The sequence below is a fragment of the Vicia villosa genome, unplaced genomic scaffold, assembly GCF_029867415.1.
Source record: "Vicia villosa cultivar HV-30 ecotype Madison, WI unplaced genomic scaffold, Vvil1.0 ctg.002304F_1_1, whole genome shotgun sequence".
NCBI lineage: Eukaryota > Viridiplantae > Streptophyta > Magnoliopsida > Fabales > Fabaceae > Vicia > Vicia villosa.
In genome coordinates, this window is record NW_026705889.1 from 23,232 (window position 1) to 167,410 (window position 144,179).

At 34.6% G+C, this 144,179-nt stretch overlaps 7 protein-coding genes across 9 annotated transcripts; 3 read left to right on the forward strand and 4 right to left on the reverse strand.

The window, feature by feature from the left end:
• Nucleotides 1–41,952: 41,952 nt before the first annotated feature.
• On the reverse strand, nt 41,953–44,604 carry LOC131638389 (uncharacterized). Its single transcript, XM_058908948.1, has 3 exons — nt 43,960–44,604; nt 43,283–43,354; nt 41,953–42,191 (listed from the first exon to the last, which is right to left on the reverse strand). The coding sequence occupies exons 1-3, from the start codon at nt 44,557–44,559 to the stop codon at nt 42,135–42,137; spliced, it is 729 nt and encodes a 242-aa protein (XP_058764931.1). The 5' UTR covers nt 44,560–44,604; the 3' UTR covers nt 41,953–42,134.
• An 11,051-nt stretch (nt 44,605–55,655) lies between these two features.
• On the reverse strand, nt 55,656–56,759 carry LOC131638394 (uncharacterized). Its single transcript, XM_058908952.1, has one exon. It carries the CDS (start codon nt 56,652–56,654, stop codon nt 55,788–55,790), a length of 867 nt encoding a protein of 288 aa, XP_058764935.1. The 5' UTR covers nt 56,655–56,759; the 3' UTR covers nt 55,656–55,787.
• A 3,818-nt stretch (nt 56,760–60,577) lies between these two features.
• Nucleotides 60,578–62,357, reverse strand: LOC131638390 (rRNA-processing protein fcf2-like). The gene is made up of 6 exons (XM_058908949.1): nt 62,177–62,357; nt 61,833–62,070; nt 61,689–61,749; nt 61,230–61,307; nt 61,017–61,132; nt 60,578–60,910 (listed from the first exon to the last, which is right to left on the reverse strand). Exons 2-6 carry the CDS (start codon nt 62,066–62,068, stop codon nt 60,799–60,801), a joined length of 603 nt encoding a protein of 200 aa, XP_058764932.1. The 5' UTR covers nt 62,069–62,070; nt 62,177–62,357; the 3' UTR covers nt 60,578–60,798.
• Nucleotides 62,358–64,215: 1,858 nt separating this feature from the next.
• On the reverse strand, nt 64,216–70,800 carry LOC131638397 (uncharacterized). Its single transcript, XM_058908955.1, has 6 exons — nt 70,605–70,800; nt 70,344–70,476; nt 66,680–66,783; nt 66,309–66,453; nt 66,087–66,227; nt 64,216–65,893 (listed from the first exon to the last, which is right to left on the reverse strand). Exons 1-6 carry the CDS (start codon nt 70,643–70,645, stop codon nt 64,547–64,549), a joined length of 1,911 nt encoding a protein of 636 aa, XP_058764938.1. The 5' UTR covers nt 70,646–70,800; the 3' UTR covers nt 64,216–64,546.
• Nucleotides 70,801–73,235: 2,435 nt separating this feature from the next.
• Nucleotides 73,236–74,519, forward strand: LOC131638391 (uncharacterized). Its single transcript, XM_058908950.1, has one exon. The coding sequence runs from the start codon at nt 73,236–73,238 to the stop codon at nt 74,517–74,519; it is 1,284 nt and encodes a 427-aa protein (XP_058764933.1).
• Nucleotides 74,520–99,345: 24,826 nt separating this feature from the next.
• On the forward strand, nt 99,346–106,725 carry LOC131638398 (kinesin-like protein KIN-13B). 3 transcript variants are annotated; one of them, XM_058908957.1, is made up of 12 exons: nt 99,346–99,773; nt 99,875–99,979; nt 101,070–101,207; nt 101,337–101,438; nt 101,868–101,945; nt 102,029–102,110; nt 103,333–103,492; nt 103,570–103,872; nt 104,459–104,677; nt 105,073–105,550; nt 105,838–105,903; nt 105,986–106,725. In XM_058908957.1, the coding sequence occupies exons 1-12, from the start codon at nt 99,666–99,668 to the stop codon at nt 106,160–106,162; spliced, it is 2,016 nt and encodes a 671-aa protein (XP_058764940.1). In that variant the 5' UTR covers nt 99,346–99,665; the 3' UTR covers nt 106,163–106,725. The 3 variants fall into 3 exon arrangements, with proteins under 3 accessions (XP_058764940.1, XP_058764939.1, XP_058764941.1); XM_058908956.1 differs by having other exon boundaries at nt 99,348–99,773; nt 101,064–101,207; XM_058908958.1 differs by lacking the exons at nt 99,346–99,773; nt 99,875–99,979 and adding an exon at nt 99,999–100,950 and having other exon boundaries at nt 101,064–101,207.
• Nucleotides 106,726–142,081: 35,356 nt separating this feature from the next.
• On the forward strand, nt 142,082–143,551 carry LOC131638387 (heat stress transcription factor C-1-like). The gene is made up of 2 exons (XM_058908946.1): nt 142,082–142,435; nt 142,555–143,551. The coding sequence occupies exons 1-2, from the start codon at nt 142,226–142,228 to the stop codon at nt 143,365–143,367; spliced, it is 1,023 nt and encodes a 340-aa protein (XP_058764929.1). The 5' UTR covers nt 142,082–142,225; the 3' UTR covers nt 143,368–143,551.
• The last annotated feature ends 628 nt before the right edge of the window (nt 143,552–144,179 follow it).

The window sequence follows — 144,179 nt, forward strand, 5'->3', positions numbered from 1 at the left end:
AATTCAAACTGTTTTCAACAAACGATCAAAGTTTTTCAAAACAATAAACCATTTCTTTTTGGTTTTCTTTTCAAAAACTCTTGATCAAATCTTTTTGGATTGATCAATTGATTTTCAAAACAATTGGGCCTCTCGAATATTAGAGAGTGTAAGTCCCATTCTTTTTCTTTGTACAGTTTTTCTTTAAACATAAAACTTCTTTCAAAACAAAACTTTCAAACTGTTTTCAAACGATGAAACCTCGCGCTTTTCAACAAATCAATTAACCATGTTTTATAAAATGAAATGTGGGCCTCCCTCAAGGTATAAGTCCCAACCCCCTTTGTAAATATTTGTTTACATAGCTTTGAATAAACTCATGGGCCTCTCCCCGAGTATAAGTCCAAATTCCCGTGTACATAACCTTGTTTGATAAATCGTTCATCCTTAAAGGTATATTTCCTTCATAAACTCCAATGTACACACACACTTTGTCATATATATGTACTTGTTCATACTTGTTCTTGTTTGTTCATATACTTGTTCATACTTGTTCATATGCTTGTTCATATATGCTTGTTCAACTTAGTACAACACTAGGTTCCCCATAGCCTCCTATTGGGCTTCGTGCAAAGAATATCCCTTAGTTTAGGTTAGGACATAGAGTATGGTTTCCCGGTGAAATCGCTCTAAGAGCTCAAACCAACTATACCATGCCTCCTCTTGGGCTTTGTACAAACGATTGTCCCTCCCATAGCCTCCTTTTGGGCTTACAATGCAAGGACCCTCGATTGTCCCTCCCATAGCCTCCTCTTGGGCTTACAATGCAAGGACCCTCAGATAGCCTCCTCTTGGGCTTCGTACAAGGACCCACGGGCTTCTTAAAAGCATCCCCATAATCCAAATCAAACACACTAGGAGATTAGACAAATATCATCTCTATGATAGGAGTATCTCTTCTATATCATCACAATTAATCAATCAAACTTTTTTTGCCACAAGGCTGGCTAATCAATCAAACCTTTTCGCCACAAGGCTGGCTGATTAATCAAAGTTGTTGCCACAAGGCTGGCTCATCAAAACTTTTGCCACAAGGCTGGCTGATTAATCAAAACTTTTTGTCACAAGGCTGGCTTATCAAAAGTTTTTGCCACAAGGCTGGCTTATCAAAACTTTTTGCCACAAGGCTGACTTATCAAAAGTTTTTGCCACAAGGCTGGCTAATCAAACTTGTTTTTGCCACAAGTCTGGCTAAACAAAAATCATCTTTATCATTCTAAGCACCATAAGTGGCACAGCCCAGGTCTTATAATGAAAAGATTCCAAACAAAAAACAAACAGATGTATGTGATGATATAGATTAGATACATCGAGCATTAAGATGACATTTGTCTCTTATCCTTTGCTTCCACTAGCATAAGTGGGAACTACGATTGCTCTGACTTTATCAACATCCCTTTGAGAATACGTAGGCATAAGGTCTTATTCCTTGGCGAGCAAAGCTTCTATCTCCCTCAAACCACTCAAACCTTAGCACCCGTAGACCCCGAGCAATAAATGCTCTGATTCCCTCTAAGGGATATGTATGCAGAAGATTGCAATGATCTTTGCGAGCATAATCAAACAAACACCTTAGGTCCCACCTATCTCACAACAGAACTTCCCCATTAGCATAGCAAGAAATGAACAGACAAACATAACAAAGAAACCTATAGAGTACTATAGATACGTTGGGTGCTAATACCTTCCCTTCGTATAACCAACCCTCTTACCCGGAATCTCTCTCCCACTTTTGCATTGCTTTTAATTTTGTGTTATTTGCTTTGCGTATCTTTAAGGTTTGTGCAAATTTTTACCTTTTCCTGTTTTGGAAACAATAAAAAGTTTGGTCGTGACAAAAACAAAAAATCATTTTCTTGAGCCCGAGCCCAAAGAAGGCATCTGGTGTCTCATCCCGATTTTTCATGCGACAGAAAAATGGCGACTTCATTGGGGACTATCTTTTTATTGTTTCCAAAGAAAGGGTTAATTCGAGTAATTGCATATGATAGTCCATGTTTTTGGAGAAGTGAAATAAATTTTAGAAATTGCATATGGTAGTCCATGTTTTTAGAGAAGGGGAAAATATTCCATAAATTGCATATGATAGTCCACATTTTTGGAGAAGGGAAAGAAAGTCCATAAATTACATATGGTAGCCATATTTTGGTGGAGAGAAAGAAATTCCATAAATTGCATATGATATACCACGTTTTTGGATAAGAGAAAGAAATCCCAAAAATTGCATATGATAGACCTCGTTTTTGGAGAAAAGAACAAAGCTACAAAAATTGCATATGATAGTCCACGTTTATGGAGAAGGGAAAGAAATTCCAGTAATTGTATATGATAGTCCACGTTGTTGTAGAAGAGAAAGTAATTCACAAATGGCATATGATAGTCCACGTTTTTGGAGAAGGGAAAGAAATACCATTAATTGCATTTGAAAGTCCACGTTTTTTTTTAGAAAAGAAAAAATTCCATAAATTGCATATGGTAGTCCATGTTTTTGGAGAAGAGAAATAAATTCCAGATATTGCATATGATAGTCCATGTTTTATTGAGAAAGTAATGAAATTTCAGAAATTGCATATAATAGACCACCTTTTTTATGTAGGGTCAGAAACTCCATAAATTACATATGATAGTCCACGTTTTTGGAGAAGAGAAAGAAATTCCATAAATTGCATATGATATACCACGTTTTTGGAAAAGAGATAGAAATTCCAGAAATTGCATATGATACTCCACGTTTTTGGAGAAGAGAACGAAGTTACAAAAATTGAATATGATAGTCCACGTATTTAGAGAAGGGAAAGAAATTCAAAAAGTTGCATATGATATACCATGTTTTTTAAGTAGGGACAGAAATTCCATAAATTGCATGTGATAGTCCACTTTTTTGAAGGAGAGAAAGAAATTCCATAAATTGCATATGATATACCATGTTTTTGGAGAAGAGAAAGAAATTCCAAAATTTGCATATGATAGTCCACGTCTTTTGAGAAGAGAGTGAAGTTTCAAAAATTGCATATGATAGTCCATGTTTTTGGAGAAGGGAAAGAAATTCCAGTAATCTCATATGATAGTCCACGTTTTTGAAGAAGAGGAAGTAATTTTCAAAATTGCATGTCCATGTTTAGGGAGAAGGGAAAGAAATTCCAGTAATTGCATATGATAGTCCACGTTTTTGGAGAAGAGAAAGAAATTCCATAAATTGCATATGGTAGTCCATGTTTTTGGAGAAGAGAAAGAAATTTCCTAAATTGCTTATTGTAACACCCCTAATTCCTCACTAAACAAATAAGGAATACATTTGCATAAATCATAGTAAAGAAGCATGCATCTCACGAGGGCGTTACACATATTTTGTAAAACCCATATATAAATACATACATCAAAGCATATTTTTATACATGAATCCAAGTATTTTGTTCTGAAATACAATAAGTTCCTAGTCAACACATTATACACATTAATGCCCTTATACAAAAGTTTTACACAATGGCATAACATATACAAGATGTTCAAAACAAAATACTAAGAACTAAATCAAAACAATGATCCAAAAAAAAGAACTCCACAACGGAAGCTTCGCCATGCCAAAAGAACAGAAGACATAAGGAGAGTCAAACTGCTTTCTCCTTACCTTTCGCGGAATCTGTAGCACCTGAAATCAATATATAATGGGGTGAGATAAAATAATCTCAGTGAGTTCCATATCTTATGGATCCTCTCGGCTTTACAAGGTTCTAGCCTATCAACCTCAAGTCATAACAACGGAACTAGACCTTGAGTTCACATACTAACATTATATGGAAGTATACTTAGAGTTCTACAACTCAAACACAACAATACCAATCGGAAACCGTTACCAAGGTATCCCTCTATTCTCGTCCCCTTCTACGTCTAGGAGGTGGTACGAGTCATGGATCCTCTGGAAAATCTTGACATATGAAATGGATTCGGACTCATGAGCCTTTCCCCATGAATCGTCACTTCACATGGTCCGTACACCATCACAAGTCTCTACCCTGTTAGGTTCCATTCGTACACAATGCGGGAATCAAACCTGCCAAGATTACTAGTGCCATATCCACATCGAATTCCTGTTAGCATTTAAAAGAAATAAAGAAATATAATGGTCCCGAACAATACATCATACAGTGGTGATTGTACATACAAATCACTAGGCTTGTTAGCCTTTCCACTAGGCCTGTTAGCCTTTCCTCACAAGATTCAAAACACACGTATGTTCCATATAAGGTTTCATCCTAGGTTCTCTTTGTTAATCTATATATATACCTAACAAATCCTAGTTTTCCTCACCTTTCTTTTATTCATTAACACATGAAATTATTCAACCTCTTGCAATATACATATATATATATATATATATATATAACAAGGCATACCACTTCACCTGCAATAGGACTCAACCAACCAATTAACATCATTGTCAAGTAATCAACGGCAATTTATCACAATTATATAGCAATCACTCATTATACCAAAGTACGCCGTTCACATGTTGCCAAACAATAGAACCTTCTCAAGAATCAAACAATTCCCCGGTTTACGATTAAATGATTTCCTCTTTGTTCCCAAAACCTACACCACTAGAAAGTACATGTTTCTAGCTTCTTACCGCTTCGAACGGTGACCAAAACGGAGTTACGGTTCAAAAGTTATGATCGAAACAATCTATCTAATTAAACTAAATTCTAATCCTGAAAAGCTTCAGTTCGCGCCGCGCAACAGCTTGGTCGCGCCGCGAACCTCTGGCAGTGGCCAACCTCACAATTTTCCCAGGGTGATCGCGCCGCAAACCCTTGTACGCGTACTGATGGCAGATCTTAACCTCCTAAATATCTCCATGGTTCGCGCCGCGCAACCCCTGTTCGCGTCACGAAGCGCGCGAAATCTGAGTTCTCAGTTTTGTTTTCTTGCTTCATTAATGGCACAATCCAACCAACTCTACACCCAAACCTGTTCCAGATCACAATAATGCATAGAAACAACATATATGGTCTCTACTCAGGATTTATCAGTAGCAACAAACATCAATTTCATAGTTTGAACCAAACCCTATAATTTCTACCAAAACCCCCAAATCAAATCTTATGATTTCATCCATAAATCAAAATCTATAAGTTTCTAACTAGAACCCACCTCGATTACGAGTCGTAGATGATAAAGATGAGTCGATTCGGCAAAGAAATGGCGAAGATCCAAGCTTGTTCCTCTTTTCTCCTCTTGCTCCTCCTTCTCTCTACTCCTTCTCTCTAAAACTTTGTTTTGTTGCAAGAATGAAGAAGAAAGGCTAGGAAAAGAATATAAGCAAAATATCTCTAAGTTAGCACTTCTAACTTAAATGTCCAAAAGTATCTCTAATGCACCAAATAATAAAACCTCGGTGCTAGATAATAACATTAGAGCATTTTATTAGATACGAGGTATTACATATTTAAAAATAAATAAAACACTTTATCATTAAACATGCAATGGTTATTTTTAATAAAACACCGGATTTAAAACAACATGCAAAACCATAGCGAAATAATTATCTCATCAAATAAATGGTAAAATCGGATGATTCCATAAATCTGATGAGAAAGTAAAGGATTTTATAAAATTGCATATGATAGACCACTTTCTTTAAGTAGAATAAAAAATTCCATAAATTGCATATGATAGTCCAAGTTTTGGGAGGAGAGAAAGAAATTCCATAAATTGCATATGATATACCACGTTTTAAGAGTATAGAAACAAATTACATAAATTGCATATGATAGTCAACGTCTTTGGAGAAGAGAATGGAGTTTCAAATATTGTATATGATAGTCCACGTTTTTGGAGAAGGGAAAGAAATTCCAATAATTGCATATGATAGTCCACGTTTTTGGAGAAGAGAACGAAGTTACAAAAATTGCATATGATAGTCCACGTATTTACAGAAGGGAAACAAACTCAAAAAGTTGCATATGGTAGTCTATGTTTTTGGAGAAGAGAAATTAATTCCCGAAATTTCATATGAAAGTCCACGTTTTTGTGAGAAAGTAAAGAAATATCAGAAATTGCATATGATATACCGCGTTTTTTAATAGGGACAGAAATTCCATAAATTGCATGTGATAGTCCACTTTTTTGAAGTATAGAAAGAAATTCCATAAATTGCATATGTTATACCATTTTTTTGGAGAAGGGAAAGAAATTCCAGAAATTCCATATAATAGTCCACGTCTTTTGCGAAGAGAGCGAAGTTTCAAAAATTGCATATGATAGTCCACGTTTTTGGAGAAGGGAAAGAAATTCCAGTAATCTCATATGATAATCCACGTTTTTGAAGAAGAGGAAGAAATTTTAGAAATTGCATGTCCATGATTAGGGAGAACGGAAAGAAATTCCAGTAATTGCATATGATAGTCCACGTTTTTGGAGAAGAGAAAGAAATTCCATAAATTGCATAGGGTAGTCCATGTTTTTGGAGAAGAGAAAGAAATTCTAGAAATTGCATATGGTAGTCCACATTTTTGTGAGAAATAAAAGAAATTTAAGAAATTGCATATGATAGACCACGTTTTTTAAGTAAGGTCAGAAATTCCAGAAATTGCATAAGATAGTCCTTGTTTTTGGAGGAGAGAAATAAATTCCATAAATTGCATATGATATACCACATTTATTTAGAAGAGAAAGAAATATCAAAAATTGCATATGATATACCATATTTTTGGAGAAGAGGAAGAAATTCCAGAAATTGCATGTGATAGTCCACGTTTTTGGAGAAGAGAAAGAAATTCCGTAAATTGCATATGGTATTCCATGTTTATGGAGAAGAGAAATGAATTCCAGAAATTACATCAGATATACGGTGAACTGACTTTTTATCGATCGAAAATGTCGCGGTTAAGCATGAGTCGCCACCGACTTTTATTTTATCCAAACAAATTCAGAAAGGCTAAAAGAAACAGAAAAAAACCTTTTAAAGAAATCTAAGTTCGGGGGGTAATTTATGCAAAGGGAAGGTGTAAGGCACCCTTTGCATCCATGGTTTTCCATGGGCTCTTAATTGCTTTGCTTGCTCGTTTTCAGAAAATGTAGATGAAAGAGGAAAAATGGACTTTAGCTCGTAAAATGAGCGTAGCCAGTTTTTTTGAAGAATTTTGAGAAAGAATATAGAAAAGCATAGCAAGGCAATTAGGGGAAATTACCTTAAACTCAGATGATAGGTCTCTTTTTAGCCTTTCAGAATGAAAGGGTCAATCCTTGCCATAAGAGGGCAGGGAGCCTTTCGTTTGGAGGTAGAAGGGTCATCGAGTTATCATTCGCTCAAAGACTGACCCATGCCATAGAGAGGCAGGTAGTCTAAGAGGAAGGATCAGAATAGCCTTTATTCGTAGGCAACCAGAGGATACCTCAGCCTTTTCCATAGGCAACTTCCGAGGGTCGAGGTCATATTTGTGTATCGAAGGCAGCATCATTTAGGGTCGCATGACCTTTATTTATCGAGGCAGCATGGCTGAGGTATCCTCGTATTCGAGGGACATGGCTTATTCTGCAAAAAACACAAAGGCAACAGGCAACAAGGCAACAGAGAGGTTACCCCAAAAGAGTGCGTGTGTGCATTAATCATGTGGTTCAATTCAGTTATTTATCTTGTAATTAGTGACTCTAATCCAGTTTAAATTTGCACTCCCTAAATTACTAACCACGCAGTATATAAAGCAATAAAGGGGAGGGGAAAGTGAAACCAGCGGATCCCCCAACAGGGTTTGGCACAAGTAATAATAAAAGCCATAAAATAAAATAGGGTTTAGGGTTACCAACGACGTAGCTTTGGCATTTGACAAACCCTGAAAAGGAAAAAGAAGAGAAAGAAAACAGAGAGTGAGTGCATTATCGGTTCGAAGGCGAACTTTATCAACCATAAAAGTAAAAAGAATAATTAATAAATAAAATAATAATAAAAGGAACTTAGCTTCGAATTTGATCTGATATGGTTGGCGGAAAGCCTCGGGGTAACCCTGAAAAAGGCAAAGGCAAAAATAGTGAAGGCAAGACAAACCCCTGATTTTAAAAGAAAACAAAATAGGCTTTAAAGAAAAGATACTTAGCTCTGGGTTTTTGATCAGGCGCGTAGTCGGAGGAAACCCTGTTGCTAACCCTGAAAAATTGGCAAAGACAGAAAAAATTTTCAGTGTAGGAATAATCCTCGCAAACCCTGATTAGGGCACAAGTTAACCATGGTTAATAGAATAGATAAAACCAAATTAATTAATTATTGGTTTTCAACCTAATTAATTAAATTGATGAAAGAACAAGTTTCGATTAAATACCTGACCCTAATATATATTTTATTATAATTAATTTAAACAAATGATTTAAATGGATTAAATTAATTTAAAACAGTTGAAACAAATTATTTATTAATAGTAAAATAAGTATTTTTATCATGTTTTTAGAAAAAAGGAGAAGTTAAAAAGAAATTGTTTTCTAAAGAATTTTAACAAAAAAAGCAAAATATATATAATGAATAAATAAAAAGTTATGTGATAAAAGGAAAAAGAAAAGGAAAATAAGAAAAGGAAAATAAGAAAAGGAATTTAGCTGCAATTGAGTGTGGCGGGTTCCTGCAGGTCTTTGGTGAGACTTCGACCCTGTAGGCGTCAGATCTAGCATGGAGGAGATCTGATGGTTGGTATTGGTGGGCGCACCATGGATGCGCATGAGGAAACGGGCACAGGATCCACACTTGGAGAGAATCAAAGAAATTAAGCAAAATAATGTTGGGAGCAAGACTCGAACCCCCAACCCCACGCTTAAAGAGCACCAGCGCTTACCACTCGGCCATATTTCAGTTCCTGTTAATGTAACGACGCTGTAGCAATGTAAAACAATAAAAAAAAGCTTTTAAATCAAAACCAGCGCGCCAGCTTCTTCTTCTTCGTGGATTTTTTCAGAAACTCAGAATCTTTAGGCCACGGTTCTACGTGGTCGAATCCCTGCAACATACAAACTCACCAAACACAAAAGTAAATCCCAATTAAACACAAGATTCAACCGAAAATACCCTCATGAACATGATAGAGTCCTTAATTTTGGTTGATTTCAATCCTAATTAACAATCCCCAATTATGAACTTATGAACCCTAACCATGGTAGAGTTCTTAAACTTCAATCAAAATCAAATTCATTATCCAGAAATATTGCAAACATCAATGGAAACACAAATACGCAATCGAAAGCAGTTTATGATGCGTAATTGGGCATAATTGAATTCGGAAACATGGTGCAAACCGTAACGTGCGACGAACTTGATTCCCGTCGTCCTATGCTTCGGAGATGGCTGGGAAAGCTTGCTACACCTTCAGCGATTACTCCTGAGTCTTCAAAAGTCCTTTAATTGACGTTAAACTTACAAAATCGATTTGCCTTTTTCCTTGAATTTCTTGAAGCATGCTTACGGTTTTCAGGGGCTGCCATCCTCTCTTTCTCGCTACCTGCAAACACAAACACTACCGCTGCAAAGTTTGTTCCTAAACGTTGCGTTAGATGTTTTTGAGTCTGTGATGGTAAGGCTTATAAAAACTGCAGATAGTTTGTTGAGTGTGTGAAATTGTCGAGGAGATAAAGGTTACAGCGCAAATATATACATGAATAGGGTGCGCTTCAGAACCAAAAGAAAAAAAAAAGGATTCGGAATAAGGGTTAGCTCCTCCTCCTCCTTGTTGTATAAAGGTTGTCCTATTTATAATATACAAAATTAGGTTAAACTTGATGGCCCATAATTAATTAAAAATAACTAAAAGCCCAAATAGAAGCAATTATTCTTATTGAGTTCTTATAATTATATTTAACCAATTAAAAAACTAGCCTAAAATGTTAGTAACAACTAAAATAAAAAAATTAATTGCAAATAAACAAACAAAATTTTTTTGCGATTTTAAAAAAAAGTAAATTAAACGGAAATTAAGTTAGTAACAAAAAAAATAATAAATGTTAATAATGTGACTCGAGCACGGGACCTCGTGCTATTGTACCATTCACGCTCAAATTCTTATCAACTGTGCCAATTCATTTATTCGAAATAAAATGGCGTTTGTAAATATATGAGGGCAAATTTTGGGGTATGACAGCTGCCCCTGTTCAATTATCTTAAACCTGAAGATGTAGAGTGGTTTGTATGCCAGTCGGTATCTGAAGGTGGAAGATGATTGAACACTAGAATACCAAGAAATTTGCCCTAGCTGGAGTAGGGACTTTTGTCGGAGATGGGCTTAAAGATGCCATCTAGATGTTGAGACTGAAGTGTTTGAGAAGTAGTTGTTTAGAGATGGGCTTAAAGATGCCATCTGACTTGATAAGCTTGAGAATTAGAATATGTCGTACGTTAGACTGTTTCTAGTTTGCATCATCAGATGTCTGGAAAAGCCGTATGTTAGGCTGAAGAATAAATCATGCGTTAGATCATTCTTAATTGCATCCTCAGATGTCTGGAAAACCGTGCGTTAGGTCGGAGAATAAATCGTGCGTTAGACTATTCTCAATTGCATCCTCAGATGTCTGGAAAACCGTGCGTTAGGTTGATGGATAAGTCGTGCGTTAGATTGATCCAAATTGCATCCTCAAATGTCTGGAAAACCGTGCGTTAGGTTGATGGATAAGTCGTGTGTTAGACTAATCCAATTTGCATCCGTAGATGTCTGGAAGACCGTGCGTTAGGTCTGATGGATAAGTCGTGCGTTAGACTAATCCAATTTGCATCCGTAGGTGTCTGGAAGACCGTGCGTTAGGTCTGATGGATAAGTCGTGCGTTAGACTAATCCAAATTGCATCCGTAGATGTCTGGAGTACCGTGCGTTAGGTTTGATGGATAAGTCGTGCGTTAGACTAATCCAAATTGCATCCGTAGATGTCTGGAGTACCGTGCGTTAGGCTTTGAATAAGATTCGAATCTTTGTAATGTACTTGTCAGATAATATTCACTTGGTAACAATGTCAGTTTTATGCAATGTTTATGATGTATGTAATGAATGAGATGGAGTTCTCAAAAATAAATGGGCTTTGTATGTTATGTATGAATTATAAATGCATGCAAGGTATGAATATGCATGTAATGTATATGATGTATGGATATGATTTATGTTGCTCGAAGCATCTTGATTGAGAAGATAAATCTCTGTGTCATTGTGAGTTTGATGTTTTGATCTTTTCTTGGAGATGCTCAGCTGGGGATTTATGATTTCTTGCTTGGGGATGATCAGTAACTTGATGTACCCTGTTTGGGGATTTAGAGATATTAATAAACCATGTTTGGAGAAAAGAGGAAGGACGGGGAATCAGTATTGTTGAAGATGTAAACTCCGTTGGGGAGTCATGTCTTTGTCGGGACGAGAACGTTTGAAGATGTCTTCTTAATGATTACTCTACGGGGAGGTGGTTTTGTGAACCTGGCTCTGTGGGGAGACATGGGTGTCTTGAAAGTTGCCCCCAGTATTGTAGTAAATTACTACTCGATTTAGAACACGCCACTGAGTATTGATCAAGATGTTGAACTGGACTTGCCTAGATTTGTCCCAGTTAGCAGGAACTTTGGAAAGATTCGCCTCGCGAGGATTTTATGAGATATGCACTATGGGCGACATGCCCCTAGTACTTAGCATGATGCCCTTGACTGATCGGGACATAGCTTGAAACCCACTTGGGATGCACGCCTTTGGCTGTTTGGCATTTTGAGAGACTCTCGGAGTCTTGACTTGATTGCCCCAGATTGATTGGGAAATAGTTTGGAACCCCCTTGGGATATATGCCTTTGACTTTTTGGCATTTGAGAGATTCTCCGAATCTTGACTTGACTGCCCCAGCTTGATTGGGCATAACGTGCCATGCCCCTTGTATACGTAGGAGACATTGCTTCTTGGAGTAATCTTGTCTGTCGGGATAACTTTCAGTCATTAGTTGTACCCTGTGCAAATTCTTTCTGTTGCAAATATTTGAAATTATGTAGCAAAATATGTTTAATAATGAATTCATGAGATGCAATGCATATGTCTGTCTTGAGTTTGTTGAAAAACCTTAAAACTGGATATGTAAAAGCATGATGTTTATAAAAACTTGATGTTTGTAAAAAACGAAGTGTCAACTCAGCATTTGTGGTAAACCTTAAGGAGTCAGGATACCTTTTTGGTGACAGTATGCTTTCGAACTAACCATGCTTCAGTTAGGACTTTTAAGGGTTGTAACGTGGCTTGGTTCACGGTTTAAGAAACAAAAGATAAAGGCTCAAAATTTGATTGTACCCATCCCCTTCGTGATGATCTTCAGTCCTAAGCTCAGCTAATTCAACTTATGCATTCAGGTTCCAAGAGACTTTTTGGATTTGCACCTTTGATAATGATGATGGTTCACAAGCAAAGAGAACTTTTGAGACGGCAGTCACTTCTTCCTTTTGGAAGTCACTACATTGTGTTGTTCATGAATTTATTGACTTCTCTTCTTTCATTTTTTGATATCCCTGACTTTTGCTGAACTGTCTATCTTGAGCTTACAGTCAGCGGGATGCCTTGATTTTTGCCTAAGTCATCTTTTTGACTTAGTAGGCTTTTCTTTGTATATGTTTTTCATTTTTTTCTTTCTGAAAGATATTGACTGCCTTGCTTAATGATTGATGAACCATCGTCGGCTTTTTGACTGACATCTCCAACACTTCTTTGATGTGTGCGGATGAATGCTTGTGGTCGAAACCTTTGTTGAAAGGTGTACGGAATGATTCTCTCAAAATAGAATGCACAGCCAAATTAACTGAGAACTACCCTGCCCCAGGTTATGATCAAGGGTTTTAATTAGTATGAGAAAGAAACTTCTACTTCTTAGGCTCAAAGGGGTTGACGAGGGATTATCATCCTTATATCTCCATTGTTTAGGAATTGAACAAATGCCTGTACATCGTCAGCATAGTCTGTTCAAAAGCATACTATATGAGGTCGCGGTATCATTTTCGTCATCCTCCCTCAAAAGGTGTACAGCTTTAGCAGGAGTTGAGTATCATAAAACATATGCAAAGTAAAGATGCAGTTTAAATGAGTGATAGCGAAATAAATTATTCAAGACAAACATATGCAATGCACTGATGATGATTATTAAAACATATAATGTCTATCATAAGTCGAATGTTTAAACAAACAGAATAGAAGTTGCAAATGAAAGTAAAGCTAATGATTAAAAGTTCATCCATTTAGACATTAATCAGTCTTGTCATGACTAGGCATAGGAGCGGTGGTCACCACAGGGGTTTCAGGAGGGTGGTGTTAGAATTCGTTGGCTCGATTGCCCCGAGCGTCTGGATCATATGAGTGAAGTGATTCCATTATCGTGACTCAGTTGTCGTGACTTTGTTGTCGTGATTCAGTTGTCGTGACTTTGTTGTCGTGATTTTGTTGTCGTGACTCAGTTGTCGTGACTTTGTTGTTGTGATTCCATTATCGTGACTCAGTTGTCGTGACTTTGTTGTCGTGACTCAGTTGTCGTGAATCAGTTGTCGTGAATCCATGATCGTGACTCAGTTGTCGTGATTCCATTATCGTGGTCTTTTCTGATTTGAGTGTCATGATTAAATCTTAAATGGCACGCTTCAACGGTCTACCATCCTTTACACCATAACCAGGATTGTTCGAATAATAAGCGCATCTCGCATTGTAATTGTACCCCAAGGATAGGAGTGCCTTTAATTCTTCTTGCCCCTTGGCCAAGTTAAAGATCATCTCTCGGAATTGGTTGTTCTGAGCCTGAAGATTTTGACTGATTGCTCGAGATCTATGATGCTGAAATAAACAGCGAGGAGGTGAGAAACCTGTGGTAGAAACCTGTGGTAGAAACCTGTGATGCGATGTTATGAATGCAGATGCAATGTTTTCAAGGATCTTTAAGGAATATAGTTAGCACATTTAGAAAATGGTTTGGTCGCGTCTTTGTCTGAAGAAGTCTTTCTTTGAGAATCGAGCTCACCATATCGAGTGGGTCATCGCCTCTGATTCGGGATACTTCTGAATTTGAAGGTACATGGCCAGAGGAAAATAAATCCTCTTGCCCCTTGCTAGGTACTGAGTCTTTGAATTGGAAGGTGTGTGGCTAGAGGAAAATAAATACTCTTGCCCCTTGATAGGTACGGTGTCTCTGAACTGGAAGGCATACGACAAGAATAAAATAAATCCTCTTGCCTCCTGATTAGGTACTCAGTCTTTGATTTGGAAGACAGATGGCCAGAGGAAAATAAATCCTCTTGCCCCTAGATAAGAATTCCTTCCTTGATAAGAGTAACTGAAATTGTGCGCCCTAAATCCCTAAGATCCTTGAAAGGGTTAGTTAATGTGCAATGTTATGATGTCATGCAGATGCAATGCCTTAAGTAAAGCATAGGGTAATAAGGACGAAATGTCCTACAAGCAAATCCTGCAAGGAAATAGAAGGGTAAGTAGCAAACACAAACAAGTCACACAAGTCACACAATTTTTGGCTTAAGGCTTGCATGGAGTTTGATCAGGTGTCCTTCCCAAGGGTATTTCTATGGATAAGGAGATTTCAGCAACAGGTTCTATAAGTTATCCAGAATTGTCAGCCCTTCTAAAGCACCCTCGGACATGATGCATTCGCACCATGCAATGATACTTTGAGAAAGGACCTATCTGAATTGTAGCATCGGGTAGCGACTAGTTCTCAACATTTGTCAAGAGTAGTCCCCCCACTACGTTCCTAAAGGCCAGGATGGGTTAAGGGTAACTAAAGGTCCTTGAGCTCCGGCGCACCCATAGACACATACCTAGACCTCCCTCATTTGAGAAAGGTGTGCATATGCTATGGAGTCCTAACTCAAGCGTGAACTTCATATTGACTCATCTCCCACATATGTGAAAGAGGTCGCCATGACTATGCCACTCCTAATCTTAGGTGTTCTTGAATCCGGGAATAGGATTCGTCCTTCAATTTTCCCAAAACAGCCCTGAAAAATAAAACAAGCAAAGCAAACAATAGAAAACATTTAAGTGATTCCTAAACTTTTAAGGTAACCCCTCTTTTATCGAATTTTATCCCCAGCAGAGTCGCCAGTTCTGTAATACGGTGAACTGACTTTTTATCGATCGAAAATGTCGCGGTTAAGCATGAGTCGCCGCCGACTTTTATTTTATCCAAACAAATTCAGAAAGGCTAAAAGAAACAGAAAAAAACCTTTTAAAGAAATCTAAGTTCGGGGGGGGTAATTTATGCAAAGGGAAGGTGTAAGGCACCCTTTGCATCCATGGTTTTCCATGGGCTCTTAATTGCTTTGCTTGCTCGTTTTCAGAAAATGTAGATGAAAGAGGAAAAATGGACTTTAGCTCGTAAAATGAGCGTAGCCAGTTTTTTTGAAGAATTTTGAGAAAGAATATAGAAAAGCATAGCAAAGCAATTAGGGGCAATTACCTTAAACTCAGATGATAGGTCTCTTTTTAGCCTTTCAGAATGAAAGGGTCAATCCTTCCCATAAGAGGGCAGGGAGCCTTTCGTTTGGAGGTAGAAGGGTCATCGAGTTATCATTCGCTCAAAGACTGACCCATGCCATAGAGAGGCAGGTAGTTTAAGAGGAAGGATCAGAATAGCCTTTATTCGTAGGCAACCAGAGGATACCTCAGCCTTTTCCATAGGCAACTTCCGAGGGTCGAGGTCATATTTGTGTATCGAAGGCAGCATCATTTAGGGTCGCATGACCTTTATTTATCGAGGCAGCATGGCTGAGGTATCCTCGTATTCGAGGGACATGGCTTATTCTGCAAAAAAACACAAAGGCAACAGGCAACAAGGCAACAGGCAACAAGGCAACAGAGAGGTTACCCCAAAAGAGTGCGTGTGTGCATTAATCATGTGGTTCAATTCAGTTATTTATCTTGTAATTAGTGACTCTAATCCAGTTTAAATTTGCACTCCCTAAATTACTAACCACGCAGTATATAAAGCAATAAAGGGGAGGGGAAAGTGAAACCAGCGGATCCCCCAACAGGGTTTGGCACAAGTAATAATAAAAGCCATAAAATAAAATAGGGTTTAGGGTTACCAACGACGTAGCTTTGGCATTTAACAAACCCTGAAAAGGAAAAAGAAGAGACAGAAAACAGAGAGTGAGTGCATTATCGGTTCGAAGGCGAACTTTATCAACCATAAAAGTAAAAAGAATAATTAATAAATAAAATAATAATAAAAGGAACTTAGCTTCGAATTTGATCTGATATGGTTGGCGGAAAGCCTCGGGGTAACCCTGAAAAAGGCAAAGGCAAAAATAGTGAAGGCAAGACAAACCCCTGATTTTAAAAGAAAACAAAATAGGCTTTAAAGATAAGATACTTAGCTCTGGGTTTTTGATCAGGCGCGTAGTCGGAGGAAACCCTGTTGCTAACCCTGAAAAATTGGCAAAGACAGAAAAAATTTTCAGTGTAGGAATAATCCTCGCAAACCCTGATTAGGGCACAAGTTAACCATGGTTAATAGAATAGATAAAACCAAATTAATTAATTATTGGTTTTCAACCTAATTAATTAAATTGATGAAAGAACAAGTTTCGATTAAATACCTGACCCTAATATATATTTTATTATAATTAATTTAAACAAATGATTTAAATGGATTAAATTAATTTAAAACAGTTGAAACAAATTATTTATTAATAGTAAAATAAGTATTTTTATCATGTTTTTAGAAAAAAGGAGAAGTTAAAAAGAAATTGTTTTCTAAAGAATTTTAACAAAAAAAGCAAAATATATATAATGAATAAATAAAAAGTTATGTGATAAAAGGAAAAAGAAAAGGAAAATAAGAAAAGGAATTTAGCTGCAATTGAGTGTGGCGGGTTCCTGCGGGTCTTTGGTGAGACTTCGACCCTGTAGGCGTCAGATCTAGCATGGAGGAGATCTGATGGTTGGTATTGATGGGCGCACCATGGATGCGCATGAGGAAACGGGCACAGGATCCACACTTGGAGAGAATCAAAGAAATTAAGCAAAATAATGTTGGGAGCAAGACTCGAACCCCCAACCCCACGCTTAAAGAGCACCAGCGCTTACCACTCGGCCATGTTTCAGTTCCTGTTAATGTAACGACGCTGTAGCAATGTAAAACAATAAAAAAAGCTTTTAAATCAAAACCAGCGCGCCAGCTTCTTCTTCTTCGTGGATTTTTTCAGAAACTCATAATCTTTAGGCCACGGTTCTACGTGGTCGAATCCCTGCAACATACAAACTCACCAAACACAAAAGTAAATCCCAATTAAACACAAGATTCAACCGAAAATACCCTCATGAACATGATAGAGTCCTTAATTTTGGTTGATTTCAATCCTAATTAACAATCCCCAATTATGAACTTATGAACCCTAACCATGGTAGAGTTCTTAAACTTCAATCAAAATCAAATTCATTATCCAGAAATATTGCAAACATCAATGGAAACACAAATACGCAATCGAAAGCAGTTTATGATGCGTAATTGGGCATAATTGAATTCGGAAACATGGTGCAAACCGTAACGTGCGACGAACTTGATTCCCGTCGTCCTATGCTTCGGAGATGGCTGGGAAAGCTTGCTACACCTTCAGCGATTACTCCTGAGTCTTCAAAAGTCCTTTAATTGACGTTAAACTTACAAAATCGATTTGCCTTTTTCCTTGAATTTCTTGAAGCTTGCTTACTCCTGAGTTCTTATAATTATATTTAACCAATTTAAAAACTAGCCTAAAATGTTAGTAACAACTAAAATAAAAAAATTAATTGCAAATAAACAAACAAAATTTTTTTGCGATTTTAAAAAAAAGTAAATTAAACGGAAATTAAGTTAGTAACAAAAAAAAATAATAGATGTTAATAATGTGACTCGAGCACGGGACCTCGTGCTATTGTACCATTCACGCTCAAATTCTTATCAACTGTGCCAATTCATTTATTCGAAATAAAATGGCGTTTGTAAATATATGAGGGCATATTTTGGGGTATGACACATATGATATACCACGTTTTTTAAGTAGGGACTGAAATTCCATGATATGCATGTGATAGTCCACTTTTTTGAAGGAGCGAAAGAAATTCCATAAATTGCATATGATATACCATATTTTTGGAGAAGAGAAAGAAATTCTAGAAATTGCATATGATAGTCCACGTCTTTTGAGAAGAGAGCGAAGTTTCAAAAATTGCATATGATAGTCCATGTTTTTGGAGAAGGGAAAGAAATTCCAGTAATCTTATATGATAGTCCACGTTTTTGAAGAAGAGGAAGAAATTTTAGAAATTGCATGTCCACGTTTAGGTAGAAGGGAAAGAAATTCCAGTAATTGCATATGATAGTCCACGTTTTTGGAGAAGAGAAAGAAATTCCATAAATTGCATATGGTAGTCCATGTTTTTGGAGAAGAGAAAGAAATTTCCTAAATTGCATATTGTAACATGTAACGCCCGGAAAAATAAGTATATACTTGATTTGGACGTTTGTGACGTTTATTGGAATTGTACCGTTTTTGGAGTTGTTTCAGTCGGTATTAGTTCGGGATGGCGGACTAATATTTAATTGAAGGTTTTCATATTTTTGGTACTAGAAATATTATTAAGGTAATATTCCGCGTTTTGGAGCGTTTGAACGATATTTGAGCGTAGGGGCATTTTGGTCATTTCCGCGAGGAAGATATTTTCTTTATAAAGAAAACAAAGAAGAGAAAGAAAGAAAAGAAAGAAAGAGAAGAGAGAAAGAAGAAGAGGAAAAGAAGGAAAAAGTGTAGATTGGTGGATTCTCGACCGATTCGAGTTCCGATCGTTGCTATAGCAAGGTAAGGGGGTGAATCTAATTTATCTTGGATGTATGATTCTTATAGTCTTGTTCTTGTTCTTGTCCTTGTTCTTTTCTATGTTTGGACAAAAATGGTGGATTGTGAGTTTTGTGAGTTTAGAAGTTATAAACATGATTTTGTGGTGTGTATGTGTAGTGTGATGATAGATACCTTCATTGATCATGTTTGTTTTCCATTACCATGGCTTGGTTGAGTTTGGAGATAAAGTTAGGTTTTGAGTTAGAGTGATGAATTAACCATGAAAAGTGTGATAATAGGTTGTTTCTATGGTTTGTATGTGTTGTATTGGTGTTGTAATGATGTTTAGGAGTGGTTCTGGTGGGTATAAGGGGCCTGGAACCGTTCTGGTGCGTTCTGGTTTTTTCTGGGTTTACGCAGGTCCGCTGAGCGGAGGTGGGTCCGCTGAGCGGAGGTTCTGTTGCAGAAATTTCTCTGCGAAGGTCCGCTGAGCGGAGCTGAAGCGGATGACAGCTTTTTCTGTTTTTCCAAAACTTTGAAACTTCGTAACTCTTGAACCGTAACTCCGATTTTGTCGCCGTTCGAAGCGTTGGAAAGCTAACGCAATAACCTATATTATTATCTAATTAAATGATTCATAGGATGTAGTATCCCATTATTTTTATTAGGATCAAGTGATGAGTTGTGTAGTATGTTCAATTATCCAAACTTTGAAACCTTGTAACTTTTGATCCTTAGCTCCGTTTCGTACGCCGTTCGAAGTGTTAGGAAGCTAGTTGGATGTTCTATATGATAGTATAGGCTTGGTTAGCTTGTTATTAATTGGTTATGAGGTGTTGTTGATGAAAACACATAATTGTTTATATGCGCGATATGATTGGTAAATAATCATAGTGCTTTTGTTGTAATTGTTAATGATGTGTTGTGTGAATGTTATCGTATTGGTACGAGGTATGTGATAGTTGTCGATAACATGAGATCATGTTCATATGTGTTATGTATTAATGAATGTTCGTTCTTGATGTGGGACGATGTTTGGTTGTTTGTTATTATCATGATGTGTGGCCTTATGGCAAGTAAATGTTGTTATGAGAATGATGTATAATCATTGTTGAATTGTTGTTATTAAAACTTGTTGATGATGTATTGATGAAGTTGTGGGCCGATGGCCAATATTAATTTGATGTGTATAAGTGTGTTATACGTTCATCTATGCCGATGTGGCCAGTATGTTGAACGGTGAATGTGTGTTGTGTGCTTATTAATGCCTGTGTGGTAATTATGGTGTGATGTGATTGATAACGATGTTATTAATTGGTGATGTATCCTTTTGGATAGAATATAAACGGTGTAACGTGGGTATGTGACCGTGTTATATTGTTGATGATGTTGTTGTCTTGTAATAGAGTCATATATTTGCACAGCATAACATTTCATTACGTTAATGGCGGAATGCTATTAGCAGGTGGCCTGTATTGGCAATTATTACCAGTGGGGGCTTAATGCTCGGTAAAAAGGTGTATTTGCCCTAGTGGCAAGAGGTCATCAGTGGGGGCTAAATGCTCGATGACGTTTAGTCGTAGCTTGATGCTCGACAAAGGTGTATTTTCCTGAGGGAAAGAAGTCCCAGCATAATGCTCGGCAAAGGTGTATTTGTCATAATGACAAGGGGAGTTTTACTCCGGATTTGGTACCACATGCATATGCATAGTCGAGTCTCATTCATCATTGTCTGTCTGTATAATTTATGTTATCATTCATGTGTCACATTACTTATATATTGATTGTGGTTGAATGAGTGGATTACTTTGTTGTATGATTCTTGATGATACTTGTTGGCATTACTATAATTGTCATGCTTTCATTATGAATTATATTCTCACCCTTCTGCTGATTTGATGCTTGAGTGGCATCCTGCAGATTAGCCGCTTTGGGAGTCTTTTGGAAGAGGTAGTTCTCCAGTTGGTCTTGTCGGTCGCTCTGATACGTAACACCGGGGAGTCGGGAGTCTGTTGTTATTTATTTATATATGACTCTTTTGAACATGTATATGTGATAACGTGTCATTGCGTATTGTAAACACTTTATTTTGGAAAACTCCTCTTTGAGAGTGAGAGCTATACGTATATATATATATATATATATATATATATATATATATATATATGTTCATATCTTCCGTGTGTTATGTATCATGTTATTGGCAGGTGTGTATGCTTTTGGCATCGTTGATGTCCGTTTATTTTCAAGGTGTTTGTTTGGTTACTTAGTGTAACATCCTAATTGTGTTGTATGAAATTTTAAATACTCTGATATTTTCTTGCCTAAATGCTTTGGGTAGAATTGGGGTGTTACATTAGTGGTATCAGAGCAGGTCGGTCTGTCCGGCCAGTGTTGTCTAATGTTGTTTAATTCCTCAGTATGTGATAAGTGTGTGGAGCACTGTCAGTACTTGTTGTGCCTCTAGTCAGTTGTGTGTAGGAGTGGTTTGAAGCTAAGTGGGGGAGAAGATATGCTTCTCGGATATGTTTCAGTTGCAAGATGTTAGTATGCTATTGAGGGCAGCAGTACTAGTGTTGTTGGAATTTGTTGTTTTCTGAAGTGAAGGTGACTTGGACTTAAGACTTTGGTTGTTAATCAAGTTGGATTGTCTCGGAGTAGATTTTGTTATTTCTAAGGAATGGAATTTAGAGAGTTGTGATGCTCTAACGCTACTGTTGGACTGTGAAGTTGCTGTTTGAGTAGCCTTGTGTGAAGTGTCGTTGTTGGAAATGTTCTGAAACTCGAGTAAGAATTAGGAGTATGAAGAGAAGAGTAGGATCTCAGGTATTTTGTTTTGAGATATTGTTAGAAGTGTTTTGGTACGTAGCTACCGGACGTCGGTGTTAGCTGGTTTAGATGATCTTGGGAGATTTGTGAATTATGGAATCATAGTGCTTCTGTGCTATGAGCAAAAGTTGGAAAAGAATATTATTATTGTTGGTACTGATAGTTTATACTCTATTATGATTATCGGCTACCTATTGACAAATTGAGGACTTGATCACCCTTAATCTCTTGTTGATAGTAGACGGAATCGTATTGGATGTGATAGGCTTATCTGGCTAGTTTGATAATATTGGAAGTGAATGAGTCGGTGCAAGGTGGTACGATGTTGTTTATGTTGTCGACGACTTTGGATGTTCTTGAGAAAGAGTAATTGTGGGAATTGCGGATAGTTGTGCATTTGAATAAGTGTTTCTTGAAGGTTTCATTGATTCATCGTCGGAAAGAGGAATTCTGTCTTGGAGTTCTGTTTTGACGGATTTAGTTCCTAGAACTATTGTTGTGTCGAGGGTTCCGTATCGGATGCCAACTTCTGAGTTGGAAGAGTTGAGAAGTCAACTTAAGGATTTTCTTGAGAAGAGGTTTGTTCGTTCAAGTGTGTCGCCGTAGGGTGCATGTGTTTTGTTGGTTAAGAAGGAAGGTTCTATCAGGCTTCGTGTCGATTTTAGACAATTGATAAAAGTGACAATTAAGGAAAAGTATCCACTTTCGAGGATTGATATTTTGACGGATCAAGTTGGTTTGAGCTTGTTTGTTTTGCAAGTTTGATTTGAGGTATGGGTATCATCAGTGTGAAGATGATCATGCTAAGTACTTGAGAATTGTTTTGTCCGTGTTGGGAAGAAGAAGTTGTTTGCTAAGTTTCCTTGTGTGAGTTTTTGGTTGAATGAAGTGAATGTTCAAGGGGTAAGTGGTGGTTTATGCTTTTATGCAAGTTAAGATTTTTGAAAGGATTTATCTGTCACAAGATTTAGAGTTGGCAGTTGTTATTTCTGTTTGGGAAATTTGAAGGCACTAATTATTCGGATCGAGATTTGTGTGTGTAAGTGACTACAAGAGTTTGAAGTATTCATTTGATCAGGACGAGTTGAATATGAGAAACCATTGCATACGTCTATGTCGATGATTCGAGCATTGTGATTGTTGAAACAGTTGTGAGATTTGAGTTTGGTTCGTAAAGTGACTTCTTCAAGTGTTGAGCTTCATATGTGAAAGCTTACTTATGGTATTCTTGATGAGATTAGAAAAGGTCGGAAATCGGATTTGAATGGGTTGATAAGATGACATTTATTAGTCAAAGGTAAAGATGGTGATCTTCGGATTGATAAGAACAATGTTATGGGATGTCATGATCAAGGTTGTATTCCTAATGTTCGGATTTGAAAAGAGGACTTTGGATGAAGTGCGTCGTAGTGATTTGAGTATTCATCCTGACGTAATAAGATGTACCAAGATTTGAGAAGGTCATTTTTAGTGGCAAGGTGATGAAGGAGGATATGAAGGGATTTGTTTATTTGTGTTTGACTTGTCAGGAGTCGTCTGGTTTCATGTAACTGTTATCCATTCCTGAGTAGAAGTGGAATAACGTTTCTATGGATTTTGTTTCTGGTTTGCCGAGGACGTCGAGTAATTGTGAGGCGATTTGGGTCATTGTGGATATATTGACGAAATCTACTTATGTTATTTCGATAAGAATGGATTAACCGATGGAAGTACTTGCAAGTTGTATATTGGTCAGACTGAGAGGACGATTTGGTCACTTAAGGATCTATGAGGGCTTGTGTTGTGAAACAAGGATGTGTTTGGATTAGCTTTTTGCCTTTGAATTGGATAATACAAAGACTTTTGTCTGGTGTGCAAGCTGACACAGCATATTAAGAGGTTGAGTATGATAAGAGAGAACAATGAGTTTCTGGTGAATACTAGAAGGAGCTGGAAGATGGTTATGGAATTGGTAAATCTGTTTGTTGTGGGAAATCAGAGTGCGCATCAGAAGCTTGAAATGACGCGGTTCGTAAGTGTATGAATTGTTAGAGTTCAAATTATGGACAGTGGATGTGGTAGGAATTATAAGACCACCAGAAGTTTTGGTTACATGTTTGACTGCTATGTCTTGGCATGGTTATTTGGATGTTGTGCGACCGGGTTGTTGTCTGTGTCTTGGTTATTTCTTGTGTTTTGGTGTTAGTCAATGAGTGCATTGTATAGGCATTGCATCTCGTTGCCATTGTTGTGTTTTGGTTGTTTTGCTTTTAGCTAGAGTAATTCGTTGTTTGGCGCTGATTGTGTCGTTGCTTTCGTGGCTTGATAGTTGGTTAGTCGGATACAAGAGCGTATCCAAGTTTGTTTGTGTTTGGGATATTTCCGAGGACGGAAATCTTCTAAGTTGGGGAGAGTTGTAACGCCCGGAAAAATAAGTATATACTTGATTTGGACGTTTGTGACGTTTATTGGAATTGTACCGTTTTTGGAGTTGTTTCAGTCGGTATTAGTTCGGGATGGCGGACTAATATTTAATTGAAGGTTTTCATATTTTTGGTACTAGAAATATTATTAAGGTAATATTCCGCGTTTTGGAGCGTTTGAACGATATTTGAGCGTAGGGGCATTTTGGTCATTTCCGCGAGGAAGATATTTTCTTTATAAAGAAAACAAAGAAGAGAAAGAAAGAAAAGAAAGAAAGAGAAGAGAGAAAGAAGAAGAGGAAAAGAAGGAAAAAGTGTAGATTGGTGGATTCTCGACCGATTCGAGTTCCGATCGTTGCTATAGCAAGGTAAGGGGGTGAATCTAATTTATCTTGGATGTATGATTCTTATAGTCTTGTTCTTGTTCTTGTCCTTGTTCTTTTCTATGTTTGGACAAAAATGGTGGATTGTGAGTTTTGTGAGTTTAGAAGTTATAAACATGATTTTGTGGTGTGTATGTGTAGTGTGATGATAGATACCTTCATTGATCATGTTTGTTTTCCATTACCATGGCTTGGTTGAGTTTGGAGATAAAGTTAGGTTTTGAGTTAGAGTGATGAATTAACCATGAAAAGTGTGGTAATAGGTTGTTTCTATGGTTTGTATGTGTTGTATTGGTGTTGTAATGATGTTTAGGAGTGGTTCTGGTGGGTATAAGGGGCCTGGAACCGTTCTGGTGCGTTCTGGTTTTTTCTGGGTTTACGCAGGTCCGCTGAGCGGAGGTTCTGTTGCAGAAATTTCTCTGCGAAGGTCCGCTGAGCGGAGCTGAAGCGGATGACAGCTTTTTCTGTTTTTCCAAAACTTTGAAACTTCGTAACTCTTGAACCGTAACTCCGATTTTGTCGCCGTTCGAAGCGTTGGAAAGCTAACGCAATAACCTATATTATTATCTAATTAAATGATTCATAGGATGTAGTATCCCATTATTTTTATTAGGATCAAGTGATGAGTTGTGTAGTATGTTCAATTATCCAAACTTTGAAACCTTGTAACTTTTGATCCTTAGCTCCGTTTCGTACGTCGTTCGAAGTGTTAGGAAGCTAGTTGGATGTTCTATATGATAGTATAGGCTTGGTTAGCTTGTTATTAATTGGTTATGAGGTGTTGTTGATGAAAACACATAATTGTTTATATGCGCGATATGATTGGTAAATAATCATAGTGCTTGGTTGTAATTGTTAATGATGTGTTGTGTGAATGTTATCGTATTGGTACGAGGTATGTGATAGTTGTCGATAACATGAGATCATGTTCATATGTGTTATGTATTAATGAATGTTCGTTCTTGATGTGGGACGATGTTTGGTTGTTTGTTATTATCATGATGTGTGGCCTTATGGCAAGTAAATGTTGTTATGAGAATGATGTATAATCATTGTTGAATTGTTGTTATTACAACTTGTTGATGATGTATTGATGAAGTTGTGGGCCGATGGCCAATATTAATTTGATGTGTATAAGTGTGTTATACGTTCATCTATGCCGATGTGGCCAGTATGTTGAACGGTGAATGTGTGTTGTGTGCTTATTAATGCTTGTGTGGTAATTATGGTGTGATGTGATTGATAACGATGTTATTAATTGGTGATGTATCCTTTTGGATAGAATATAAACGGTTGAACGTGGGTATGTGACCGTGTTATATTGTTGATGATGTTGTTGTCTTGTAATAGAGTCATATATTTGCACAGCATAACATTTCATTACGTTAATGGCGGAATGCTATTAGCAGGTGGCCTGTATTGGCAATTATTACCAGTGGGGGCTTAATGCTCGGTAAAAAGGTGTATTTGCCCTAGTGGCAAGAGGTCATCAGTGGGGGCTAAATGCTCGATGACATTTAGTCGTAGCTTGATGCTCGACAAAGGTGTATTTTCCTGAGGGAAAGAAGTCCCAGCATAATGCTCGGCAAAGGTGTATTTGTCATAATGACAAGGGGAGTTTTACTCCGGATTTGGTACCACATGCATATGCATAGTCGAGTCTCATTCATCATTGTCTGTCTGTATAATTTATGTTATCATTCATGTGTCACATTACTTATATATTGATTGTGGTTGAATGAGTGGATTACTTTGTTGTATGATTCTTGATGATACTTGTTGGCATTACTATAATTGTCATGCTTTCATTATGAATTATATTCTCACCCTTCTGCTGATTTGATGCTTGAGTGGCATCCTGCAGATTAGCCGCTTTGGGAGTCTTTTGGAAGAGGTAGTTCTCCAGTTGGTCTTGTCGGTCGCTCTGATACGTAACACCGGGGAGTCGGGAGTCTGTTGTTATTTATTTATATATGACTCTTTTGAACATGTATATGTGATAACGTGTCATTGCGTATTGTAAACACTTTATTTTGGAAAACTCCTCTTTGAGAGTGAGAGCTATACGTATATATATATATATATATATATATATATATATATATATATATATATATATATATATATATATATATATATATGTTCATATCTTCCGTGTGTTATGTATCATGTTATTGGCAGGTGTGTATGCTTTTGGCATCGGTGATGTCCGTTTATTTTCAAGGTGTTTGTTTGGTTACTTAGTGTAACATCCTAATTGTGTTGTATGAAATTTTAAATACTCTGATATTTTCTTGCCTAAATGCTTTGGGTAGAATTGGGGTGTTACATAACACCCCCAATTCCTCACTAAACAAATAAGGAGTATATTTTCATAAATCATAGTAAAGAAGCATGCATCTCACGAGGGCGTTACACAAATTTCAAAATAAATAAAACACTTTATCGTTAAACATGCAATGGTCATTTCTAAATAACACCGGATTTAAAACAACATGCAAAACCACAGCGGAATAATTATCTCATCAAATAAATGGTAAAATCGGATGATTCCATAAATCGGATGAGAAATTAAAGAAATTTATAAAATTGCATATGATAGACCACTTTTTTTAGGTAGAATAAAAAATTCCATAAATTGCATATGATAGTCCAAGTTTTCGGAGGAGAGAAAGAAATTCCATAAATTGCATATGATATACCACGTTTTAAGAGTATAGAAAGAAATTCCATAAATTGCATATGATAGTCAACGTTTTTGGAGAAGAGAACCGAGTTTCAAATATTGCATATGATAGTCCACGTTTTTGGAGAAGGGAACGAAATTACAAAAATTGCATATGATAGTCCACGTATTTAGAGAAGGGAAACAAATTCAAAAAGTTGCATATGGTAGTCTATGTTTTTGGAGAAGAGAAATAAATTCCCGAAATTTCATATGAAAGTCCACCTTTTGTGAGAAAGTAAAGAAATATCAGAAATTGCATATGATATACCGTGTTTTTTAAATAGGGACAGAAATTCCATAATTTGCATGTGATTGTCCACTTTTTTGAAGGAGAGAAATAAATTGCATAAATTGCAAATGATATACCATATTTTTGGAGTAGAGAAAGAAATTCCAGAAATTGCATATAATAGTCCACGTCTTTGGCGAAGAGAGCGAAGTTTCAAAAATTGCATATGATAGTCCACGTTTTTGGAGAAGGGAAAGAAATTCCAGTAATCTCATATGATAGTCCATGTTTTTGAAGAAGAGGAAGAAATTTTAGAAATTGCATGTCCACGATTAGGGAGAACGGAAAGAAATTCCAGTAATTGCATATGATAGTCCACGTTTTTGGAGAAGAGAAAGAAATTCCATAAATTGCATATGGTAGTCCGTGTTTTTGGAGAAGAGAAATAAATTCTAGAAATTGCATATGGTAGTCCACGTTTTTGTGAGAAATAAAATAAATTTAAGAAATTGCATATGATAGACCACGTTTTTTAAGTAGGGTCAGAAATTCCAGAAATTGCATAAGATTGTCCATGTTTTTGGAGGAGAGAAAGAAATTCCATAAATTGCATATGATATACCACATTTATTTAGAAGAGAAAGAAATATCAGAAATTGCATATGATATACCATATTTTTGGAGAACAGTAAGAAATTCCAGAAATTGCATGTGATTGTCTACGTTTTTGGAGAAGAGAAAGAAATTCCGTAAATTGTTCGAGAGGAGAGCAAAGTTTCAAAATTTGAATATGATTGTCCACGTTTTTGGAGAAGTGGAACAAATTCCAATAATTGCATATGATAGTCCACATTTTTGAAGAAGAGAACGAAATTTTAGAAATTGCACGTCCATGGTTTTTGAGAAGAGAAAGATATTCCATAAATTGCATATGATACTCGACGTTTTTGGAGAAGAGAAAAAATTTCCATAAATTGATTATGGTAGTCCATGTTTTTGGAGAAGAGAAAAAAATTCCAAAAATTGCATATGATAGTCCACGTTTTTGTGAGAAAGTAACAAAATTTTAGAAATTGCATATGAAAGACCACGTTTTTTAACTAGGATTTGAAATTCTAGAAATTGCATAAGATAGTCCACGTTTTTTTAGGAGAGAAAGAAATTTCATAAATTACATATAATATACCACATTTTTGGAGAAGAGAAAGAAATTTCATAAATTGTATATGATAGTCCATGTTTTTGGAGAAGAGAAAAAAATTAATAAATTGCATATGGTATTCCATGTTTTTAGAGAAGAGAAATAAATTGCAGAAATTACATAAAATATACCATGTTTTTGGAGAAAAGAAAGAAATTTCAAAAATTACATATCATATTCCAGTAATTGCTTCTTCTATGAACTGAAACTATACAGTGCTTGATTTATTTACCACTCTGCAGTATAATTTGGCTTCGAGATAGTGCTTTAACTATGATTTACACGTTCTATATCAACAATGTGACATAAGCTTTAACTTCGGTTTACACGTTTTCTATATGGACCCAGTTTTACGCGTCTTGCTAGAAAGAAATGCTGTTTTTATTTTTTAAGTAGAAAAGCATATTCATCATAAAACTTTAATGACAAAGAATATTATTAATTCTCGATTTCATCAATAATAATTACATATACAAAAATCTTATAGAATTTCCATCGGCAAAAATTAAGAGAAAATAATCAATGAAGCATGTATGTAATCACCAACGCCATCATCATGAGAAAATAAGCAATTCCTTGATCCAGATTAGTGCCTGCCACGAATAAAAAATAATTAAATTATATAAAAAGAAAGTGTGAATGAAGAAATTTTTAATTTCATGAATATTAAGAAGAAAAAAATAAAAAAAATGAAGAATTTTTCACTCACCATCACTGGTAGGAGTAGGTGCTGGAGCAAGATCCAAATTCTGAGCATGACCTATATGAGAAATTGCCATGAACAAAATACTGAGAATTGGGAAGATGAAAATATTCACTGTCTTCATGATTTTCTGAGGAAAAAAAATGCTAGAAATTGATGAAAAAGTTGAATAAATTTAAAAATTTAATGGTGTTTGTGTTTGAATTTGAAGTTAGGGGAAAAAATGGTGTTGGTATTTATAGGTAGAGGAAAAAAGGAAGAGTAAAATGAGGCGTCTTAGAAATTTCAAGGAAACAAGTTGCTGAGTTTGAAGACGCGTTAGATATTTCGACTCGGTTGGCGACTCGTTGACTAGGATGGTGACATCACAACATTGAAGAAACATTGTATGTTATGTTACATTACATGTGTGCAAATGTGCCTTAGAAGTTGGGAGTCTCATGTAACAGCCATCAAAGATTCTTTGAAGACCAAGTTTTCTAGAATCATTTGTATCAGTATTGTTTATTCTAGAAAATAATGGCATATGGAGTATAATTGAATATGTCAAGACGTGTAGTTAAATAGCATATTTAAAATTATTTATGGTTTAATCAAAATTAAATAACGCCCTTAATTTTTTGTAACATTGTATTTGTAAAACTCGTGACAAAAGGTTCTAGTGCGAATTTCAAGTGAAAAGACCAACAGAATAAGTAGACATTTCTTATTTCTTATGATTATAAGTAGTTAATTTAGTCCTCAACACATGAATTACCGTTCAATTCAATCAGACAGTTGTCCGCGCAAAATGACGCATCATACATGAACAATTTCAACTGCTCTTGATATATAAGAGAAAAATGCTTTATTCAAGTATTCAAATTTATTCTCACTCGCACACCACTTCTAATTTCTCTCATTAATTTGGGCATTTGAGTCATAACCTTGCAGGTTTATCTCGCTTCATCGCATCGAAAGTATTGCTCTAGTGCAGTGAGACATAACTCCATTACCTCGTCTTTCATTTCTAACTCCTAATCGAATAGTGGACCATTTGTGGGAACAACTTCTAATTTCCTCTAATATCCAAGAAAAACGATCATTTTTCTGTTAAAGATCGAGATCTCTGATCTCCTTTCTTGAAGCGTCAGTCTCCTTCCCAGACAAATCTATTATCAGATTCATCGAGTACGGTGACATTCAAAGTCAATTGATGCATCGCCGAACAACAAATTGTTGTAGGCATTGAAGTTGCCAAAACTCCACCTCTCCGTCCTCATTCTCTAGTGGAAGACGATTTAGTTTTGATGGCATCTTCATCTGTCCCTACGAAACAAATTTTCGTTCTTTCAAGAGTTGGTCAAGGAGCGTTATAAGCTCCCCCGTTCTTCACACCTATACAACAACCTTGTCAGAGAGAACAGTCACATCGACCTCCTTCACAACCTCTTGCTCTTGGACAAGAAATACTCATAAGCCTTCACTTGTTGCAAGCAAATCTTAAAGTACAGGGAGCCATTGACTTTATGAACAACGTCTACAACCTAGAACCCCAACAAAACTCATAATTTTGGCTGATATGATACTCAGATTGAAGAGAACCTTCAATATGTTCCACCAAAGAAAAACATTGGGCGAGGGGCAGCCTTTTAGGGCAATCAAGTATCCACATTAGAGCAGGTCCCCATTGTCACATATGCACCACGTGGAGGAGCCTTAAGATCACTGATTTAAAACCGACATCGAGGACATAAGACTTCTCATCCACATTCTAAAGGAATGAGTGGTAGCCATACTCCTTTTGAAGTTCCCCATCCTCATCGTTCTAAAATTAGGGAAAGACACGACGCAAACACTCCAAATCTAGTGCGAAAGAAGAACCCGTTGTATGTTTTCATCCTTGACAGTAGGATCCCGAGGTGTCTAGAGAAACCTCAAGAGCTACAAAGTTACGATGGAATACTAGAATCCAAATGAACATGTTCAACATGTATATAACATGCTAGACTACTACCTCATCCAAGGGGTTGCGAAGTGCAAGATCTTTGCATTGACCCTCACAGGAGTCGTGATGAGGTGGTTTAAAACTGTTCCAAAGGGGAGTATAAATTTATGACAGGATCTATGTGACTCTTCACTGTCCAATTTATCGCCCAAAAATAGCAACCCACAACCATGGTTGTACTTAACGGAGTCACGCAGAAAAAAAGGAAACCTTATGTGAGCACACTGATTGATTCACGGAAGTGGTAGTGGCAATAGGAAGCATCGATGACAAATTAAAGCGTTGGATGTTCAACAAGGGGTTGAGGTCAGATTTCTTGTTTGGGGAAAAGTTGGGGCTGGAAGAGCCTGTAATTTATGTGATTTCTTGAATACAACACATCCCTATATCAATTATGAAGAAGAACTATTGGCGGAAGAGGGAGAGTGAAGTCCCGGAGTGGGGACTTTTGGATACAATAAAACATTAGAAAGAGATAATGGGTGTCATCGAGAAGACGTGGACCACGGACTGCGATCAAGATTCTTCGCCTACGCTCCCTTGAACACTTTGAGGGGTAAAATTTAGAAGGAGTGTGTTAACATTGAGTTTAAGGAATCTGGTATCAAGAACCCTTACTCGGTAAGAGAATCGTCCATAATGGGCTGTCGTCCAATGGAAACACTTCGTTGGGGATACTGCTCACTTTTTCACTATCTCTGAATTCCAAAATGGGCCTGTCGTCCTTTAACTAATGCTTTTCGCCTTTTGCTTTCGATTTTACAACATGCCTCTTTATGGTTCTTTTGACTTATTCTTTTAAACAGAATAATCCTCCTGCAATTGAGAAGATGATGGAGGATGCCTCTCGTCGACCGTGGAGGGATAGAGAAGTCAACTCAAGAACTATAGAGTAATCTAGTTCTTATCGACTTATAATAGCGGTTTGCATCAAGTTTGCTAACGGTTTGCATTCCAAATTGAATAAATATTCCCTCTTACTAGCGCTTTGCATAAATTGTTGAATACATATTCACTCTTACTCCAAGGGCCATAGTTATCCCAAATTTCAAAGGCAATGTCTATTGTACTTAAATTGAATATGTATAATACTACTCTTTTTACCATTTGATAAAAAAGTTTAACCAAATTTAACGTGTAGACTTTTCGCACCATATTTCCCCATTTCCTCCCTCTTTCTTCTCTATCCCTCAACCACCACTTCCCACTTAGTCAATATTTTATTCACAAATTTGGTACATGTATTTCTTGTACTAGAGTCCAACGATTCAAATCTTAAATTTCATATTTTTGATCTAAAACAAATTAAAAGCTGAATTGAAATATAGATAATTTAATCTTGAAAGAATATTTATTAATACCAAATTTCATCAATAATAATTACATATACAACAATAACAACAACAAAAATTCAAGAATTTCCTATGAAAAAATTGAATAGAAAAACAAAATCAATGGAACATGTAGGTAATGACAAGCGCCAACAACATAAGAAAATAAGCAATATTTTGATCCATTGCAGTGCCATCACTGGTAGGAGCAGCTGCTGGAGAAGGATTCAAATTCTGAGCATGACCCATATGAGAGAAAATTGCCATGAACAAAATACTGAGAATTGGGAAGATGAAAATATTCACTGACTTCATTATTTTATGGAGAAAAAAAAGAAGCTAGAAATTGATGGAAAATAATATGATTTATAATTAAAGGGTGTGTTTGGGTTTGAATTTGAATTTAGGGAAAAGTGGTATTTATTTATAGGTAGAGAAAGAATAAGGAAGAGTAAAATTAATGAGGCGTCTGAGAAATTTCAAGGAAAGAGGCTGCTGAGTTTGAAGACGCGTCAGCTATTTTAACTCGGTTGGCGACTCGTTGACGAAGTTGGTGACATCGTACCAACGAAAAATAAATAAATAAATAAATAAAACACTAACGTGTGCAATTTGTGTCATATAGGTGTGTTTTTTGTGCATTACAAGTTTGGATTCTAACAACTATGGTCAAAGATTCATTCAACAGTAAATTTTTTGAGTTGTATATTCAAATATTATGACGGTCAAGTTTGTGATAATGGCTAGTTCACATTTTAGAATAGTGTATATTCAAGAGTCTTGTTTGAAGTCTCCGCCTTATATTTGTTCTTTAGGGTATAAAACTCTTAAAATCTTTTTTTAAAGACAATTATCTCACGGGATTAGGGATACCAAAATGGATACCAAAACGGGGCGGAACAAAGTTTTTGACCCTCACCCTTAAGTGTGACCGTCCCGCCCTGCCACATCTTTTATGCGGGCTTTTGGAGACACGAAAATTTTGTATTTTTAGCCTTAAAAAGTGTACTGCCCGTGAGCTTAGTCTGTCTCATCCTCACTCTTTTGTAGGGCGAGTCAAGATTTTAGGCCTGCACCATCAACTATGACCATCCCGCCCCGTTTTCTTACGGGCTTTTGCGGGACGGACCAAGATTTTTGGCCCTCACCCTTAAGTGTGACCGTCCCGCCCTGCCACATTTTTTATGCGGGCTTTTGCAGACACGAAAATTTTATATTTTTAGGCTTAAAAAATGTAGTGCCCACGAGCTTAGCCCGCTTTATCCTCACTTGGCGGGACGGGCCAAGATTTTAGGCCCGCACCCTCAACTATGACCGCTCTGCCCCGTTTTCTTGTGGGCTTTTACGAGGTGGACCAAGATTTTACGCCCGCACTCTCAATTATGATCGCCCCCTATTTTCTTGTGGCTTTTGCGGGACAGACCTAAATGGGGCGGGCATGCCCGTTTGCCACCCCTACACGAGATAGGTGTAAAAAGATCTCGTAGATTGTCAAGTGTTAAACCATAAACACAAAGTGTGTAGGTTGTTAGTGGCTTAACTAATAATTAACTATTAGTTAGTTAATTTGATTTCTCAACCAAAAAGTCATATAAAAGCTATTGTAACTTTAGTTTTAAATTTCAATTTCATCGTCATAAGTTACAATACTCATTCCATTATTCACTGTTCATCATAATGTCTATGATTAGATTGCTTGCACGGCAAGAAACACTAAGTTGCGTTAACAATTGGTATTAGAGTTTGATTTTCATACTAGGGAAATATAAGAAGACTTATGAGGGATCATTAAATTGGAAAAGACAGAGTGATGTGAGTGAACTTAGTGTTATTGCTCAACAATCATGAATACAATCTTGGTTCTTGATGAAAGCAATAATAAAAAATAGAGTAATTTGAAGAAAATGCTTTTTAAAGATCAAGAATGTTGGAGGAGAATATGGATTCGAATGGTCTAGAAAGGGGGTTGAATATAATATTTTCAAAAAGACAAATTTAAAAAACATTTGCTTTTCAAAATCAGAGTTTTATAAAATCGTTCAACGTAGATTGGAACGACTCTCGTATACAGTTGCACCAGAAACAAAATAAATGAAAGATTAAGAGATTAAAACAATCAACACTTCAATTGATCTAAATTAGTTTTACACGATATGTGTAAATAAAGTTATTCAATTGATTAAGAAATCTATTATTACAGTTTTCAGGGTCAATCACAAGTAAGATCATTCATAATCTTTATCTAACAAAAACCTATTTTTATACAAGAAATTGATATGAATGCGTTAAAATCTAACAACATGGATTTTCTTAGATGACGATAAACTCTCAACATATGATTCTAAACGAAATATAAAAAGAGATAGGGAGAGAGAGAGAAGTGTGTGTGTGTGTGTGTGTGTGTGAGAGAGAGAGAGAGAGAGAGAGAGAGAGAGAGTACATCAGATTTGTAGTGGTTTAACACATTCACTACTAAAAAAAATACATTTCACCTCGGACGCAAAATGCATTAACCTCGGCTAAAGAAGCGAGGTAACAAATGATGTCATAAAAAGTATCAACTTTTTCCCACGGTTTTTAAAAGACCGAGGGAAATGCTGATACACATGGGTTCGAAACAAGCATTGTACGGACTCAAACAAGCTTCAAGAGATTGAAATAAGAAGATAGATAATTTTATAAGGGATAAGGAGTTTGTAAAGTGCTCAACTGAACATGGTGTGTATGTTATAAGAAGTAGGAGTAAACTGCTTATATTATGTCTTTATGTAGATGATCTATTGATAACAGACAACTACAAGAAAGAGATCGAAGACTTCAAAGGTGATCTAAGCAAGGAGTTCAAAATGTCTAACCTGGACAACCTTTCATACTCTTTTGGTGTCAAATTTTACAAGAGTAGTAAAGGTTTGATGATGCACCAAACAAGATATGCAGGGGAGATACTCTTTATATGTAGGATTTTAATGCAACTTCCACACCAAATGAAGCAAAATTGCAATTAATGAAGGATTCAAATGAAGATGAAGTCGATCTAACTCAGTATAGAGAATTTATTGGATCATTAAGATATCTTTGTCACACAAGGCCTGATCTAGTATACAGTGTGGGTATGGTGAGTAAATTCATGCAAAAGCCAAAGGTATCTCACCTTGCAGCTACCAAGAGAATACTAAGGTGCATCAAAGGAACACTCGACTATGAAATTTTGTTTCCTGAGGCAGAAGAAGAAAAGGAATGTAAGCTAGTGGAAAACACATACTCGAGTTGGTGTGATGACGTTAAGGATCGAAAATCCACAGCTGGTTATGTGTTTATGCTAGGAGGTGAACCAGTTGCTTGGAGTTCAAGAAAAAAATCAGTCGTAGCTCTATCATTGTATGAGGCTGAACACATATTTGTCTCTCTTTGTGCATATCAAGCAACATGGATGATGAATTTGGTCGAAGAAATTGCAAGTGAGAATCATGTAGCAATGATCATGAAAATTAATAACATGTTTGCTATCAATTTGGCCAAGAATCCGATAGCACGTGGAAGAAGCAAACACATCGGAATGAGATTCCATTTAGAGAGCAAGTAACAAATGGGAAACTGGACTTGGAACACTGCGGGACTAGGAATCAAATTGTAGACATCATAACGAAGGTTGTGCAGGTGCAACTATTCAAGAGATTGAGAACTATGATGAATGTAGATAGCTTAGACACAGAATTAGATTGCGTGTCAAAATACGTAATTCTTTTTGTCAAGCATGATTGTAGATTCGACATAGTCGAAGTTGAGTATAGTTGATAAGTAAGTAGTCTCATTATAAAAGGAGGTACCCTGCACTTGAAAACAATAGAGAAATATAAAGCAATTTACAATTTAAAATTAAATTTGGGAGAAATTAAGCAAATTTGCTAATCCTCCTTCTTCCCCTTTCTCGCAAAACCCTAATATCTCTTTTCTTCCCCATTTTTCTTTTAAAGAATTATTCTCTTCTCAAATCATTGTGTGAATGAATCGTCTTGCAACCAATGAGTGGTTGAATAACTCGAGTAAAATAGTGAGAAACGAGAACTGTGAATCGGTGAAAAAAGTGACTAAATCTCGTTCCGTCAAGAGCGATTTCCAACAATTTATTTTTAAATATAAAAAAAATAGCAATGTAATACTTTTGGTAATTTTTTTATGGTCGAGTCAAACGCAATATTTTTAAATCTTATTTCTCCTACCGTTTTTCCCAACCCCTTCCCTTTGGTTAAAATCTCTTCTCTCTCCTGTCATCGGTTGAACAAAACAAATCCTAAGTAGCTAACAGAATTAACAGTTTATATGTATTCAAATAAACAACCACTAAAGTTTATTAATCGCGTGGTCAATATCAAGATATTATTCAAATTTGTACACCTTGACCAGTTTGTCACTATGAGCACTATGAGTTGATTATTTTATTAAACAAGTTGAAAAAGTTAGAATGCGGGACAATTGAAATGTTTATTTCATTTTACAAATTTCTTTAATATATATTTTATTCAAAAACATGACATCAATTGAAAATTTTCTTTTATATTTTAAACCCTATCTCAAACAAATACGCGTCAAGAAACGTGGATTCATCACAAAGCATGCGAAAAGAGAAGAAAGAATAAACTAAAGAAGAAAGAGAAGCACAGGCACTTAAAGAATATTTCTAAATTTTCATTAATTTTATTTTTGTTATAGTACAAAATAATCATGGAACGTCCTCAACAGATATTAAAAGAAAAATACACAAATTAATAAGGAAAAAAATCAGTGGAATATGTATGTAATCACCAACGCCACCATCATAAGAAGGTAAGCAATTCCTTGATCTAGAGCAGTGCCTGTTAACAATAAAAGTAATAATTAATTTCAAAAAAAAAAAAAAAGAATTTTCAAACTTCATAAATCAATAAGAATGAAAGAAGAAAGTAAAAATAAAATATTTATTATTTGCTTACCATCACTTGTAGGAGTAGGTGCTGGAGAAATATCAAATTTTTGAGCTTGAACCAAATGAGAGATTGCAATGAAAAATAAACTGAGAAGAGGAAAGGTGAAGATAGACAAGGTCTTCATTTCCAAAGGGGTGTGGATTGATTTATAGAAAAATAAGAGAGAAAAATAATGTTGGGAAATTTTAAAAAATAAATAATGAAATATGAGAAAATAAAAGAATGGTAAGTTGTATTTATAGGTGAGGAAGAGAAGAAAGAGAGAAATAACGTAGGTATTGCATGGTGGCGTCTATGAGAAATTTCAACAAGGTTGAAGATTCAAGAAATGATTATGTTATGAGAGTTGTTGACTAGGGTAGGGACAGAATAGCACTAGAGGCTAAATAAAAGGTAATATAAATTTTATGATAAAATAATAGACTTTTTGGTAGAGTGATAAAATAATATGATATTAGATGATAGAGATTTTAAATCTAAATCAATTTTAAATTGTGGTATGGACTAGCCCAATTATTTTTAATTGATCCAATTTACTCATTGGCATAAATCGGCCTAATAAGCATAGGCCGAATACACAGAGTCGGTAAAAAATGCGTCTCCCCTTCCACCGAGCACGATCAAGGATTAGCCGAACACGCCGAGACACCATCCACGGCAACGGCTAGTACCCCGTGCACGACTAGTCAAGACCTAGTCAACTCTCTCCTATATTTTAGGCCTCTTGGAATCACGTCCAAGCCCACAAATATAGCGTATAAATAGCTCTCTACCTCTAGAGGGCAAGGTAATCTAAACTTTGTCAATATCTCATACTTTCTATTGTACCTTGTTGTTCTCTTACTTACTTTGGCATCGGAGTGCCTTGCAGGTACAACCCTTTTTTTCTCAACCATCACCGAAGGTCAAGTCTATCGTTGCTGGCCATCTGTTCTATTAATAACGACACAAAATCGAAAATTACATACCCAACATATTTTGATATTTAATTCTAACATATTATACATTTTTGTCCCTTAAATTATAAGGATTAGAAACTCAAGAGTTCGTTAATTAAGTTATGAATATTAAGTATTTTAGTCTTTTAGTTAACTAATCTCGATTCAACTCAAACCTAATTCACTATACACCAAAATTTAAACCGATTCACGTCTTTATTGGTCAATTCGAAGTAAGAGTAGAGACAGTGAACAATATAGCAAAAGATAATTTTAGGGACTATCAATAGTCATAATTTCTCTCATAATTCTAGACTTTATAACAACTATATAAAACTTTTGAATCAGAGTAAAAAGTGCACAACGTCTTATTTTAACATCTCTCATTTTGTTTTTCTTCCTGACTTGAGTGTCAAGAAATTTGCAAGTATCATCCCCTGCCGACAACCAATCCAAGGATGTGTCATCTTTTCTTACCACCTCCACGAGTCATTCATCTTGATCTAGGCAGGGGCCAAAGATCCCACCCCCCCCCCCCCTAAAAAACACAAAAACTGTTACCAACGACTTTTAGAAAGAAGACAATAACATACAATATCATTTACATCGAGGGTTAACACCTACTTCGTCAAAACCAATAAATCAACCTCAAAATAAAATTTTATTTGTGGAGATTAATGAAATACCATTGATTCATGATTTACTGGCATTGGTGCAAGATCAAGCATGAGTGATTGTCATCCATAACCGCCACATCATGCAGATGGAGAATGATCTGAACATATCTCATATCATCCATCCAACCGAAAACCCACGAGGATCCCTATAATCCTTCTTACACTTCATGCATCCTCGTTGCCGCAATACTTCATTCCTTCGATCCAACAAAAAGAGAAATTCAACACCAAAACAACATTCTTCTCAAAGACATTTGTCGCATTCGAAATCACGAAGGATTAGTAAGCTTTAAGTCTAGAACAAAAACACAAGTTTGCAAGCGACAAACCTATCAAATAAAGTTTTGCAATCCAACAAAAGAAAAAATACTTGAATGTTAATATAATCAAAGATAATTTTTTGACTATCACACCCAAAGGTTTTTAAATACAGAAAAAGAAACAATAACAGAATTTTAATCAATAAAAAAATAGAAATAAAAATTCTAATGGACTTTTAATTCAAATAAAAAAATATAAATTTATGAAAAATATTAATATGTTATTTTTTAAGACAACATTGTTTATTTTGGAGAGAATTGAGGTCTTACCTTATTTTATTAAAAAAATTGGGTCTTGTGAGCAATCCAAAACAAAAACAAATAAAAAGATAAAGCTTCATTCCAACGCCATTTTTTAACCTTTCCCTCCCCATGACTATATGGGGGAGGCATATGCTAACAAGAGCTGTTCTTGGATTTGAGCCACATGTGGCAGCATCAAAAGACATATGCCTAAACACATGTTCTTGTTTCATGTCACGTAGTAAGTTTGGTGCAATCATTGCACCTAGAGTGTCATCAGAGTTGACTAAATGAGTAAATAAATGGTTTATTATTTCTAAAGGAGAAGTTAGTTCCAAACTCATACACTTCATAAAAATCAAATCATAATGAGTGACTAATGAACAAACTTTAAGATGAGTCAAAACATGTTATGTTCTATATTATCAAAAAAAAAATACATGTTATGTATATACTTATTATTATTTTTTTTATCACCACCGGTTTATTCTGGTTCGGGGTAAATTTTGACATCAAGTGGTTTCAGCCCCCTTTCGATCGCAGTTGCGGGAATCGAATCGTGGTTCTTCCTACGAGTATTATTTTTGTCTAATCTTTAATAAATTTATAGTTAATATAATTATTCATCTAATTTATTACCGATAATTTCAATTTAATTAATAACTGAATAATTCATTAAAAATTAAACATTGATTTATAATTACTATTTATGTGAAATAATCACGCTTCTATAAAGACTTGCAAATTGCAATGCAAAGCACAAATCTTTTCAAAGGAATATATCAAAAAGCCTTTTATGGCAAACACAATTCCTTTACTTTCCAATCACCTTTTCCTCTAACTTTTATTCTTCTACATTTCCCAAGAAGATTCCTTTCTTTTTGAACTCTTAACTTACTAAAGTAAGGCACATTATAAATACAAAATAAAGGGCTAGAAGAAATTGAAAGAACAAACCAAAAAAAAAAAAAAATCAATGTGTTATCAAAGATTTCCTTTTGTGAGCCAAGAAAGTTTGATTATACATACAAGATGGTTTGTGTTCCAAGAGGAAGAACATGAACCAAGACATGTTCATCATGGTGATGGTGGCGGCGGCGGCTCCGGTGAGAGTGGTTCTGTGAAGCGATGTGTGTGTTCGCCGTCGCAACATCCGGGGTCATTCCGGTGCAGGCAACATCACGGTGAGTATGTTTGGCGTGGTAGAAGAGTTAAGTAGTTGTAGATTAATGATTCTATGAGATGTATCTAATTTAAACTTAAATAGTAAATTAATGTTATAGTATATAAGCATGCATAATAATGAAATAAATGAAGATGTGTATACATTTTTCTTCTTTTTATGTTCAGGATTCTTGTTAAAATAATTTGAAATCAAAGGTTTCATAGTTGAGTTTTGTAAGTATGAAAAATGATTGTTTTTTCTGTTTCTCTTGTGGCAATTAAAACTACAACAAATTTTAGTTCTTATTTTAAGAACACAAATGTTGCAGATTGGAATTTGTTTTTCTAACTAAGAATACACTTTTTGGTTGAGGAGGAAACTGAGAAGTGTTATTTGAACACCTAATATTTACACTGTAAAATTAAATAGATATATTGGATTCGATTCAAATTCTGAAAGTGTAATTGTACTAAATTTTTTGAACGAGAATTTTGCCGTAAATATGTACGAAAACAATTTCTTCAAGGTAAAATTTTCATTCAAGTGCTTGTAGAAGACAATGTTTGTTTTAATCTTAATGACTTATGTGTTGTTTTATATGTCCAATTATGAAGGAACCATCTTAAAATATGTTCAAAAACAATTTCTTTAATGACTTTACTAAGTTTAATTTTGCCTGCACTGTAGAGTGTGCATGTTAATTAATACTAACAAACATGTAATGAAAAAGAATCAACAATCAAAAGTTTTTAGGCACGATAAAAGAATAGGATTTTAAGCTTTAATTTCATTCCCTTTTTATCTTTGGGTATATGCATATGTTCCATTCCATCACCAACAAATCTACTAGAAATCTAGCTCTTTATGTCATTACTAGAATCCCACTGAGAACAGAATATTTGTTATAACATGGAGTGGTACCAAAATTTTGATGCTAGAACCAAACATGACAATGATGCTCCACCAAGAAATTGAGATTCAAAGTTTCATTTCAGTAACTCGTTGAACCATCAAAAATAAAGAATTAACCACATGGTTTATGATCATTAAAAGCGTTAGATACAAGATGCTTGTGGTCTTAGGTCAACCAGAATTTACAAGTATGTGTGATGCATATACAATAGTACAGCATGAGCAGAACACCAACACCGTAAACACCAACACCGCTTTATAAGTAAATGATGCTAAAGGTTTGAAAATCACGGTGTTTCTCCGGCTGCAATACTTGCGTTTCGATCCAGTGTAATACCCAGTGACTGAAGCAAATGTACAAAAATGGATTAGCAAATTCTTTCCATATTATATCCAAATACACATTAAGAACAAAAGCCTAAAAACTTAAAAGCTAGGGAAAATAGCCCACAACTATGATTAAATTTAAGCTTTAAGCTTATGAAACAACTTAAGCAATCTTGGATGAATATAAATGATAAGTATTGTAAATTCTATGAGAAAATCAATTTTCCAATTACAAATAAAAAGTAAAACCAAAGTTTGTCCAAATAACAAAAACGATGCACACAACCATATAAAGAAATCATGTAGTTTGTGTCTTTTATATGGTCTTCAATAAGAAAACACGATATGCTATATCAATTTATTACAAATAACTGCTTAATATAGAACAACAATTACGACCTTTGCTGAAATTTCAAAATTTTAATAAAGGGCAGAGGAATAATTTCAAGAAATTAGGCTTTTTATAAGTTTACTTCTAGCTGATATGCAACAGCCTTGCCATTTCAAACTCCTAACATGAAAAACACCCCAGATAGGGTGACAAAACGGGTCACGTCTGCCGAGCATACTCTAAGACTTAGTCCGTCATTTTGGCGGGTCGAGGCCAAGGTTTCTGGCACTCCCCACCCCGTTTTTTGGTGGGCTTTGACGTATGCAGACCTAAACAGGACGGAGAGTCGGAGATGACTTTTTGCCATTTTTAGACTTTATGGATAACAGGGCCCATAGATCTCCCAGTTTTTTTGCGGGCCGAGCCAAGGTTTCCAGCCACCCCCTCTACTTTGCCACCCCTACCCTCAGATACATGCAGTTTCTTTTATTTTGGGGTACAATTGAGGGTTAAAAGCCCTGTTTCTAATGTTTCATATAAGAAAACTCCACAATACTGACTCTCCTATATCACACGATACAAATGGAGTAACTAACATATTCATAAATGATGGTAAAAATATACTATGTGTGTGGCAGTAAGGGAAGCGAAACATGACTCAACTAAAATGCAATGCAACGGACTTGACAAGAGCTACATGAGAAATTACAAAAGAGATGAACACAAAGTGCTGCTCATAAAAATCAGTACCCAAAAGTATAAACAAAAAAATCTCACCTCAGGATAGCAGTCTTGCCGTACAATTGTCTGCTTGTTTAAATTCACATACACTTCACATGACACTGTTGCCTGAATTTAGCATTAAACATCACATATAACATAATTATTAGTGTAGGTTCAAAAGAGGGTTTACAAAAACAGTTTATTCCATCTTCATATATTGCTATGAGCTTAAATCTCCTTAGAATGACTTGCAAAACCACTTATAACTTCTATTAAAACAGTTATAGCCACTATTTGACAACACCGATCAACATAGAAATTATATAACACTTAACAACTCGGAAATTCCACACTTGAACTAAAGTTACATATATTAGCAATAAGGTAAATAATCATCTAATGTACAAGTTACAATTTCAAACAACTAAATTCCAACCACAATGATAAAATGATAAACATAAGAACTGATTTTGAAATGATCTCGAGGTACTTGATTCTTCTAAAATAGAATTGACTCTGTATCCAGAATTGATTCTACTTGAAGCTATAATTTGAAGTTATACTTTACATTCGACTCAGTTTTAACCGAAATCAATTTCACATAATCAATTCAAATCAATTTCACATAATCAATTCAATCAAAATCAATTCTAACTAATCTCTGCAATATACAATATCAAAGCAAAATATAAAAATTGAGCTGTAAAATATAGCTATAACCATAATAGTACCTTCAACGGGACATCGAAGAAGAGAAGCCCTAATTTCCCATCAACACGCGTATCAGTCTCCAACGGAATCACACCTTTCGCAATATCTTGAAGCAGATAGAAAGCATCATAGATAACTTCAAATCCATCAACGGTAAGCACAACGTCAACATACGAAGAATCACGCGCCTTAATCCGAGCACCACCGACGGAGGAAACCAACCCTAGCTGACGACCACGGTAACCGACGGAAACATCAAGGGAATCGTATGTAAGGGAGAAGAAGTCTCTGTTACGAACCTTCACGGTGAGGGAAAACGATAGGTCGAGAACCGGTTTTGGATTGGTTCGGATTCCGATGTGGTTGATTCGGATACGAGCGAGGTGAATCTCCGGGTCGGATGGAAAGAGGATGAAGATTCCGGCGATGATGAGGAGGAGGATGAGGAGTGCGGCGGAGTAGATGAGACAGGTGCGGTGGTGGTGGTGGCGGCGGGAACGAGGGCGGTAAGAGGGAAGGAGAACGACGACGTTTTGTTGCGGGTAAGGATAGGAATAAGGGTAGGAGTTAGGGTTGGAAGGAAGGGGCGAGTAAGAAACAAACTCGTCCTTTCCTGTCATGTTGTGGTGTCCTATGCTACACCATCGGACAACAAAATGTAACACATGAAAACAAATACTAATACTACTATTTCTAATGCATGATAATCATGTTGCTTAACTTGAACATAGTATATTAATTAACACTTAACATTTTAGGTTAAAGTTAACTTAACACTTAAGTATTAAAATGTTTTTTATTTGTATTTCTCTCTATAATTAGGAGATCTTCTTCTCTGAGAGTGGGGTTTGGGCTGAAAAGTCGGAGATGTGAAGGAGACGATTTTTTTACACTTCATAGATCGTGTGTGATAAAGGGATAGGTCAAGGACTCCCAAAATGGGCAAGATGTCTCAATCGGGAGACCTGAAGGTGTTTCGGGCGGTCAACTCTACTTCGGGCACTCGCCCAATGTTACCACACTTAGTTTGGATTGTCTCTTCTTGGACCCTTTCTCTTTAGATCCTATAAAAAGTATCTTCAATCTAGAATCCCTTAAGCATGAGGTCATAAAAAATGTGAAATGATTAACTTTAACCTCTTTATGATCGTGACGATTTTGTGTGTCCTAGAAGCGAAATTTTGGGCGAGTCCCTCAAGCGAACCTATCGAGAGTCTCACAAGCGGATATAGGGGAAAATTCCTTAAGTGTCACTTAGAGGAGCACATGCAACATCAAATATTCTAGGTATGTATTTTTGTTTTCCTTTTGTAACCATCCCCCTCGTGATTTTTCTTTAACGAAAATGTTCAGGCCTTTTGGCGCTTTATTTATGAGATTATAGGCTTTTGTTATTAAGATTTCTTCCTTTGTAATTTCAACTACTTCTTAGGTGACTTTCTTTCATGAAGCATTGTTTGAACAAGTTTCTCGTTTGGGGAGAGTCCCTTGAGCGTTGATTGGGGTGAGCCGACATGAATCCTTTAGTGAAGTTTCAAAATATAATTGCCTCGTAGAACGATAAAGAAATCCTGGTGGATTCCTACACTGTGCTTCATTTAAAGTCTTTAGTGGGTGCAAATGGAACACGAGTTCCTGCATCATAGCTCCGTTCATTAATAATCTTCTAGAAATTCTAAGTCTAACTGTTTATTATCTTTGTTAACTATTGGAGCAACTTCGCCGACAAACATCTCAAACATGGTAGTGTGCCATGTTTATAATTATGCTACAAACAAAGGGTACGTATAATACTTGTTTTGATTTCCCGAGGTCTCAAAAAGTTCGTCCCAAGATAATATAACATAGTAATAAGCACGTGATTAGGGACATTAAGTAAAAGCATAACCACTTGATGTTTGCACATGATCTTTTACTGTTTGGTCAAACCACGTAGGTTCAAATGTAGTGTGTGCTTGATATTTTTTATCAATTTTTCCTTTTGGTAGTAAAAATCGAGGATAGTTGGAGGTTGATATGGAAGCTTAAAGTCCCTGAATGAATAATGACCTTTATTTGGTTCGTGTATCATAGTAGGATAATGATCAATGAGAAGAAAAATAAAAATGCAACTAGGAGTGCCTTTTTGTAGTCACTATGAAATAGACATGGAATCCATTATACATGTCTTACATAATTGTAATTTGATATTTCCTATTTGGACTAATGTGATTAAATTGGATATGAAGGGTTCTACTTTCAATTATAATTTATCATGTCATTTTAAGTTTTTAACATTAAAAAAATTCAAGGATGTTATTGTTGAGTTAAGAAATAAACAAACACTTATATTAAAATGCGTACAAGTTTAATAGTAATGTCTTTAATAAAATTGATAAACATACATGTATATATGATTATAAAATTAAAAATACATAAATATATATACTGTGAGGATGGAGCGGGGTGAGTATAAAGGTGCCCGTACCCAGGGCCGGTCCCGACTTTTTAGAGGCCCAGGGCAAATAAATAAATGGACCCATAATAAAAAACAGACGTTAAACTCGCCTCCAAAATGAAGAAGAATTTCATAAGTATTCAAAAGTATGAAGTCTTGGTTGTTTCGAACAATAAAAAGAATTTCAATGCGGATAAACAAATCATTAAGAATTCAAAATTGAAATATAATTAACTGAATTAAAAATGAGAATCTTTTAATTGCCTTAATTGCTCCATTTTCTAAGCAACATCCACCATCTCAAAGAAATGAAATTGACCTTTTCTCTTGCTTTAATTGTGGAAAACTAAATCGTATGACTAGAAAATATAGGAGTAGGGGTAAACCATGTGTTGGCCCTAATAGACAGTTTATCTTATTGGTAAAAAGTTTATTTCTATGACCAAAAAAAATAAATCAAAGCACAAGTGATAATTAATTTAATTTTATCATAAAAATCTATAATAAATTAGGTAATTATATGACAAACTTTTAAATATTTAATTATAATATATAAATAATTTTTAAAATTTATACTAAAATAAATTAAAATAAAATTATAAGAGTTCCAATTAATAACCTTTAAAAATAAATTTTGGATTTAAAATTTAATTATAAATTTTAATCGATTATATAGAAATTATTTTATAATTAAAGTTTGAAATGCTAATTAGTTAAATTGAGAGAGTTGTGACACTAAGGCATAATTAATTAAATTTGTTTTTTTAAAATGATGGTTTTAATTGTCATATTTATTTACTGTACTTTAAAAATGATGGTGGTAAAAAAATAAACAACTTGAAGGCAGCAAGGCCTCGAACTGGCAACTCCATGCCTGCTTAGCATTGGCAAATCCGCTAGGCCACAAGTAAATTATTACAATTTAGTTTGCTAAACAATATATAATTTATTATTTCAGTATAATTATTTTTTAACTACACCTCCCAAATTTTGAGGCCCCCATTTTGTTGAGGCCCTGGGCTGTGGGTCTGCTTGTCCTGGACGGGCCTGCTTGCCCTGACCCAGGGCCGACCCTGCCCGTACCCGCGTTCATACCCATTTATTTTAGTGGGTAATTGCACGTGTCAATGATGCCCGTATCTATTTTGTGGGTTTTTACTCTAGCAGTTAGGAATAATTTATATGGATGCCCATTACAAATGGGTCACATTACCATCCTAAGAATGAAGAGAGAGAGAAAATTGAAGTTAAAAAATGAATTATTTGAATAATGCCATGTGTTATTTTTAGTGGATTAGAATGAAAAAGTTTGAGACATTAGTTATTTACTTTTTTGAGCTTTTGTTAGTATAAATTAATACAAAGGAAAGATCAATTTAAGTAGTTTGGATGCATCTTATTTTCTTAGTTTTATATATATAGTTGATTGATTATCAAACATGATAATTATAAAATGTTCATCCCACACCTATACAAAAGGATCCATAAAACTTACCATAACCTTATTCAACCAATGAGAATCTATATTTTGAGGTTTTGTTATATTTGTTGGAGTTAACAACAAAAAAATCTCCATTGATGTACGAGACGAGATGAAGATAAAAGAATTGTAGAGAGAGAAAGAGAGAAAATTGTAACTAATTTTCTATTTCAAATGTGAAAAATTAAATTTTGTTACAAATGAAACTCATTTTAAATTTATATACAAGACTAAATTCAAATATAAACCAACTTAACTACAAATGAAAATGAAAGTTAAATACAACTTAAACTAAGTAACTTGAATTTGGATTACCTTTCAACAAATTTTAACAATATTTTCTTTGTCATTTAACCAATTCTCATCAGGGTCGGCCCAAGGGACAAGCTACTCAAGCTAGGGCTTTAGACCTCAAAAATTTGGGCCTAAAAAAGGCCTCAAAATTTTTTCATTTAGTTATAAAAATATATAATGACGCTTGAGTTATATATATTATTGTAGTTTAGTTGCTAAAATATAGGCCTCTTTTCCTTTATGTTTTGAGTTCAACTCTTAACAACCTCCAAATTTATATTTTAAAATACATTTTATAGGTATCGCTTTAAAATTTGCTTTAGGCTTCTAAACGGATATATTTTAAAATACATTTTAAAGGTCTCAATTTAAATTTTTCTTTGGACCTCTAAACGGGTTGGGCCGACCCTGATTCTCATTCTAAACTTGGTTTAGTTTCCATTACCAATGCACTAATCACCTTTATTAAGGAAGTTTCTTGAAGTTAAAATTCTCCACTAAATATAACTAAGATTTTGCCCAAGCTAAGATGTTAAAAAATTACTTCTAAGTGATTTAAACTTCAAAGATTCAAGTGATCAAACGATATATTATATCCACCAACAAAAACTTTCAAAAGATATAATACTTATACATCAACAAAATATTCACATCAACTATAAAATTCAAATTGAATCATTTGAAAACTTTTAATTGAATTCTTATCCATAAACATAATTATATATTATCCACCAACCAAAACTTCACATGAATAATTCAAATTAGATGATTGCGAAATTTGAGAGATTAATTATCAATTGGAATACTAAGAAAGCGACAAAAAGAAAAGAAAATCCAATTCATTATAGAATATAGCACTGTCTTTGTCAAGATTCTTAAGCCAATGGTTTTCATTTGGAAGTTAGGTGGATTTTTCTTCAATTCCAATGCATCTCACCAATCCCAATATTAATCAATTTCTTCAACCCTAGTTGATCAAATAATTGTACAATATTATCTTCAATCCTAGGTATAATATATTTGCAATACCTTCAAAATCATAGACCATTAGAATCCAATCCAATTCTAAACCGTTTTCATATTGTCTAGAAAAAAGAATGGCAAGACTTAAAATGAGTGAACCATAAAAGAGCATATAAATGATAATATATACTCTCAATATGGATCACTAATAAGTATAAACGGATAAAATCTATCTATTTTTGTGTGTGCTTTATATTTTTTAGACTTTGAATTTCTTTGTGGACATAAATTCCCCCCTATTCCTTCAAATGATTACTACAACACCATAGATCACAAGTAAATTCAATAAAATCTATATAAAATTTAAAAAGATAAAAGTTAAGACTTTCATTATATATATATATATATATATATATATATATATATATATATATATATATATATATATATATATATATATATATTCAAACTATTTATTTCAGGTTGATTATATTCATTTTTATAACATTTTTTTTAATAGGCAATTTAGGTCTAGCAGACACTTATTATAACTTCGATTTTTTTTTTAATTAGTTAGTGTCAAATTAAGACAGGTACTATGATGTTTATTTTATTAATATTATCTATTAAAATAGTAAATTAAATACTATAAAAATTTATTTAATGATTTAAAAAATTAAGTTATTTAATTTGCAAGGAAGATAAGATAGTAAAAAAAATAATGCAAGAAAATATTACATTAAAAATTAGTATTTTAAATAAGTTATAATGTAAAAAAAATATTTTTAATTTTAAAAGTTATTAATTTATAAATATTAATAATTTATTTAAACTTATACACTATTATGAACAAATACAAAATAATATTGTTATAGTATTGAATCTTGAACCAACATTTCACATTCATTTATTTCAACTATCAAATCTATCTCACCCATCTAAAATAAAAAATATTAAATTTTAAATGGAATAATTTCTATTAAAGGTAAGATTGAAAAGAAAAAAAACACACCAAAACTATTTTATATATATATATATATATATATATATATATATATATATATATATATATATATATATATATATTAAAAAATAGAAACACACAAACACAATAATTAAAATATCTAATCAAATTCCCTAAAAAAAAATAGCTACACATACATGAACATGAACATAGATCCTCTCCTTCATCAAGTCCATTCATACATGCATAATGATATTTATATTTATAAATCTAATAAATAAATGTAAATTGAGCATAGACAAATTGACACATGTGGAACAAGGTTATGATTCCAAGAATTAACTCTTAACAATATAATATTTCAAGTAATTAATCAAGAGTTGCAAAGTAGGATTCATAGAGTTACATACATATGAAATTAAACATCTACTCACTCACAACACCTTGTATGTCATATATACTATGATCAACACCATCATCATGATGTAGAGTTTGGAAAGACAAAAACGACATGCTTATTATTAGTACTAGGCATGGATTTGGTGCCTTTCATCCAAGTTGAAGTAGTTGATGATGATGATGATGTAGAGACACGATGTAATCGACAACGGAAAGAACCTTCATGTGTTGTTGGAGAACAAAGACATGAACCTTTTGGTATTCCACTTTCACTTGTTGGTGATGTTGAAATTTTGAGTTTACTTTGAGATTCAGATTTAGATGCCATGGATGATAATTGATGATGGTGATGATGATGATGAAAGATTGAAAAGTTGAAGCTTCAATTTGATTGTGAAGAAAAAAAGGAAGGTTTTTCCTTTATATATATATATATAGGGACAGAAAAAGAAAAATACGAAAGCAAAGATTTCGGAACTTTGAAAATAAATGGCTATAAATAATCTTTAACTAATTATCTTATTAAAAAGAATTAAGTTTAATCAATTATTTATTTTTATCTTTTTGAAAAGGCCGAAATGGAAAATAAAAAGATAACAAAGAATGAATCCAAAATTATAATATAAAATTTCGAAAAAGAAACAATACAAATCGGTCAACTGTAGAGTTGGTAAGCAAGATAAATGGTTTAGCCTTCAAACTTGTTAATCAAAATCAAAAGTAACATATTTTAACTTTAACCACCTATAAGATTGAAGATTTATTCTTTCTGATAACGCATGCAAATGTTCCTCTTTATTCTGAAAAGTACGAGTGTTTCGCTCTTTTCAAATAATATAAATTACAGATAACCAAATAGTATTAAAAAAAATAACTTAATATTCTTCGAAAAATCACCTAGTCCACCAAACTGGAAGAGATGATCCAATAATTCATCTAGAAATGTTGTTGAGAAACCTAGCCAATTTGAAATAATAGACCACCGTCTATAAAAAAAAAATCACATTTTTCAAACAAATGATCTATATCTTTATTCACGCCACAATTCGCTAAACATCTTTGATCGTTTGTAGTAAGAATTTGCCACCTGCCCAAATTGTCTTTTGTCATAATACAATCCAAAAACAACCGCCATACAAAAATAGAAACTTTAAGCAGCACATCTTCAACCATAAAATTTAGAATTAGCCTAATTGTTGTTGTCGTCAACTTTAGACAAAATTTTATAGGGACTAGTGACAGTGTAGCAAGAAGAGGGATGAAAATTTCAAACCCAACGATCTTCTACGTCCACCTGCAAAATAATTGAGGTTAATCCCACAATACACTCTCCTACTAACTCCTCCTCCTACGCAAGTACCCTCTTACATTACTTCCACGCCTCACCATTCTCCCCTTACCCCAACTCGTTCATCTCTGCTGTTGACGCCATCTTATTCTCCGCTAAATCAAACAACCTTCTAAATCTTACCTTTAAAGGAATACCATCAAGCTAATGGTCTTTCCAAAACAAAGAAGAAACCTCATCTTCTATCTTCCAATCAATGTTATCGAACAACCCCCTTCATTAATCAAACCGACACCCTCTCTTATGTTTTTCAAATTCCTCTGCCAAACAGATTCACCACCTCTCCCAAAATATGAACGCCCCTTTCCTCAATTTATTATTAATAGATTTCACTACTTCAACCGTCAAATCAAATGATAATAAGATAAATTTTATAAATTTTTACAAAATTATAAAAATATTTAATATGTCACTAAGTAATATCAAATTAACATAGAATAAATTTCAATTCTAATTAACATACAATTTTTCTTATTTGTTTATCAAATAGAGAGTTACATACAAATTAATTTATTTATTTAATTTAAAATTGTTAACTCGTTAAAACTTAAAAGTTAGCTTAGTTTGAGACAACCTTATCACCGTCATGAAACAAACTCAAACCGTATATTTATTTACATCACAATAAATAAATAAATAAATAAATAAATAAATAAATAAATAAAATTTATATAAATTAGAGACGTAGAAGATATTATAAATTATGCCTCTTGTTGATTGTGATGTATATGTAATATTTTTTAAAATCATTTTATCACTATTATAGTATTTTTATTTATATTTATCATTGTTTATTGACCGATGACGTGTACTGTACTCTGTTTTTTGTGGCCATGTTCAATCCTCTTGTATTTGGGTATAGTTTGTTAATATGATTTGGCATATTCAGTAAAAAAAGAAAACGTAGAAGAAAAATAATCTCATATGAGGAAAAAAAAAATACCCACTTGAGTAGATCTTGGTTTCATTTGTTTGATTGCATACTTGGCACTTGACAGTTTCTCAGATCTAATAACTTTGTATTTTTTGAGTATTGAATACAAATTTTGTAACCTTTAACATATGGATAAAATGCTATTAAGTAAATCAAAAGTTGAGAGATTCTTAAAGTGTATGTTTGATTTGGCATTTCCAGTGTATGTTTGATTTGGTTTTTGGAAATGATCAAAGCAATTTTAGAAGCGTATAATTGATTCTGGATGATATTAAGATGTTTGGTTAGAAAAAAATAGAATTGATTCTACTTGAAACTAAAATTTGTAACTTCTGTCTCCATAATTGATTCTGGATGATTTTTACACTGTAATTTATTATTCAACTCACTTTTACATAAATGTATCCAAACATAAATTAATTATGCTAAACTCAATTATGATAAAATCTATTTTGCCAAACTCAATTCTGTTAGAATCAATTATATCAACAATTTTCACAAGAGTTTCATAGAAATGCAAGGCTTTTTTATGCAACTCTACAGGTTCGGATGTGAAAAAGTGGAATTATAAATGTTCGGATTAAACTCTAAAGGAGGGAAAAAATTGGAGTATGTTTGGTGGAAGCTGAAATGCTCACGCCCACAGAGGACTTGAAGGAAGTCCAAATAGGAACTTTCTCCCATTAGGTCACAAAGATAAGCACTTCACTTTTTGAGGAGGAAGAACATGTGTTAGTCGACCAATTTATTAAAAATGTTGATTTGTTTGCTTGGGCTCCTTCTAATATGTCTAGGATAGACACTTAAGTGGGGTGAATTATGATTATGAAATATTTTTAGAAAGTGTTCAGAAATAACAGTTTTTCAAAAAGTTTTGAGCAGAGGGAAAAAGAGGAGGGATATAATGAACAAATAAAAATAAAATATATATATGATAGAAAGGAAAATATACACCATAAATTATTCGGGTATAGATGTGCATAAAGTTACTATAATTTTATGTGCGTAAAGTTACATGATTATTAAATATATGTCACGTGTCTTAGATATCACAGATTCAACTTACAACCTTTATATCTTACAAATTCAAGATAAGAAATCTTTATTGGTTTTACAATGAAATCAAAATAATAATAATGGTTACACAAGATTTTATATGAGTTTCTCAGCTCACAAATGTATATGAGAAATATAAAAATTATAAATAGAGTGAGAGATCAAGAGATTTTTTTCCGAAAGATATTCGGTCAACTACTGTATTTTATAAATGATCATTGGAGTCATTTATATAACCGAGTTGCCATAAATTTATGCATAAAAGAGAAAACAAAGAAAAAATCTTGTACTTGGTCCACAATTGTTTATACATAATCGATTATACATAAATCATAATTAATTAGTCGGTCATAAATATATATGTATAATCTATTTTAAAACATTGGTGATTGATTATAGAGCAAGACACGTTTTATAATCGATTATCTCCCTACCATACTCATGTTCATTTAAACTTATATAAAAGTAATTTGTTACTATTGTTTCATTTGTAATGACAATAAACAAAGTATTTAGATTAATTTTAAAATTATGTCGATTATTATATTTATAAAAAAAAAAATCTTTAGGCATGAAAAGATCACTTGGTCATTGAAGCAGTGTGAATATGCTAGCTAGTTCATATTGAAGTGGACTTAAGATTACAAGTTTACAACAAAGGGATTGGTTGCAGTTACTATGACAATAGTATTTGTTTCTTTATATAAACTTTTAGTTCCATCATGCATGACACATTGGAATTATAACTCGATGCTCCTCAAAAACCGATATATAATTAAAATATTTTTCCTTCTAGTTTAGTACTACTATCCTTCAAAATTCACGTGCACACACACACTCCAATCCCAAAAGCAAACAAATGAGAAAAGAAAAAGAAGAACAAGCAACTAGAAAACACAAACACTACTTTTAAAACCAAGCAATAGGGAGAAAAATAAATGCAAATCACATGTATTTCCCAAATATAAAGAACAATATTGAATGCATTTGACAAAAATAATATAATGAAAATAATATATAAAAAGTAGAGATGGCATCATGAGTGTGACATAACTAGAAAGTGATATGGCCATGCCTGAAAAGTAACAGGTACGGGTAACCTTACCTTTTTTATCTTTTTCTACCATGCTTATGTTTCACCAAGGGTAAATAAATGGTATCTTTGGTAAAAAAAAGTGAATATATGAAAACTATTTTTATAGTAAGTTATTTAGAGTCAAATATATTTGTTGTTATTTGAATATTTAAATTAGTTTTTCAAAAATTTGTTTCAAATTCTAATTTTAATTTTCTTTAACTTTTATTTTTAGAGTAATTAATAGCAAATAAATAATTCAAATGTTATATTAAAATTTAATTATAAATATTAATAATTATAATTTTTTAATTTTGAATAAAGATAGCAAGCAAAGATAAAACTGAAGAAAAAATGACAAATGACAAATTATAAATTTAATATAATCTTTAAATTATTTTAATTAGTTTATAAAAGGAAAATTTTTAATTAATCAAAATAAATTGTAAACATGATATCTATTTATTTTTCAATATTTTATTATTTAATATATTGTACTTTAATTAATTATTTCACTAAATATAATTAATAAATAATATTACTTTTATTTTTAAAATCAACTTAACTAGTAATTTTAAAACATTTTAACTCAAAAAATCACTTCAATTCTTCAACTATTTAATCTTCTTATTGTTTGTAGATAAAATAATAAACAAACACCATCTAAAATCTATGCAAAACACAAATGCTAGATTGTGAATATTTATATAAACTCAATGAAAATATCCACACTAACAATATCATTGAAAGAGACAAATGTGAATGCACTAAACTAATAACCACAATTAATAATATTATTCACAAACTAAACTAGCTACCACATAAAACAAAGCAAACTAAACTAAACAAAAACTAGCTATTCTACATCAATCTAACTATGCCATTGATGAAACAAAATTCACCATGAAGGAGAAGTAGAAGGTGAATCAGAAGATGAAGAAGATAAACCATTAACACTACGTGAAATCATAGAATCACTTCCGTTAGTACCTAAAGACCTAACATCTCTAAGAGAGACAGAACAAGCCTTTGAATCTAGCTTCTTCATTGGAGTCAAAGGTGGTGTATAAGCATCAACTTCAGCTGCAACAACATCACCCCCATCATCATCATTATCACAAGAAGAAGAAGAAGAATCACTTTTTTCTAAATGTGAAGGTGAAGTATTAGGTGTCTCAAATGGTGTATTATCTTTTACACCACTTTCTTTTTGTTCTTCATTTTCATATATTGGATTTGAAATGTAAACAAGGTCCTTTTTTTCTTCAAGACATGATGAAACTTCACCAACATTACTACTTTGATGGGTTGTTGTGTTCTTTTGTTGTGGTGGAGCTCTTGATAGAAAAGGTGACATTGATAGTGTTGGTGAAGAAACTAATGACTCATCATGTGTTTGAATGTTGATAACATGATGAAGTTTGATTTGTTGTTCTTTAGAAATATTCTCCATGCAAGGAAAGAGAAAGTTTCTTGGAGGTTGGAGAACACCTTGTGAGTAAATGTTGGTAAAGTTTTGTGGCGGTTGAGGAGGAGAGTTTTGTGGTGAATGTGAATGTGATTGAGAAGGTGAAGAGACATTAGTTAAGGTAGTTTTTGTGCTGGTTAAGGTTTGATGAGTGTTTTTGTTTTTGAGTTTGTGGCGATGAAGTAAAAGAGAACAATAGAGTTCAGCTAGAAGAACAAGAATGAGGGCTATGACAAAAGCAAGGGTTACAACCATTACTAAGGTTGCTCCAATGATAACTTTGGATGTGTCCTTCATGGTTTTGGAACAATATCTTTCTTTTTTTACTTGTTGTTTCTTAACATTCACAATGTAGTAAATTGTAATATAAGGGGAAGGGTGAGAAAAGAGAGGTTTTTTTCTTTGGCGGGAAAATGTAAGTAAATTGTGGGGGTGATTGTGAAAGGAAGAGGGAATCTTGAAAAGGGTAGAGGGTCCTAGGGAAGGGTAAAGGCTATTGTTTCAGAACTTTTAAGGGCTTGGAAGTTCTCATCTTAGTCAGATTTGTCTTTAATCAATTTGCTAGTTTTCACCCTTGTTAATTTTTATTTTATCCTTTTTTTATACTCTTCTTGTTTTTCTCCTACCTTCTTGATATATTCTATCTATTTAAATACATTAATTATTTAATAATTTCGAAAACATAAAATTTATTTATAATATAAGACGGAAGAAGATACATTATATATAAGGTTTATTTAGGGCATTATGATTGGTCGAAATGTCTAACTACATAAATTTAAACTATTGGATATAATTGTATTTAATTAATTAGCATAGTGGTTAGAAGTTTTTATTATAGAACTAGTCATAGGTATTTATTAGCACAATTTTAGGAAAACAAGTAGAGGCGAGTGTTTTTCTTACAAAAACATGACTTCTTATAGTTAGAGTTGTCAATTTAGGGGTATAGAGTTTAACTTTTAAGGCTTTCAAAATATATATGGACTAAAATTTTAAAAATAAATGAACCCTAGAGTAAATAGCCATTCTAAATTAAAGGTTCTTAAAGTTTAAGTAGAGTCTTGAAGTCCCAACTTTTCATAATTCTTTTTAACAATAGCATTTATAAAAACATACTTTAAAAAAGTTCGATTTTATTTTATTTTGGAAAAAATAGATTTTTTTTATTAAAAAAATTGTGTTATTGCTGAGGTAGAGTAACCTATATGTTAAACCCATTAGAGACACATGTTATTGCTATAATGAGGGGTCAGAGATGAGATGAAACGTTTGTCCAATAAGGAGAGTCGTCGTTGTTGCAGAAGAAAATGGGGTAGAAGAGGAAAGAGAATGACAATCAGTTGAGAACGATGAATATGCAAGGGTTGAATTTGCAGAGAAAGAATCTGATGAGAGGGAAAATTTTGTGTTGCACAAAATTTTATAAGCATCCAAAGAGGAAAGGCAGTGTAAGAATTTGTTTAAAACACATTGTTCTATCAAGAACAAGATGTATAATATGATTGTGGATAGTGGAAGCACGGAATCTGGTATCGCATAAATTGATAGACTATTTGAAGTTGTCCACATAACCCCGTGAGAAACCATACATCGTCGATTGGGTAAGCAAAGGCTCCCAAGTTAAAGTAACACTAACCTGCAGAGTTTCTATCTCCATCGAAAAACATTATACATAAGAGGTACTTTGTGATGTTCTTGATATGGATGTTAGTCATATTTTACTTGGTAGGCCTGAGCACTTATCACTTATCGAGGACGGGATATTGTTATAATGTTTACATGGGGTATATATAAAAATTGTTATGACTCATGTTTTACACTTAGATAAGAATCCTAGAGGAAAGTAGTCTAGTTTCTTAGTGATGCCACAGAGTGAAAAGGAACTTGGTGTAGCTGTTAAAGAAACATAATTTTTCTGTCCAGTACTTATTAAAGGGGTGATGGGTGTTGTCAAGGAGGAACCAACAATTTTAGAAGAAATGCTAAGGATCCTAGAAGATTTAAAGGAGTTGACCGGATACGAACTACCAAACAATTTATCTCTTATACGGGATAAACGCAGGGAAGTTAAGGTTTTCAATGTGGGAGAAGACGTGATGATGTTTCTGCGTAAGGAGAGGTCTCCTGTTGGTACTTGCAGCAAGCTGCAACCAAATGAGGATCTTCATCAAGAAAAGAACTCGGGTTCGAGTTCTTCAAAAGTGAAGGGAATGATGTATGAAGATTGGTTGCGCGTATCAAAGAAGAAAATGTGCGTCGAAAAGGTTCGGCAGGATTTGTGCAAGTTTTGCGTTTGATGTCAGAATGACTCTTATTTTACTTTTTCAGATATGGAATCAGCTCACCAGTTCAACTCATGGCTTTTTTAAGATCTATGTGATTTGTATGCCAACTGAGTTCGTTTCAAGCCCGGAAATAGAATTTTAATATTTTCCACAATTTTAGCAATTTCTTTCCCCACAATTTTAGCAATTTCTATTTTATTTCTGTTTTTAAATATTTTTTATCATTAAGGTTTCTTTTCTTTACTTAAACACCTTTGGGTATGACCGTCAAGGTTATCTTTGATCATAATAAAATTCAAGTATTTTCTCTTTTGGTGGATTACAAAACTTTATCTGACAAGTTTGTCGCTTGCAAACTTGTTTTTTCGTTATAGACTTAGCGCTTGCTAATCCTACGTGATTATGACTGCGTCACTAGATAACTAGCTACAAAGGCATATTCATTAGTAATGGGTTCCTCCTGATTGGCCTCATAGGCTTCAGGGGATTCATAAATAGGGGACATGTGGCCCCGTGAAGTAGATGTCTGAGACAGACGACTCCATAAAGTATAAGCAGATGGTTGTGAACCTCAACCTCGTGAACCATTAAACAAGGTAGCATCAACTTATGGCCTCATGATTCTGCCTCTAGCCCTCTCACATCATACAGACGTGTGTTAGAACTCACAACTGAGCCTAATTTTGTCCTAGTTGTTTTTCAGTTATTGTACTTGTAATAAAACTAGAAAATCACATCAAAATGCAGCCAGGTTAAATTTGAAAATACATCTTTAAAACCTGTTCAGACAAAATCTGGAGATGCATTTCCGAGTTAATTTGCGAGTTGCGGAAATGGCAGAAACCCCATTAATGCCCTCAAATCCAACTTAATGGGAATGCATGTCTAAAAAAGCTACCTTTTCGAATGTATTATTATCTAATGTATCTTAAACGACCTATGTTACCTAAAATATCATTCAAAGCTCAAAAAAAAGAAAAAAAAATGAGAAACTTGTGAAATGAGAGTTGTAGATGAAAAGCTTGAATGAAGTGAGTGACTTTGCAACAAATGAAGTATAATGGAGAGAGTGATCTTGAAAAAGAAGTTGAAATGACTTTGCAGCAAAAAAAGCTCAAATGAGGTTTGGATGCGTTTGCAACAAATGAAGAAGGAAGAGGGAAGGGTCTGGCGTGAGATTATGAATAAAATGAGCTCGAATATGCATCTCCGTAAAACTCACTGAATTTTGAATTACGGAGATTTACGAAAATGCATCTCCAGACTCACTCTAATGTTAATACAGACACGCATCTTCAGATTAAATTCTGGTAAAATAAGGGTGGCTCATCAATTTACGTTAAAGAGTATGTAAAAAAATACGCGTCTGGAAGATGTATTTTCATATTCTAAAAAGATTTGTGACTTTTCACTGTGTTGAGGAAACACCCCTAAGGTGACAAAAGTTATCTCTAAATTGTTAGCATCATAGGTGGAGTAGTGAAAACTTAAAAAAGCAAGGCCTTCAGCTCTGCTGCAATCATAGGTGGAGGAGTTGGAGGCATGAAACTTAAGCAAATAGCTAGATTTAACTTGGCTTTTGTTTATGAGTTCATATGTGAGGAGTTTTTTTCTAAGAGAAGAATAATTTCATGGATATGTTGAGTTATGAGATATTTTAGGGCTTTAAGTTTAATCTATGTTGAGTTGTGAGATCCTTTAGGTTGACCGGATTCGGTGAATCTAAGTCTTTGTTCTTCCGTCAGTTTAGAGTAGATTGGTCCAGTAAACTTCGATTATGTTCAACTATTTACTCCCTTGTACTTAAAAATATATTACATGTGTTGGTTTTAGTTAAACAAATATTAATATGATTTATTTAGAATACCGTTATTAATTATAGTTAGTAAAATAGTTAAATAAAATGAACCTTAATAAATAAAGGTATAGCTGTAGAAAAATAATAATAAATGCTATATTAAAATTGTAAATAAACAACTATCTTAACACAGAAAAAGTAAAAATGAAACACTTTTATGAGACAGGGAGTAAACACTATAAGTAATTATAACTAATTATAAACTGCTATAAGTAATTATAAACTGTTTCATTGCATTAATTTCCTGGCATGTGAACAAAACTGAATGTAATAAACTCCAAAAAGTCTGTCAATTTCAGAACTTCCTCCTTTCTTTTGCCCGTTTCCAAGTACTTTGGCCATTGTTCTTCCACTTTTTATTCCCAGCTGGTTGCCTCTGCTCTTCGATTTCTTGAACCTTACGCTTCCTACAAAAAACGTTGATATGAAGTAAAGTTAAGCTCAATAAAGAGATTGCATTGCATGCTCTTTCAAACTTAACCGGGAAAATATGTTTTCCAATGCCGATCTTACCTGTAAGCTGAATTATTTTGATCAGCAAGCAACTCATCTGCAAACGACTCTTTCCTCTCTTTCTTTGTTAATCTTCCTGAGAAGTAGTCCAGCGAGGAACCTACAATTGTTCCTATCTGATCATATATAAACAATGGTAAAAAAAGTTATAGATGAATCATCCAGAAATAAATTTTTTATGGGACTTTCAAGTTTCAACAACACTGAACTTACCTGAAAGTACTTTGGAAGAGTCTTTGATTTTGAATCACCCTTCTTGTAGTGCCGTTTTGGATCAATGACATCCCTCAACTGTGACCATCAACCAATGTATACATATTAAAGTATAAGTATCATATTTCCATAAATGAAGGCACAAATAGATAGCTCAAGACAAATTGACGGATGCATTGATATCCATGTTAGCAAATATCGCATAAATGTCTACAATTATAATGTTATTGAAGTGAACTGATGAACTATGGTTTTAAATTTCGCCCTAAACTCTCAGTATAAGGAAAGTTGCCAGAAGGTTTCAATTCGATGATTGCCATCAATAGTCAATACTCTTAACAAACATATAAATTTAGATCACCGGCAAGAAGCATGAAACCAATACTTTAAAAAAGGATAATTAACCACTATAATCGATATGAGAGATTAATTAGAACATAATGTCGAAAACTCAATCACCTTTAGTAACTTCAGTTCTCTCTGCAGTTCAGGGGTCATGGTTTGAGCAGGCATGTCAAACCTGATAAAGATTTAAATATAATTAGATAACTCCTCCATTATGATTTCTAACCTAAAAACACACACAAATACTTTAGATCATACCATCTTTTTCCAGCAGTATCTTTAACTTGCTGTCTCAATAACTTATTTAATTTTCTGGGATCATTGGGAGGAACCAATAGCCCACTAACCAATTCTGAATTTGGTTTCCAAATAGTGCTATGCGTTCCCTTGGCTTGAAATTGGGCTTGAGAGTGATCATTTGTAGCCTTTGACAGAGAAGTAAAAGGCAACTTCGGTTGCCATGAGAGTCCAACCACCGGCTTTTTCTCCGACATTCCTGAATCAATCAAGTGATGCAAATGATTTAACATCAATTTAAATTAGCTTATGCATATATATTCGTACTGTTGAGGATTTGAGAGAGGTGAATTTTAATAGTTTACCTAAACGAATTATTGCGTTCTAACTTCCGACGACAACCAACTCCGTCAACGTTTCCGGCAACCTTTGGTTTTCCGGCCAGTTGAGTTCAGTGTGATTCCAATTTGTGGTTTCAATGGAGCAACTGAGTTGTATTGCTATAGGATTTATTTATTACTATTTTTTTGGAATTTAGGGTTTTAATTGATTTTTTTGGAATTTAGGGTTTTAATTGACAAATTGTTGTTTTATCATATTTAGTTAATTATGGGCCTCTTCGAAAGTGGGGTGAATTGGGCTTAGCCGCTTAGGCATAGAATCTCATGGTTCCAGATCTTCTTCATCGAAAATTTTACTTCGTACTCTTATAATTAGTCTTATATCCCCACAATTTTAAAAAAATAAATATTAATTCTGCTCTTTAATGTTTTTAACAAATTTACCATTTCACTCATTTTTTATTATTTACCAAAAAAAAAATCAGAAAATTGCATCCTTACACATGCGATCTAAAACACCTTGAGAAAGTCATCTGGTATGTAAATTTATACACCAGAACACTTAAACAAAGACTTCTAGTTTAAGAAAATACGTTTCGGAAGACTTTAAAAAAGTGTTTCGGAATTGCTCGAACCAAACCGGAACACTTACCCAAAGTCATGGGAGCAAGGCATGCGAAAGACTTGAAACTTTTCGCAGTTGCACCAACCTTCTTGTAGTAGAACCCGATACTCTTGTGCAACATTGAAAAGTCCATAATAGTCAATGGAATATCTCATTTCCTTGGACACACGTTCCATCGGGAGCATGCACCGGCAGTATTTCTAATATAGAAACGGTGTCAGGAGCATAAATCTGAAGCGCAATCAAGAAAGGTGGAAGTTGCTTGTATGAGTCCTCCCAATTTCCATGCACAATTTCAATTACCTTGATTTTCGCTAATCACACATTTCTATAAGATGGAGTATAGTTGTATGTTGTAACGATATGAAAGATTATCGTTTTCACCTTCAATGACGGTTCATTGCTCACAAGAGGTAAGATTTCTTGACATATATAAATCATAACTTAGCTTTCGATGATCTTGAGACATCTCAACTTAGCCCTAACTTGGGCCAACTTGAGGAATACAACGCAAGCGATCCACTAATCCCACAAACGTCACATTATCGTAGCACCCAACAACAAACATATGGCCATAACACACCCCAAGCAACAATGTCTTTTTCCCAAGCCAGTTCAAATGTCGAGTGCTACCAACCAGAAATTGTGTTCCCATCACCCTCACCACCACGACAAAACTTTGATGGTATGGGCAACCAACTATTTGATAGCAGGTACCCGAGACAATTAGTGGTTTGACGGAATACATGAACAACAAGCGCATTGAAGAGCTATTACAAGGGCAATCTACCTAAACACAACAGGAATCTCAAAGGGTTAGGGTCAATGTGTTCAACGTGTTCGGAGACGCCTACGTACGAAATCATGGATCCATACAGTGATGATGATCATTAAAATATCTGTATTGTTTTTTTTATATTTGTAATCTTGTTTTATCTTGAATGTTTAATATATATTTTTCGATTGTTTAATAATTATTATATATTTAATATTACTTAAAGAAAATTAGAAAAGAAAAAAAAAACTTAATTGGACTTGCACTAATTCTAAATGGCGCATACTCTTAAATGAATGTGCTATGACTGTATGACACCATGGGGATGGCGCCTATGTATAGGGCTCCACCCAAATCCACCCAAACCTAGTTATTTTGGTAAATTTTCAAAAAAAAACATTTTTTTTTGTTTTTTTTCTAAATTTAGTTATTTGTATATTTTTTTCATAAAAAACTTAAATTATTTTTAAAAATGATTTTATATTTTTTTTATAAAATACATTTTTTTGAAATTAAAAAAAAAATCTATTTCTTAAAACTAAAACAATCAGACCCTATACAACACCCCTTCAACTTCAACATCGGTGATACTTGTGTTAAAACTTCAAGAAATTCGACACGATGGAACATCTACTTCAAGTCTAAACTACGTTTATCCTAAACTAAGTAGAAAATTAAAACATTGTCAATTACTGTGGAGAACACTTTTACAGTCATACAAGGTTTGAAAAAATATGAATTGATGTTGTAGATTGCCACCATTTAGTAAAAATGGTGACTTGACAATTGCACACCATCAACACAGGCATAGCCATGGCTGATTAATAATACTACAGCTATGGAATAGTCACCAAATTGTAATCAAATTAACAAAGCATCATACCATGCAATTTTCTTCATCAATACCCTATCGGTACATCATAGTAAAACACGGTGATCACATAACTATGTTGATAAGAGAAGAGTATTCATTCATGTATACTATTTCGCACTCTCATGTTCCTCTCAAGGATGCAAGCCTAGCAGCTAAATCATCATACTCAGGTAAATTGGGATGCACATGTCGAGCTTCTTTTGATTTATCCGGCTGAAACGAAGCAGCTCGAGTAAACACTTTCTTGACTTCCATCTCTTGTGATTGTTCATGAGGAAGGGAAACTGATCGAGGTGCTCGAGGGACCGTCTCCGGTGTCTTATCAGGTCCATCATCCATTTGGTGTGCATGGCGACTTCTAGACCTTCTTCTTGCTTTCTCAGGCCCAGCAATGGATGATGGCTTTTTGCTATAGTGCATCAGTAATCTATCTATTACCCTTTCCTCTTCATCTTTTTTATGTTGCTCATCATCAAATAAAATTTGTAAGCCACGTCTTGATTCGTCTCGTCTCCTGCTCCTTGATTTACTCGCAACTTCAGAATCTTCCTTAGTAGCATCATTGTGAGTAGACCGTGATTTTGAGTGCTTACGCCTCACAGATTTTGGTTTTAAAACAGGAAATTCCTTAGCATATTCATGATCATGGAGTTCTTTCTCATAGCCCTGTTTACTCTGTTGTGCATTTCTAGTGGCCTGCAAATCTTGTTCAGAATTATCCAAATCAGATCGGATTCTCTCTGTCGTAGAAGCAGCATCCGGTTTTTGATGTATTGAAGGATTTGTAGAGATGTCGTCATTCTCAAAATGTGGAGATACTAACTCAGTTCTTTGTGTGTTGGTCTTGAGTTTAGAATTAGGCTTCACGTAAGGTGGTGGGATGGCATTACTGTAGTGTGGTTTTACCCTAGGAGTTTCATCCTTTTGAACCTTTCGCTGAGAGATATCAGGATCAGGTAGGCCACCATGATTAACAGCAAATGGCTCATTCAAATTGTTCTTGGAATGAAATCCTGCATGAATTGGAGATTTCCTAGCAGTGGCTGCATCCTGGCTTTCTCTCACACGAACGGCATTCCCCCTTCTATCATGTAAATCAGAACCATCTTCGAATTGTTGTACTCTCTTATCCTGAGAAGAAGAACCTATTGTTTTTAGCATACTACCTTCTTTCCAGTAGCCACCTTTAGGGGAAGTAAGCTCTTCTCTTCCAAGTAACGGATTGCCATGGCTATCCCTCAGCAGACTGACTTCATCATACTTACTTGTAGGCTTGAATCCTTTTTCAGGCTTAGATTTGGGATGAAGATAATTTTCATCTCCTTTTGAAGAGGCAGCTTCCTTGTCATTCCGAAATTTGTGTCCCTTGTTAGAATAGTCGGGACTTTTCGCTAACAAAACCTCATCCTTACCTTGTAAAGGTTTATTATGACCAACTGAATGGTCAGGCTTGTAAGTATTGTGGCCCTGCACAAGCAAATGTATTTTATTGTTAAGGTATATTGGCTTGTACACAAACATATAAGCATTTGTTAAAAAGATTTCCCAACTGAAAAATAAAAATCTCAGGAAGAAAGTAGTTATGTCAATAATGGGGAAAAACGTTAACTGCATCAAGAATTGAAAAAATTTTAAAATTGTAAGAGGTCGAGGAGAACACCTGTGCGAAAGCAGAGGATTTTGACATCCTCAGCTCAAAAGCTTTGGAATCCCACTTTATTGAAAATTCTGAAGAAATATCTTGCATCAAGCGAACCTTCTGCTCCAAGGTAAAAGACTTTGGATTCAAACTTGCAGCAAACTAACAATTAGCAATTTAACAGTCAGTTCAATAAGTCATAAATGTGTATAATTGTAATGATATAAAAAAACTGAGAGTGACCTCCTGATTGACATAACATTCTAGGGAGTTTCCATATCTCTCTTGAAATATTTGCCGAAGGTCGCGTAACTCTGGTAGATCAGAAAATCTAGCAGCCGCAACAATCAGAGACGCTATAGCTTCCCTGCATTCCTCGGGGCATCCACTGTAAAAGATTTGAAACGTTCATTAGTCATTACTCATTTTCATGCTCCATAAATTTAAACCTAAAAATAAAATCTACTTTCATGCCCGAGCAACTAAAATAGACACATCAAGCCTGGCATGTTGCTTTTATCAATTATCAGTCAAGATTCAAATGAAAAAACACCCATGAGAAATAAAAACATTGCATTTACATCTAAATCATAACCATTTAAATATATTTATACCTCAGTTTCTGCAGCACTGAAAGGTGCTTCAACACAAAATCACAGGACCACTCAACAAAATCATAACAAGATGTCAATGTCAACTCAGCAATGAGCCCTTCAGCCTGTAAAACCATCTCATGAATAAAGATAAGAGTTAAATTAAGAAAATAGTGTGTTTCAAACACAATAATTATTGCCAAGTTTAAAGTTCTCATAAGTTCTAAGGTCACTATCTGTTAGGATATTGGTTTGGGCCTTAGTCCAAACCAAATAAATAGGAGTTAGCTCAATTAGTTAGTTTTTATTCCGCAAATAATTAGGAGTGGCTTAGTCAGTTAGTTTTTATCATCCAAATAAATAGGAGTTAGTTTAGTTAGTATTCCCCATATAAATAGGAGTGTATGGGGCAGTAGCTAGTATGATTATTATTTTCTGATTTTCCTATTAGGGTTAGGGTTTGGGCAGAGAGAGATTCATCTCTCCTCTGAGGAGCATTTGCTCTGGGATTATAGGGATCAGTATCTGTAATAGTTCTTAGTTCAATCAATATTATATTTTTCATTTATCTTAATTTGCGATCCCTATCAATTGGTCCGACCTACCGGATCGTCGAGGTGCCAGCATTTGTGTCATTCAAAGATGATTGCAGAAGAAGAAGTGTTAGAAGAAGGAATGGTTGAGAGAATTGACACAATTGAATTGAGAATGGGAAGATTGGAAGAATCGATTAAATCCTTTAAGTTGGAGTTTCGTCAATTGCTAAGGACAGAGATGGCTAAGCATGTGGGGCATATTCCCGTAGAGAATCTTAGCTCTGATTGGAGTGTGTTTCCGATACCAAATGTTATGAAAGAGAACTGTGGAACAGAGTTTCATACAGATGCAAAGTCGGAAAAGGGAGATGCAATGGAGAAGAAGGAAACCAAAGGGGTGAGCAAAGATGCGATCCTTGTGGCTGAGAAGCCAGAGAAGGGACTGATGAAGTCAAAGAGTTTAGAGTCATTAATATCACCTCCATCTCAGAAGACTTTGACCGCGTCGTCACCGGTCAGATATTGTTGGAAGAGGGTCCCTCCCCATTCCAAATCATCATATTCGTGGAAATCATGGATGGAGTTTCTACATCTGACGCAAGCCAAGGAGAAGCACGAAAATTATATATTGGTGGCTCGCACACTGCCGCCGAAACCATCAGACATTGGTTCATTCGTGAAGCACCTTCTAAAGCAAAAACCGTCGGCCAAGCCGCCAGATCTCAGCGAATCCGTGGTCAGAGAGAGAGTAGAGAAGAGAGGAAAGATGAAAAAGATGAGGCGTCGCATGTGCATGCGGCTGCCGCCGCCAGATCCGCCATATGCAGGTTACAATATCAGTTTAGCGTGCATCATGGTTGCTGAAGGAGGGAAGGATCCAAAAAAAGTTGAGGCAAAAGCGACAATTTCAAAGGGGTTTTAAAGAGAAAAGCTGCAGACCATCAAGAGATAGTAAGAATGAAGATGTGCAACAGGTTCGATTATTTGAAGTCGGTCTATCAAGTTCTCAACAATGGGATCCAGGGAGATGCAAAAGCTATAGTAGTGTTGTTGTTATCTTTCAAGAAAATGAACTCCAAGTATGGTTTGTGGTTTGCTGAAGTGCAAATTTGGTCTTGTTTTAGACCCATCATTACCTTGCAAGGGAAGTGTTTGGCATGTCATTGTTATATGTTGAAGGACATTTTCTCATCTCAACCTTGAGGACAAGGTTGTATTTTTGGTTGCCGGTATTGTTAGGATATTGGTTTGGGCCTTAGTCCAAACCAAATAAATAGGAGTTAGCTCAATTAGTTAGTTTTTATTCCGCAAATAATTAGGAGTGGCTTAGTCAGTTAGTTTTTATCATCCAAATAAATAGGAGTTAGTTTAGTTAGTATTCCCCATATAAATAGGAGTGTATGGGGAAGTAGCTAGTATGATTATTATTTTCTGATTTTCCTATTAGGGTTAGGGTTTGGGCAGAGAGAGATTCATCTCTCCTCTGAGGAGCATTTGCTCTGGGATTATAGGGATTAGTCTCTGTAATAGTTCTTAGTTCAATCAATATTATATTTTTCATTTATCTTAATTTGCGATCCCTATCACTATCAATTCAAAATAAGCAATTACAGCAGATAAGATATTCAAATTTCCAATAAATTAATAAGAAAAAACACAATGTAATACACAGTTCTCATCTCACTCAAGTTCCATTCTATTTTTAATTATAAACCAAATTAAACAAAGTCTCAAATCGCCAAAACATCATCAGAATTCAGAATCCATTCTACATTCTTTGTTGATTAGTAGAATCAAACGAGGCAAAAAAACTCAGCATAACTATATCAAAATAGACAGTGGAAAACACAGTTCTCATCTGACTCAAACTCCATTCTATTTCTAATTATAAACCGAAAACAAAGTCTCAAATCGCCAAAACATCATCAAAACTCAGAATCCATTCCACATTATTTGATTATCAGTAGAATCAAGCAAGACCAAGACTCAGCATAACTATTTCAACTGATTTGAATAAAAAAAAACACAGTGGAAAAAAAATTCTTATCTCACTCAAGTTCCATTCTATTCCTAATTATAAACCGAATAAAACTAGTCTCAAACAGGGTTATCAAATATCCGCCATGGCGGCGCAATGATGGATATACATGTGGTTTTTGGGCTCGCCGTAATGGTTAATATTGGTCAATATTGCGGGTTTTTTTGCCATAATCCGCTATAACGGCGCTGCAAAGTAGCCAGTGTGGCTTCATCCACCATCGACAACACTGGTCTCAAATTGCAAAAAACATTGTCAAAATTCAGAATCCATTCTACATTCTTTGACTAGCAGTAGAATCAAGCAAGACCAAGACTCAACATAACTATATCTATCGATTTAAACAGAAAAAACACAGTGGAAAAAAAACTACTCCCATCTCACCCAAGTTCCATCCTATTCCTAGTTATAAACCTAATAAAAACAAAGTCTTGAATCACCAAATCATCATCAAAATTCAGAATCTGTTCTACATTCTTTGACTAGCAGTAGAATCAAGCTAGACCAAGACTCAGCATAACTATATTGATCGATTTAAGCAAAAAAAAAAACAGTGAAAAAAAAAACTGCTCCCATTTCACTCAAGTTAAATCTGATTCCTAGTTATAAGCCGAATAAAAACAAAGTGTGTGTTTTATCCTGCAGTGAAAAATTTGATTATTAGTGAATTGATTTTGTAAAATTGATTATGCCTAAAAGTGAGTTGAAGGTAAAGTGATTTATGTTTGAATAAATTCTTACAAAAGTGAGTTGAAATTTCAGTGTAAAAATCACGTTTATACTCAAAAGCTACATAAATCTTGACTTCAAGTAGAATCAATTCTGAAAAGCCGAATCAATTCTACTCGAAACAACAAAACATGTCAAAATCAAATCTTTACATCCATAATCAATTCTAAATGCTCCAACTGGGAAACTAAACATGCAAAAAGTCTTGAATCACCAAATCATCATCAAAATTCAGAATCCGTTCTACATTTGACTACCAGTTGAAACAAGCAAAACCAAAACTCCGAAAACCTATATTGATCGCTTTCAGATAATAATCTCACATAACTGAATCCATAAATTGAAACGACAACAACTAAACCAAAAACAAGAAGCAAATTACCCTTCCATAAGCATTAACATCCAATCCATTCGCCAACAGATCAGCAATATCTTTCTTGAGAAACTTCTCCGTCGCTTTCCTCTTCCTCCTTACCACATCGATCCGATTCTTCGTCAATTTCATCAACGATTTACTGAACAAAAAAACAAAATCAAAAACCGCATCATAACCACATTTCCATAAACTCTTCCAATTCTTCTCTACCAAAACCTAAATCAAACATGCAAAAAATCACAAAAACAACAAATCGAAACACCGAACCATTTCGCGGCGAATCCACGGCCGAGCAAGCCGTCGAACATACTGGAAGATCGGTGCAGCGTCAAACTCGGTAGTTAGACTCAGTGAACGATTCAACTCGGAAGCTCAGAACGAAAGATTCGGCATGTTCGGTTTTTGAGTCGAAAGAGTATTAAATAACACAGAGCTCTCTCTATGTAGTGGAAGTTGACGAAGAACTGGAAAAGAAAAAGAAAAAGAGTAAAATAAAGACTACTTTTTATATTTTTTTAATGTTACTCAATTACTAAAATGGCCTTCATTGAAATATTAATACTAACACTTTTTTATATCACCACTCTATAATTTGGTTCGGGGTCAGTTTTGATATCAAATAGTTTCAGTTCTTTTCTTATTGTAGTTGTGGAGATCGGAGCGTAATTTTTCCTATCAAGTTCAGCGTCAACCACCACTAAACCAATTAAGAGTTAATATTAATAACACTTTTGTTTCTGTGTTAAAATTGTTATTATTGTATAGTTTTAATTTAAAATAATATAATTATAAATGAAATTAATGACATTCATTTTAATTTTGACTAATTAATAGAAACTAGTTAATTTAACATACTACTTTAGTTTTATTTTCCAAAAATAAAAATTAAGGTAATAAAATTTTGAAAGTTATTCAATTTTGAAAAAAAATCAAATCTCACTTTTATATAATAATTTCTTGGAGTAAAGGATATTTCAGAAAGATGTTACCAAATAAGAATAATTGTACACTCATTATTGTGAAATACTTTCTTTTTTGTAAAAATACAACTTTGACAAATAAGTTTATAGTAAATTTTATTTTCATTTTTTAATAAAAATTATTTTCAATTTTAAATGTAATATTAATTTTAAATTTTTATTATGTATCTAATTAATATTATATAATAATGAAAAATAAAACAAATTATAATAAAAATATTTTAATAAGTTCCGTTAAATAGATCGGTGAAATGTGGTTATGACAATTAGGATTTGTTAAAAAAATTATGAATTGAACCGAATTATCGAACTGAACCGAATTAAATTTAAAATAATCAAATTATTATATTTGATTAGTGAATCAAATTATATTGTACAAACAATTCTAGAATCGAACCGAAATTGAAACCAAACCAATCAGTAACTGAACCGAACTAAAACTGAAAGGACAAAACTTAGGTATATTTCTTTAGGTGTGATTTTTACTATTTTCCAATGAAAATATGACAAGTATATAATTTCCACTTACACATAAACATATTTCTCCTATTTTCGCTCACTAAATAATATTTAAGTATATTTGTCATATTTTCATTAGAAAATAGTAAGAACCACACCTATAGAAATGTACATAAACTTTGTCCAAACTGAAAAATAAAAAATACTAAAAACAATTTTTTTTAATTTAAAAATAGTTTAACAATTCGATTCTTTAATAAATGATTTGGTTTCGTAAAATTAACTTTTAACAATTCGGTACGGTTCGTAATTTCAAAATAACTTTTCAAATTAATAGTTATGGTTGATTTCGATTCGGTTCTATGTAAATTGAAATAGTTCAATTTAGTTGGAATAAATTTTTATTATAGTTTAATTAAATTCCGTTTGATTTTCTCTAAAAACCATACCATGGACCTGACCATTATATGATGGACCTGACCATTATATGGTTTGAATATTACACACAGATAGATTGTATTTAATTTTCCAATTTCATTTTATTATATAGTTTTATTTTATCTCAACATTATCTTCTTTATATTGGTAAGAAATTAATTTTCTGACACTGTCAAACTTTAATAGCATGATGTACTTAATTTGTTCCATTAATGTTTGTATTTTCAATCATATTGGAATGTTTTGGTGGTGTACAGTGTACACCATTAGACAAAATAGCATAATTTTTAAGTATTTGTCTTTTTCCATCAGTTATTTTCATATTTGGTGTCACATTTTGATGCATACGTATTAACGTTAGTACTTTGTAAGGGAGTTTTTTAATAATAGAATCAAGACAAAATTGAGGTGGGATATTTGCTTGATTAATGATGTGATTATTTTACTAATAACTTATTAGATAACAAAAATGAAAAAATAATTCATTTTCATAATAATGGTCATTCTATTTTTGGTTCATTTTGACAGTTTCAGATACTGTTTTTGTTTGATCGATTACCCACCAATTTTAGTTTCAAATGTAATAAATTATTAAAATAGTTATAGTGCCTTTGATGGAAATGTTTTTATCTATACTCAACATCCTTGTCTGGATTAATTATGCATTGAATTTAAGTATGATGAAAAACATCAAATTACATAAATGATGTAATGAAACATGTTTCATAGACAATAAGTTATTGTAGTTTACCCACGTGTTTCTAGTGAGAGAAGCTCTAACCTCTCTCTAAAAACTTATCGTGTTTTCTCCCCTCCTCTACCCTGTTAGGGTTTTGCGCGGCGGTCTTTCACCTTCCAGTCTATCTGGTTTTTTCACTCCCAAATCTATTTTGGTTTCCCCCCATCCGTTTTTTGGGGTGTCTCTTTGTAACCCTTGTGCGCTTCCGGATAGGGCTTTCAGAAGGCCTTTTTCAGTGATTAGTGTTGAGCTGCCCGCGTGTGGAGAAGGAAGCTGATAATCATGGATAGATGGAAGAACATCCAACTGTCAAAAGAAGAAGAAGAAGGTATCACTGTGGAGGTCGAAGAAGGATGTGAAGAAGAGGTCTTTCAGCGAACATTGGCAGGGAAACTTTGGTCTGATAACAACTTCAATTCGAGGGCTTTTACCAGTACAATGATCAGTGCTTGGAGGCTGAAAAATCCGGTGGAAGTCCAAGAGCTGAATAAAAATCTATTTCTGTTCAGATTCACGACGAAGAGAGATTTAGAGGGCGTCCTGAGGAATGGTCCCTGGAGTTTCGACAGAAACCTCTTGGTCCTTGCTCGCGTCTCAGGAGACGAACAACCGTCAGATCTTAATATGCACTTCGGATCTTTTTGGGTCAGAGTTTACGAGCTGCCATTGATACTCAGGTCGGAGGCAATGGCAAAGAAGTTGGGTGGTATTCTGGGAGAGTTTGAGGAGATGGATCTGAAGGAGGCTCACAGAAACGGGAGGTTCTTGCGCATTAAGGTGAAAATTGATCTCAAATTGCCTTTAAAGCGGGGTACGGTGGTGAGATTCAAAGAGAAAAACCTGCGAGTCCATTTTAAATATGAGAGATTACCAACTTTTTGCTTCGTGTGTGGTCGGGTAGGACATCAGTTAAAAGATTGTGAATCGGTTGGAGACCTTAGTGAAGAAGGATTTGAAGATTTGGAAGAACAGGAACTATCCTATGGGGTCTGGTTAAGGGCGTCGCCGTTACCTAGAGTCCAGGAGGAGTCTCAAAAGAAGGGTTCTACTTCGAGTTCTTGCAGTAAAAGTCTGTTCAACATATCGTCGGGGCAAAGTAGATGCGAATCCAAAGAGAAAGACAAGGAGGTAGAAGAGGGTGAAGTGGAACAAGACAAGAGGAAAACAAAAGTATCTGAAGGAAGGAAGGGGGAGGCCTCAAAGGAGATAGCAGTAGGTTTGGTTAAAGGAAAGAACATGTTGGAGATAGAAGCCATGGCGGAGTCGTTAGGGGCTGTAGACATTTCAAATGTGGGGGTGAAGGAAAAAATCACCAAAAAAGGGGAGTCAGGAAGGAAGAAGAAATGGATTAGGAGGCAAGTTGTTAGGAAGGGGATTGGCTCTATCGGAAAGAAGTCTGAGTTAGAAAGCGGGAAGAGGAATTTGGTGGACGTGATGATCCTTGATGGCACTATTGAGGAGTGTGGTAGCGGGGAGAAGAAGCTGAAGAAAACAGATGATGCAAGAGTAACATGCTTACCTGAACCAGAGGTGGTGTTGGAAGACCAACACCGCCTGAAACAATGAAAATATTAAGCTGGAACTGCAGGGGGTTAGGGAGTCCCCGTGCAGTTCGAGCCTTGTTAAGGCTCTTCCGTGTCGAAAATCCCGATGTGGTGTTTGTTATGGAATCGAGGTTAAAAAAAGGGGAAGTGGAAAGGGTTAAAATAAGGAGCGGTTGTGATTTCTGTTTTGCTGTGGATTGCAACGGGTTGGGGAAGGAAAGGGCAGGTGGACTCATTCTGTTTTGGAAAGAGGTGGTGCAAGTTAACATCACTTCTTTCTCTCTTAACCATATAGGAGGGGAGGTGATAGATGGTTTTGATAATCAGGTCTGGCACTTTAATGGTATTTACGGTTTCCCAGAGGAACACAATAAGAGACGTACTTGGTCTTTAATTCAAGATCTTAGAAGTAGGGGAGGATCCAGAGCCATATTTTTTGGAGACTTGAATGATGTGGTGGTGGATAGTGAGAAATTAGGAGGTAACTCCAGAACGATGTCTCAGCTGTCGCATGGAAGACATACTCTGGATGCGTGCGGGCTCCTGGACCTTGGTTTTGAGGGGCATAAATTTACATGGACAAATGGGAGGAGAGGGGAAGAAAATATCCAATGTCGTCTCGACAGATGCGTGGCTACAGAGGAGTTCATACACAGATTCTCGCCGATAAAAGTTCACCACCTCTCTCGTTTTGGTTCCGACCACGCGGTTATCAAAATTGATTTGGAGTCGGACTTAGGTGAAAAAAGGAGGCGTAGGAGTCATATTTTCAGATTCGAAGAAGCATGGAGCCAGGATGCTAAGTGTGAGTCTTTGATCAAAGAGTTGTGGGGTAGCCAAAATGGACAGGTTGTGAATAAGCTGAATGGAATGCAGCGCCTTGGGGATTCTTTCAAAGAGTATAGAGTGGGGGCTATCAGTAAAGAACTAAAGAGATTGGAGAGTATGTTAAACAGTGGTGTGGAGTGGGATACTAACGAGGAGTCCGGATTGCGGTATAAGGCTTTGTTGGCTCAACGTAATAATTTGCTGAAAGTGGAGGAAGTTGTTTGGAGACAGAAGAGTAGAGCTCTTTGGCTGGAACATGGTGATAAAAACACAAAGTTCTTCCACAAGAAAGCGGAACAAAGAAGAAAGACGAACTCAATTTCAAAGCTAAAAGACAAAAACGGAGTTTGGCGTAGGGGGGAGGAACAATGTGAAAAGCTGTTAGTCAGTTACTTCACTGAGTTGTTTACTACGTCGCTGCCCACTAATATTTCGGAGGTTTGCTCGGTGGTAAAAGGTAAACTTAAACCTCATCACATCAGTTTGTGCGAAGAACGCTTTACAATAGGAGAGATTAGAGAGGCGTTGTTCCAGATGCATCCGCTAAAAGCGCCTGGCCCCGACGGACTTCCCGCGCTCTTCTTCCAAAAGTATTGGAATCTTGTGGGTCCGGATGTGTGTAGTTTAGTTTTGGAGGTGTTGAACAATAATAGGGATCCGGGGGAAATCAACAGTACTCTCATTTCTCTTATCCCTAAATGCAAAAACCCCTCTTGTCCTAAGGATTTTAGACCGATAAGCCTGTGCAATGTGGTGATGAAGATCGTGACGAAATCCATCGCTAACCGCTTAAAACGATGCCTGCCCGAAATAGTTGATGAAGAACAAAGCGCTTTTGTTCAAGGGAGACTCATAACGGACAACGCACTTGTGGCGATGGAGTGTTTCCATTGGCTTAAAAAGAAGAAGAAAGGGAAGCGTGGGGTGATGGCTCTCAAACTCGATATGTCTAAGGCGTATGATCGGGTGGAGTGGCCGTTTGTTATTGGAGTTCTCTCCTCTATGGGTTTCCCCTCACACTTGGTGAATGTCATTCAACGCTGCATTTCGACGGTTTCCTACAAAGTTCTCTTGAATGGGCAGCCGTCGAATAGTTTCGTTCCCAGCAGGGGTCTCCGGCAAGGAGACCCTCTCTCACCTTATTTATTTATTTTGTGTGCAGATGTTTTATCCGGCTTATTGCGGAAGGAAGCTCATGAAGGCTCTATCCATGGCATTAAAGTTGCTCGTGCTGCCCCGGTCATAACCCACCTCTTTTTCGCCGATGATAGTTTGCTTTTTGCAAGAGCCAATCCGCATGAGGGTGACAGAATCATGGCCATTCTGCAAAAATACCAAGCCTCCTCAGGACAGATGGTGAACCTTGACAAGTCTGAGGCTTCTTTTAGTCGAAACGTGCGGGAAGATGAGAAAGATATGATCCGCTCAAGGATGGGTATAAAGACTGTCAACAGCCATTCGAAATATCTTGGTTTGCCGGTTGTTTTTGGGAGGTCAAAAAAGGAGGTATTTGCGATGGTTGTGGAGCGTGTTTGGAAGAAAATTAAGGGTTGGAAGGAAAAGTTTTTGTCCAGGGCAGGGAAGGAAGTGCTGATCAAGGCGGTGGCTCAGGCCATACCTAGTTATATAATGAGCTGCTACAGGCTGCCGGAGTCTATTTGTCATGAGATCGAAGCAATGTTAGCAAAATTTTGGTGGGGGGCTAGAAATGGCGAGAGGAAAGTTCATTGGTTGCGGTGGGAAAATTTGGCCAAGACAAAAAGAGGGGGAGGTATGGGATTCCGGGGGCTGAGCGATTTCAACTCGAGCCTTCTTGGTAAGCACTTCTGGAGGTTAATGTCAAATGAGGAGTCTCTGGTGGGTAAAGTCTTGAAGGGAAGATATTTCCCAAGGAACTCCTTAGAATGTTGTGGCCCAGGTTTTCAGCCTAGTTATTCATGGAGAAGCATTATTGGCACAAGGGATCTGGTACTAAAAGGGACTAGATGGAGGATTGGCAACGGGGAAAAAGTTCGCATTTACAAGGACCAGTGGCTTCCAAACATGCCTGGTTTCAAAGTGAGAGATACGGGACTGTCCCTTGGAGAAGAAGCCAAAGTGAGTGATCTTATTGAGAAGGACACTGGCAGTTGGGATCGACAACTGATTTTCTCTAGTTTTGAACACACCACTGCTTCAAATATTGTGAGTATTCCTCTATCGGCGAGAGGTATGGTTGATAAGCGAATATGGCATTTCGAGAAGGACGGTGAGTATTCTGTAAAATCTGCGTACCGTATATGTTTGCAGGAAAAAGAAGCGAAGAAGCCGGGTCCCTCCTGTTTGCCATACCAGGACCTTTGGAAAGAAATCTGGCGTGCCCCTGTTTTGAACAAAACTAGGAACTTTCTGTGGAGACTAGCGAAGAACATTCTCCCCACCAAGACTAACCTTTGGAAGAGAGGTATCAGGTTAGATGTCAGCTGTTCCTTTTGTAATACTGCTGCTGAATCTGCTGAACATTTATTTTTAGAATGTGATTTCGCGAGACAATCCTTCTTTTCTTCCATTCTGTCCTACCGAGTACCCTCAGATGTTGCTATTGGGGACTGGCTGTTAGATGTGTTCCGTTGCGGTGATAGTTTCAGCATTCGTATCATTTGTGTGTTGCTTCACAAAATCTGGTTGGCCAGGAATGATTTGCTATATAAGAACAAAAAGGCTTGTCCCGTCCAAAACGCAAAGGAGGCACTGGAGTGGTCTGAAGACTTTAGTAGGTGTGTGGTTTTGAAAGGGAAGGAGCAGAAGGATTTTCACAAGGAAGAGAGGAAATCCTTGGCTACGCATTTTATGCAGGTTGATGCTGGAGTTTTTGATGAAGATGTCGTCGCTTTTGGTTGCGTTGTCAAGAATCAGTATAATGAACTCTTGTTGTCTGCCTGCAGCAGACAATTCATTTCGGTTGAACCGGCCATAGCAGAAGCATTAGCAATTAGGTGGGGGCTGTGGCTTGCAAAGAGTTTGGGGATGAACAATTTCATGATTCAGTCAGATGCTCTCGCAGTCGTTGATTGTATCAATGGAATCACAAATTATGCTGTCATTGAACCGATTGTCTCTGATTGTAAGGAAATGTTAGATGGTTTTTCGTTTTCGTCAGTAGCTTTTATTTCTAGAGACTGTAATGTTTTAGCTCATGACTTAGTAAAGTGGGGCAAACTGCTAGGTTCAAGAACTTGGTTAGGGGGTTATCCTGATAAAAACCCGCCTGAGTCTGTTGCTTGTTTTCCTCATTAATGGAATTGCCTTTCATATCAAAAAAAAAAAAAAAAAAACATGTTTCATAGACAGTGAGACTTTGCCTAAAAATGGATTTTTTTTTCCTCCCTCATAAAAGAAAAATATTTAAAACAGTTGTGATTAAATAAAAAATAAGAGAAAATAAGTCATGCACTGACTGTAAAATAGTTTTACACTGTCAACCAATCACAACCATGCATCTAATTACACCTCACCTTTATTTTAAAAAAATTTTAATGACAGCATTTTGTTGATTTTTTTATTGGTTGAACGTGTAAAATAATTTTACACTGACAGTGTATGAATATTATTCTCAAAAAATAATTAGGTATTTACATACGAGATATTGAAGAAAAGACAATTAAATTTATTTTATAATTAAATAAGACTTGACAAACGAGTTGTCTCCCTAAATAACATAATCAGATTAGTCGATTTACTATGTGGATCAGAACTGATTGATTAAATTGAAACGGACCTAACATAAATCTGTGTCTAAAAAGATACCAGCCGACCAAGTTTGTCTTACCCATGATCCTTTTATGGAGAAGACCAAGAATTCAACGAGTTGTTACAAACTCAATAACCAATAGTAATCTATTGTAAAAAAAGAAAAGACTTTGCTTCGATAGGTAGAAACACTCTTCAACATCATAATTATTTTAATTGTGATTAGAGACATAGTGATTTTATTATACAATTAGCCTAGGTAGTTTGACCTTTGAAATTTAATCAATAAGAAAATAGCTATAAATTTTGGTGAGGAAAATATGTTGAACACACTTTCTTTTTTGAGAGAAAAGGTGAGATGTAATAAATATAAATAAAATGGAAAAGAGTGACAACTAAGTAAGAAAATTTATACTTTGTTTTGGCTTATGAAAAACAAAAATAGATGAAAAAAATAAAAGACTTATAAATATGAAGTTTTTTTATACTAAGATGTTTCGAATCGAAATTGAAATGATGGACTACTTATATGAGTTGTAAATTGTAAGTCACGAAAGTATGCCAGCAAGATTATCAGTCAAACCTTTAAATTATTGAATGAATCAAGAAAAAAAAATAGAGTAAAATATAAAAAATGTGTGGATCTTAAGCGTTACCTGTGTGCATATAATTTGATACTCTTGATAAATTGGAAACTGATACTCAAAAATAGGTGATAAAACGGAACTATTAGATATGTCCGTTCCGCGACACTTTAGTGCGAGGTGGGCTATAAATTTAGGCTCTTACTTTTAAATGTGATCGTTCCGTTTTATTTTTTATGCGGTCTTTTACGGACACATATATTTATATACATTTTTGTATCTTTAGGTCTAAAAGTAGCAGTCTCGTGGGTCTGACTCGTTCCCCTCACTTTTAGCGTATGGCATGTCAAAGTTTTAGATTTGCATCCTTAAGTGTGTCTGTCTCGCTTTATTTTTTTTGTGGATTTTTGTAGGACAAGTCTAAATCAAACAGACATGTCCGTTTGTCACTCCTACTTAGGGGTGGGAATAGGTCAGGCTGGATTATCGGGCCTATGACCTAGCCTATATAAAGTCAGACCAGGCCAAACTTATTTAACAAAAAAGTTAGGCTTAGGCTTTTTTTAAAAGCCTATTTAATAAAATTGGTCAGGTTTAGGCTATTAAAAAAGTCTATCAAACCTTATAGGCCGGCCTATATTTTCATATATATTAAAAATAGGCTAAATAGATCGGCTTATATTTGCATGTTTATTAGGAAAAAAAGGCTAAATAGGCAAGCCTATATATGCACATATATTAGAACAAAGGCTAAATAGGTCGGTCTATATATGCATATGACGACTTATAAGGTTTCTTAAATAATATGGATTAATTGAAAACCATAATGAAAAATAAGCTTTTAAATAGGCTTTCAGATCAGGCCAGACTCTTAAGCCTACTATAGGCCACAGGCCTTTCAAGTTTATCATAGGTCATACCCAGGCCTTATAAAGTCTAGCCTATTTCCACCCATACTCCTACTTAAAATTCAATTCATCTTAATTTTATTATATTAAAAAAACAATTTTATTATATTAAAAAATGTGTAAATTTCAGTAATATATTCTTCAAAACAAAACAAAAAAATTGTTTAAATTAATTTTTAATAGTTTTACGAAAAATATTCTAATCAGTTTCTAAAAGACATATACTAATCTAAATCCTGATTTATAACGTGTCAAGTATTAATGAACATGAATTACAATTTTTTTTATACTCAACGATAATTATAATCATAAATTAAAATTTAATTTCATTGAATAAATTATTTATTAAAAAAATTGATTTTTCTTTCAACAAATATGCCTAGCAGCTTTTAGAAAGTTTATGTTCAAAATATATTGTCATGAATACGTGTTTAGAAAGATACCAGCCGACCAATTTTGTGATATCCATGATCCTATTAAGTTCAATATCATAATTATTTTAATTGTGATTATGATTTTTTTTATACAACTAGACAAGGTAGTTTGACTTTCAAAATTTAAACAATGAAAAATAGAAAAGAAATTTGGTAAGAAAAGTGTTGTTCAACACACTTTCTTTTTTGAAAGTGAAACGTAGTAAATATAAGCAAAAGTGGAAAAAGAGTTGCACCAAAGTAAAAGTTTGTACCCTTTGTTTGGCTTAGTAAAAGAAAAAGACATGAAGGAAATAAAATAACTTAATATGAAAGAAAACTACTCAAAGATCCAAATTGTATTTTTATTGTACTATCACTCTTATATTAATACATGTTCTGGACTGGGCCAAGGCTAGGCCCAACACCGCTTTCGGCCCAATAAGCCTCAGAGGCCCATGTATAGTTCATGGCCTTCCGACACGCCTTGCTCGGCACCAACACCGCGCTCGGCGTTCATTCTCCCCCGGACATCATCCTTGCCGAGGACCCTGCTCCGCGCAGGGCTCCTTCATATCCAATCCTCCGAATAACTCGGATCCCACGTGGCTCCTAAAAGACCGCGTCTTCCCTTGGACTTCGGAGCGGTTAACCAGGACAGAGGGCATACACGCACCTCCGATATTTCCGCTCAGGAAACCTGGCAGTCTCCTAGTTGGGCTTGGGAATCCAACCCAATAGCGAGATCATGGCCCAGCGCTGGGGGCTATATATACCCTCTTCAACTAGAGGGTCAGGTATTCAATTCTTACTCACTTTAGCTAGTACTTGCGCTCCTCTGCTCGTCAACTTACTTTGGCATTGGAGTACCTTGCAGGTACACCCCCCCCCTCCTCCTCCTTCCTAGAAGATCCAGTCCGAGCAGCCTACGACGATTCTTCTGATCAGGTACGATCAGTGGCGCCGTCTGTGGGAAACTTGCTTCCCCATCTTTAAAGAACAAAGATCAAAGCTAACCATCACCAATCGTCATGGCTGACAACAACAACATCCCAAGCTCTGACCCTTTCCTCCTTCAAGAGCTGATCGAGGAATCCTCCCGCGAGCTAGCTAATCATCGTCGGGGGAGTCGTCGGCGACAAAGCTCCGGGCATGAAACCCAGGACACCCAGCTGCTGCAGGTCCTACAACAGGTCCAGAATGTTGACCATGTTCCTCCAGAAGGGCACGTTCAGAACGGCGAACCGATCCGAACGACCAACGTGCCGGAACATGCCCAGAATGTGAATGAAACCGACCCTCGCGACGGGCAACATGCTTCCTCATTCACCCACACCTCCGAGAGGCAGAGAGCCCGTCATGGAGAAGAAGAGGAGCCGCTCAACATTCCCGAAGGCACTGACCCCATTACCGTCCGCTTGCTCAAGGAAATACAACTGACCAACAGCCTCCTCAGAATTCAGGATGACCGAATTCACGAGCTGGAAAGACAGCGGCGACGTCGCCCTTCCCCACGAAGGCGCTACAGGTCACGCTCCTATTCCTCCTCGCGCTCACCGCCAAGAAGATACCGTCGGCGTTCCCCGTCCTCTTCAAGGTCTCCCCCGAGAAGACATCGCCGCCGGAGGACTCGTTCCCGTTCTCCACACAGAAAGAACAGGAAGAACCAGAAACCTGAAACCGCTGAACAAAGAAGCCCCTCCCCCGAACAGGGCCGTCGGGGTCCCTCCAAAGCAACGACGGGTAACAACCAAGAAGATCCCCGACGAAACAGGCACTACGATTCACCAGGGCCGAGCGACGAGGAGGACTTCCGCAGCCCCTTGTCCGCTAGTATACGGAGAGCCCGCCTCCCTCGGGGGATGGAAAAACCGCCAGCATTGGACCAATACGACGGAACCACTGACCCCGACGACCATATCCGGAGTATCGAAGCGGTCATGGACTATCACGTCGTCAGAGGCTCGATCAAGTGCCGCATTTTCCCGACCACCCTCAGGAAGGGAGCGATGAATTGGTACAGGAACCTCCCTTCGAACTCCATCCATTCTTGGACCGAGCTCAAAGAACTCTTCTTGAGCCACTTCACAGCCTCCCGACGGCAACCGAAATCGGAAGCCAATCTCGAGGCCGTAGTCCAAGGACCCAACGAGCCTCTCCGAGATTACCTTGAAAGATTCAACAAGGAGGCCGTCCAAGTGCAGACAAAAGACTACATGAAGAGGTACATCTTGGAACGAGGACTTCTCCCCGGCAGTGACTTCAAGAAAGCTATTAAGATCGAGAAGGTAAACTCGATGAATGACCTCCTCAGCAAAGCAAAGGTATTCATCGATTTTGAGGAAGGCGAGGCAGCCGCAATCAGAGCCCCGAGGGGCAGTGGCGCCGCTCGCAGCTCAAACCTCGAAGACTCGGGGTCGCGCCGAGGACAAGACAAAAGAAGGGACGACCGGGCCCGAGATGTCAAAGAACGGCGAGGACCAGCAGGGCGTTTCAACGACTACACTCCTTTGAACACCTCCCGGGAGAAAATCCTGTCCGACTGCCAGAACGCCGAGTTCAAGAAATCCAACATCAGGCCCCCGAAGTCAAATCCTACAAGACCGGGGACGGACAAGTCCAAATACTGCAAGTACCACAAGAGTCACGGGCATATGACCGACGAATGCGTACATCTCAAAGATGCCATAGAGACCCTGATCAAAGAGGGCCACCTGGCAAAATACACCAAGAAGGGAGAACCCTCCAGAAGAGACATCCCTCGAAACTCTGACGAGGGGAACTCACCAGACAGCAGACCGCTCCAAGTCGCGCTGTCCGTAACCCGACCGGAAGACTTCATCCCTTCAGTCGGCGTGACGACCGCCCTCAGCACCTGGGAACATTTCCCCACCGCAATGGTCATCTCCAACGGCGGCGACCCCGGCTCTCTCACCGTCAGTTCGGTCAAGAGAAAGTTCGACGAGCTACTCAGCGCCAATGCAGATCTCGGCCCTACTCTTCGGAAATTCCGAGGAAAGTCAGAGCCAATCACTTTCTATCTCGAAGAACTGCCCGGCGGAGCTCCAAATGCCACCATTCCCCTTCTCGTCCGAGCCAGAATGGCAAACTTCGATGTGCGACGGGTCCTGGTAGATGAAGGCAGTTCAGTCGACATTATGTACTCCCACCTCTTCCAAACACTGCAGCTGGACGACTCGCACCTCACTCCCTATGTGGGTTCCGACCTCCAAGGTTTTAACGGAGCCACCACCAAACCATGGGGCTACGTCGAGCTGATTGTCACCTTCGGGGAAGGGGAAGCGTCCAGACAAGTCAAAACCAGGTTTCTGGTAATCGACTGCAAAACATTGTACAACTGCATCATCGGACGCCCAACACTGGCCGAGCTAACTGCCGTGCCCTCCACAGTCCATCTGAAGATGAAGTTCTACACGAGGACAGGGAAAGTGGCCACCATCAACGCCGACATTGAAGCTGCGAGAAGGATCTTCGATGCATCCGTCAAAGGACTAGAGCTGATCGCTCCTCCGACCAGCTCCAACAAGAAACCAAGAGCCGAAGATAAGCGTCCTCGGGAAGATCAGGTTCCAACGGCCAACGTCAGCTCAGTCGACCTCGATGCAAGGTTCACACAAGAAGAACTGAAGACCGGGGAGGAAACACAATCGAATCCCGTCCGACCTGTTCCCGACGGAGACTTCGAGCTGATCCCCCTGGGAGACAACCCCAACAGAGCAGTGAAGATCGGCAAGGGTATCCCTGACCTGCCGAGGAAGCAACTCATAGCCTGCCTTCGAGCCAATGCCGACCTGTTCGCCTGGAGCGCCGCAGAGATGCCCGGACTCGACCCTGAGGTCGCCTGTCACCACCTCTCCATCAATCCAACCGCCAAGGCCGTAGTACAACGTAGGCGTCGGCAGTCTCCCGAGAAAGCAGAGGCTGCCGAGAAAGCTGTAAAAGACCTCCTAGAGGCAAGTTTTATTTCCGAGGCCAAGTACTCAACTTGGCTCTCAAATGTTGTACTTGTTAAAAAATCTAATGGAAAATGGAGAATGTGTGTTGATTATACTGATGTTAACCGGGCATGTCCAAAAGACGCCTACCCTTTACCTAATATTGATAGACTGGTCGACAACTCGGCCGGCTATAAACTGTTGTCCTTCATGGACGCTTATTCTGGTTACAACCAGATTCCCATGGCGAAATGCGACAAGCAATGCACGGCTTTCATGACCGAATCGGGCAATTATTACTACAACGTAATGCCCTTCGGACTCAAAAACGCCGGGGCAACCTACCAGCGGATGATGAACAAGGTCTTCCGAGGGGAAATCGGCGACACACTCGAGGTGTATATGGACGACATGATCGTCAAATCTCGAGAAGACTCCGACCACACACTACATCTCGAGCGGGTCTTCAAGCAGGCCAGGTCCTGCAGGATGCGCTTCAATCCGGAGAAGTGTACCTTCGGAGTACGGGCAGGCAAATTCCTCGGTTTCTACTTAACAGAACGAGGAATAGAAGCCAACCCTGATAAGTGCCGAGCATTCTCAGACCTCCCTACCCCCACCAATAAAAAATCCATCCAAGTACTAAACGGAATGCTCACAGCATTGTCCCGCTTCGTCGCGAAATCCGCCCAGCATGCACTTCCATTCTTTAAGCTTCTTCGGAAAGAAGCAGCTTTCGAGTGGTCCGAGGAATGCGAACAAGCATTATCCCACCTCAAACAAGTGCTCTCCAAACCCCCGGTGCTATCCCGACCAGACAGCAACGAGGTTCTCTATCTCTACTTGGCCGTCTCTGGCGAGGCAGCCAGCGCGGCCCTGATCCGAGAAACGGAAGACGGGCAGAAGCCAGTGTACTTCACTAGCAAAGCCTTACAAGGACCCGAGGTCCGCTATCAACAGATAGAAAAAATCGCGCTGGCCCTAATAACGGCCGCCAGAAGACTGAGGTACTACTTCCTTGCCCACACTATCGTCGTCCGGACAGACCAACCGATCAAACAGCTTCTCAGCCGACCAGACATGGCCGGAAGGATGCTGAAATGGTCCCTCGAACTGTCCGAGTTCGACATACAATACGAGGGCAGGAAAGCGCTAAAAGCCCAAGCACTCGCCGATTTCGTGGCCGAGATGACGACGATCTCCAACTCCCTAACACCCACCGTGAATAAGTGGACCATCTACGTAGACGGTGCCTCAAGCCACGCGGGCAGCGGAGCTGGGATCATCTTGGAGAACGACGAGGGACTCGTCATCGAAGTATCCTTAGTCCTCTCCTTCGCCACATCGAACAACCAGGCCGAGTACGAAGCCCTCCTAGCGGGCCTACGCCTTGCAGAGGACGTAGGCGCTCGGGAAGTCATGATTTATACCGATTCACAACTGGTCGCGTCGCAAGTTAGCGGCGATTACCAGGCCAAAAACGACACACTAGCCGAGTATCTGTCGCTCGTCAAAGAAAAGATGAAAGGGTTCGCGAAGGCAGACGTCGCACACATCCCTCGGGAACACAACTCGAGGGCCGACCTCTTATCCAAGCTCGCAAGCACGAGAAAGAAGGGAGGGAACAAGTCGGTGATACAGGAAGTCTTGTCCGATCCAAGCGTAGCCAAAAACGCGCCGGCCATACAAGTGTTTGCCATCGGAGACGACCATTGCTGGATGACTCCGGTATACAAATACCTCATGAACGACGAACTCCCCGATGATCCGAAGGAAGCTTCAGCTATTAAAAGGAGAGCCTGCTCGTACACAGTCATTGAAAATAAACTCTATCGGCGCGGCTTCTCCATTCCCCTTCTCAAATGCATCGACGACTCGCAGGCAATGGAAGTACTGCAGGAGATCCACGAAGGGATTAACGGCCAGCATCTCGGCGGCCGGTCGCTGGCAAGGAAAGCCCTCAGAGCCGGCTACTATTGGCCGACCATGCAGCAGGACGCCAAAGAGCACGTTCAAAAATGCGACAAATGTCAGCGGCATGCCGACATGCACCTAGCTCCCCCCACCGAGCTCAAATCCCTCTCCTCTCCTTGGCCTTTTTCCACCTGGGGAATGGACCTCCTCGGCCCTTTCCCGGTCGGCTCGTACCAGAATAAATATCTCGTGGTCGCCGTCGATTACTTCACGAAATGGATAGAAGCCGAGGCGCTTGCCAAGATCACATCTCAAAACGTGCTCCGTTTCTACAAACGAAACATACTTGCCCGGTTCGGGGTCCCTCAGGCCATAATCACCGACAATGGCACCCAGTTCACTGACAAAAAATTCCAAGAGTTTGTGGCCAAGCTTGGCACGAAGCAACACTTCACCTCAGTCGAGCACCCTCAGACGAACGGGCAGGCCGAGGCGGCCAACCGAGTCATCCTCCGAGGATTAAAGAGAAGACTCGGCGAAGCCAAAAAAGCCTGGGTCGAGGAACTACATAGTGTACTCTGGGCGTACAGGACGACGCCTCATTCGAGCACAGGCGAAACTCCTTTCCGACTAACTTACGGCACCGAAGCCGTAATTCCCGTAGAAATCCGAGAGCCTTCTCGGCGCACCGAATTCCCCCTCGAGGAAGAACTTAACGACGAGGCCATGAGGGAAGAACTCGATATGGTAGAAGAGATTCGAGCAGGGTCAGCCCTCCGAGAAGCTAAACTAAAACAGCAAATAGCTCTTCGCCATAACGCCAAAGTTATAAAGCGCGAATTTGAAATCGGCGCCCTAGTACTTCGCAGAAACATGAAAGACTCGCGCGAAGGCAAGCTAGCCCCAAACTGGGAAGGCCCGTACCGAGTTTATGACAAAACCGAGAACGGCGCCTACTACCTCGAGAATCTTCTCGGTGAAAAACTTGCTCGACCCTGGAATGCTGAAAAACTCAGACGTTATTACAGTTAAACATAAGCTAAAACGCCCGGCCCCCGACCAAACTCAGGTAACGGACGGGCACGGAGCCACGTCGTCGGTACGGACGTGAGTGTTCCACGACAGCAACGATCGGTTCCTCTCGTCGGATAGACGGACCGACCCCTCGGCGGATTCTACACCTAGACCCCCCGTGGAAGTACCTGCATGGCAGAACCCCAGCTCGCGATGGGATCGTTCACGCCGCGAACGCTTGGCCGCAACCGCGGTCTCGCGCTCGCTAAAAGCGCATACCTGCTCTGCGCACCCGGCCCGTACTCAACACGCCCGGGCAATCAATCTAGGTCGAGCATAGCCCACAAAACCAATAATATCACAAGTATACTGGTGACTCTCCGGCACGTCCGAGCATAAGTCATCGGTCACCTAGAACAACCGCAAAATACTTTAAGTTCAGAGGAAATACCTCGTCATACAAGCACGGCAGGAATGTTATCGAAAAGAACAAACATACAGTGATAACGCCGAAAGTAAAAATAAACAGATATAAGCAAGAAGAATTGTAAGACATTAAAATTGCCGACCAACTTGGCCGGCGATGTCAAAGGTTACAATCATTACCGGGCACGCAGGCCCCAAAAATTATCCGGGCATAGCCCAACAAAAAGAATGGCACGCAGGCCGAGAAAAACGGACACGCAGGCCCGGAACTACACTTTCTACTCTTCACTCCCCGGGGACTCGGGCACCAACACGCCATCTACGATCCTCGAAGAGAGCCCGACATTATCCTCCTTCAAACCAGGGTTCAGAAGCCTCAGCTGGTTAAGAGCACGCTCGAAACCGACGTCGGCCATGTCGGCCAGGCTTATCTTCAGGCTTTCTATCTTCTCCGCAAACTCAGCCCTGGACTTCAGAGCTGCCACATCCGGCGACTCGTCAGCCGAGGGAGCCCATTCGAGTCGAAGGTCAGCCAGCTTCTTCTTCTCAGCCGCGACCTCCGCATCTTTCTGCTTCAGGGCCGCATCGACCTTCTTCCTCAACTCCTTGCGCTCGACCTCCATGGTCTTCACCTTGTCCTCGGCCACCTTCTTAGCCGCCTCGGCCTCCTTCAGGGCCTCGGTCGAGCCCGAACCTCCACTAGCCAACACTTGGGCCATCTCCAAGACCCTCACCACGGCGGCACTGTCGCACGCCAACTGTTTCTGAAGAGACGGGGGATCCATATCACTGATCCGACGAGCTTCATCCGGTGAGGTAGCCAAGGGGAACTTCTCAAAATAGCCTCCATCCTTGTAGCAAGAAGGCAACACGAAGGCGCGCCCGGGACCCAGGTTCGACTGATCCGGACGTCCCCCCTCGGAAGCACGAGGTCTCTTGGGTAACCTCTCGTCGACATGAATCTTGTGAGGGGAGCCTGCCGAGCCTGAGTTCTCTCCAGCTCCGGTACCCTGGTTCCTCTTCTTCTGATTCTTCCTCGCATCCAATGCTTGTTTCAGGATATTATCCTCCTTCTCCGGCATAGCCTCTGCAAAGAAAAAATAAACGAGTTAGCAAAATACCGGACAGAGATCACAAAGCAAGGGGAATAGACACAACCTAACAACGCCCAGGTCTCCTCGGGAGTCCGACAAGCTAGCAAAGCCTTGGTATTAATAGGCCGCTGCTCCGTGATCGGCACCCCGTCCTCGTTCAGTATGGGATCTCCATTCCTCGTCACCCAACGAGACAGGGTAAAGCTATCTACATATTTGCAGAGGACCGAGTACGACTCCCGGTCTTGCTCATCCAAGTCATCGTCCTCCCAAGCGTAGTATTTCGGAGGAGACGCAAAATGACCCTTCCACCAGAAAAACGGAAACGTCGTGCAGAACTCCTTTACTTCTTGCCCATGTTCATCCCTTACTATCTCCCCCTCGGCATCCCGCTCGGCCACCATATCCGACACCGAAGAATAGGCCGTTGGACTTAGGGGGCGGACAACGAAGTATCGATCCTTAAAACCCTTCACGGAGTCAGTATACATTCCGAAGAGTTTACGCTCGGCGTTCCTGAACGAAACCCAGCTATACCGCCCGTTTGACGCCTGCCGTTGAACACGAAAACACCTTCCGAACAACGCAGACGTCGCACCTATACCCAAATAATCACAAACAATCTCGAATGCCCGCATAAAGGCAAAGGCATTCGGATGAATTTGGGACGGTGCCAGAGATAGAAACGCCATGACCGAAACCTGAAAATCAGAGAAGGGTAACCGGAAGCCGAGCTCCCTAAACACGTAATCGTACATCGCAAATCCGTCCCCGGCAAACCGAGAACATATGCGTTCCTCTGGAGACGGGCAACCTATTTGATAATTGGGCGGATCACCTTCCCCCAGGACCTCAATTTCTGTAAACGCCCCATCCAGAGACGCGGTATACCGAGAAACAACAGACAGAGCCTCCTCGGCTATCCAATCGGGCGCAACGGTATGTTCATAACTGAATAACGGCATAGGGGAAACCCCTCCCTCGGCATTCGAACCAGGGGATCCCGTGTGAACGCCTTCGGCCGAGGGAGTGCCCTCTTCCTCAATAATTTCGACGTCGGAACTAGTTGCCGTCGAGCTGTCGGAATCACTGGTCGTCGAGTCGGTGTCCGAGCCAGTTCTTGAGGAAGCGCTCGAATCTGATTCACCTGCACGCAGAAGGGAGAAGTGAATTCGATAGTCTATCAAATCCACCCTTCCACCGCAAGACAAGCGAAAGGGTAGAGCAGGAGCAGCGGAGCCCCCGGCCAAACCCCATCGAGGAACAACGCTCGTCAGCCGAGGACTCACAGATGACACGACAATCGGAAAGCTTATCTTAACGCCAACGTACTACGGCCTGCCAACCCACACCGACCCCGGGCATCGCTTGGATAACCCGGGGAGGATGACGATGGCGAAGACCTCGAAAGCGAAACACAAGTTCTATGAAAAATAGTAAAGCAACGACAGGCTAAACGAACTTACTTGCAGACATGATGTAGATGGCCGGGGAGAATCCTTCGCTAAGCAACGATCTTGATATGACGAACGAGCTGAGAAATTATGCCTCCCGAGGAACCCTTGATCGAAGCCGAGCAGATAAATAGAGAAAGGAAAATTCCCTTATGAGAGAATTCGCCCCCTTTTATAGGGAAAAAGGCTCGGAAGGCGAAGCGTCACCTCTCCTGACAGGCGCTGCCTCCTAGACCCTAGGCCATCAATGCCTATGCCACGTCAGCGCGTGGTTCCCACGCGCGACGTTTCGCCCACCACTGGACTCTCCTCCGAGCGCGTATATGTAACGAGGACCGATCCACCGAGCAACCACGAGAAATGAGGGTCCGAGCGTAGAAGCAAAGTCACAGTTTCTTAACCGGAAAACTCCGACTTGGGGGGCTCCTGTTCTGGACTGGGCCAAGGCTAGGCCCAACACCGCTTTCGGCCCAATAAGCCTCAGAGGCCCATGTATAGTTCATGGCCTTCCGACACGCCTTGCTCGGCACCAACACCGCGCTCGGCGTTCATTCTCCCCCGGACATCATCCTTGCCGAGGACCCTGCTCCGCGCAGGGCTCCTTCATATCCAATCCTCCGAATAACTCGGATCCCACGTGGCTCCTAAAAGACCGCGTCTTCCCTTGGACTTCGGAGCGGTTAACCAGGACAGAGGGCATACACGCACCTCCGATATTTCCGCTCAGGAAACCTGGCAGTCTCCTAGTTGGGCTTGGGAATCCAACCCAATAGCGAGATCATGGCCCAGCGCTGGGGGCTATATATACCCTCTTCAACTAGAGGGTCAGGTATTCAATTCTTACTCACTTTAGCTAGTACTTGCGCTCCTCTGCTCGTCAACTTACTTTGGCATTGGAGTACCTTGCAGGTACACCCCCCCCTCCTCCTCCTTCCTAGAAGATCCAGTCCGAGCAGCCTACGACGATTCTTCTGATCAGGTACGATCAATACATATTTTAAAATTGTGCATGTTTTCTATAGTATGTGAATTTTAGTTGATTATAAATTCTATTGCATACCTCAATCTATGGATGTCAAGATCTAGATTAAGATCGTGTGATCTCAAGATTTTGCGAGTTTTACTGATCTGTTAGCGGCGGCGCACAACTAAGATTGTCAGAGATGGCGGTATGGTTGAAGCGCGGTGCAAGAGTGTAACATCGTGGAAGCGAATATCTATTGTGACCCGCTTAGATCCATTTCAACCACTTCAATCTGTATTGATTTGGTTCGACCCAACTCAACCCAGAGGGAAGGTGACCTGTTTCTCTTTAAATATTGGCCTTTTCAGCATTTAAAATAAGTATATGTTCCTTTCTCCTAGGCCAAATTTTTGGGGGAGCTTTAGGATTTCAATAAGGAAAATATCAACTCATTCAATGATTGAATTATACCATTGATTCTATTTGATTTCTTCTATAAATGTTACGATTTCTTCTCATCAATCTTACGATTTCTTCTCATCTTTATTTTATTCTATTCTACGGTAACTACCATACTTTTTTTCAATGTCTTCAAGTCCAGTTCATGCATCCTCATCTGCATCACCAAAAGTTCCAAAAAAAGATTTTGGAAGCAGAACTAACATTGCTTGGAAGCATGGTGTCTCTATTGATGGCGAAACACAAAAAATAAATGCAGTTATTATTCAAAGGAAGTGATCGGAGGAGTGTACCAGCTGAAACATCATTTGGCTGGTACATAAATAAACATTGGAGCATGTAAGTATGTACATGATGATGTTAGAGTCCAAATGTGGGAGATTTTAAAATCTCTACAAAACAATTTACTAAAAAATAACATAGGATGCAGATGAAATAGTAACAGGAAAGAGGCCAGCGGAGAATGATGGTAATACCACTCTTGCAAAACTTTTCAAGAAGAATGGAGGGAGTACTCAATCCACCATTAACTCCATCTTCAAAAAGAATTTGAGAGAAGAAACATGTCTTGAAATTACTTCATTCTTCTACAACAATGTCATAGCTTTTAATGTTGTAAAAAGTGAAGAATTTTAAAAAATGTTGGAGTTGGTTTCAAGACATGGTATTGGATTCAAGCCACTTTCATATCATGAAATTAGAACAAAGTACTTGAAATATAAAATGAAGGAGACAAAGAAAGTCATTGAAGAGCACAAACTTATTTGGGAGAAGACAAGATGCAGTATTATGAGTGATGGGTGGACAAACAAATCAAGGAGAACAATTTTGAATTTCTTAGTGAACATCCCTAAAGGTGTTGTATTTTTAAAGTCTATTGATGCTTCACCCATTACAAAAACTTCTGAAGCAAATTTTAAGATGATTAATGATATTTTGGAAGATTTGGGAGAAAAGAATGTTGTGCAAATTGTCACAGACATTGCTGCCAACTACAAAGCAGCAAGCACAATGCTAATGGAAAAGCGAAAGAATCTCTACTAGACATCATGTGCGGCACATTGCACTGATCTCATGTTAGAGGATTTTGAGAAAAATATAACAATTCACAATGAAACAATTTCAAAAGGTAAGAAAATCACTCAATTCATTTATTCAAAGCCTTCCCTTTTTTATTTATTATAAATTCATACAAAAGGAAAGGATTTGGTGAGACCCACGGTTACTCGATTTGCGACATCTTATTTAACTTTGGGGTGTCGGGGTGTCTCGTAGAGAATAAAGGAGGACTGATAAAAATGTTCATATGTAATAAGTGGACAGTATCCAAGTTTGCAAAAACAAGTGAAAGAAAGCAAGTTGAAGAAGTGGTCAAGGATAAAGAATTTTGGAAAAACACATTTTTATTTGTTGTAATAGTGTTTATCCACTAATCAAAATACTTCGTTTAATGGATTTCGATGAAATTCCTGCAGTGAGATTAATTTATAAGGCAATGGACCAAGCTAAAAAAAATTCATGCTAACTTCAATGATGTTCAAAAAAGGTAATAATTAAATCTCTAATTTTGTTCAAGTCACTATTTTTTGTTCAATTTTTCTCACAGTTTTTTTATTATTATTTACAAGCCTCTATGGGATATAATTGTGAAAGGCTGGATAAGAAATTGCACATGCCTTTGCATACCGCCGGTTACTATCTCAACCCGAATTTGCATTATAACTCTAATTTTAAAGTTGACTATGAAGTGAAACAAGGGTTATAAGATTGTATGAAAAGGATGATTGGAGATGTAGAATAAATAAGTAAGATTGATGCTCAATTAGAAGATTTCAAGAGAAATGCAAAGTTTTTTGGTAGTCTATTAGCATTGGTAGCGCTTAAAATTAAGACTCCAGCACAGTGGTAGGAATCATATAGGGACGAGCATCTCGAGCTGCAAAAGTTTGCGATTCATGTCCTTAGCTTAACTTGTAACTCATCGGGATGTGAAAGATATTGGAGTGCCTTTGAAATGGTCCATACGAAGAGAAGAAACTACTTGAAGCAAAAAACAATGAACGATGTTGTGTTTGTAATGACAAATTCAAAGTTGGCAAAGAAGAAGAAAACAAGAAAGGTGATAGAATATAACAATGATGACATTGAATCGGATGATGAGTGGATTATCGTTGACAATGATCAAAGTTCACTAGATGATGATATTTTGGATTTCACAATTGAAAGTGGAGATTTGGAAGTTGACAATCAAAATTATGTAGAGAATGCAATTGGCAATCAAGATGATCTGGAGGTTCACAATCTTAGATGAAGATGATGGAGGAGGTGAAGATGATTTAGATGTTGAACTTTCTCAAGATACGTTGAATGATTTGTTAAATTGAAGTTTATGTTAAGTTTTAGTTTATGTTTATTATATTCAAAGGATGTTTTATGTTTATGTGTTGAATGTTTTATTGATTTTGGATATTTTATTTATCTTGGAAGTTAATGTTTATGTTAAATTTTGAAATTTTGGATGTAGTTTATGTTTATGTTAAATCTTGGAATCTTGGAAGATTGTGTTTATGTTAATGTTATTTTTTAGTTATTCGTATTATTTTGTTGATTTGGTGGGGATCTTACGATTCAATTTACGATCTTACAATTTACGCTCTTTTCATACCCCAGCGATCTTGAGTGAAATCCCGATTTTGACCACCGTGCTTCAATCGATAACAAACAAAAAGGAGGCAAATATATTACTTCTTCGTATTTCTTGAAAGCATTTTTATTTTTTCTAAAGGCATGGTGGTCAAAATCGGAATTACTTATATGTGGGCTATGTGGAAAGTTCAAAACGCACACTTTTTTTCAACTTAGAGTTATATACAGGTAATATTTTAGATTCTATCAAATTGCTTGAGTATTATACTTTATTTATATTTATAGTAGGTTTTGTATTGTTAACTTTAGTCTTGGGTTTTATTTTTTTTTATGTGAATTGAATTGTGAAGGCTCATGATAGTAATTATATGTATTTTTCTATTATAGTTTTGGTGCTTGTATAAACAATATTAAAAAAAAGTATAGCTGGACTTCAGCACTCTTGACTTCAAAAAGCAATAACTAATAAAAAATGTCAAGATCGAGTATTATTTGCTTTAGATCGGTTAAACTTAATTTGGATTTTATTAAAATAAAATAATATAAAAAACAAACCAATTAAACCAAACAACCTATTTTCTATTATCTCAATTTTCATCTAAAAAACCCAAACCAAATAATCTTGTTACATCACTAATATTTTAAGAATTCAACGATTAACTAGCTTAGTCAACAATAAAAATCACATTTTTGAACACATGCCTCACTCTCAAAGTAAACAAAAACCCACCAAGTGGAAATTAAACATGATTACAAAATTAGCACAACTAATTCACAAAAAGCAACTCATTTAGCTAATAAGAAAATGGAAGAGATAGTTTTCTTGATGAAGCATCTCATGTCGAACCATTCTCAATAGAACAACATTGTGAGGCAAAAGACCACTATAGTATAGTAATGTTGGGACTGAAGTGGAAGGCTCACCTATTAATGATGCTAGAAACCTCACCAATGATCTAAACATCAAAGTTGTAAGAGACTGCAACAACAACAACAACAACAAGAAAATCATTACCTATGTAGTATTAATGATTTGGATTCAATAAATAACAAAAGGAAAAGATATACACATACCATGATTAAGAAGGATTTTGAGATGGAATAAGAAATGGTATATTGAGTTCAATTTTTGGTAGTTTTTCTAAGTATAAGCAAGATAATGAAACTCATAGATATAGCTGATATTCAAACCAACCCGTCAATGTAAGTTCAAATTTATATAATATTTTTGAAGAAAATTATGTACATATATAAAGTTAGGTGGTTGGTCCAAAAAAAATGTTGTGTCATAAAGTTGGGTGAATATGGTTGGAATTAAGAGTAATTTATTTAGGTGATACTTAGGTTATTCCTGATAAAATATGGATGATTTATTCAATGTAACAAGACATTAATGAAGTTAAGGCACATAAAGATTAATTTCTTTTTCAAAGTAAACTTTATTAATTAAAATTTAAATAATTGTATATTTTCATTTTTATGATATTCAACAACTATTTTAAATTTACTATTTAAAATATTAAAAGCGATTAATAATACATATTCAACTAATACTAAATTCAAACTAAGAATTAATATCAAAAGCGGATTCTTTCGATAAGGTTTAAGAGCTCTAAAAGTTAACAAATATGGTGGAAATTGATATGATAAAAGTGTAACATAGAGATTTCGTTTGGAAAAAATTACGTATAAGAATAAAGATGAAATGAGTGTCGAAAAATAATAAATAGTTAGAGTCTAATTTAGAAAAACACATGCAAAATATATTTTTGTATGTGTTGAACAATCCAGCCGATGGAATAGATAAATTAAAAAAAAAAACACCTTGTGAAATACATGATTGATATTTTTCCTCGGTTGGACAATTCACCTGAGAAAATAAATACATTATAAATTATAAAAAAGAAGAAATGCACAATTTTTTTTAAAAAAAGAAGATAAATTTTAAAAAAATATAGAGAATAACATTTTATGAAATAGATAAATTATATTCGAGCTAACAAGACTTATACTTGTTTTTTATTGACTTGGAGAATGTGTATGATAGATTGCCTAGTGAGATTTTGTGGAAATTCTTAGAGAAGAAAAAGGTAGGATTGCATATATTCAAGCCATCCAAGATATGAATGAAGAAGTATTGACTAGTGTTCATACGCAAGGTGGAAAGACATACAATTTTCTCATTAAAATAGTTTTGCGTCAATGTTCAACCCAATACCCTTAAATTTTTACTTTAATATTGGATGCACTCACTGATCACATCAAAGAGCTAGCACGAATATGCATGCTTTGTGCAGAGAATATATTTCTACTTGGAGAGGGGAAGGAGGATTTAAGTGAGAGGTTAAAGGTGAGCTTTAGAAATATATGGTGTTCGCCTAACCAGAAGTAAGGCGAGGTATATAAAATGCAAGTTTAGCAAAAGAAGAATGATTTCTCACTTATAGGTGAAATTTATAGACCATATCACATTACAATTCACACAATTTAGATATTTTGGGTCTGTAATACAAAGCGATGGAGAAATAAAAGAGATGTAAACCCTCAAACTCAGGTTGGGTGGTTGAATTGGAGAAAGGCTTCAGGGGTTTTTTGTGACATCAAAGTACCGCTGAAGCTGATGAATTTTTTTATCAGACAACGATAAGACCTGCTATGTTGTATGAGACAAAATATTGAGCGATAAAGAATGAACACAAAAATAAAATAATTTTAATAATGATAAGGATGTTGCGTTGGATATGTGATAAGATTAAACATGATAAAATTAAAAATGACAATACTAGAAAAAGTGTTGGAGTATCACCTATAATAAAATAGATGATGGAAAAAAGCTCAAGTGATTTCCACATGAATTATAGAATTATAAATTTTTTGTTTTAATAACAAAAAATTTAGAAGAAAAAACATTCAAAACATTATATAATTATAAAATAGTTTAAATAAATAAATAAATTAATATATTAATTAGAATTTAATTGGGATGTAGTATAACTTTTTTAAATATATTGATCTGCCATTTCATACAAATAATTTAAAGATTATGGTCATCATCTATTTTCTCTGATTATTATTTTAAATTTAAATTCTCTTTATTTTATCTTTTAGAGTCAAATAAAAATAATTTTTTTGCACTATCTTTACATTTTTTATGTGACAATATCTCAATCTACCTCTTAATATTTTTAGGCACTTTGTAAAATTTCATTTATGTCTTTCGATTTCAAAAATACACATCATAAAGTATATATTTTTTTCTTAAATTTAGATTTTTCCAAAATTATATATACGAAATTAGTTTAAACTAAGTGCTTTTAAAGATATACTTTCAAAAATAGAATGTATTTTTGAAAACAGTGGTACATATAACCCCTAAGATTTTTCATGAGAAACTCAAATAGACTGAGGGTGTGTTTGGATTGGCGGTAGATAGAATTGATTTTGAGAGAATTGAGTTTGGTAGAATTGATTTTAATAGAATTGAGTTTACAAGAATTGATTTATGTTTCGATACAATGATATAGAAGTGATTGTTATCAATTAATGTTGTTTGGATAGTTTTAACAAAATTGATTTTGAATTGTATAATTACCAAAATGGTAATAAATTCTAGTACAAATCAAAAAGAAAAGAAGTAATTGATGAAAATTAAAGAGGGTAAAGTAGAAAAATTTAAAAAAATTGTAATAAATAATATATAATAAATGTAGAATTGATTCTACTAAACTCAAAAGCTAGGAATTATAGTTTCTACTAGAATTGTTTTTGGAGGATGAGGATTGATTTTGAAAAAGTATCCAAAAACAAGAAAATAAAACCAATTATCAAGTTGAGTGGACTAGAAGTGCTTTTATAATATATATTTACACCAAGTTTTGCATTATTTGAGTTTGAGTGGTGCCACCCTCGTGAAGACGTGAATCCGATTAACATTTCCAAAAGCCTTTTTGGTTTTGACTATTTTGACTATATACCTAACGTGATGACCTAGTGGCCTACAAATCAAATTATCTTCAATAAATTTTTTGCTTCATTCATGCAAATGCATATAGGCCAAAGAGAATTTCTTTTCCACCATTCCAGTAAAGAGTTCTTCAAAATTCTAATTTTCTTTTTTTGGAATTTAAAATTTAAAAACCATTTTCAAAATATTCAAACTTAAAATTAACAATTATTCTCAAATTTTACACCGTCATCCATTTAATAAAAATATATCATTTTACCATGACATATAAATAATTGACGAAATTCATAGTCGTGATTGATTGACAGTGTAAAACTCTTTTAAAATACGTGTGCATACTCCATTTTCTCATCGATTAATCCATTCAATCTTGACTCTACAGTACATGGAACCTGGTCCACTAGGCTACTATATGACCGATTCATTGTTCCGACGACGCGAGGTTGTTTCCACGCGCCTATACGCGAGCGGTCAATAAATATTCAAATTCTCAATTTGGGTTAACGTCCAAAAATCGTAAAGCCGCGGAATATTAGTTTTCTTCCATTTTTCAAAACTAACCGATTCCTCACACGCGCTTCGCCGCTCTCAAACCGCATTGTAACAACACGCGCTTCCGCTCCATTTCACTTTCCACGTAGTTTCGCTTTTCCTTTTGAAGTTTCAAACTCAAATTTTCTCTCACTCTCTCGTTTTCTTCCACTCTTTTTCGTTTCCGAGAAAATTCACGAACAAAAGAGAAAAAAGCGTAGAATCAGTGATTTTTTTGGTTCAAAATCGTTGTTGATGAGTGTGATTTGGTGATTTGGTAATCGATGCCGCGATCAAGTTCGGGAGTTCATCATCAGCGTCAAAGCTCTGATAACTTCATCCTTGATGCAAATTATCAGGGAAGATGGTTTCATCCTTCAGCTTTTGCACATGTGAGATTTTCTTCTTTCTTTCGTTTGATTTTTTATTTATGAAAATTCATAAGCTGAATAATCGGTGTTTATGTTTGTACGAATTGAACTGTTTTCTGCAGGAATTTGGAACGCGATCTTCGAGTTTGAGGAAGAGCGAGGATGATAACGTGTTCATGAGTGGCTTGCTTGATTTACATTCCATTGATACTGAGCTTTTACCTGAGGTTTGGTGTGTGTTTGGAATTTAGCTTTTTCTGTGTTTCGAATTGTCTTGTAATCAAAGAGGGGTTTTAGATAAAAACATACGAAAGTTAAGGTTAAAAGGCTAACTAATTATATTGTAATTCCATCAAGTTGGATTAATCTGAGGTGTCAGTTTGAATAATTACAATGTTAATAATCTTTATTTGTTGATGAATTAGTTGGGTGAATTGCAGATGATAATCGTAGTTTGCTAGGTTTTTGGTGGTTAACATGATGGTTACAGGAAAATGCCTGGGAGTTTTAATTTGATTCAATTCTCAATAGATTTGTGATGTTCACTATGAAAGTTTACAGTGTTGTCAAGTAGCGAGCGGTATTGGACTTTTTAATTTTTTTGTTATTGGCCTAGTGGCCAACACATAAGTAAACACTTGCGGGGAGGGATGGATGGATGTAGTAGTCCGGGTTCGAACTCGGGATTCCATATATGATGTCCTAAGAGGCAAACCACTAAACTGTAACAATGAAGACAACACCGATATTTATAGTAGAGTGCCGTCAAATAACAACTATAGCAGCACTATGGCACTGTAGCATAGCAAAATTTGAAAAATTCGCTATTGAAACAGTGACATTTAACTAGTTATACGTTTCAACAACAACAACAACCAAGCCGTATTCTATGAAGTGGGGTCAGCTACATGAATCAACTTCTGTCATAATGTTCTATCGAGGACCATGCTTCTATCCAAATTGTTATTTTTTTATTGCATCCAGGCGGCGATGTGATGGCCTTTCCTCTTTTGGTATTGAACTCGAGCCATACAGCGTGTTGCTTATGGGCAACTACCTTGCATTCACATTATTTCGCAGTTGATCCATGTCATAGAGATTCGACAAAATTTTACGTTGACTGTTGATTGCCTAACACTAGTCTCTCCTTTTATGCAACCTTGGGACCATGATGATTTTTTATGACTATTTGCACATGGTAATTTCTAGTTTGCAGTATTTACCATGATGATTTGTATGAACATACCAGTGGCTGGAGTTCTATGTGTGATGTTGTTTACAATGAATATTTGACTGAGTTTTACTGTTCAGGGACAGTGTTTTGATGACTCTGAGCCGATTTTCCCTGGAAACAAATTCGCACCAAGATCTCGGGGCTTGACTGAGAGCAATATTCTTAGAAGTTTCTCAGCTGATAAAGAGAGAGCAAACAATGTTGCTAAGATCAAAGTTGCAGTATGCTTCTTGCCATAAGTTTTATTTTCATGTCTCATTTTTAATTGATTAACCAGGGCCTTTACTTTAGTTCCTTTTGCATTTGCCTTTTTTTAGGTTAAGACTTAAGAGTGCTGCTTACTGTTGCAGGTTAGGAAGAGACCACTGAATAAGAAGGAAATAGCAAAGAAAGAGGAAGATATTATTACAATAAATTCAAATTCTCTCACAGTACACGAAAGAAAACTCAAGGTGAGTATGTGGTAGGTTGTCCCAAAACCTGGGATTTCATGATTTTAACTCTGGATTGAATGTGTTAACCATAAGTAATAACTAATAAACTACTTTGACATAAAAACTACTAAGTACTTTTCACCAGTTGACTCCGAAATTTACCAAACTACCAAACATAATACTCTCCTTTTGGTATTGATTGAAAAATTTCAAATTCTGACCACCATGAATGTAGGACCTGCTGAATTTGTGAAAACATTTTTCATTTTCATCTCGTGTTTTGACTAATAACTACAAAATAGTATAATTTTTTTTGTTTCCTATTTTGGAGGATTTGTGAAGAAAATAAAATTCATCATTTCCTGCACAATTCTTTGAAAGTAGGGGGAAAAAAGTGATCCATGTCTAATCAAATTGACCATTTTTCTAACTAATGCTGCTTTGCAGGTTGACTTGACAGAATACGTTGAGAAACACGGGTTCTTTTTTGATGCTGTGCTGGATGAAGATGTTTCAAATGATGAAGTGAGTATTTAACTAGTGGCAGTTCTTGTAACAACGATGACTGATAATTCAATTGTTTCACTAAAGTTGTTACTTTTTTTTAGGTGTATGCTGAGACTGTAGAGCCCATAGTTCCATTGATATTCCAACGAACAAAAGCAACTTGCTTTGCTTATGGCCAAACTGGTAAGTAAGTATTTTGTTTATTGGTAATTGAGAAATGTAAGATTTACTACCTATTCTATTCACAGTTTTCTTTGGATAAAAACAAGAAATGTTCATGGGATGTTTTAAAATAATTTTTCTTTACAAGTAATGTGGATGGTGTTTGAAGTTTTTGTGATTTCTAAGTTATTTATCCATGTTTCATATATAATAATTGAAATTTGAACATGTCAGTTTGTACCCTGGAGGTATAAACCTCAACATCATCGAAAAATGAGAATATACCTAAAACGTCCCTAATATACAATGCTTTTTTCTGAAGCATTTAGCGGAAGCTACCAGCCTTATAATGGCTTCTGAAGTGAGCCTGGAAACCACTAGCATATCGCTCCGCTACAAACATGCAATAGCGGTCATCAACTGCTCAATACTGCTATAGCTCACTATATTGACTATCGAGATTTACATTTGTAAATAAAATACCTTGATATGTAAAATCTGTTAAAATGATTTGAAACTCTACTGGACATTTGTTTTTTTTATAAAATACGGCAGGCTTGATAATCACTTCTGCCTCATTTTTTTTTCTCTTATTATTTAAAATACTCAAAAAGTTTGAAAAAGGCCCAAGTTACATGTGTGTTTATCTCATTGCCACATTATTAAATTTACTTGTGAATTTAAAATTAGCTTGTGGGTATCATGCAAATTTGCTCAGTCAACTAATTTTCATTGAGTGTTGGGTAAATTACCCACAGTTCTTCTTCTTCAAAGGCAACCTAGGCCTCACCCATGTTGGATGCTTTATATTTTGTTTATAAAACAAAGTATAACGCCATGTGTCATCATTTTGTTGTACGGGCAACTGTATGACCACAAGGGTGTTTCCAGGCTTCACGTTTGCAAAATCACGTCGTTATGTTTCTTACGTTGAAGACTTGAATCTCAAACAATTTCAACACACACACACACATATATGATGCAGTCCTCTTGGACTTTTATTTTGATAAAATTTCTTGTGAAAAAAATTTGCACTAACTTGGAAAATCTTGGATTATTCAATTCCAAAAGCATTTCCATTTTGATTCTCTCATTTTACATAATATCTGTGGTATTTGGTTTTCTTTTCTGATTTCAGTCCATATCCAAATGAAATTTGAAACTCCTCAAATATTTTTATCTATTTTTGTGGTGACTTGGAATAGTATTAGTGTTTTGTTGATATAAAATTACTGTATTTTAGGGAGTGGGAAGACGTATACAATGCAACCATTGCCTCTCAAAGCATCCCAAGATATTTTAAGATTAATGCACCACACGTACCGGAGCCAAGGTTTCCAATTATACTTTAGTTTTTTCGAAATATATGGGGGGAAACTGTTTGATCTCCTCAATGATAGAAAGTAAGTGATCATATTAATCTGTGTGCTTAGAAGTATTGCTTCTGGAGTATTTGTTTGATTGATTTATGGTTTTGCAGAAAACTTTGCATGAGGGAGGATGGTAAACAGCAGGTTTGCATTGTTGGCTTGCAGGAATACAGAGTATTTGAAGTTGAAACAATCAAGCAATTTATTGAGAAAGGAAATGCTTCAAGAAGTACTGGTACAACCGGTGCAAATGAGGAATCATCTCGTTCGCATGCTATACTTCAACTTGTTATCAAGAGATCAGCTGATGGGTCTGAATCAAAGCCCGCCCGAGTCATAGGCAAACTATCTTTCATAGATCTGGCTGGAAGTGAACGCGGTGCTGATACTACAGATAATGATAAGCAGACTAGGTGAGACTTAGGTCATGTTTTGATTAAACAACTTAATCAAGCGCTTATTACATAAGCATTTATCGTATAAGCTATTTCTATGATAAAAGATAAAATAAAGTCAAACTATTTTTCGTATGTTTGATTAAACAACTTAATCAAGCGCTTATTACGTTAACATTTATCGTATAAGCTATTTCTATTATAAAAAATAAAATAAAGTCAAACTATTTTCGTATCAATTTTATGCTGTTTTCTTAAGTTATCTTGGAGGGCTTGTGGAGATAAGCCGAAAACAACTTGTAGACCTGTCATAAACTGTTTCCATAAGATCTCTCAAGCAGGCACACAAGCACTTATTTTAGTAGATAAACTCAAATAAACCAATCCAAACATGCTCTTAGTCGATCATGTTACGAATTATTACATTATATCCGGTCTTTTCATTTAAGTAACTGTTAAACCTACCAAATAATGTATTTGTGTATCCCCATTCTAAAGTAGTCCTCTTAGATTGTCTATTTGGTTCAATTAGCTTGATTTGTAACAGTCAAATCCGCTAATTTGGTTTAATTAACTTTTGATTACTTTTGATTTTAAATTCCAGGATTGAAGGGGCTGAAATTAATAAAAGCTTACTTGCACTGAAAGAATGCATCAGAGCCCTAGACAGTGACCAAGGGCATATCCCCTTCAGAGGAAGTAAATTGACTGAAGTTCTACGAGACTCTTTTGTTGGTGATTCACGGACTGTAATGATATCTTGCATTTCTCCAAGCTCGGGTTCATGTGAGCATACTCTCAACACATTAAGATATGCTGACAGGTATGCAGAATGAAAATATTTTTGGTTAGAAAGTGTCATGATCCAATATAGGCTCAGAGAAGAATATAATAGTCCCAAGTAGCTTCTGAGTTCTTTTGATGCACGAGTCACACCTATTCTAGAAGGATCTAGATAGATCCATTAGGATCAGTCAGTGTTAGTTTGTTATAATATGCAAATTTCTGTTATGCCTAGCTTGCATAAGTAGAGAATTGGTGAATGTAATAATTAACAAGAACAACGAAAGTAATTTCTAGAATAGTCTATCCATAGCTTATTCGGTATTAGTGTATTTCATCTTCCCTGGATTGTTCCATCAAAAAGGGTACATTACAGAGAGAAATTGATCTATTGATCTGATGTAACAAAGTATCCAATTGATAATCATATTTCAGGGTAAAGAGCTTGTCAAAGGGGAACAGCTCCAGAAAGGATTCACTTTCTCTATCCAACCTTAGAGACTCAGCTGTATTGCCGATTTTACCTCATGATGATACCTACGAAGATGAAATAACATATGTTTCCGGTGAGAGGAATCAATTTGGATGGTCCAAACAGTCTCAAAGAGAACCCTCGCCTCCAAAGAAGATGGACCGTGTTGCAAGTGGTAGGAAAGAGGAAAATTTGGAACCATCTGTGTACTCTGACCGACAAAGAGTTATTCGAAATGACAGAGCTGAGAAAGAAAACGATTACCTAATACCAACATATGGACAAGACAGAACAAGAAAAGCGAGCAAGAGGATAGATAACAACCAGTTATCTACCGTAGAAGACAAAAGGAAGATAGACTCTCGTGCTAAACATGCAAATCTATCAAATGTTGAGAATACATATTCTGATCACGATGATGATTTTAATGCTCTGCTGAAGGTATGTTCTTATGTCACATTGATAAATGAGTACGGTTTATTACAAACAAGTAGTATACGAAAGAGAAGAATGTACATCAGTTTTTTTTTTTTTTTTTTAAAAAAAACAAAAAAAAAACTTTAATTTGGTATTTGACAGAAAACAAGAGAGGTAGTGGTTGTAATACGCAATCAAAACACATTCTCCGGTTTTGTCTAATTGGCATTCTAACCATTCTTAAAACTATAAATTTCCTTGATATCTCTGACATGAAATACTGAATGATTCCTGCTTTGCACGGAATTTAGGATGAGGAAGAACTTGTAACTGCTCACCGCAGACAAGTGGAGGAAACAGTAGATATTGTTAGGGAGGTATGTACAAATTTCTTACACCTTTTTTTATTGATTTTTCTAAGTTTGGTATTTTCTCTAATATTTAGATATTTTAATGCAGGAGATGAATTTGCTCTTTGAAGCTGATCAACCAGGAAATCAATTGGATACTTATATTTCCAAATTGAATACCATTTTGTCTCAAAAGGCAGCAGGAATATTTCAATTGCAGACTCAGTTGGCTCAATTCCAGAGACGTTTAAATGAGTACAACTTTTTCTCATCCTCAGGTGACTGATTGTGCTTCTGAGAAAACGGTATGATGTATTGTGGGTGTGAATTATCTGTGTTTTCAGATATTGCTGCTAAGATTTCATTGGCGTGGAGTGTTTCTCGCATGTACATTAAGAATTTTGACAAGATCACTGGTTTTTTGAGTCCAGAAATAGGGATCAACACATTCTCCGTGTCACTCTCTTAGGTCTTAAATATAAGTGAAAAGTTAAATATATTTGATTTAAATTTAGATTAAATATATTTGATTTTTTTAGTTATATCTAAAATCAGAGTGAGTACATTTTATCCCTCAGATGAGTCACAACTGTGACTTGAACTAAATTGAACTATTTACAAATTGTATGTCCACATGCTTGTTTGGCCTATACTATTTGTAACCTGTGAAATATACCTTACACAGTCAAATCACTTGGGTTGTTGCTTGTATTCTTGCAACCGAGAGTCTTCATTTGACATTTTTCTGTTGTATACCAGCTTCCTTGGTGCATTTTGATTATGGCTTGAATGTCTTGTCTACTTGTATTGTATCATCATTATGATTCCAATGTTCTTTTCTTTTTCCCCTGTTTATGGATGATTGCAAACTTAGACAGAGACTCAGATTCCTTGTAGTTATAGATGCAGATAGTTAAACAATCTTAGCATGTGTTTGGTCTGGCATCACGTTATGCATACGACATAAATACATGGCAAGACAGAAGTTTCAATTTGTCGTTTTGCTTTTTACGTCAAACAAACACACCCTTAGTCATTAGATTGATATTACTAGTTCATATTTCAACATCATGGTATTTATTTTTGAATACACCTCTTAATATAAGCTGTATGAGGGTCAAGATCAAGGACTGGCTTTGGTAAAACACATTGGATGACAAATTGGATAATGGTGAACATCAGATAAATTAAAATGTTGAAAATTTGAAGTGTGATAAAATTAGTCATTGATTTAATTCATAAGCATTAGATGACAAAAAAGGTAATTTAAATAGATATTTAAATTTTTTTAATCATGATATAAAATAAAAAATGAGAGAATGTATTTTAGTTAAAGTAACATCTCAAAAATATAAGCTTGTGAGAAAATTGTTGCTAAACAATTATTTTAAATTTTTTGAATTTCTACAAAGAGCTTAAAGGTAGTGCATTGTCGATGTAAAATATTTTAAACGGTCAGTGCATTACAACCTTTAAAAAGAAATACTTTACATGTGATTTAAAGAGAAAGTCAAACTTTTACAAAAATTAGCGGTTGTGATCTTATTGACAGTGTATCAGTGTATTTCCATTAAATCCATAAAAAAAGACAGTTGAAAGACTCCACTTAAATACAAAATACAAATAAACCCCAAGGGTTGATTTAGTGGTGGAGACTTGGGTCTTGAGAGTGTGCTCCTCTCAAGGTTCTGAGTTCGAATTCTGCTAGGTGCTAACAACTTTTGTGTTGGGCCAGTCCATATAGAGCTTTGCTATAGCTTAAAAGGTCATGAGTTCGAGGAGGAACAATCTGAATTTGATTCCTCCTTAGAAACCATACATCGAATTAACATTCATGATCCATCGGGAAACCCCCAAACCTAAGATCGATGTTGTTGCTCCTCCGCTCAACGACTCTAATTATCACAATTGGAATAAATTCATCCTCCCAACCATTTTGAACAATTCTCAATTGAGACACCCTTATTTTGACATAATTTTGTCTGGAGATGCATCATAAAGCGCAAAATACAAATTTACACTTTCATATTCGTCATATACTTACTAACTTTTGACATTTATTTAGGTAAATACCAATGTAATTGACCATGTATTATAACTATACTATCATAATAATTTGTTTATCAATTAAGCTAAACACTGATGTAATAATATGAAAATGTCATGTGTAAATGAATCAATCAAGAATCCATTATACAATTCAAATAAGAAAGTAACAAACGATAATACTATCCATAATCTCTAATATACATATAGTACTACTGCATATATCAGCCCCCCTAATTTCTTTGTTGCCTCCTGTACCGCAATGTCGTCAGTGCCTCGGTAAGAATTTCATCTACAATGGTTCTTCCAAAAGGGCCTTATTGAAAGTCTTCTCTATTTATACCCTCTCGCGCAAGATCCATAATACGACAACATGCAGGCAACACATTAACATGATCTACCATAGCTAACTTCTACTCTAATATATCTTGATGAGTTAGCCTAGGTGGCTAGCCCGCAACATCCGATGTTATATAATAATGTGACACTTTGAAATACCACTAACTGTAGGCGTATGCACATCTCCAGTCGCTAGGAGCTACGATACCTCATACTTTAGCCAATACCAGATAATTGAGGAAATCATCATACAAAGCATCTACATCTATGTAGACCATAGTGGAAGGAGAAGATTCAGATGGGTCTCTTGGAACAAACTACGTATACCCAAACCGATGCTTGCTCACATAGGTAGATGTGGATACATCATATGTGACCCACAAACCAAACCATCAAGAGTAGAAGATTATGTCATCCAAAGGACGTGTTTGACGGTGAAGGTCGTATGGTTGAAAGCGTATGTCATCTGCTATTGTGCGATTAAGATATACTATGAAGGATCGGTCGCTTGATTCTCTCTAAGTGGGACGAATGTACAAGTATGTGGTATATCCTCGGTGTAGTGATCAACATATGACCAACCAGAGATGCCTGGGAAGTGGTGAAGGATCCATGCTTGAAAATAGTATAAATGAATTATTAGTAATGCTTGAAAATAGGTAACATAAGTGTTATGAAAATGATACAAAAATAGTAAAGGATGCAAATATATTTCCATCAAGAGCGCGAATCTAGATGACATATGTTTGGTCTTCCAAAGACAACCTTCAACTAACTTGAAGTACATGTAGATCAAACAAGCGACCCTTAGTTGTACTCATGAATCCGCTCTAAGTTAGCAAAGTATCTAAGGTAAGCCACATCCACGTAATAGACACTCTTTCCCATAAATATGGACGTGCCAACCAAATACAACAGGTATGTCCTTAATTCATAATCACCATTGGACTACTTTGCCGCAATCAATTGGTGTGCATACAACCTTTCTAAGTATCCAAATCTAGCATGACACCCTCGGATGTCTTTCCAAGTACCCAAGATACCATTTTCACTTGACCCGAAGAATAAAATTAATAAATTAGAGATTCTAGCGGTGCTTAGCCATACAAACATGAGACTACTTAAACAAGGAATCTTAAAATGACCTTTTACCCCAATTCAAAAAATTCTCCTTTACTTCTTCACAATTTTATTTAAATTTAAAAAAATGTTTAAAGAAAAGTTATATTTGACATGATGTACTTTTAAACTTATAATTTATAAAATTATATGACAAGAAAAAACCTATTTGATAATAGTCTTTCTTATCACACATTTATAGTTTATTTTATTAATTTATAAGTTATTTTTCAAATACTATTTTAAATAACATTTTAACTTATAATTTTTAGCTTATTATTTTATCTCACACTTCTATCTTCATGATTTTAGGTAAATTATACTTTTATTCTTTATAATTTAAAAATCTTAAATAAACATTTTTGTTGATAAAAAATATTTTTTATGTCATTTTATATTTATTAATCATTTTCAAACAATTAATAAAACAATTTTATCAAACAATATAAAATATTTGTCGATAATTTTATCAAACAATTTAGTAATTTATCAATTTTCAATCACCAATCATTAATTATAAATTAATACTATTAAATATCAAACATTAACCATCAATCATATAAAGAATCATTCAGTCTAACAATCAACTGCTATTTATATCGTAGTTAAGTAAAACAACTCTCCTCCACATATCTATGTTTCCAATAGAGTAACCTATTAGAAATACACTTTACACGTGTAATGCTTGAATGTGTGAAATCTGTTTTTCCTAGACAATATATTTATAGATATGCATATATTTTGACTTAACAAAATCTGTAATGTTTTCAGCCACAGACAGATAAGGTGTTCGTAATTACAATAGGTTCGTACAACATCACTAGCAAAATTCGAATTGAGTTTCTTTGTCATCCAAGACACTTGTCCCTTGCTTAATAGCCATCGTGTTGTGCCTGCCAATGGTATTTTTATTAGTTGATCGATCGTGCTTGTGGCTTTTCAAATGCATAAGAGACATAAATCGCTTATGTTGCCATTTTGTCCATGTAATTGATAACTTTATCATGATAGTAACATTTCCTAAATAGTGATTGAAATTTACTGTCTTCCATGTTTAAGTCTCTTGTCCACTAAAACTAAGTAACGTGTCATTCTTGTACTATACTCCATCTATTTTGTAATGTGTCATTCTTGTACTATTAATAGGGGTGTTCATTGGTTCGGGTAAATCCGAACCAAACCGGAATCCAAACCAAACCATAGTGTTTGGGTTGGGCATTTTTTCAGTTCGGGCAAGAACTGAACCAAACCAATAAAATCCAATGTCAATTGGTTCGGGCATCGGATTTTGAATTTTCTACCCGCAAACCCAACCCAAACCAACCATAATTAACTATCATAAAAATTACTACAAAATATTCAACTTCAACTAAAAAAAGTGAAATATCGTATATGAACAAGTTATGTTATTTTAATTTGTTATTAGCAAATTATTAGTGTATTGTGGTAAATGAACATAGCGCTATGAAACACATTCATTATGATACTAACTCAAATAACTAATTATATATTCAAAATCTTTTATGTTAGATATTTTTGAATCTAATACAAAAAAATTGTTAGTCTAATATTTACAATTGAACACTATTAATACTATATTATTTATATAATAATTAAAAATCAATTTCCATAAATAAATTATTTTTTCAAATATTTTTATTTTTTATCTACCCGATCAATCCAATCCAAACCAACCCGTCGTTTCGTAGTTCGGTTCGGTTTGGGTTTTATCGAAAAAATTTGTAAATCCAATCCAAACCAATCCATGTAATTTTAATCGGTTTGGGTATCGGATTTTCTCAAAACCGAACCAAACCGGCCCGCGAACACCCCTAACTATTAATGTTATCCAATCTTTATTATAAGGTTTTTTCTTCACCCACCTCCTAACCTTCTTGCCCACCCCTGATGAATTTACCACAATACCCCTTGTTTCGGAAGTTCATTTCCGAAACGGTACTTTTTTTTTGGAAAAAAGGTGTTTTCGGAAATGAACTTCCGAAAACGTGTTTTTTTTAATATAAAATATTGATTTCGGAGATGCATCTCCGAAATAGAGTCACTTTTCAGAAAATGTGGTGTTTCGGAAGTTCATCTCCGAGCGCACCCCTTTGGAGGAATTCGGAAATGCACTTCCGAAAATAGGTCTGGACAGAAGAAAATGAACAATTCGCTTTATTTAATCGGGTGAAAATTACAACGATAATATTACATAAAATTAAAGTTACATATTGTTAAACACGGGTAGGTGGGGATGAGAGAGTGGTGGGGAGAAAAAAAGACTTCCAAATTTCAAAAGGTTTATTTATTATTTTAATAAAAATACGTACAACTGAAAGTAACAAATGACGGAGGAGGTGTAACCGGAGCCGAAACATATGACGGAGGAGGTGGATGTCCGGAGGAAGAAGACCCGGAGGTACGTCCACCGCGAGACAAAGGAGCCAATCAATGTAAGCTATAATTTATCATTATCATCAGGGGACGTCATTACAAAAAATTGGAAAAAAAATCTTATTATTTTTAATCTTGATTTTTTAGAAATGACCTCCCCAGATGATAATCATAAACTATAGCTTACATTGATTGGCTACTTTGTCTCGTGGTGGACGTATCTCCAGTTCTACTTCCTCCAGACATCCACCTCATCCGTCATATGTTCCGACCCCGGTTACCACTTCCAAAAACTAACATGATAAATCCAATACAAATACACTGTGCGATACAATCCGAAATCAGAACAAAACAAAACAAAAACATGTTATTCTGCCCGACGAGCGTTACAAAATACACATCAAACAAAAAAAACACGTTATTCTTCCCGACGAGCGAACTCCTCCGAATGAAGATAATCATACCAATCCTCATCCCACTCAGTCTCAGAACCATCAGCGTTGATCACGACTCTCACGCCTGAAGACTGAGCTTGAGCATCCGGGCCCCAGGCCCCCTGGGAACGAGAAGTAGAGCCGGTCGAAACCTTCTTCTTCTCCTTCACCTCCTTCACCTCCTTCACCTCTTTCACCTCTTTCTTTGAAGAATCCTTTCTTCCCTTAGCGCCCTCTCTAGAAGACATGTTCCTGTAAACAATTGAAATCGATTAATATGCGAGACAAAATAAAAAACAAAAAAATTTGAACTTCTGATATATTTCGGAAGTTCATTTCCGAAAACTGGGATGGAGGTGTTTTCGGAAATGAACTTCCGAAACACCCCTGCGATGCAATTTCCTGCAACTTCCATGGCAGACCCCTAAATCAACCTTCAAACCAAATCAAAATGCTTCTAAACAACCTAAATACTACTAACAACCTAGCCATATATCATTTATGCAATTAAAACCCTAAATAACATGCATTTGAATAATAGATCTAAAAATTTCAAAACTTACAAAGTGTTAGGATTGAGGGCTTTTGAATGTTGTTTAGCAGTGTGATTGGAGCCTTGATGTAGCTTTGGAATTCTGTTTGCACAAATTTTCGCCTTTGCCACTTTTTGTTTTGATTTAGGGTAAATGATTGGGGGAGGGGGAGTGTTTTGATAAATCTGCAGAAATCGCAGTATTTCGGAAGTGAACTTCCGAAATAATGTTTTCGGAAATGAACTTCCGAAATAAGTCAATTTTTTCAAAAAAAGACGCTTTCGGAAATGAACTTCCGAAGCAGGGGTACTTTGAAATTTTCGCTGGGGGTGACTCCCCATAGGGAGGTGGCTAAAAAAATTTTCTAACTTAACTGGACTCTCTACAATTATAATTTCATGGGAGAGAATCCCAACCCGAAAAGTATACACGTGCTTATAAAAATGATGATGGAAAAAACACACATCAAGAGACATCATTGATAAGTTATGTGGCTGAGCTTTAATAACAGAAGTCTTGCACCACGTGTTGCATGCAACAAATATACTGATCAAAAGTGACACATTGACGTATCCAATGAAATTTATTCATCTACTATTATAAAGAAGTGGTTGTAATGAAAACAAAAATATTAAGTGGTTTGTAAATTTTTATAGTAATAGTATATCATGGAATAAAAAAAAGTGCAAGGAGTCAAAACAAAGCAACAGAATGATGAGCAAATGGAAACTATAGGATCTAGAATAAAATTAAAGAATGCTTTTAAGAAATATTCTATTTATTTTGTCAAATACTTTAATTATTTTAAAAGTAGATGTTAAATTATTTTTGTGTTTTTTCCTTTTTAATTATATTAAATTTATTTTGTTGGAATCCCATTAAGAGATACATATCTTAATTATAGTGCAAGAAGATATTATAATACCTTTCAAATAAATAGATGATACAGATATTTTGTAGATAAAATTGAATCAAAATGTAAATTTATTGTTAAACTTGTAACTTAGAGTTCAAATCACTTGTCAAATCTATAATTTGCTCTATATGTCACAGCAAGTCACAGCTTTGTATCGTGCCTTTTAAGTGACTTGTTATTGTAGGTAGTTAATCTTTGCATTGTTGGAGTTAGTTAGAATTCACACTTGTTATAAATAGCCGGTTATAATTAACTTGTAAATGATCAATTCCATTTTTATTCAATTTGTATTTTTTACTCCATCCGTCTCACAAATAGGTATTTTCTTTGAAATTTTTCATATTTTTTAAGATAGTGATTAACTATGTTGATTTCAATGATAAAATGAGTTTCATTTACTAAAATAACCTTATTAATAATTGATAGTAAAGTAGTTACATGAATTAAAATATAATAAATAAGAGTGTGTTAGTGTAAAATAAATAATAAATGTCACATTAGTATTCTAACGGGACAACTAATTTGAGACAAATAAAAATATGAAAGAGAATACCTATTATGAGACGAAGGTAGTATTTTTTTTCTCTTTTATGTTATAATTCTTCATCTTCATGAAGAACTTTACGATGGGATTATAACACTTTTGAGTTCTATTGCACATTGTTCGATATAGTTCATGGTGTCACAAATACAATTAGTTATCCGATTGCAAATTCTTCTCCTATCTCTATCAATGTCTACTATGTTCATGCAATTAATGAACCTTCTTCTGATGTTTGTTAAAGCAATTATCAACCATTCTAATTATCATGCTTGAGTTTGATTAATTAGATAACTAGTTGGAGATAAGAACAAGTTTGATTTTATTGATGGATCTATTGTCATTTTTTTTAATTTGATCCAAAGTTTAAGGCTTGAAATGGTTCACTACTACAGAAAAGAAATTTAACAATGGTTGAAAAAATATATAACCACGCAAGACCAGACGTTGTTATGTAGCGTGTGGTTGTATATGTGGTACTTACAGTCACGATCCTGGGACCGTTGCTGTATCCTAGGAAGCGCGCACCATATCACAACGGTTCATTAACCCAACCGTTGTGATATAACTAAAGGTCCCATGTTTGATTCTCAACATTAACATTTTGTAATTTATATTATTCTGGTCACCGTTTAATATACAATCACAGTTAGGTTTTATAATCGCTGTCAAAACTTCCTCTGTTTTAAATATGCAATTCTCTGCTTCTCAAATTCTTCCCATTATTTATTTTGTAACTATTATAACCATATCAAAGAATTTACAACAACCTGTATTTTTGTTAACCATGCATAAAGAGCATAAAAAACATCTAACATTGTACATCAAAAGTCAAAATTAATATTTACATCAAACACAATATATTTAAGTCAGAAGTAATATTCACGTCATATATAGAAAATAAGTCATTAGCACATCTCAACAAATCAAATAGACGGACCCTTTTAAACACATTGTGGATATATGCTAAACGTTTACAAAGATCGACAAAGTCTTCAACGGAGAATGGGGTTACGCTGTTAAACATCTAGATATGAAAGAGCAAAAAAGAAAATATCATGGATGATAATAATTCAATAGTCAACTTATATATTACTATATGTAAGCATATTATAACATATATGCTATATCCCATGAATCAACAATGCCGGCAAGGACAATGTTTAACATGTGTTTTATGACATAATACTCAGACTCGTATTTCTCGGGTTGTTTCTTCGTCTACAAATGAATGTAGCCACACATGAATGTAAATGAAAGAAACGGGTAATCGAACCACTTAATTATTTATCCTCAACTAAAGTGTTTTATCGAAAGAAACAATGAGTCTAAAACACTTCACCCTTTATAACCTCTTGTGCTTGAGGGCATGTGTAGTAATTTATTTGTAATGGCCCATGGCATGGCGGTACAAGATCAAGTTTTATAAGACAATTACCTCAAAATATGATGCATATATATAAACCCCCCACTTTGCTGGCTACTCACTGGAATGACGCCTATATATAACCCTACCACTTTGTTGGCTATTCACTGGAATAAAAAACATGGGGAAGGGGGGGTGTTATGTGTGCATAACCAATAACAACTTCTGTACGAGGTCTTGATCACAATTCCTTAAGAAATAGGTAGTCAACAGCTTTTTCGATCAAAGTGGAGCGGTTACCACTCCTCAGGGGTCCCCTAAATCTAGGTTCATAAGCCTTTATAAATACCTTATCCTTAAAATAAGGAAATGACAACTCATAATACAGATTATATACCTTGAGAATACAAAGCCTCTCACCTTAAGCGAGCTTGCTTTTCATAGCTAAAAAACCATCGAATAGGATTTCTCACTACCGTGAACAAGTCCTAAACCATTGAAAATCTAAAATCTCTGACCACTACTAACATAGTGGTGTTACGCATTTGTACTTATATATATATATATATATATATATATATATATATATATATATATATATATATATATATATATATATATATATATATATATATATATATATATATATATATATATATATATAACATTTTCAAAACAGTAATTTAAAAATAAATCATATAAGAGCTATGTAAATTGAGTTTTTCACTAATAAACATGATATGGAATCATATTATTCATAATATTCTTTTGGTTTCATAATCTTTGGATTCATATTTCATCAGGTATTTTAATTCATATTACACCAGGTTGATTTAATAAAAGCACATGAATATAGCCACTAGGAAATGCATGTCGATCTCGTGTCTAAAATTTGTTTTCTTTTTACAAATTTAAACTATTAAAAGCCACTTACACTTCCTAACGCAAATAAGATTTTTTCACATGTACAATACTTTCTCTATACTAAATTATAAGAGAAATTTACTTTTTTTTTTTTTTAATTTATTGAATAATTAATGTATCTGATTTATATATAAAATAATTTGGAACGGGGAGTATTCTTTTAAATATTCTTTGAATTTTAATATTTCTACTATTTTAGACTTACCTACAAAATTTATTTTTATCATATTAATTTTTGGAAGGTTGTTATTCTTACGCTTATATGATACACCAATACTTACACCGAAACCTGTTAGTGTTTTTTAAAATAAAATAAAAATATTTATTTTTATTTTTAAAATTACGGACGACACTGTTCATCTACGGACATGCATTAACCAACTTCATTACTGCATTAACCAAATTTTTACACTACATTAACCAAGTTTGATGACTGCTAAAAATTATTTTTAATACCTGAATGTTGCATTAATAAACTTCATTACTCCATTAACCAAATTTGGTGACTACTGTAAAGTATTGTTCATGGGTGTAATAATAACATTACTCAAATTTGATTAATGCAATGTAAATTTTTTTGTTAATGCAGTAATGAAATTGGTTAATGCAACATTCAAGTATTAAAAATAAGGGTTAAATACATTTTTAGTCCCTATAAATATGTGACCCTGCATTTTTAGTCCCTATAAAATTTTCCTTCAATGAATGGTCCTTCTAAAATTTTTATGTATGCAATTTCAGTCCCTGCTATTTTCTAAAATTTTAAAAACTGTTTAATTACCCTTTAATTTTTAAATTTTTGAATAATTTTTTTTTATATATGTTTAGAATACTGTAAAATATTTATTTACCAAGTTTTATAGTTTTTTTAAAACAAGAAGAATTAAATATGAATTTTTCAAATTTCAAAAAATAATGATAAAAGTAATAAAAATCTCAACTTAGAAATTAAATTTTGAGTTTCTTTTTTTTTTTCCATGAACTTTTTAAAACATTATGAACATGTATGTAAAATAACCGTTCTAAAATACTCATTGGTTTGACAGTAGGGACTGAAACTAGGTGCATAATAATTTTATACGGACCATTCATTGAAGGAAAATTTTATAGGGACTAAAAATGCAGGGTCACATATTTATAGGGACTAAAAACGTATTTAACCCTAAAAATAATTTTTAACAGTCACCAAACTTAGTTAATGCAGTATAAATACTTGGTTAATGCAGTAATGAAGTTGATTAATGTAACATCCAGGTATTAAAAATAATTTTTAGCAGTCATCAAACTTGATTAATGCAGTGCAAAAATTTGGTTAATGAAGTTGGTTAATGTACGTCCGTACATGAACAATGTCGTCCGTAATTTTAAAAATAAAAAATATTTTTTATAAATATTATTATTTTATTTTAAAAAATATTGTTCACCGTATAAATACGGTGAAGAGTGTTTGGTGTAAGTATTGGTGTATAAAATGAGTGTATGAATATCATTACTCTAATTTTTGTTATCACAAAAGAACACATAAATAAAAATGTGAGAAATGTATAGAAAAGCTGAAGTGACGTCTGCCTATATATAAATAAATTCATTACATTGAATGGCTGATAAAAATTATATTTTTACAATTTTACTTATATAGTTGATTGGAATCATATGATTCCTATTTTTTGATTTTCTTCTTTTCTTTATCATATGATTCGCATTACGTCGATTGATTCTATTAAAAGATTGTGAATATGGACTATATAGGAAATGCATGTACTTGAAATGAAGATCTCTGGATTTGGATTGTGTTTTCTTTTCATTATATGGCTATACACATGAATCCCACTCTATCCTCGGTCTACTGCCAAAATCATAAGAAACGCAAGTTAAATCAAAAGTACACTAATTAGTCATACCAACATCTTGTGAATACATGAAGATACGGTATTTATTTAATTAATATATTGATCCTGGTTGATTTAATAGTGACTGAAAAGAATTAGGTAGAACTAGACTTGTCAAATAAGTCTTACTTTTTAAGATTTTTGTTTTGTTATCCTCGTTAAAGCTCCACTTTATTAAGCCACATGTTAATGAAAAATATTTTAGGTTCTATAATTTTAGGCTCCTTAATTAATGTGTTGTTTTTGAATCTGGGCCTTATTTTGTAATTGAGGTACTCACCTCTCTACATTTCTCTTTAAGCACTCACAAATTATTTGTGAAAGTATTTCCATGAAATTTGTAATGTTATTTTGTGTTTGATTAAAATGTTGTTAAAGGGAATTAGGTTTTGTTTGTTAATGGAAATTGTTAAGTATTAGTTTCATTGTTTGTTTCTGGTCACTGTAATATGTTAAGAATGATTTGAAATTTGTTGATTTTAATTGACAACTAAAATATTGAGTTGTAGTTTTAGAGCTTATCCGATGTTTTAAATTGCGGTCTCGTCGATATCTTTGATATTGTGTTGAATTGCGGTGAAGCATGTAATGTTGGACTTTAATTGCGGTTGTAAGCATTAAAACCGCAACTTCGCGCTTAAAATTAGGGTTGCATATGATTTGAATCTTAATGGATTGAATTTGATTAGGAATGATATAAGTGTTATGAGCAGCTTCTAAAACTTGAAGACTTGTATTTTAGAGAGTGTGACTTCAGATAAACTTATGCATAGGGTTCTGATTGGTGCATGTAGAAGAAGTAAAGCTTATAGGTAGAGATAATCCATGATACTCACACCTACATGATAATGTAAAACATCGAAGTTGGCATAAAGCATGATACTTTGGTTTGTCATTTAAGGTTACAAGCGATTTAAGCACTCCTGGATTAATCTTGTCTGCAAGAGCACCTGTATGTGATATAATATGAATACTAGAAAAATATCTATGTAAAAGTAAAGAGTAAATGTATATCATTGTTAATACTTATAAATTTTCTTTTCATCTCACAACCATTTCTTTCATCATATTATCTTGAAAATATATCTTCATTCTCTTTAATTTTTCTTTATCACTTTAAAACACACTCATACAATAATATTTTAATTCAATTTTTTCTCAAAATTAACTAAAATTATTTTATTATTTTTTTAATGATTCAACACAAAATCCGTTTGGCCAGCCTAACATGACCATGAAAAATATAGGTCCGGTGGACTGGACAAAAAACACTGGATCGTGTTTTAAAGGTTTTTTTCGACCCAACTCGTACTAAAATATAAGATTTATGAGTCGGTCCGATGAATCAGATTCATTTTAACAGCTCTAAGTAAAAGACACAAGAGTTCCCCTTTCTTAAAATAGATCTCAATCCTTGTATTACTTTAAGATATTCAATGGTATATTATTGATGTACAAAAGACGCCCATAAATAAAAATTATATTGATTAAAATAATTATTTGTAATTAAACAAAAGGTAAGAAAAACCAAAAGAACACTAACCTACAACCAACAAACACTCAAAACATTGGGCCATAAGAGCTACCCCCAAGAAGTACCGGAATTATTACACCAATATTCCTTCCTTTCTTATGGAATGCATTAAACCAATCCCAAGCTAAAAGTTTCATAAAACTCAACACATCCAAATTAATAAGGGTACAATCCTTAAAAAGAATGGAATCCCTATGATACTAAATTGACCAACAAAAGGAAAGGTTAAAAATTCAAAAAGATGAAAGAATTCAAAATTTGAAGTCTTACAAACAAAGAGTCCTTATACTACAAAATATGAACACCTAAGTAAAAGCAAAGCTTCTTTCATAAAAGATTAGAGAAATAACAAGACCCAAACAAATAGTATTAAATTGATATGTACAACATAGTCACATTTATCTATTTGACTCACATAATGAAAGAATTGCATTTAATTTATTTCTTGCAAACTATTTGTTTTAAAATTTTGATTAATATGCGTAGGCAATATAAATATATTTACACTGACACTTAATTTATTTTTCTCCGGTATTCCATAACTTTTTATTTTAAGAATTAGTTAATATGTATTGTAAAAATATTTTGTACCATTAACAATTAAAATTTCATAATTATATAATTTTTATTTTAATCACATCTAAAATATCTTTGATTGTGATAGTAAAACATTTTGCATTAACAGAATATATTAATTAATCTCTTATTTTAATTATTTTGTCAGCCTATTATAGAATTTTGAATAGCAAAATTTAAATATTTGAATGATAATTTTATAATTATTAGTTAAATAATTTTCAAATTGTATTGATTTAATTTTTTAAATTTTTTCTAAATATTTTATTTTATACTTCAAAAAAAACGGCCAGCCAATCAATTTGCAAAAGAATAAAGTGGGTGAGATTTTCGACCTATACCACTTTAATATGTAACTTGAAATAATGCCGACATTTTGACAAAACAAATGATACTCACATATTGTTGTTGTTTTAATAAAAAATATATCCTACTTAATATAATAAAATAAAATAAATTGAAAGTAGGGTACCTAGATTAATTTTATAAAAAAAAACATTGTTATATATAGCTCCTGACCCTTCTTAAAATACCTGTGAAATCTATATTGTCAAAGAAATGGAAACAAAATCTTACAAGTCGGCGTGAGATAACTTAATTAAGTCATTACTTAAATTATTGACATGACATTACGTTTTTAATATAGATCATGGGTTAGTTTTTATGAGCAATACTCGTAACTTCAATTAAAAATGATACTCCAATTATTTGGACATTCAATTTTATATATAAAATTTATTAGGTCTTTGGACAACTTTTAATGTCAAAATTAAGGTTATTTTAGTAAATTTCTTATTTATTTTAATTAATTTTATTTTATTAATTATTTAGTAAATATTATTTTTTTCCGACTAACTCTTACATTATTTTCTTCCACTATCTCTTATATTCATTTAATTTTATATATTTTTTAATTATTTAGTTATTTAGTCAATTCTTTCTACATTATTTTTTATTTTTTATATATTGTTAATTTTTCCTCTTTTATACTTACTTTTTAAGTATAAATAATTGCTATTATTATTATTATTATTATTATTATTTCAAATTTAATGTAAGATTCCATTAAAAAATTATCTCATAATTATTTTGACCAAATATATATATAGAATTCAAGATATTTTATAATTATAAATAATTTTTTTATCATATATGAAAATTTATTTAAATATGTAGTTAACTATTATATAAACTATTAAAATCAACAAGCAAGCACCGCACAAGTAAAAAATAAATGAGCATGTATATATAATTACAAGATCTTCGAAATAATAGTTTATGGGATATGAAATTATTAGCAATACCTAAATGGTTTTAATGAAATATTTTTTAGGCAATGATAACGGTAATCTTAAAACGCAAAAGTGTAGAGATAACTGACTAACAATTATTGACTTATGGATCTTTCACAACCGATACTCCTAATATCTTAAACACATAATAATTATAGAGAATTTTTCCAAGCGTCCTTAGATTTCAAGCGCTTCGTGTAACGCCCCAGACTGCTTTCAGGATGATCGACCGACTCCACAAACCAACACGAGTCTTTTCAGCATGCTTTGACCTCAGTCGCATGCTTTCTGGGAAACTTCCCAGAAGGTCACCCATCCTAGAATTGCTCCAAGTCAAGCACACTTAACTATGGAGTTCTTATGGAACGGGCTACCGCAAAGAAGATGCATCTTGTTGGTATAGGTAGTACCTATCAATCCTTATAATCTTTTCTTCAACCATGTAGTCTCATACCTGCATGGTCTCAGGATCCCTCTCATTCTGATGTGGCAACCGCTCCTTGCCATATTCGGCCTCGAGTGTTACATGCGGTGTAACCACCCCTCGCCTTCTTCGGCCTCGGGTGTTACACTTCATATGTTTCATTTAGGTTAGATTTTCAATAATCGGCATGCTTTTACAATAGATGTCCCTTAGGTTTCACACGGATCATTAATGGTAGCATCTTGAGCATTGATAATCATTAAATGGGCAACAAATATTTGTTAAGGCCAGTGTACATAGTATAGAAAAACTGCTTTAACCATCACCTCGGTCATGACAAATCACCGAGGTGAATGTGCAACAAATCACTACGCCAAATTTAAGCTGTAGCAGCGCAACTACTAAAGCGCTTTTAGCAAAAGCGCTCTCGTAGGGCTCGCTAAAAACAAAATTAATAAACAAGGAAAAATGATGCAAAAAAAGCGCTCTGGTAGGGGGAGTTATGAGAGCGCTTTTAAAAAGCGCTCTGGTAGGGGGGTATGAGAGCGCTTTTAAAAAGCGCTCTGGTAGGGGGGTTATGAAAGCGCTTTTAAAAGCGCTCTTATAGGGTGGGTGCTACGAAAGCGCTTTTGGGATAAAAGCGCTCTGGTAGGGGGTGTTATTAAAGCGCTTTTGAAAAGCGCTCTGGTAGCCCATTTAAAAAATTATATATTTTACAAACACACGCGTTTTGTTTCAGATCTTTCTTCTTCCTTCGTTGCTCCGCCGTCCTCTCTCCGAAACCCTAGCAACCTCCGCCGTTCTTCTTCCTTTCAGATCCAAAACACACGAGTTTATGGTGAGTTGAGGTTCGTGTTGTTGCTGAGTTCGGTTTCGATTCTGAATCTACAAACCAAAACCGGGTGAGACCTTTCTGAGTTTATTTCTTATTCTCTCTTCCTCTCTCAAATTTCTGAAGGGTTTGTTTGATTAGGAAAGTGATGAACAAATGTTTGGGTTTGATGAATGTTTGTCTGGTTATGTTTGATGATGATTTGTGAATGGTTTTGTTTCTGATGAATGGTTTGCGTGTATGAGAAAGATGAACAATTAGGGTTTTGGTTAGTGTTTGCGGCTGTGTATTGTGATTGTTGTTGGATGAATATGAACAATGTATTTACAGTTTCTGGAGAGGTTTTTCGAAGATGATGAACAGAATTTTTTTTAGGGTTTTTGGTTGTTGACTCTACGGCTCTACGGCTGATTTTTTTTAGGGTTTTTGGTTGTTGGCTCAATTGACTTGTTCTTTTATCAAAAACTATTTTTATGTGCATGTGGTTGTTAATTGATTTCTTATAAATTGGTTTCTGTTCTGGTATAGCACTATTTTTATTAACTATTTTGTCTTTTGTTCGGAGATGAGGAAATTTTTGGTTGATAGAGAAAATATTGAGAATGTGAATGTTGTGTAAATAATCACGTTTTTCTATTGTAGGTTGAGCTTCAAACAGTGGATGGACTGGTAAAGGATAGAACACAATGTGCCCCTGCCGATTATGTTCCACAGAATATGAATCAAGTAATGTACCCCGAAGTCTTCTGTGACAGGATCGTTCGGGGTACAGTTATTTGATTCATATTCTGTGACACAATACAACATAGCTCAGGTGACTACTGGTTCTCCACTAAAGCATCAATACAACATAGCTCCAGATAATACAGGAAGCGTACATTGGTTGCATAAGAACTCGGAAGTTGTTTCCCATTTAGTTGTTTTGGTTTAGAAATATGTGAATTGGTTTAGTTGTTTTGGTTTAGAAATATGTATATATGTATTTTGATTTACATTAATGGTATATAATATAATACTTTTTTTGTATATAATCGATATCGATTATAATGGTATATATCGATTTGAAATGATAAATTATAGGTTCATGAAAAAATACTGCCAAAAAATAGTAAATTACAGGTTCTAAAATATTGCTGCCAAAAGTGCAGGTTTAGAAATAATAAAAAGCATAAAAAAAAAAAACGCAACATACGAAAGCGCTTTTGAAAAAAGCGCTCTTATAGGGGTGCCTACCAGAGCGCTTTTTCCTGAAAAGCGCTCTTAAAGGGGGGCCTACAAGAGCGCTTTTTCCAGAAAAGCGCTCTTATAGGGGGGGCCTACCAGAGCGCTTTTAAAAGCGCTTTCGTAGCCTATGCCAGCGCTGGCTTTGGCAGCGCTTTAAAGCGCTGTTAAAGGCCAAAAAAAGCGCTTTTAAAAGCCTTGCGCGTTGTAGTGAATATTCGATGGTATTAAAATTTAGATGCTAGAGGTCACATACAAGGTGCTAGCAATCTCTTTCCGGGGTCAATTTTTATTTTTTGCACTTGCAATCCATCCCATAGATATGTTGTAGCAGTGGTACATATTTTCTCTCTTTGGGACGACTTCATATTACTAAGGATTAGGATAAAATCTATTAACGAGTGTTTTTATAGTAAAATATGATTATCATACCCCTCGATTTAACTATAAAACCGAGGTAAATTACTATCTCCTTTAAACTATCACCTCGGTTTTGAATTAAAATTGAGGTGAATAATTCTTTTTTAAAATATTATATTGTTTACACAATATATTAAGATAAATTATTTACAAAAAATCTTTTCAAAGGTTAAGCTCCCTTCTTTGTGTAAGTTGAAGCTCACTTCTCTATTTAAGTTCCAACTTCTAAAAGAATGGTGCTTGAACGTCAGAACTTTGCCCTCAAATTAAATATTTTTTAACAGTTTGTTTGTTTCAAGAGAGGGGAGTACACAAGAAATGTCATACTATTTCTTTGGTTAGAAATGTACAACAAATCTTTGAAGCAAGATTGATTTTTTGCACTTGCAATCTATCAAATGAGAAAAAAATACAACAACAACGACAACATCAACACCATTATGCGAGATAGATTGCAAGGGTAAAAATTTTTTTTGTTCTAGATAGAAGAACATTGAAGTTTTTTTGTGTCTTGCAATCCATCCCAAATAATGATGCATGCGAGTTTGGGGAGACTTCATATAGTTAAGGATTAGGTTAAAATCTGTTTGACGAGTGATTTTATAGTGAAATATGATTATTTGATCCCTCAGTTATACCAAAAAACTGAAGGGTTAGTTCATTTAGTTTATACTTATAAACAAATAAAAATATAAACTGTGAAAGCGGAGTTTCGAAGCGTGTCCTGATTTGTTTTTTCCCTCGGTTTTCTTAAAAATCAAGGGAATATGATGTTTTTATTATAATAAAAAAAATTAAACATGAGGCGCCTAGGCATAATACCTCGTATTTTTCTGGATGAGGTGAAAGCTTCGTCATGAAATGTATTATTTGTAGTTGTGATGGTTTTCCACAATAGTTTGTAACAAATTACTTGAGTTTTCTGACAATAACAATATCCAAATAATGATGAAAATATAAAATATTTTATATGGATGCCTTGACTTGTACAAAGTATACGAACTGAATCCTTGCAAAAAATTTACTCGAAATCGTCTTGAATCTTCCAGCCTCAACAATCACGATCCAAACTCTTTGTTCTGCACCGATATTTCCTTGATCCTACCATTATATTGAGTGTGATTCAGTCTGAATTTTGAGAATAACTCCCATCTTGTCTGCAAGATTCCATACATCACAACCAAAGTGAACCTAGAGAGAAGAACATCATTGTTTTCTGCGAAAGAACCTCCTTCTTTTCTGCGAGTTTTGAAAATGAGAAACAAGTGAGTTGCGAGTTCTCAAATCAATAGAGGAAGTGTATGTTTTCATACATTGTGAAAGATATTGAGAGAAAATTCTTTTATATTTGGTAGAGATATATCACAAAAATGAGTGGAAAATGTTGTATGATTCGAGTCATAAGAAATAAGTATTATTCGAGTAAAAAAACCAAGTGATTTGAATGAAGAATAAAAAACCATATGAAACCCATTTGTATGATTCAACTCACACAAACTATGATTCGAATCACATGATTCAAGTCATGAGAAATGGTGATTCGAATCAGAGTTCAGAAAAAAACCAGGTAACTTTCAATTCAGTGTGATTTGAATCAAGAATTCTTATAATTCGAATCATTGTGTTGAGATTCAAATCATGAAGTTTGTGATTCGAATCTTGAAAACTGGAAAATAATCCTCGAGACTTCTATAAGTCTGATTCGAGTCATAAGGGTAGTGTGATTCAAATCACATTATCAAAATTTCATTTTTTCTCTCCCAATGTTTTAAGAGATTTTTGAGATTCTAATGTAGTCATGACTTAAACCATTCTCAAATATACTTTTGAATCCAAAAACTCAATAGATTATCTTGAATCATATTGCTTAAACTATAACCAAAAACTTTGATTAAGTATGCTAAAAACATATTTAAAAATCAACCTAAAAATGTGCAATCGATGAGGAGAGGCAATAGTTAAATAAACAATACCAAAAGCTTAATAAAAAATTTTAACCCACGAGGCAGAGACATGCAACATGCAACTTCAATACATACTTTAATACCGTGACATATTAGAAAAACAACAACACAAAAAATACACACATACCATAGATTCTCACCCCGTGTGAGCTATCTTTCAACCTCATAATAACCTTAAAGCCTATGACAACCCTTAATCACTAGCGATTATTACACGTATGTACTTTTAGCAAGTACAATCATAATAATAGTTGGAAATCTATAGGAAAAATGCAATCCACTAACAAGAAGTGACCCAAAAGGATTTCAGGTACCAAAATTAAAAACCTAATTTTCTTTTGCATGAATGCTACAACACCAAAGCCAAATGGTAAAATAAAAAAAAAAAGTTGTATAAAGCATATATCCATTGATTTCATGCTTATAGGTAGATATGGTTCCAATTTTGAAATCTTGAGAAAAAATATCAGTAAGAAAGAAATGGATTCTAAAATTGTCTCTCGTATCAAAATATTATTAGACAACTGCAAAATAAAGAAAATTGAGTTTGGTTTTAGAAAGATCCAAGAGGAAGAAGTCCTCTAAAATTTTTTTTTTGGTAAAGATGTAAGTCACTTGGTAGAGAATGAACTCTGAAAACTCTGGTTATTCTTCTAACTAGTGTTAAATTACTGCATCTTCATAACATTTATTTTTCTACAAATGTGTGTTTAAAATGAAGTTTTGAGCAAAAAGTGGTCAAAAACCAAAAAGGTTAATCGATTAAGATTGTTTATATTTAACATTTTGCGCAATATGATCACTTAAACGTAGTGTTTTAGTTGATTAAAACCTAAAAAGTTGTTACCGTTCCAGACAGCCAATCGGAAATCGATTAGCATTAATGGGTTAACCGATTAGATCTACCTTTAATCGATTAAAATTATTTTTCATTAAAAGGTACCCATTATGTCATTCTTATTTATCCTTCTCTTCTTCATCTTTTTTCTTCTTCTTTTTTTGTGTTTGGAGTCGCTTGTTCTACACAAAATACTCTCAATACTTAGTTGTGAATACTTATGTTGCGAAAGTTAATGAGATTCCGACATCACTTGTCACCTTTTTATGATTTCCCACCAACGTTCCTTAATTCCCTATCAAACCGCATCACACTTCCTGAAACCCTCCATCCACCACACCATTCAAACATCTCCATCATATCCTCACCCCCTTAAGCCACACCACTTTCTAGTCAACCAACTCAAAGCTCACACACCAGCTACCCCTCATCTCCATCGTTGGATCTCCAACGACAATCTTCTTCTAAGACAACACTTATCTTGATGTGCATGCTGCAAAGATGCCAACCCGAATCAACACACTTTTTAGTGGACCCGACTAAGATGGTACCATACTAGATAGGCCCAAGACAACTATCTAAAAGGTTAAAAATCTATAAATAATAATTTAAATTTTTTTTTTTTTGTAATTGTTGTTTGAATATCTTTAAAGAAACACGAAAGTTTTTTTTAATAATATGTTAACATAATTAAATAAGCACACTAAAACAATAAAACAATAAAACTATACTCTTTTTTCATTAGATGACGTCAAGTAATTAAATATTCTTTTTATAGAAATGTATAGAAACTTAATATTCATGCATGTTTTACATTATTTCCATCAATCTTCTCGATTAACCAATCATTAAATGATATGTTGAAAATTATCCTCTTAGTTGTTTATCAAACTTAGACCTTAATATGAAGATACTTAATGTTGCTTCATTACACTGAAATACTGGAATCTACTTCACTGTAATGTGTTTATTCAATCTAGCTAGTCCCATCTCCATGTAATATAATAAGCTTACCTAAGCTTGATTACAAGTTGGAATTTTTAATAATTAAAGTGATTACATGCGACAAAAATAATTAAATCTGGCACATTTCAAATTGATTTTGATTGTGAAAAGATAATAAATAATTTAATTTAAACTTTAGATTTCACATCTGAATTTGGTATCAATTGTCAATATGCACGGTGAAGATATGACACATAACATGAAATAAAAAATATTTGGCCAATCATTATTCGAAAAGTGTTACATATATGTCACATCTTTGTTGGCCCATAAGTTGGTATTTGGAAGGTACCTTCAAGTAAAGGGCAATTGAAATACCAGAAAATCACAAGAAAACAAGTGATAAAAAATATTTAAAAACATGTATGTCAATTCCAGAAAAAGGTCATTAACTTTCTGTTAACAAAGATGTTACTTGCTTGATGTTTTGACTTTTTAATAAATGTACATATACTAGTATCTAAGCTACGGGGAACATTAAGTTAAAAGAATTATTCAATTGATATGACATATTAACTCTAATACAAAATTTAGAGTGACCTTCTTCTTTATTTTCAAATTAATAACGGTATTATATATTGTTACATGCTGGAATTAGAATTGATTAGAAAATATAGTTTTAGAGTTTGTTGCGGTAGTTCTGAACTTTCAATGCGATAAAGAGAGAAGATATGTAAAGTTAACATTTCAATACTTAAGTCAGTATGAGAATGAAAAGTAATGTTTGAATAAGAAAAGATTTGAATAAATGTGTAGTGACGCACTTTTCTCTTTAAATAAGAGAGGTTGTTATCAATTGAACGCGTGTAGAACGACGTGGGATGCAATCATCTGTCAGATTGATTTGGGTGGTTGACATGACATTCATGTGAAGGATTGCTTGTTCAGTAGAAGAAAAGGGTCTACTTGTTCTACACTCGGGGCTCCGCTGCATCGCTTTTGAGCCTTTGTCTTCTAAGCCTTGTGAATGGCTTGAAACAATTTTCCCCTAAGCCCTTTTTCTATTTTGCATGGTGAGGAATGTTCCTGATGCATCTGTCGTTGGTAGTTTGATGTATGTTATAGTATGCACAAGAATCGATATTGCTCATGTTGTTGGGTTGTTAGTCAATTGATCTCTAATTCTGATAAAGATTATTGGCAAGTAGTGAAGTGGATTCTCAAATATCTTAGAGATATTTTCAAAATGTGCTTATGCTTTAGAAGTGGTGATCATGCGTTAGATGGCTACACAGATGCATATATGGCTGGAGATATTGATTCTAGAAAATTTACTTCTGGATACATGATGACTTTGCAAGGGGGAGGTGTCTTAGCAATCAAGGTTAAAAATGTGTGGATGAGGAAATGAAGTGTATTGTAGACTGAGTATATTGTAACAACTGAAGTGTCTAAAGAACTTTTGTGGATGAAGAAATGCATATAAGAGTTTAGTGTTGAACAAGAGAAGTTTGTTTTGTTCTATGAAGATAGAGTGCATTTCATCTTGGTAAGAACCTGACATTTCATTCCAGAACAAGGCATATTGAGGATCAAGGCACATTGAGGTGCATCATCATTGAATATAAGATGCATTAGAGATAAAGTTGTTTTCACTTGAGAAGATCCAAACTACGAGAATCGTTTAGATATGATGACAAAGACTTTTCTTGTGACAAAGATGATTAACTGTAGAAAGAAGATGGATAAGGTGGATCAGCTCTACCCCAATTGAGTCGTGAGGGGGAGATTTGTAGAGGGGGTTCACTCTTAAAGTGAGCCCCACCATTTATTTTAAAAAATAATAAAAAGAGAAAAACAGTAAAAGAAAAAATAGAATATTTTATGTAAGTTGTTTTTATTTGGGGGCAAACCCAATTAACAATAGAGTATTTAGAGTATTTTATGTGAGTTGTTTTATTTGGGGGAAAACCCAATTAACAAGGGATTTTTTAATCCATAATGCAACACAAGAAATAAGCAACCGAATAAGGATTTCAAATAACTACCATAAAAAAGAGCAAAATACACGAGTAATAAATGAGTGTAACAATCTTTATCGGTTTGAGCTACAAATTCAATATGTTGTTCTTATTAAATAATTAATTTTATTTATATTCTGTTGAGTAATTTTAAATTCTCTTTAAGTTGTTTTGGTATATATATATTCACATTTTGTGGAGGAGTTTTTTGTAGTATATTTCTCGCATTTATTGTTTATGAATAAAAATTGTTATTCCTTTGTGTTAGACTTTTGTATATTTATTATTAATATAGTGAAAGTTTTTATTGGATTAGGTCTGGTGTTTTTTATTTTCTCACTTTAATTGTATATATGACCGGTTTGAAAAGTATTTCGATTATTTGATTATTTTCTTAAGATAAATGTATTTGCATATTATAATTTCTCGCAACTCTTTGGTGTATTGGTTCAAATATAATGTATAAGATTGGTAATGGTTGTAAGACTATATGTATTGGCAAGAATCTTGGTGGTCCTCCCGGATTTAGGGAACTTTTCCTCCATATGTCTAGAGGGTCCAAAATATTTGCTTATAGTAATATTTAGTTTCATTTAACCCAAGATTAGAAAAGTCATGGCTATTCATTTGAGTGAAGAGACCAAGAGGAGAAATTGAAAGTTGAACTACAAGCACAGCTACCAAAAGCCAATGAATAAGCTATACGTATCTAAGTTAACCTAATTATATTATTTTATCTTAATGAAGGAATGAATGAATGGTGGTAATATGGCCAAGTACATTCTTTGCTTGGAGCTTATAAAATATTTAATAAAATCCACACTCCACACATCTGTGAACACTTTGGAACAAGAAATAAGAAAGGTAGATTAATATATTAAAAAAGAAACAAACCTATATAATTAAAAAAATCTAATTATAGGGACACCTTTTCTCCTTTGAGCTAGTGATGGATCTCACTTTGCCTTAATGGAGAAGACACAATCATAGAAATGATTTGTCATTTATGGATCTCTAGCACTATATATGAATAAGTTAAAAAAATACACTTTGATATAAAAAAATATGTTTATAACGTATTCCCTCTTAAATTCTCTATAAAAAAAAATCATGTAGTTGTCTACGAGACTCCGATCTTAATTAAAGCAGTCAATTATTAAATTCTATATTATTTTTAAGGAAATGCTAAAGAGTATTTTTGGAGTTGGTTAAGAGATTAAAAAAAATAAGTTTGACATTTTTTAATAGATTAAAAAAAATAAATTTTTAAAAAATATTTGTATTCAATACATAAAATTTAAAAATAATTAATTTTTTTTTGAAAAAAATTATTTGTATTCAATATGTTAATCATAAAATATTTCTCTTGAAATTTTTAACCGGTGCTTCTGAGGCACCGGTTAACATGATCCTTTAAATATTATATTATTGTAGTATTTAATATTAATGGAATATAATGAATCAGAATTCTATATATTTATGTATGTTGCATTAGTGAGAGTGCATGTCTAAACAATTATATAAAATTTAAAATCATTATATATTATAATATATAAAATATTCTAAGAACATTTTAAAAATCAATTTCATATATATATATATATATATATATATATATATATATATATATATATATATAATTCTCTTAATAGGTTATGTCAATATGTAATTATCATTTTCTTAATTATTTGAACATTTTATGACCTTTAATTTGAAAACTATTAATCACAAAATTATCTACATTAATTTGTATTTACATTAATACGATATATAATATTATTTAAAAAAAATCTTTTAATATTTTAGGTTAGTGAAAATGTATCATTAATATTTTTATATGATTGAGTCATGTTTTAATAACACAATTCTTAATTTAAATATGTTATTATAAGTTCACCATTTTTAAACAAAAATACAAGCATTCAACATGTATGACTTTTAAAAATAAATAAATAATGGTATTCAGTTTTGCGACCGACTAATTCAAGATGATCAATTCTACCGTCTACTAGCGGGACTCTCATTTAAAGTCTCGTTTAAAATCAGAGCAGAGTTCTATATGGACTGGTCCAACACAATAATTATTAGCACCGAGTAAGATTCAAACTCAGAATCTTGAAAGAAGTACACTCTCAAGATCCAGACCTAGCTCCATTACTAGATCAACCCTTAAAAATTATTATTAAATATTAATTAGTGGTGATATCATTAAATTTTATTTTTAAATAAACTATGACCGATTAGATCACTCGGTTAATCAAATAAAAAAAATATTTTTTCTTAATTATTTAGTTATTTAAATGTTGCCATATTGAATACAACAAGGAGGGTAATTCACTGCTTATCCCTACTTTCTCCAATCATTATTCTATCTTTTAAGTTATAATATGTATGTATCACATAACATATTATTTAAATCCTTCAATTTATAATATATATTCATCATATTATTAAATCTCTCATAAAATACAAAAGGAAATATTTCCAAAGAAAGCTTCAAAGGCATCACTTGAAAAGTGGCAAGAGAAATATATTGACATAAGAATGTAGGGTGATACAAATGGACCAGTGAGGTTGAGACAGATGAGTTATAATTAAATGTCCCACTCACGAGTACTCTTCTTGGCTGAAAAGTAAGCCCAGTAGCCAATCAGAATTCTCAGAAGAAGACTTAAAACCACTACATAATGTGACACATTATACATGAATCTTTGGCTTCTTAATCATTTTAGTTTATATGACTAGCACGTAAAAAAAAAAAAATACAAATACAAATTCTTTAGTACACTTTAGTTTTATTTTGGTACGGATATTCATAATTGCTAATTGATTTAAAATTTTAACTTTTAAAAAAATAAAAATGATGTAGTATCAAATACTTTCATTTAATTGAAAGAAGGTATTCCCAAATTTAAAGATATCAAAGTGTTAAGAAAATAAATACCACTCCCTCCTTTTAACAATGATGTTAAATGACCCATTTGACCATTTTATTTATATATATATATATATATATATATATATATATATATATATATATATATATATATATATATATATATATATATATATATATATATATATATATATATATATATATATATATATATATATATATATATATATATATATATATATATATATCAAAGTGTTAAGAAAATAAATACCACTCCCTCCTTTTAACAATGATGTTAAATGACCCATTTGACCATTATATATATATATATATATATATATATATATATATATATATATATATATACATATATATATATATATACATATATATATATATATATATATATATATATATATATATATATATATATATATATATATATATATATATATTAGAATGTTTTTATTAGAGTGTCTATCATAATATGTTGGAAATAATAATAGTAGTAGTAATTAAGGGTCAGTTTATTTTGATTTATTTTAAAATGATTTTTATAGTGTAATATAATTTTATGTAAATTTTTTTCATAAAAATTACAAATAGAAGTTCGGTTTGAATAGTTATTATTAAAATTTTATTTTAGACGTTTCATGAAACTTATTTTATATCAAAAATTCAAAAAATCTCTTAATTTTAAAACCATTTTAAATAGTTTTTTTATAAAAATTATTTTTAAAATACAATTTAAAAAAATTGCGATTTGATCTTCAATAATTTAAAACTAATTTTTGATAGAATATCTCACACATAATCATATATTCACAACTTAATAAAATAAATATTTCAAAAATCAATTACAAACTTAATACAACAATATCGATAGTATATATAATAACACAATGTAGTTGTACACTTCATTTCAAGCTTTAATTAAAAATAATTTAAACAAATTAAAGAATTACAATAAGATAAATTAAATAAACTAATTCAAACCAAAAGTAAAATAATAGAACATAATAATTAAAATAAAGTTCAAATAATTAAGAATACCTAAAATAAAAGATAGAATAAAAAAACAATTAATACAATACACTTAATTAAACAACAAAAAAGAAATTCGAGTATGATAAAAATATGTTTGAGTCTGGTTGAAAGAAAAACTATAACGGACTAACAAAACTTAAAAATTTGTATGTTTGTAATAAAAGCACAAAATTCTTTTTTGTGATTGGAGAATGTATGTTAAGTTTTGATATTTACATATTCAACTTCTTTAAAAAAAAAGGTCAATTTGATGCATTTTTTTAACCGGACGTTTTACAAAACCGGCTTCGATTCTATGGTTCAAATAATTTTGAACGGTTCAATTCGGTTTTTTCAATTCTATTTCGGTTTTGACCCACTAGTAATTTTGAAAGATTGACCCAACCAAATTTATCTCCGGTTGACAATACAACCGGTTGAACCGTAGAATCAGTTCAATTTTTAAAACATTGCTTGAAATATATGACTTCACGTGATAATATAGTTTCACTTTGAGATTTTCAACTCAATTATATACATTAATGTAATATCATTAATGATGATGTCACATAATAAAGTATAAACATAACAAAATCAATAAAAACAAAAAATTATTATAAAAATTTAAAAGCCCAGCTTAAATTGAGCGATTGAAATTAATTTTGGTTTAAAAAACTCAGATTTAAATTTGACAATTTTTTTATTGATCTAGGTTAAACAATGTAGACGATACTTTTTTTAGTGATATTTAGAAAATCGAGTCTCTCGGGCGAGACTTAAAAATGCGAGTTCCTCGAGTAAGACTTAAAAATTTTAGTCCTTGAAAAAGTGAGTCCTCGGACGAGACTTAAAAAAGTGAGTCCCTCAAGCAAGACTTAAAAAACAGATTCTCTCGAACTAGAATTGAAAAATTGGGTTTCTTAAGCGAGATTTGAAGATGCGAGTCCCCCAGGAAAGACTTAAACAATTAAATCTCTCACATGAAACTTGAAAAAGCAATTCCCTTAGACATTACTTAAAAAGGCGAGTCTCTTAGGCGAGACTAAAAAGTTGGGTCTCTTATGTGAAACTTGAAAAGTTAGGTCTCTCAAACGAGACATGAAAAGGTGAGTCCCTCCGCACAAAGACTTAAAAAGTTGAGTCCATCAAGCGAGACTTGAAAAGTCGAGTCCCTCATGCGAAATTGAAACGGTTGAGTCCCTCAGGTGAAAAAAATTGGATTTGATAGGCACATGAAGAATTTAATGCTTCATAATAATGAGGTAGTTAATGTTGTTGAAATTGCAGTCAACATCATATTTTATTTTGATGTTCTGTTTAAATTTGATCTATGTGTAATTCGATTTATCGTTATTTGAAATATATAAGTAATTTTGTTATTTCACTTATTTTATTATATTTGTACCTTTGAGTTACCCTTACATTCAACAAATTAGATTTTGAACCCATTGCAACGTATTTTTTAGTCTAAGCAAATTGGTCAAAGTCAACATGTTGAATATAGCTTGAATCATAAGTTAGAAAGCTTACAACAAGATTTTTTTAAGCTTGATTCGAGTCAGACCTTTTGGCTATTTGAATAAAACATCAAGAGGAAATTTTTAATTTGGTTTAATTAACCTGATTCTAATCAGGGATGTGCGTGATTCAACTCACAACACTCCATGACTCGAATCACAAGACTTTTGATTTGAATCATGTCAATTATAAATCTTTTAAAATATAACTATAATTCAAATCATGCCTTAGTTTGACTCGAATCATAAATATAAATATTTATTCAAATCAAAATGTCATATTCCTCATTTTAATACCTTAATTCAAATCATTTTCTTTTGATTCACATCATAATATCATGATTTGTCTCAAAACATTTTGTTCTTTTCTTCACCTTTTTGTGTCTAACCTCTAACACTTATTTAAATCATTTTAGTGTCACTTTACAAGGTTGGATATTGGGTTGATATTGTTAATTGATTCAAGGGTGTTCAATAAAAGAAAATAAGTCTCACTATGATATTCTCCTAGAATTAAATCTAATGAGATCTAAACCCATATTTTCAAAAATCTTGACAAAAATTATGAGAACTTCTCCATTCACGAACACCCTTCCTCCCCGAATCAACCATGTGAAAATATTCCTAGAATGTTAATATTGTGTCATGTGAAAATATTCCTAGGACGGTGCCTTAATGATGTGCAACGACTAGATATATTATCCTTCCTTTTATAAACTTATAATAGATTGTATTTCAAACTTCTAATCAATTGTGAAGATGTGTCAATCAATTAGATTATCATATAAAACATTTATTTGAAATTCCTTTTTGAGCTAACCTCTAGCCTATAAATAGAGGTCGGTTTCTAATTTCATTTCATCCTGAAACGTGTTTTGACACACCTCTCTTTATCTCTCTCTCTCTCTCTCTCTCTCTCTAAATTTTTATTTTACTTTCTCTCACTAATATTTTAGCCTAAGTGCTTTTGTGAGAAAAGTCCTTTTGCGAGTGAAGATATAACTATAATTAAGGAAATGGTAGACTTGTAAATTCACCATTTTCTTTAATTTTGCTTGGAATTTCTTTAAATCTTGTTTGCAATATTTTTAGTTTTTTCCATAAAAATGTGACCCAAAAATGGGATATTGTATTTTTTTTTTAGAATAATTTCTCTAAATTTTGTTCTTGAAAATTGGTAAAAATGTACTTGATTTCCTCTTTAATTTTCATGTGAATTTTAGGTTTTTTCTTGATCCTTGATAAATTGTGACATAGAACATTATATGATAATGTGATCTAGATTTGTAGAGTATTTTTCTTTAAGTTTAGTTCATGAAAATATTGATAGATGATGCTTAATTCCTTCGGAATTCGGTTGAATACTTTAGGATTTTTGGCATGTGTTTCTTGACCACTTCTTGTCGAAATGTTATGCACATTGTCATGCATCATCTTTACGCATATGGCTAACCCTTTCACTTGTATTTTGAGGTATTGATGGAAGTCACTTTGGCTTATTCTTTGAATATCATACCAATTGTTGCCATTACTGTACTTTATTGTTTTAATTTCACTTTAAAATTTTCTTTGAATATTATAATATGGTAGTAAGTGCTCCATCCCCCGAGGTGGGTAAAAGTGTACCCCCTTTCCATGAACAATGTAATAGCGTATGATTATGCTTTGTGGGCTTTGTATGCTTTGAATGCTTGCATGTTAAAAAGATAAAACTAAAACAATAGAAAACGATTTTAAAAACAAGATAAAAACATGGTTTGGCCCAACGTCAAGTCATTTTCAAAACAATCCCTCGTATTACCCATATTACCCATCCCGTATTAGGTTTTTTCACACCATCCCTCATATTACCCATAAGTCGAATGATTATGCATCACAATCAACCTTTAACAAAATTCATCCCTAATCCACCATCACAAACAAAAAGCAAGCCTTGTATGTTCTTCGCCTATAAGTCAAGCACTTAGGCCTCGCAATCGACCTACGTTTACCCAATTCACCCCCCTTTTCACTTTATTCCACGCATTTCATTCATCTTGAAATAAGACTAAAACCTAGGTCTATGGACCAAGTGCCCTTTTTCAAACTTCTTTTTTCAATACTTCTCAAAACACCTTAAAAAACAAAACGAGATTAATTTAATCCTCATAGGGCAAAAAAAGAGGAAGTTAGGATATTATCCTTTTACGCTCTGAGGCATCTAATTGAGTGGTCGTATTTAACCCATGGTTGGATACTTGTCTCCCTCTAAGGAGTACAATTAAACATGTTATACTTTTTCACAAACAAAACCTTTTGGATTCACATCCATTTAAATTCAACACAACCAATCAAATGTGACATCTTGGCTTTGGGCTTTTTCACTTCAAACTCTTTTCAGAAAAAGGCATGTACTTCCTTTCTATCGTAAACAAGAAACACGTAAGTCTCCACCCCACGAGCCGAAAGCCTTAACTGCTGGAATGCAAAAGTAACATCGCCTACTAAAAACCACAAACAAATAAACATTTTCTAGACGAACTACAGAGCTCTGACTTCTTCATTGTACTATGAGGATACGTAGGCATATGGTTCAGGAAACCCTAGCGAGCACACTAATTTATAACCTATTTTCTCCCTTAATTATATTCCAACCATGATCGTATAGCAAGTAAACCCTAAAGCAACACCCTGACACCTAGAACAAACAAAATGGTTCCCATTAAGTACAATGGATGTGAGGGGTGATAATACATTCCCCTTGTGTAATCGAATTCCGAACCCTGATCTTGGTCGCAAGATCATCTTATCTTATCCTTTGGGTTTTTCTCGATGTTTTTCCTTCCCTTTTTTGGATAAATAAAGTTTGATGGAGACTCTGTGATTTTTTGCATAGAGACAATCATCACAGGAAATTTCTCGTATATGCATAGTGCCTATATCTTTTATTCTTCTTCTTAAAATTCAACCAGAAGTGATAACCAAAATGGCGGGGAACCTTTGTAACATGAAAGGCAATTTTTCTCCATATATATTTACACAGGGTTCTGATCATAACTATGTGAAAAACAACCCATTTATGTCAATCATTCTCTCTGTGAATTTATCATCGATAATCACCACTTGTCGTCGCCATCGATATTATTGTCATGTGGATTGTCCATGTTAGTTTTATCAAGTCCCACGGTGGACACCAATTATACTTGCGAAAAGTACAATAGAGTGGATCGCCCGACAATGTATTAGGCCAAAGCCTTGTTTTGTTGATATCTAAATCCTTAACATGTTGAATGTCTCCCTCCTAACCCTAGGTGTAGTGATATTTATAGCCGACATCCATAAATCAAGTTATGGTTGAAGAACCAATTCAAATCTAATTGCTTGGTTATGGCGTGGGAATATGAAGACTCATTATTTCCCAAGGATATGAAGGTTTTTCCTTTAAAGAGTGATAAATGTCTACTCTTTTATGGACACATGGTCAAACACATATGCAGTTGCTACTTTAATAACACATGTTTGAGTCAGGCGAATCATGTCGTATGCAAGATGGATAGGGTAAGACGCGTGATGACCCACCATAGAGTGATCATTTGATTCGTCATGTGCCTCCTTTAAGACGTTTTTGGATTGATTGAGTTCTGGGCCGTACTTTTTCGAAGACTCGATCATATATATATATATATATATATATATATATATATATATATATATATATATATATATATATATATATATATATATATATATATATGAGATGTTTCAAGTGTGATTGTTTTTAAAATAGGAGACATGAGGGTTAAACGATAACCATTATATTAGATATATGGTCTTGATGAACATTAATTGTTTATGCTTGCACGTGACTTCATCAAAAGCATATATCTAAATCAATTGTTATCATTTAATTCCCCTATATATATATATATATATATATATATATATATATATATATATATATATATATATATATATATATATATATATATATATATATATATATATATATATATATATATATATATATATATATATATATATCAAATTTAAGTAAAAAAACTTAAAGCAGTTTTTAAAACATTTATCTTGTTCTTAAGTTCTTAACACTAACAAACATGCCTCTGAAATATTTTAGAAAGGGATTTAATTTTGGGAATTTGACCTGCATGCCACCCATTTGAATTTTTAATCCCAATATGCCACCCTCCCAAAATTTTGTCCCATAATGCCACCCTTTTGTACCTTTTTTCCACTTTTTGACAGACTGCCATTTTTTTTTTTGCGTGCAAAGCAGGTGCCCGCCGTTTGATATGGAGGCCATGTGAAGGCCTTCTTGAGGCCGCCATTTCAAATGGAGGGGACCCTTTAATTTATTTTTTTTTTCGTTTTTTCTATTAAATTTAATTTTAATTGTTTTTTAATAAATAGTTAATATGAAAAATTATTAAATAATTATAATTTAATTATTTAAAGTATTTAAAAATTAAAAAATTAATGTGTGAATAAAAAATAATTTATTGAAAATAATTTGTTATATATAATTATAATATATTAATATATAATATAATTATATATAACAAATTATTTTCAATAAATTATTTTTTATTCACACATTAATTTTTTAATTTTTAAATACTTTAAATAATTAAATTATAATTATTTAATAATTTTTCATATTAACTATTTATTAAAAAACAATTAAAATTAAATTTAATAGAAAAAACGAAAAAAAAAAATAAATTAAAGGGTCCCCTCCATTTGAAATGGCGGCCTCAAGAAGGCCTTCACATGGCCTCCATATCAAACGGCGGGCACCTGCTTTGCACGCAAAAAAAAAATGGCAGTCTGTCAAAAAGTGGAAAAAAGGTACAAAAGGGTGGCATTATGGGACAAAATTTTGGGAGGGTGGCATATTGGGATTAAAAATTCAAATGGGTGGCATGCAGGTCAAATTCCCTTTAATTTTAGGTTACACAAATGTCAGAGGATAGTATTGCATGCCAAATATCCATATCCTATTAAATCTAAGTTTTAAATTATTGTTATTTTGGCATCAGTGCCTGTCAGACGATAGGGATATTACTGTCCCATATTTCTATGTATTGCTTACTTACAATACTATGGTGCTTCTGCTTGCCCATCATCAACATCTTCCTGTTTTAATTTTATTATTCCTACAATTTTTATTTTACTTTTACCACAGTGATAGTCAGACATAATTAGAATAAGTACATGCATTTAAGTATTTAATTGAATACTACATATTTCTTAAATGCAATGGATTATTTATAAAAAATAAAAACTTTAAATTAAAATTATAAACTAGTTAGAAATATTATACTAATTTACAATTAATAAAAATAAATTACTATAAATTAGTGTTTAAGACTCTCTTTGCCTTGACACATTTTGAGTTTATAGTGTATAGTTATACATTCATATTATAATAAAAGACTTGTTTTATAATAATTTTTCATCACAAATTTATAATTGATTTTCTTAACTTATAATTTTTTAAAAATGTTATTTCAAATAGCGTTTATACTTTATTAATTTCTTTTTACGTTTATCTTTATTAATTTAGCTAAACTTTATATTTATTATTTATAATTTATTTTAATTTAAAATACATTAATTATGTGTTAAAAATAAATAAAATCAATTAATTGTAGCATTTGACTTTTATTTGTTAGTTGAACTGTTAAATTTATTAAACATTTCAATTAATTTATAGATTATCAATCATCATCAATTAACTATAAGTTATAAGTTATTCGTCCTCAATTATCATTCATAAAGTATAACCTATCAATTAGTTTATCAATCAACTTACCTAATAGAGCTCAAACCCAATAACTAGCAAGATTTTAAATAAAGATTTTTGCAATTTCGATGTGTTATTGATTGTAGTTGTTGCGATCAAAGTTATAAAATATAGTCACAGTCGCATAAAAACTTTCACAATTTCGATTGATACATATATTACATTAAGGATTGTAATCGTCACAATGTGAATTTATCATAAAATAACGGTTTTACTATATACATGCCTATAACGTTTAACATAAATTAATCATAATTTTTTATCATAAAAATAATTAATAATGATATCGATATCAGCATTTTTCAATACCGTTTTATTGCAGTCATTTTCATGGTAACATGACTGTTTAAAATCATGGTTGCTAGCATCTTTATATATTCAGTGTTCCTCCCCTTCATAAAAGAAAAACCTTCTCTCTCCATCTCTCTCTCCATCTCTATCTCTATCTCTCTCTAATAGTTGAATATAACATAAACCAATAAACCTATCTTTGTAATCGTGTGAGTTATTGTTATTGTTCTTGTTCCTGTCTTTGTTAAATGGGGATGGAGCAAAACAACATGATCGCACCGTTCATTATGAAGACATATCACATGGTTAACGAACCAAACACCGATAACCTTATCAAGTGGGGCCCATCTAACAACAGTTTCATCGTCCTCGACCCCCTCGAATTCTCTCACTCCCTTCTCCCTCTTTTCTTCAAACACAACAACTTCTCTAGCTTCGTTCGTCAACTCAACACCTACGTAAGTAAAACTAACACAAACCCACTTCCCAAAATCACTTTTTTATTAATGGGTTTTCATTATTTTTTCAATTCTAAATTTATGATATTTCTTGTTTTTTTGGTTTTGGTTTTGTTTAGGGTTTCAGAAAAGTTGATCCGGATCGTTGGGAATTTGCGAATGAGTGGTTTCTTAGAGGACAAAAGCACTTATTGAAGAACATAGTTAGAAAAAAGCACGTTGGTGGAGTTGGAAATGGAAGGAACAATAATAATAATAATAATAACTATTATTCTAACGAAGTGAAGTTTGAGGATTTTGAAGAAGATGAAGCTATGGTGACAGAAATATTGAAGCTGAAAGAAGAACAAAGAAATTTAGATGAAGAGCTTCAAGGGATGAACAAGAGATTAGAAACAACAGAGAAACGACCACAACAAATGATGGCTTTTCTTTGCAATGTCGTTGAAGATCCTCAGATTCTGTCTAGGATACTTAACCAGAGAGAGAAGCAAATAGTTCTTGATAAGAAAAAAAGACGGTTGATATCTCCGGTGACTACCTCGACTTCCTCGGACTCGTCTGGCATGGCGGTTGGGAGTTTTGTCAAGACGGAGTTTGAGGAAGACGAGGTAACCGTTGCTAATAATATGATGTCGTCGTCGCCGGAGACGGGTTTCGAAATTGATTATTTCCACCGTGCGCCGCCGTTGGGAGTGACGCCGGCGGTGGGAGGTTGGTGGGGTCAGACGCAGATTGGACAAATGGGGTATGGATATGATTGCAAAGTTTCTCCGACGCCGTTGACGGAAGTGTCTCCGGCGGCACCGTTTATGGGGGGTGTGAATAGTGGCGATGGTAAAATGGGGGGTGTGGAAATTTTCAGTGAAATAGCGGCGGAGAATAGTTCGTTGCCACCTTATCCCTTTTCTTTGTTGGATGGTGGCTTTTAGATTATGGATTTATTTATTTTTATTACAAAATTTTCAATTTTTTTGGTTTAATTTGTGTTTCTTTTCTATGTTATATACTCTTTGTTCTCTCTCTTTTTTTATTCTCAATTGTTTGTAAAGAGAAAATTAGTAAGTCAAAATGAGATACAGAAAGAAGAAATCATTAGGGGGATGTTTGAATTAATTTATTTGAGTATTTAGTGATTTAAATTTTGTGATTTGTTTATGAGATTTTATCAAAAAAAATATTATAAATTTTTTTATTTACTTTTTATAAGTTCTTCAGTGTAATTTTATGAAAATAATTTATAAAACATTTAAAATAATTTATTTATTTTATTATAAAAATAATTTACATAAATTTATTTATACACGGTTATTTTAATAAAGAGAAAAGAGGAAGTGTACTGACAGTATAAATTATTTTTACACTGTCAACCAATTATAGTGTAAATTATTTTTATAAATTTTTTAATATAATTTTATGAGAATAACTTATAAAATATATAAAAATAATTTATTTATTTAATTATAAAAGTAATTTACATAAATTTAATTATAAGTAATTATTTTCATCAAGAGAAAATGAAAAATGTACTGACAATATAAATTATTTTTACATTGTCAACCAATGATAATCATATATTTCATTTGGTTAAACTGTAAATTTTAAATTACTTTTATAATCTAACACTTTATAAAATATTATAATTGAATGAATGTGTAATACTTTTATACTGACAGTCTTAAATAAATATTTGTTATAAACACTAAATAAACTCTTTATCTGAATATACATTTAGTATGACTTA

What these genes read in the sequence shown, in the direction of transcription:
- LOC131638397 (XM_058908955.1), bottom strand. Translation starts at nt 70,645, where the DNA reads ATGTTCGACGGCTTGCTCGGCCGTGGATTCGCCGCGAAATG. An exon ending in TCAGTGCTGCAGAAACTGAG is followed by an intron (nt 66,454 to 66,679) that starts GTATAAATATAT and finishes AATCTTTTACAG; the next exon opens with TGGATGCCCCGAGGAATGCA. An exon ending in AATCCTCTGCTTTCGCACAG is followed by an intron (nt 65,894 to 66,086) that starts GTGTTCTCCTCG and finishes TTGCTTGTGCAG; the next exon opens with GGCCACAATACTTACAAGCC.
- LOC131638398 (XM_058908956.1), top strand. Translation starts at nt 99,666, where the DNA reads ATGCCGCGATCAAGTTCGGGAGTTCATCATCAGCGTCAAAGCTCTGAT. An exon ending in TTGCTAAGATCAAAGTTGCA is followed by an intron (nt 101,208 to 101,336) that starts GTATGCTTCTTG and finishes TTACTGTTGCAG; the next exon opens with GTTAGGAAGAGACCACTGAA. An exon ending in AAGATGTTTCAAATGATGAA is followed by an intron (nt 101,946 to 102,028) that starts GTGAGTATTTAA and finishes ACTTTTTTTTAG; the next exon opens with GTGTATGCTGAGACTGTAGA.
- LOC131638387 (XM_058908946.1), top strand. Translation starts at nt 142,226, where the DNA reads ATGGGGATGGAGCAAAACAACATGATCGCACCGTTCATTATGAAGACA. An exon ending in TTCGTCAACTCAACACCTAC is followed by an intron (nt 142,436 to 142,554) that starts GTAAGTAAAACT and finishes GGTTTTGTTTAG; the next exon opens with GGTTTCAGAAAAGTTGATCC.
- LOC131638394 (XM_058908952.1), bottom strand. Translation starts at nt 56,654, where the DNA reads ATGAAGGACACATCCAAAGTTATCATTGGAGCAACCTTAGTAATGGTT.
- LOC131638390 (XM_058908949.1), bottom strand. Translation starts at nt 62,068, where the DNA reads ATGTCGGAGAAAAAGCCGGTGGTTGGACTCTCATGGCAACCGAAGTTG. An exon ending in CTCTTCCAAAGTACTTTCAG is followed by an intron (nt 61,133 to 61,229) that starts GTAAGTTCAGTG and finishes ATATATGATCAG; the next exon opens with ATAGGAACAATTGTAGGTTC. An exon ending in CAAAATAATTCAGCTTACAG is followed by an intron (nt 60,911 to 61,016) that starts GTAAGATCGGCA and finishes CGTTTTTTGTAG; the next exon opens with GAAGCGTAAGGTTCAAGAAA.
- LOC131638389 (XM_058908948.1), bottom strand. Translation starts at nt 44,559, where the DNA reads ATGACAGGAAAGGACGAGTTTGTTTCTTACTCGCCCCTTCCTTCCAAC. An exon ending in TCTTCGATGTCCCGTTGAAG is followed by an intron (nt 43,355 to 43,959) that starts GTACTATTATGG and finishes TGCTAAATTCAG; the next exon opens with GCAACAGTGTCATGTGAAGT. An exon ending in GGCAAGACTGCTATCCTGAG is followed by an intron (nt 42,192 to 43,282) that starts GTGAGATTTTTT and finishes CATTTGCTTCAG; the next exon opens with TCACTGGGTATTACACTGGA.
- LOC131638391 (XM_058908950.1), top strand. Translation starts at nt 73,236, where the DNA reads ATGGATAGATGGAAGAACATCCAACTGTCAAAAGAAGAAGAAGAAGGT.